The 101,217-nt window shown below is 32.8% G+C and overlaps 9 protein-coding genes across 15 annotated transcripts; 6 read left to right on the forward strand and 3 right to left on the reverse strand.

The window, feature by feature from the left end:
- Positions 1-14,694: 14,694 nt before the first annotated feature.
- On the forward strand, positions 14,695-17,861 carry LOC105770336 (uncharacterized). Of its 2 annotated transcripts, none has more exons than XM_012591494.2 (6): positions 14,695-15,125; positions 16,546-16,636; positions 16,823-16,980; positions 17,113-17,140; positions 17,307-17,415; positions 17,573-17,861. In XM_012591494.2, the coding sequence occupies exons 1-6, from the start codon at positions 14,856-14,858 to the stop codon at positions 17,652-17,654; spliced, it is 738 nt and encodes a 245-aa protein (XP_012446948.1). In that variant the 5' UTR covers positions 14,695-14,855; the 3' UTR covers positions 17,655-17,861. The 2 variants fall into 2 exon arrangements, with proteins under 2 accessions (XP_012446948.1, XP_012446947.1); XM_012591493.2 differs by having other exon boundaries at positions 14,700-15,125; positions 16,820-16,980.
- Positions 17,862-20,505: 2,644 nt separating this feature from the next.
- Positions 20,506-28,484, reverse strand: LOC105769479 (hypothetical protein). Of its 2 annotated transcripts, none has more exons than XM_012590138.2 (23): positions 28,239-28,484; positions 28,036-28,111; positions 27,350-27,949; positions 26,681-26,916; positions 26,488-26,559; positions 26,252-26,386; positions 25,713-25,831; positions 25,320-25,631; positions 24,845-24,932; positions 24,651-24,756; positions 24,452-24,565; positions 24,083-24,246; positions 23,837-23,957; positions 23,520-23,744; positions 23,244-23,434; positions 22,807-22,974; positions 22,634-22,739; positions 22,333-22,470; positions 22,023-22,184; positions 21,727-21,927; positions 21,417-21,611; positions 21,248-21,319; positions 20,506-20,989 (listed from the first exon to the last, which is right to left on the reverse strand). In XM_012590138.2, the coding sequence occupies exons 2-23, from the start codon at positions 28,081-28,083 to the stop codon at positions 20,837-20,839; spliced, it is 3,726 nt and encodes a 1,241-aa protein (XP_012445592.1). In that variant the 5' UTR covers positions 28,084-28,111; positions 28,239-28,484; the 3' UTR covers positions 20,506-20,836. The 2 variants fall into 2 exon arrangements, with proteins under 2 accessions (XP_012445592.1, XP_012445593.1); XM_012590139.2 differs by having other exon boundaries at positions 27,350-27,946; positions 28,239-28,483.
- Positions 28,485-31,120: 2,636 nt separating this feature from the next.
- On the reverse strand, positions 31,121-36,533 carry LOC105769681 (glucose-6-phosphate isomerase 1, chloroplastic). The gene is made up of 14 exons (XM_012590463.2): positions 35,777-36,533; positions 35,547-35,669; positions 35,123-35,221; positions 34,901-34,984; positions 34,233-34,376; positions 34,089-34,154; positions 33,691-33,759; positions 33,495-33,602; positions 32,701-32,753; positions 32,471-32,609; positions 32,215-32,371; positions 31,971-32,049; positions 31,478-31,544; positions 31,121-31,391 (listed from the first exon to the last, which is right to left on the reverse strand). The coding sequence occupies exons 1-14, from the start codon at positions 36,302-36,304 to the stop codon at positions 31,257-31,259; spliced, it is 1,851 nt and encodes a 616-aa protein (XP_012445917.1). The 5' UTR covers positions 36,305-36,533; the 3' UTR covers positions 31,121-31,256.
- Positions 36,534-41,080: 4,547 nt separating this feature from the next.
- On the forward strand, positions 41,081-43,426 carry LOC105769480 (14-3-3-like protein B). The gene is made up of 4 exons (XM_012590141.2): positions 41,081-41,664; positions 41,833-41,955; positions 42,985-43,101; positions 43,223-43,426. The coding sequence occupies exons 1-4, from the start codon at positions 41,167-41,169 to the stop codon at positions 43,241-43,243; spliced, it is 759 nt and encodes a 252-aa protein (XP_012445595.1). The 5' UTR covers positions 41,081-41,166; the 3' UTR covers positions 43,244-43,426.
- Positions 43,427-43,632: 206 nt separating this feature from the next.
- On the reverse strand, positions 43,633-45,583 carry LOC105769481 (protein CutA, chloroplastic). Its single transcript, XM_012590143.2, has 6 exons — positions 45,319-45,583; positions 45,097-45,212; positions 44,868-44,930; positions 44,610-44,641; positions 44,221-44,315; positions 43,633-43,895 (listed from the first exon to the last, which is right to left on the reverse strand). Exons 1-6 carry the CDS (start codon positions 45,474-45,476, stop codon positions 43,814-43,816), a joined length of 546 nt encoding a protein of 181 aa, XP_012445597.1. The 5' UTR covers positions 45,477-45,583; the 3' UTR covers positions 43,633-43,813.
- Positions 45,584-52,698: 7,115 nt separating this feature from the next.
- LOC105770788 (cyclin-D3-1) lies at positions 52,699-55,500 on the forward strand. Its single transcript, XM_012592126.2, has 6 exons — positions 52,699-53,334; positions 53,940-54,026; positions 54,153-54,251; positions 54,339-54,540; positions 54,657-54,781; positions 54,855-55,500. The coding sequence occupies exons 1-6, from the start codon at positions 53,002-53,004 to the stop codon at positions 55,107-55,109; spliced, it is 1,101 nt and encodes a 366-aa protein (XP_012447580.1). The 5' UTR covers positions 52,699-53,001; the 3' UTR covers positions 55,110-55,500.
- Positions 55,501-62,746: 7,246 nt separating this feature from the next.
- LOC105769483 (transcription factor bHLH145) lies at positions 62,747-65,002 on the forward strand. The gene is made up of 2 exons (XM_012590151.2): positions 62,747-62,897; positions 62,991-65,002. Exon 2 carries the CDS (start codon positions 63,008-63,010, stop codon positions 64,088-64,090), a length of 1,083 nt encoding a protein of 360 aa, XP_012445605.1. The 5' UTR covers positions 62,747-62,897; positions 62,991-63,007; the 3' UTR covers positions 64,091-65,002.
- A 723-nt stretch (positions 65,003-65,725) lies between these two features.
- Positions 65,726-76,061, forward strand: LOC105769484 (protein ALTERED SEED GERMINATION 2). 5 transcript variants are annotated; one of them, XR_008196097.1, is made up of 21 exons: positions 65,728-66,153; positions 66,526-66,594; positions 66,998-67,075; positions 67,579-67,713; positions 67,816-67,923; positions 68,088-68,216; positions 68,940-69,055; positions 69,139-69,256; positions 69,736-69,841; positions 70,340-70,485; positions 70,591-70,761; positions 70,853-70,963; positions 71,470-71,581; positions 72,231-72,568; positions 73,001-73,091; positions 73,369-73,464; positions 73,559-73,629; positions 73,711-73,838; positions 74,845-74,949; positions 75,536-75,632; positions 75,749-76,061. XR_008196097.1 is itself a non-coding variant. In XM_012590153.2 (20 exons), the coding sequence occupies exons 1-19, from the start codon at positions 66,082-66,084 to the stop codon at positions 74,924-74,926; spliced, it is 2,277 nt and encodes a 758-aa protein (XP_012445607.1). In that variant the 5' UTR covers positions 65,728-66,081; the 3' UTR covers positions 74,927-74,949; positions 75,536-76,061. The 5 variants fall into 5 exon arrangements, 2 of the variants coding, with proteins under 2 accessions (XP_012445607.1, XP_012445606.1); XR_008196096.1 differs by having other exon boundaries at positions 65,729-66,153; positions 74,845-74,957; XM_012590153.2 differs by having other exon boundaries at positions 75,536-76,061.
- A 1,363-nt stretch (positions 76,062-77,424) lies between these two features.
- Positions 77,425-78,419, forward strand: LOC105771060 (uncharacterized). Its single transcript, XM_012592467.2, has 2 exons — positions 77,425-77,699; positions 77,839-78,419. Exons 1-2 carry the CDS (start codon positions 77,542-77,544, stop codon positions 78,245-78,247), a joined length of 567 nt encoding a protein of 188 aa, XP_012447921.1. The 5' UTR covers positions 77,425-77,541; the 3' UTR covers positions 78,248-78,419.
- The last annotated feature ends 22,798 nt before the right edge of the window (positions 78,420-101,217 follow it).

Here is a 101,217-nt window from a genome sequence, read left to right on the forward strand (position 1 = left end):
TTAAAAACAAAAAGTACAATCCGTGATCTGGGGCATGAAACATCAGTCGTTTTTGACTGAACCATTAATTTTAGTACTCTTTCTATCTCCTGTTTTATTCTGCCTTTTGCCTTCTCACAATTTCTTTTCTTAAATTAATTTATAACTGGAAAAAAGAAGAAGGATGTGTCATTTCACTCTCTTGGAAATGAAGGTAACGTTATTCCTTTTACCTATTGCTTGACTTATTTATTATTAATATAATTCTAAAAATCAATTTTATTTTACAAAATTTTTTTCTTATTTTTATAAAATATAAACCTAAACTTTAAACCCAAATCTTAAAAATTTTATTAACAGTACCAAAGTGAAATCCAATTATAGTCCATCTTTCTTTTGGGTTTAATTATGAGCTCATTCCCCATATTTTTCACTGAAGTTAGTTTATTTACTTTTAATTTTAAAATTTTAATTAAATAATTTTTTATTTAATAATTAAAGTTTAAGTGATAACACATTCAGAAATTTTCATTAAATTAAATTATTTAGCATTTTATTTTTAAAATGGTCACGTTCCTAATATTACACACATGAAAAGCCAAATAAACAAATGTTTTTATTATGAATTTAGGGCAACGAGATTCGTCAACTTTATTCAAAGAATCGAAGTAAAAGTTGATACTTTTTTTTCCCATAGTTTTCTGCATGATTTTAAATTGATTGTGTTATTAATGCCACATAATCCAATTTAAACCAATTGGTCAAACAGTTGAACCACTGGTAAATTTTGTTGTTTTTGCATTCTTCCTCGAAAATCTTTTCCTTATGCGCAATGTCATTGTCTTTGAAAAAACCTCCAAGGAAGACAGCATTGCCTCCAGAGCTATTTCTATGGCTATCGAGTGTCATGGGCTTTGCGTAATGGATAAGAGACCCTCTTACCCCTCCTCCATTCAGGAGACTTGGTCTTCTCCTCCTATCAACTATCATCAACTTAATATGAATGGGTCTTCCTTTGAAAACTCAAGAGTTGCTGGAGCAGATACTATCATTCGATATCATCGTGGTAATTGGGTCATAAGATGTTATAAGTTTTATTGGCCACTCTATCAATACGGTTGCAGAACTTAGAGATGGACTCTACCTTGCCAATAATATGAATATTGATAAAATCATTTTTAAACTTGATGCCTCTACTATTGTAACATCAATGGCTAAAATGATAAAAATATTAAACATCAAAAGTTAAATTTATCATTATACCAATTAAAATTATGAGCAATTGATGGAAGACATCAACGTCGTGATTAATTATCTTTAGTAGTTCACTTTCGAATTTAACAATAATTAAATTGCTTCATTTTTTTAGAGCGATCAATTTACTCAATTTTGAAATTGAAAAGGGTATTTTTATTATGCAATTTTGATTTTTGACTCTCTTTTTGATGACTGCAGGACTACGTTGACAAGCTTCCAATATAGTTGTGTCCAACATATTTACCAATAAGGTAACAAATGTGCTAATGAATTAGGTAGAAAATGCAGCAATAATTGTAAATGTTGTAATTTTGATTCTAGGAACCATGATGATGATTATGTTGTCTTGTATAACATCCCAAATTTATGTCTTCGTTTGTGAAAGCAAATCTTGTTGGCTTTCTTTTGACCGAACTCTTTCTTTAAGTGAATGTCATGATCTCCCTTTTATTTGACCAAAAAAAAAGCCCAACATTACTTCAGAGTTCTTCCTTTTTTTAAAGTGATTTTTATCAATAATTATTATGTTATTTTTTCACCAACGATTAGGTCGGATAAATCAAAAATCAATTATTTAATTAATTTAATTATTATCCAATTTTAACAATATTATACTTCAATTATTAAATTAAAAGAGTAAATTAAATAAATTACTAGAATTAAAGTAAATGGACTAATTTTAATATGTGCAAAAAGTACAAAGATTGAGAGCGTTATTTAAATGGCCGATGGAGTTAATGTAGCTCATCAACGGGTCCAACTTAATTAAACAATTATCAAAAGTTTTTTTATAAAAAAGAAAAATTATGTTAAAATATTTTTGTTATTTTAAATTATGTAAATTTTATACAAATATATATAATTGATAAGATTCAAACTCAAAACATCATGTTTTTAATTTTAACTTTACCATTTTGTGTCATAAACTAATTAAATTTAAGTATTACCCTTAACAAAACTCAGCTTTATTGTAAGATAATAAAGTTTAATTCTAGTTTAATTTTAGGTTAAAATATGATGTTAATCTTTGTACTTTAACAAAATTTGATATTTAATTTCTATACTTTAAAAGTTAAAAAACGTAAACAACATAGAAAATCACCAAAATACCTAATGATTGAACTAGTGCCTAAATACAATTTTTTGTGCTTGCAATGAATTTTTTTTATAGTTGGGTGACAATTTATGTGGTTTAAGAAAGAAAAAACCAATCCTCTTGCCGTTTCAATTTAAGAGTTTTATGTTTTTAGTCAAACAATAAAGTCTAGTTTAAAACTACTTATTATTTAGATTAATTAGAGTTGCAGTATAGTTTTTAGATGTACTTAGCTAGCCTATGTAAAAGCCTCTTCGTTGTTCATTAGAGGTACAATTGTTTTCATTAATAAATTTTTCTACTCTGGAAGTTAGTTTCTTTGTGCAAAATTTTTTTCTTATGATTTCTAGAAGTAGTTTTCTTCTCGATTTTCTTCAAAGAATCGTGAGAATTCATTCTTCTTCATTCAATTTGTCAATGAATTATTTATTGGATACTTATCCATTGGTTTATTCGATATATTTTCTACTATTTATTCTATCATTTCTTTGCTTAGTTATTATTTTGACTATTTATTTTTTACTCTTAAATTTCTTATTTTTTACTCAATTTTGTAGGTCTGTCTCTTCTTCTTCTTCTTCTTTGTGAAAATAAAGTAGAACATTAGAAAAAACTAGAAAGGCACTAAAGGAGAAGTCTCAAATAATTGTAAACCCTCCTCCCTACCAAAAGCTATCTTGGGGATGCTATCAGTTTCCATGTTTTCATCTCTAGGAACATGTTCAATTGACCAAACTTTCTCATTTTGTAAAAGTTATAAGATACACCTAATTAATGCATAATTGGATCCCCTAGATAAAGATTCCTTGATAGTACCCATGACTTCCATATTGTCTTTTTGCACTAAAACCCTATCATGTTGTCTACCTTGTGCTAGTGCCACGCCATCGAGTATCCCCCATAGTTTAGCTTCAAAAAACTGAACATTTCCCCAATCTTCGATTATAGCCAAGTATCCAATCTCTATTTTGATTTCTCATTACGTCACCTATCGCAGCGCAACCTGAGTTGGTTTTAACAGCTCCATTGGATCTTATGTGGATCCACCTTTCTGCTTCTGCCATCTCCGCTTTCAAGGTAGGTCTAATAGTAATGCCTCCCTTGCAAGCTGTAATGCATTGATTATCCCAACTGTGCTAAACTTTGACAATCTCATCTGCACTCCACGACACCCTATTAAAGGTGCAAATATTCCTGTTCTTCCATATCCGCCAAGCAACAAGGCCAAAGAAGCATGACCAATCGACATTCCTCCAGATTATGTTGAGTCGACTTTCCAAATTAGACTCATTCCATTCCTGCAAATTACGTAAAAAGAAAAGGGTTAGTTTATGGGGGGATGATTAGATTCCATACGTTACTCGCTGCATCACAATCCCTTAAAACATGTAATACATCCTCTGTTTCATGACCACGAATTAGACATCTAACATCAGTACCCACACCATGCCTTAGCCGTTCTACTTGAGTAAATAACCGTTGTTTGAGAGCCAACCAAAAAAAATTTGCACTCTTTAAGGTCCTTTAACCTTCCATGGCAAATTCCAAGCTTCCTTCCTAGGATTCCACAAGCTCTCCTTAATTTTACGATAAGCACTTTTAATAGAGAAGCATCGAGAAGAGGTTCTCAACCAAGTAATTTCGTCAGGCTCTTTTGCAGGATGTGGAGGAAGATTACTAGTAATGTGCCTAATTAAATCTTCAGAAAGCCAAACCTAAAAAAGTTTCAAATTTCATATTCCTTCATATGTAATCATCTCCCTTAAACAACAATTTGTGGCAATATTGGCACTAGCTAGGATAAGGTTAATCATTGGGTCAATCTCCGGAATCCAATTATCCCTCCAACACTTAATGGAGTTGCCATCTCCAACTAACCAGAAAATATTTTCCCTAAGCAACGGCCATACCTTAGAAAGAGCTCTCCAAAGAAATGAGCAATTACTACGAACGATATTGAGGGGTATGTCATCCTTAATCCCATACTTCGCACGTAGCACACAAACCCACAAAGTCTCTGAACTTGACAGAATGTTAAACCCCAACTTTAATAAAAAAGAAGTGTTCTGATCTTTCAGCTGCAGGAACCTAAGCCCTCCACGAGTCTTTGGCTGACAAACAGAGTTCCAACTAACAAGGGTCATTTTTTTATTCCCTCCCGACGGTCCCCATATAAACAATTGAACAATACTCTCAATCTCGTCACAAATACCTTACGGTATTCTTAAGGACTACATGAAATAACTAGGTATTATAAAAAGGACCGACTACACTAAGGTAACTCTACAAGTTAGAGACAATTGCCTAGCATTGTATCTCTTTTTGGGTCTTAATAATTGCATGTCTATTGTTTTCATGTTATCATGTTATCATTTTACTGAGAGTTCTTAAATAAATTCATGACATAAAGTATTTATGAAAAAAAGCTCACTTTTAAGGCTTTTGTAAAAAAATTGAATATTTGTATAAGTTAAAAAAATTAATAAACAAATTTTGATACGTTTTTTTGAAGTTCAAAGTAAAATAATGATACTTGCAATAACTTCTAATCACCTAATTTAGGTCGTGGATTTTGCTCCGTATCTTCCCACGTAAACTTCTCCACCGTGTACCAGTATTACAATCGTGACGCGACAAGCTAAGCTGATAAAAAGCTACTCTGCTTTTTATATCCCAAGAACAGTATCCTTAGGAATCTTTGAAAAAATACAAAGGCTTTCCATCTGGTAAAAAACTTTGTATAAGAGATGTTTCTGGCCCTGGTACTAAGGTTCCAAAAGGTGCTGGTTGCATAATCATTTGAGTAGAAAAAACCGGAGGAGTTGGAAGTTGTTCTAGATGACTGTGATCAAATCTAATTTCACTGGTTCCATCAGCCTTTGTAGTAATCTGGCTTTTTGTAGATCGAATTGGCTGATTATGTTGGTGGATCTATTCATAATTAGTTACCCATTTTTTAGGCAGAAGCTTTAAAAGCTCCTGTTTGGGTATCTGTTTAGGCACATGGATACAGTGTGGCTCTTCTATTATATTTACGGAAATGAGCAGAGAATCTTCAGATCCTTGGTTTGTCAGCTTAAATGCATGATCCTGAACCCGATACACTATTTGGTAGTGTAGAGTTGCTGTGACCGCTGATTCAACCATTTCAGCACTGATGATCTGAATCTAGACTTTAAGAGCGTCCATCAGATTTGGGTCTTGAAGAGACATGGTGAAGTTGGGAAACAGAGTCACCATAGCCATGCTTGAGCTTAAAGTAGCTTCAACATTTCCTATACATGCGTCTTGATAACGCTTGTATCTGGAATCCAGGAGAGCGATTCTGGAAACAACAGGTTTTCCTGAGGTTCCATGATAGTTTAAAGCTAATCGACCTGCTCTAAAATGGATATGAGAATATCCATGTTGACTCCATTCTTAAGAAAAGTGAGAGGGTATCTCAAGTGTAACAAACTGTTCTTCCTGTCCGCCATAGATTAGATGTTTATCAAATTTGGAAGACTGGACATATTCATGGACATTTTTTCTTCTAGTGGTAATTAGGACTTAATACTTTTGATTGGAGAGAATGAAGGTTTTTGATAAGCAGAATATGGATTTACAAGAAGAAGATTTGTAGCTTGAACTTTTTCTTCTTCTGTAAAATATTCTACTTCGTACAAAGAAGAAATTTTTTAGCAAAATGAGATCGAAACGGAGACTCAGGTAAAGATCGGGGTGCTTTAGTAGTAGACATTCTGGGGGAGTCCATTTTTGGAAATCTCTCTTCCTTTCTGAATATTATTTCTCGTATGGAAGAAAATCTGCTATCTACTGGCTCTAATACCAAGATAAGTAGAGGAGTAAGAAACCGGGATATCACAGATTAATGGATCATAACAGCGGGTATGATATACCAAAACACAGGCCTTTCTCTCTTCTTTGGCCATTAACAAGGCACTGCCTTTTAGCTGTTAATCACAATTAATCCGGACTACTTCTTCAAACTCATCTGGACTTAATGATATCTTTTATGAGGTTTAATTTCTGATTTGCAAGATCCATGGATATGGCAAACACAGAGCATACTCTTAAACTCACGAGAGATTTTCTTTCACAGATATTTCATATTCAGGCAGGAAGAGATTAAAAAGATTTAGTAAGACATGGTTTTTAGAAACACACTAAAATTTTATTTCTCAAACTGGTTCTGCCTTTCTACAACTAATTTTTCTCCTTTATATAGAGAGGAAAAGCTAAGTAAGTAGATAAAAGAAAATCTGCTTTTCTTATAATAATTCATAAAAGATAAGACACGACTCAGCAAACTTTTACAAAAGGTAAAGGACAATAATTTACATCAGGACAAAAGAGATAAGAAGGAATCTATTTTAGCTCAATGATAGAGTTTCCTCTGTGTCATAGTCAGTGTCTATGTCAGAGGTAATATTAAATTCTTCTATTTTCCTCTTTTTTTCTTCACGTGCTCTGTAACTTTTCAGTTCCAGCTATTCAATTCTTTTTTCAATGTCATCAGGTGGTATCACATCATCATCATAGCTGGGAAGTAAAGTGGCTTTTGATTTCCTATTTGATTTTTGGCTTGATCCTGCTTCATGTATATCCTTCCATGCTGGTGTGTCTTGCACTGCCTGGCTGCAATACATGGGATAGTCTTGAGACCATTCTTTTGGATCTGGCATGTTGGTCCAATATTCATTCAAGGCTTTCAACTGTTTCTGATAAGGCATCGGTAGATTTTTTGAACATCCCATAGTGCCTGTGATGTTCCTGAGGGCCATATCTCTGAAGGGTTGATTTTATTGATCTGGCATAAATATTTCTGCAAATTCTTGAGATCAAAAGGATTTTCGTAAACCTCTTTAAAATATGTTTTATGGATCCAGAAACCTGGAAGGGCGGCTAACTGTGTAGCTGGTCCATGCTGCATAAAATATTGAGGTTTATAAAAAATAATTACTATCCATTGAACACGTGTGTTTTTGAGAAACTCAAACATGAGCATATCAACCCAGTGTTCTAAATGATAAAACCATTTTAAAAATGTGGCCAGATTCTTCATTTCAAAAGCTTATTCATTGTGGATCGCCATTGTTAAGAAATGTTGGAGGTCATGAATAAAAAACTCAATCCCTATATGAAAGAGATGGGTTAAATACCATAACATCCATTTTAACTCTTCAGGAAATTCTCCAAACTGAAACTTGATTGGGTTTATGAATAGATAATCAGGGTGAAGACCCAAAGGTTTAAGGAATAATCCTCCAAAGTTTCTGAAAACATCTAGTTGATAAGAAAGCATCATATTCATGGCTTCTTTATGGAACATTTTTTCTAGGATTAGACTCAAAACTTCTGGAGGGTGATCAGGATGAGAATTTGGGTTATATGGGATAGAAAATGGTGAAGGTGGTTGTTGAGATTGTTTCTTTTTTTCTTTTCTTTTGGAGGAAGAAGGTTGGATCATGAAAACTTCAATTGGTTTAGAAACGGGGATATCAAGTGGTTTTGTTTCAGGTAGTCTAGTTAAGATGTCTGCAAGAGCATTGGCTTTTCCTTTAATATGAACGACATCAAAGGAAAATCTAGAAAACCATTCTGCCCACCGGAGAAGTTGGGGATGTGGTACTTCTTTTTGTTTGAACTGCAACATTTTTGGAAAAGAGGACATATCCATTTCAACAAGAAAGCGATATCCAGTTAAATGAAACTGGAATTTAGTGATTCCATATTTGACTGCAAGAATTTCTTTGAAGGTTGAGTGATAATAGATTTATGCATCAGTGAATTTTCCTCTCTTGTACCCATAAAGACGTCTTTTCCCATTGTTTCTTCAAATAGAAGTGCTCCCCAATACTTGTCACTTGCATCTGTTTGCAAAATTCTTTTTTCTTTTGAAGGAATCTGCAATGGCGGTAGATGAGCTATTTTCTCTTTCAGTTGCTTGGCTGCCTTGGTTTGTTTGGACTTCCAAGGAGGTGGATATTTCTTTAGCATTTTTCTCAAAGGATTTGTTAATTTTGCAATCTTAGGAACAAAGTCTCTAAGATAATTAACAATTCCTAGAAATTGTTGAACCTGTTTCTGAGAGAAATTGCTATCTGGAAATTTCTTTAGCTCTTCGGTAATGTTTGGATTTGGTTGATATATTCCTTCTTTGATTATCATTCCAAGGAATTCTATTTCTTCTTTGTTGATTAGCATCTTTCTTTCAGATAGCATAATTCATTGGTCAAAGACAATTTGCTTAAATTTCTCAAGAAGGGCTACATGGTCTTCTTGGTCTAGGCTGTAGAGTAAAATATCATCAATTTAGATTAAAGCCTGATCCATGATGGGTTGGAAGATTTTTATCATGGCCTTTTGAAATAACGATGGGGCTGTCTTTAGTCCAAAAGGCATAACAGTCCATTGGAAGTGCTTGTTTGGAATACAGAATCCTGTCTTAGGCCTATCTTCAGGGCTTATACCCAACTGCCAAAATCTTGCTTTCAGATCAAATTTAGAGAAGATTCGGGCATTTGCAAGACTTGAGAACACACAATTCTTGTTAGGCAGAGGGAATTTATCATCTTATAGGAAATGATTAAGGGGCTGATAATTAATTACCAGTCTTAATTTTCCTCTAGCCTGTTCAGATATTTTGTTGACATAAAACGCTTCACACGCCCATTGCGAATCTGAGGTTTCAATCAATCCTTCTTCTTATAATTGTTGGCATTCTTTTTCAGCTAGTTTGAGGTGATCTAGATTCATTCCCACATGACTAGTTTTCGTTGGATTGATATCTTCGTTCTTCTTAAAAGAAAGTTTGATGAAGAATTTTAAATTTTTCCACAAAGGATGATTACATTTCTGCAGGAATTCTGAATGGGATTCTGCACATGCTTTCTGTTTTAATTCTTCAACAATCTCTTGGATCTTGTCAGCATCTATAATGAATAGTCTGGGATAGGTACATAAGGTTTGAACATTTGTTTGTACCTTAACCCATCTGGTAAGATTCTTAGTTGTTTGGCTTTGGTATAAAGATCAAAACCAACAATAAGATCTTTTTCAGGAAGCTTGGAGCCCAATACTGTTGTAGTGATGAAGCAAGTAGGGAAAAATTGAATCTTAATGGGCTTGCTTTTCAAGTCTGTTGTAAAAACTTTTCCTGATGCTGAGCTGAAGTATCTAGTGTGAGGTTCCCACCATTCTTCTGGTAAAACGTCTGGATTCATGATAGATTCTGCAGCTCTAGTGTCAATGAAGGTAATTACAGTAATTGGTTTACTGTATTTTCCCGTATAGATAGAAACTGGAATATGAGGAACCATTACTTCAGTGGTTGAAAGACTGTGAAAAGGATTTTGAGAGGTCCATAATAGATAGTGATAATTCCACTGGGAGTAATTCCACTGGGATTGAATCATAAATTATTCACTTGAAGTGGTTTCGCAAAGTTCTGAATCACTATATTCAAAACTTTAAATTGCACATATTGATTGGTCATTTGGATCGTCATCAATAGAGAACAATGACTCAATGTCATCTTCGTCGGTGATTTTGATTCCCGATTTTTGTTGTATCTGCCGAATCATCTTTACGCCTTTTTTTGTTTTTTGGGCATGATTTTACAAAGTGACCTTTCTGATTGCAGATGTAGCATCGTGTAGACTTGTTCTTTTTGGAGAATTTCTTTTTTCTCTTTAGATATCTCCATTTATACCTTCTATTGGGAATTTCTCGAGAAAACTTCTTCATTTTCTGAAAATGTTTCTTCTTCTTGGTAGGGCAATAACATGACTTATCTTTGCCACATTTGATCTTGAGATGTGAATCAGTACATGCTTTATCTAATCTTCTGTCACCACGGAGATAGTCTTTGAAGACATTTCTTCTGTTGCATAGATCTTCTAGAGCAATGAATGTCTCTTGCTGAATTTCTCCCATGGTTAAATTGAGAATGTTCTTGTTCTGCCTGTAATTTTGATTGATTGCCACTTGAAGAGGATCTGGCATGGATGCTACAACAGCTTGCTTTAGGCTTGGTTCTGACTCAAGGGCATAGAAGAGCTTCATCATTGCATAAAAGTGCTTGGATAAATCTTTCTTTTTGTAAGAACAGCACTTTCGCTTGAAGAACTCTCTTCTTTTGAGTGTCAGTAGATCATCACAAGAAATTATGGATAATCCTTATTTCTTGAAAAAAGTCTGTCAACACGAGAAATTGTAATTGATTCCCTTGATCAATCGAATTCCACCAGTCTTTTAACATTCCTGTGAATCTTGAAACGAATTCAATCAGGACATTGTAATGATTTTCCTCTGTCAATTTTTTGGTTTCCATCAATGAGTGGAATTCTTGAAGCCTTTCTGGCCATCTGGTTATTGGGACATCATCAAGAGTAAAAACCATTTTTCCCGTAGAAACATGAGGTGCTGTTCTGGCACTCGATGGTTCTCCTGCTTCAGTCATCTCTTCTTCTGACATTTCTTCAACTTTAACTCCAGATGAGGCCATTATATCTGGAGGAATTTCTTCTGTTTCAGAGATTTCTGTTTCAGAATCATTTGATATTTCTGAATCTTCTGAGAGAGATTGTGATGATGATTTTGATATCTTCTCTGAAAAATCTAGGTTTGATTCTGGCTCATGTAAGACAGATATTTTTGGGAGAACTTCTCGACTGAAATCCTTTAAAAATTTTGTTAAAGGATTATGAGACTGTTCTTCCTTCTGCATCATTAAAGATTTTGACATTTGTTTTGGTGGAGACGATGATGGTGAGGAGAATTGGCTTTCCTCTTATCCTGTTGTTTCTCCACTGGTCTTTTTCCCAGAGCCTTTTCTTTCTTTCTTTTTTCTTCTGCAGCTTTTCTTTTTTCTTCCTCCTTTTGTGCCTTGATCTGTAGATACAAATCATAGGTACTGGGTTTTTTTATTTCTTGAGGCGGAGGAAAATTAATTTTTTCTGTTCCTGATGATCTTGGTTTATAAAGTTACCTTATGGATGGGAAAAGTTCAATCCTATTTCTTGCAGGTTGTGGCGGTGGTAGCTTCCTATTTTCCTTAAGATACTTGATCTGATCTTTGAGGTTTTGGATTTCTTTTTCTCTCTGAGTTAGATGGGAAAATAAATCTTGTCCTGGGGCAGCTGGTTCAGTGGCAACTTCTTTAAGCCTTTTCTGGAAAAGCTTGATAAGATTCTTGATCATCTCAGAGTTTTCATCTGTCGTTTTTTCAATCTTTGACACTTTAGTGTCTATTTGACTGACTTTATGGTCAATCTTTTTAATTGCAGAGTTTTGGGCCAAGGTATTTTCTGTCTGCCAGTTCAGAGTAGCTTCTGCTGCTGCTATTTTGACTTGTCGGCCTTTTGCATCTGCTTGTAGCTTTGAAGGAATCTTTGGTGCATGAAGATATTCCTTCTTTGAAAATTCTTCTAATGGTGGAAATTCTTGGTCGTAAGAGGAGGTTGTCTCATACATGTGGACTTTTGGAATTGGATGAGCAGGGGCAACAATATTTTGTTCCTCTTGTCTGCATGATATGAACTGATTGTGTTTCTGGACCCATTTGTTGATTCTTTTATAACATGGTTGCTTTAAGGGTTTATCAAGTCATTTCTGATCGGGGTCTGTCTTTGGTGGAGATGGTGAAGGTACTTGTGGTTGATCCTGAATTTTTGGGGACTGTGGCTTTCTTGCAGAATAGTCTACGAGGTAGACAAATTTTCTATTATCTTCCCCTAAAGGACCAATATCTGGATCTCCATTCATCCATCTTTCATAGAATTCTGACTGGATTGACTTTTTGTTGTTTTTCTTTTTGCAGGTGAGTCGGATGTCTTAATCAAGTTCTTTAAAAACATCATTTCTGCATCATTCGCAAAAGCAATTTATATCCCTATTCTCCTACTTTAAGGCAAAGCTAATCTACTCTTTGCTTATTTACATTACATCATATGCCAGTTTTCGTTTCATCTTTGGGTTGTGTACTTATTAGGAGTATCACTTTTACATAAAAGGGTGACTCAAGTTACTTATTAGTTTGTGATAGGCAAAGTTCCACGACGACTTAGTGGATATAATGCTAGCTAAGTTAGTAATTACCGGTGGGTTTGAATGGGCGGTTTGTTTATTTATAGTTAGTGTAAAAATAACTGTGGTGATAAGGTTAAATACTGTAACGTGAGACAAAAAGTAAACTAGACGCATCGTACCGCATTCTATCACCCATCCAAACCCATTCTAAATTTTGATGATTCCAAATTTCTAATTGGTGTTTGTAACAATATTGAAAAGTTAGCTCGAGATTTCATTTGGGGTAAAGGGTGAATACAAAAATCTTTTAAGGGGTTAAAAATGAATTATAAATTTTTAAGATGTCAAAATATAGATTTTTCATGCATTAATTTATGATTTCATTATCTTTGAAGGAACTAAATAGAAAAAAATATTTTTTAGCGGGCAAAGTGTAATTTTATCCTATATTAATTTATAGGGGACTAAAATTGTAATTTTCCATTGAAGGAGGGCTAAGCCTGTGCAACTAATGGAGGATAAACTTTAAAACTATACACGAACTTTGGTTTAACGTATAATTGTATATATGAATTTTGATTTTGTGCAATTTCATACATGAAATTTAAATTTGATCAAATTCTCACAAATTATTAACACAATTATTGATGTAGCATCATTTTATAGTTATATATTGCATATAGAAATGATTATACTTTCTAATATAAAAATAAATTGATGTATTTATTTAAATGTGTGTAATTGAATCAAAATTAAAATTTTATGTATGTATTTTAATTACAATCAAAATTTTATGTGTCAAATTGCATATTAAATTAAAATTTATGTATAATATTAACATTTATCTCGGATAATGATGAAAAAAAGTGAACTTAATTGATTGGAACTCGTGTTGTGATAAGATATTGAGGGGAAAATACAAACTTAAGTAAGCTATTCCTAATAACACTGAAAGAGGGAATTGCTCGTGCATTTGAGGCTCACTCACTAAAAGTCTGGGATGATGTACGAGAAAATGTCTATTGGTCTATAGGGAATGGTAACTCAACGTGCCTTTGGGTTGACAATTGGATCCCGGACTTGGGCCCATTGAAAAATTATCTCCCAAGGCCAATCGATAATGCACATGACCACGAAACAAGAAAGGTGGAAGCTGAGCGAAATTCAGGATTTGCTTCATCAGGGAGTTATTGATCGAATAAAATTGATGGCTCCCCTAATGCATCGCTTAGGGAAGAGATGATTAGTTGGAAAGGGAGTCCTTTAGGCCTTCTTAAAATATCTGATACTTACACAGCTATTACGGAGGCTACCTAGAACCCGCAATGCCCGACGTGGAAGAAAATTTGTAGGATGCAAGTGCCGAATAGGGTACGTCATTCCCTATGGTTGGTGATGCATGGCCGATTGCTTAGGAACGAGACGTGCAACAGATGCTTTACAGACAGGCCTTCCCAACTGTAATGCTACAGCAGCGGGCGGAGTAATTAAAGACTGCAAAGGTAATTGGATTGTGGGTTATAGACGTAGCATTGGACAGGCCCCGGTAATGCAGCAGGAGTTACTTGGGCAAAGGGGTTTTAAGCAGGTCTTGCTGAGCGGTTAATACTTAATAGCCATGCCTAGTCGCTCATCAGGAGCATTTGTGCGAGGTTGCTATACAGTAAAATGGGGAGCTACACAGTTTCAAATTCACCGGTGCCCAATTCCAGGTGCATGGGCATTACCATGGAATGATGTAGGCGGGATTGTAGTCCCGGGTCAATGTAATTCATAGTATCGTTTTATTCCTAAAAAAAAGGGACTTCTATTGATAAGGAAGCAAAATAGAGGGCAATTTATACTACAATATTTGAAAATAAAAAGAGAGATTGTTCCAGTAAAGCTAAAACTAATTAATTTTTTAAAATTCAATTTGAAGTGAACTTCTCTTTTCACTAGAATTAAGAAAAGAAAAACGTAAAACAACGTAATAGATACTAAAATAAGTTTAATCATGAATTTCCATTTTCTTGAATTTTTCAAAATTTAATCCTGAAAATTAGAAAATAATATTGTTAAAGTTTGTTGGAATCAATAATTCAATAATTTTATATGTAATAAATTAGTAAAATATATGTTTATACACAACAAACCAACAAAAAATTTAACTAATACGAAACAAAACATTGTTCTTGGATAAATACGTACAGAAGTTGGAGTTTAACACAAAATTTAATATAAATAAACTAATAATAAATAATTAAATAAAATTTACCAAATTATAAAATTTTAATTAGCCCGTGTTGTCGGACACGCAACCCTGTGTTCTTTCTTTCCCTAATTCTATAATAAATAAATAAATTCAATTACCTCCCTTTTCTTTAATTTGCGATTTCCCTGTGATAGGGGAATTTCTTTTCTTTTTTCTTTTCTTTTTTAGATTCAATATGGCTTGAAATCCGGGGATCTTAGGTGAATTTTCTTTTAGATTTGTTTTAGTTCTGGCGAGATGGAGATAGAGGTAACGGGTTCGAGCAGCAAGGAATCGTTTGCGATGGAAGTAGGGGGGTTGAAGAGAAAAGTTGTGGAAGAGAAAGATCAGGTTCGTGTTACGAGGAAGACTTTGCAAGCTGTGCTGGAACAGTGCCAAAGAGCTATCGAATCGATTAGTAACAGCGAAGGTGGAATTGACGATGACGACGAGGATGATAAAGATGACATGGATCCTCAAGGGGAAGCCAGTGGCGTCGGTCTTCAAAGAGATCAAGAAGTCGACGAGGTTTGTTTTGTTCTTTCTGCTTGTTATCTGCTTTAGGTTTTTGTTTGGGCGCTAAGGGAAGGAGAGGAATTCTAATTGAGAAAACTTACATAGTAACTTTCTTAGCTGGTAGAAATAATTGTTTTTAATGTTGCTTCCTTGTGAAGTTTAGTTTGTAATTTGTATTAACTTATGCTATGTTCAGAAGAGAATTTTGGAATTTTTATTTCATAGAGGTTCAGCTAAGTTTAGTAGTTCATTGGAGGATTAAGCGTTTCTTCCATGAGTGATGAGTAATTCTGTTTTGAGTTGAACTCAGCTAGAATGAGATAATTAAACAATTATTATAGCTTAATGATAGTTCTCATTTGTATAATGGTCAGGTTTGTGATGCATCAGTTGCATATCTATGTCGACTGTCAAGTACTTTCTTCCTCTGCTTCATTAAACTTAGTAACAGGGTGTAGTTTTGGTGGACTTTTAAGTTACTGACGAGGGTTGGTTTTTCCGTTTTGATTTGTTCACGAGTTTGCAGATTTTTCTATGATGACAGTTTTACTCTTGAACTGAGCTAGGTTGAGTGGTGTTTATGTTGTCTTATGTTGGAGAAATAATTCTCGATTAAAAACTAATAATTGCTGCGATTGCATTCTTTCAATATTGAATTGAACAAAAAAAACAAAATAGAGAAGTAAATAAGTTGGATTTCATCTCAAATCTGCTTCTGAGTCCATTTGCCTCTTGGCCTTTGTCTCGTTGATGTCATCTCAATTGCTATGATCCTTTCTTATGATTTTTTTTCTTTCTATGTATGTATGTATATGAGAATGAAAAACCAAAAAGATACTGAAACTTTTCCATCATAACAGTCATCCTACGGAGAAGCATTTTGATCTAAAGATTTACGATTGGGAATTAAAGCAAAAGGATTTCAAATTGATAATAGAAGTTCAAAAATATAGTGCAAAGTTTATGAAAAACTGGGCCCTTTTTTTTTTCTCTTCATCAAGAAGTTGAGCCTGATGGTTTTGTAAAATAAAGAAATTGATTCTTTTTCCCTTTGGTAGTTGTATTCCAGTTTGGAGTTTGAAGCATGTGTTGTATTCCATCATTCCTCCGTGCAGTTGCATGTTTATTAAATATCATGGGTTAAGATAAAAGCCCACATTCCATTTTTTGCACTTGTATTGACAACCTGCATCTTCTATTGGAAAAATGTTGAAATCCCACATAAATTATTGATCTCTAATACTTGATGTGATATGCTCAAATACTTGAGTTTATGAAGTAGTTATTTATTTAATTTTTAAATATAAATAGCTTTATGACAACTGCAACCTTCTTGAAAGGAGATAATTTATGAGGTTGGCATTTGCTTTCCTATCAAATATTTCTGAATATCTTGGTATAAAAGTTTCTGTCCCTTTTATTTTAAATGCAGTTGTGCGATCTTCTGAAATCTAGAGTTCAATGCTCTGATTTTCTAGAAAAGCTAGAGTGTGCTCGGGTGCCAATTTCAGAAAACGTTTCAGGTATGCATCCAAAGATGGTCCCCTTTAGACTGTAAGCATATATCATTTTCAACTCGCTGCAAGGACTTTTATCAAGCATATATGTTCAGTATATTGAAGTTCATGCTTTTAGGAAAACTTTCTGTTTGTGTTTAAAAAGATATTTGTTGCCTGGATGCTAATGAAATTCTTCTATGGAACCAGAAGAAGGTAGTTCTTGGGACATGGTCAATGATAATGATCTTTGGGAAGATAAAGATGTTGATTTGGATCAAGAAGATTATGTTCTTGTTAGGCAGGAAGATATAGTAGAAGGCATTGCATGTTTTATGGCCGCATATTTGCTGTCACTTAAACAGACCAAGGTACTTGAAATTCTTGTTTCTGGAATACGATATTTTTATTTCAAAGTTTTCTGTGGCTGTACGTTTCGGCACTGTCTATATGATTATTCACCACTGAATGCTAAAGAGACTTCGTTTTTTTTTCTTTTCCAGGATTTGAGCCCCAATCAACTTCAGGAAGGTGAGTTTTTGTATTCCTTCCTAAATGTTAAAAAAAAATTAAGATACCATTTCGCTGAATAACTTATATTTTCCATCTCAAGTATCTTTTATTCCAAATTTATACTATATTCCTGACCATGTATTTTGCACATTGAATTCTGACATCCATTTGAATTCTATTGTAGCACTGAGCAAGACCTTCTCTGTGAAAAAGAAAAAGGGAAAGCTTCGAAAGGCATGGGACGGAAGCAAAGTCGTTTATAATGTGGCATCCTGGGGAGCAACTGCAATTGGGTCAGTTATAACTTTAATCTCGACGAACCAGTGTTCCTCTGTTGCCTCAGTCATGCTTTGGTTTTAACATATGCTGCAACTTCTATATATATTATTCCATTAGCTTATATTCTAATTCATTTATTTATTTATTTGTTGGCTGGTTGGTTGTGGACAGGATATACCAAAACCCTCTACTTCTAAGAGCTGCCTCGAAAGCCTTCTGGGTTTCCTGTAATGTTTTATCAAAGCTTATCTGATTTCCTTCTACTTGCATTACTTGGAGAACGGAGTTTGGTGTTTAGCAAGTTGTGTAAACATGAATATACACTATTATTCTTTTATTTTCTGCAACAAATCCATTGATCTTTCATCTGTCAAAATATTTTTCATCCTTTGTAAATATTAATTTCTCGAAGAATATCTGATTGCAATTCAAATTCATTGGCATTTCAATTGAAGCAAAATTCCGCTACTTTCTATTTCTTCCTTTACCATGTGTTTGGATAATTGAAAGGAAAGGGAAAAGAAAATAAACAATACACACTTATCTCTTGGTTGGATAGCTCAAATTAAAAAAAAAAAGGGATTGGTTAAAGTTAAAGAATGGAAATGAAAGGAAATGTATATTTTTAATTATTAATTCAATTATAAACTCTTCTTTTCTGAAGTTTCCACAAATTTGAGTATTCAAGAACAAGGAATCAAGAAAGAAAGTGAGATATGAAGCTTATTAACGTCGGGTAATGCCCTCCATGGGTAGAGTTCCAGTACGAAATGGTCCATGTTTTGGCCACCATTCCCCAACTGAGTTTCCCGGCTCCAAAAGGAAGAGATTGGATTATGAGTTTAAAGATGATCTGTCGACGCATGCAATGATTGGCTATGAACGGTACCCACGACTATAGCCCTCTACCCCTACCGCTGCGCCAATATCAACGGTTATGTCCGCCCCCTTTTTGATGCTATGAAAGACGAGTTTGGACAGATCGACCCTTATCAACCTGGCACGGCGCCATGATTGGCCTCAGTTAGAACGTAAAGGGAATGGGTCAACCACTTACAATCCATCAATGCTTTAGACTGACCTATAAATATAGAGTGGTCAGTGGACTTTAGTTTCTTTATGGTAACTCATCTCACTCTCGATGGCTGTTGTAAGGTATCCTAGTAACAGACGTAGGAGGGATTGTTAGGGACATTCGTTCTCTCTCTGATTAAACAATATCTATTTCCAAAAGAGACTTTGAACTGTGCAACACTTAACAAATTTTGATCAATTTTGGGAACAAATAAAACATAAAAAATGAGCTTTGAACCCCTTTTACTGGAATATACTGAACATTATGTGGTTTGTACAACCACTATCCACCAGGCAACTCTCAGAAGTGCTTCTGCTTGCAAAACATGTTGCAACAGACAGTTGCTCCCTGGTATTGCTCAGCCGCTGCGCTAGTTTTCTCCTGCAACTGTTGAGTTCTACAAATCCTTCCCGAATGTCCTTGTCTGCCGCATTTGTTGCATTTCACATCTGATCTCCTCCAACAATTTTGCTGAGGATTTGTTTTTTTGCAATGAAGACAAGGCGGATAGGACCCATTTCTTTGGTTGTTTTCGCCTGGCTCTCTAACGTTCTTCTTGTTCTTTCTGTTTGCACTTGTTTGTGTGCCAGCTTGGAAAGCTCCTACAGAATTCTCTTGCCTCATGAGTCTCTTTTGTTCTAAAGCCTACAAAGTAGTTAGTAGCTCTGCCAAAGTAATACTTGACAAATCTTCAGAACTCTCCAAAGAGAAATTGTAACTTCATACTCACCAGTTGATCAACATAATCTTGAACCGCTTCAGACTCTTTCATTCTCTTTATTTCAAATTCTCAAATCAAGTTCATCACTTGCATGTTCTTGATCCTTTGATTCCCTTCTTATTTTTCTTTAAGATACTCCCAAATTTGTCAAGAGCCTGCAAATGAACAATCATCCTAACAGCCCAAATCTGTTAATTTTCTCCGTTGAAGACTGGTGGTGCCATTGTGAAACTTGTCTCTTCCATTTTTAACAGGTCCTCAAGATAACAAAAAACTTTTGAGGCCAATTTGTTGGTAAAAAAGCACTCAGGAAACAAGAGAATTCTATATATTTTTCACTGACCATACATTTTATTGAATGACCAATTTTGTATTTATACAGCAAATTGTAACAAAAAGATAGCAGCAATTTAAAAAAATAAAAATAGAAAATCAAATTTAAATTTTGAAAAGTAATTTTGCTGCAACTACATATCTTTGATCGATTTCTAGCGGATTCTTGGGCATTGCTTTCAATAGTACAGCACTTTAACCTTTTCATTTCCTTTTTGGTGATGGAGAACTTAGTACTGCCTAACCTCCCAGTAATGATGTCTGATCATGGCCCTATGATACTATATACAGATTGCAGGATACCACTCTACAGACGGCCCTGTTAAATAGTTCGAAAATTAGAACTTACAAGGGATAGCCTTTTACGATGGAATCGAGAGGTTTTGTTCCGAGGTGTTGGTGAATCAACCAAAGTATGGGCTGCAATGCAAGGTGCTCACACACATGATGTTCTTTTTCCTACAGCCGCTTAGAGACAGGATTTTGAGTAACATTCGAAATGAGGGACATATGAAAAAAATAAAAACAATTTTATCTTCTTGTAGGAAAACTACTCCACAGAAAACATTTGTTGGCAAAGTTGGAGCTGGGCCAAAAGCTGCAATGCAGCGATGCAATATGAGTCGAGAAGGCATTTAACAGTATCCAATGGTTGAAAACTACCTTTGGAGGGTTGGATAAAAATAAATACAGACAAGGCCGTGATTCCGGATTCTGGTCAAGCTTATTGCTTGGTAACAAGGCTTCAAGCAAGTGATGGTGGAATGTGATAGTTCTGATGCACTCAACTTACTCAGGGAGAGCTTGGAAGTTGATGCTTGCTGACCACGTCACATTGCATTCGTTAGTTTCTTCCTCTCCGTAGTTTAGTTAATTACCTTTCATTTTGTAACCAAAAAAGGAAGGCAAGTATATTTCAAATAGATCACCATACAAGTTTCCATATTGTATAATGGGAAGTGAAAAAAGAAAATGTGAGGATTATCAATTATGGTTTATATATATGATTTGAGAGAAGCTATGAATTTAGAGCAGTTGAGTCACTTGCTCCCTTTCAAAACTTGAAGAAGAGCTAGTTAATAGCCACAAAATTGTATCATATTTTACATATACAAATAACAAGATGACCAAATTCAATCATCTAATCTTTTATAAGGCTATTCAGATCAGATATCATCTGTGTGGCAACTTGTATATCTCCATGTTTTGCTTTTGTTGGGTGGTTTTCTATATCTCAAGGCTTTCCATGTATAATGTGCGTGAATCACCAAACTCATTCATCTCTCACTACCCAAAAACTGTGTGCTTAGTAAAAGAATGAGTTGTCCTTACTATTATGTGCATCCTTACACAGCATCGACCGCACCTCCATTATTGACCTAGGTGGCTCAAGGTCTTTTTCCGGGAGTGCATTGCCAACGAGCTGCTGCATCTGTGACGCAAAAGTATCATCCAGGATCTGCGTATCAACAACAGTGTACAATGTCAAAAAAAAACTAAACATGAAAAAATTTTGAGGATTTCAATGGAGAAAACAAGAAATGACATAACCAGTGCATCAATGCAAATTTCATAATGACAACTGCATCAATGAAAGAACCAAAATACTCAGGTATTACTGAAAGATGCAGAGCTTGGAAATGCTCCATTGATAAACATTGTAATAACTTGGGACCTATTTTCAGCAAGGAAGCAAAAAAATTATGTTTTCACTTACAGATACAGCAATTCTGGAACCTTTATACCATGATCTATTCTCTTTCCTGTTTTCCAGGAAGCTGAGAACATCCTGCAGTGAGCGGGAAAAAAAACCACGCCAGATGAGCAACATTATTAACTCGGATTCACAAAATTTAAACCACCATCACCATTAACCTATAACTTACCTGTCCCATTCGATCCCAATACCATCGGCAGATAGCAATGAAAACGTGAGTCTCAAAAACTGTATGAAGGTGATTTATTGTACTTGTTAACTGTTCTTTCAGTGGCTCCATTCTACTTTGTATATCAGATTCTCCCACTGTTTCTTTAGAATCTTGGAGAATCTTTTTCAACTTTGTCACATTCTGTAATTTGGTCTGAAATAAAGAACGAAAAGGAAAACAAAATAAATTCCACAGTGAAAACAAACAACCACAAGACTTGCTGGTACCCTCCTCTGAACTTGGACCAGAGAAATTAAGCAAGACTTACATTCTCAGCAAGTTTTTCAACAACAGCTTGCAGGTACCCTCTGAACTTGGTTCTCAACATCACGGTAACCTCACTAAGACGCTCACCAGGGGCTGTGTTTCCACCATCAGGTATGCAAGAACCCCAAGACTTGAACTGTGTCTCTATCTTCGGACGTAGCACATCAAGCATCCTCTTCATAGAATTCAACAGGATGCCCAGCTGAAAGAAGCAATCGAACTCTCAAGCTAAAAAACTAACGGAGTAAGCAAAGCCAAGGAAGAAGATTCTTGTTAACCGAAAAACCTATAGCTTACCTCATCAGGAACAGTATAGGCACATACAGATCGCTTAGCAAGTTTCTGCACGTACTTGAGGCCAAATTTCTTTGGTGCCATGTTTTCCTTCAAAGGAGTTACCACATCTGCATATTGCTTGTCCAGAGCTTCCACTATTGCTTTCTCAATATCCGAAATAGCCTAGTTTAGACAAGTAGCCCAAAGTTTATCACTTGTTATTCAAAAGAACTGATTAAACAATTCATGATGTACATTGATCAGAAGAGCACTAGTGCAGAACATAAATAACTAGCACTTAGAAAATGAAAATTGAAATATATTAACATACATTTTCCAGCACAAAAATATATTCAGGCCACCGGCAGATGATGACTTCATAATCGCTTAAGGTCTCCTTCAGTCGGTCATACATTTCATCAACAAAAGGAGTTGTAGAATATTGCGTTCTAACTCCTGACCACTTCACCTGCAAGTATACATTCAAATAATTCCTTGAAGGCTAGTTTGATAAAATATTTCATTTAACAAGAAACAGAGAAGCAGTACATTTGTGAAGTTACAAGCAGGAAATCTATTTCAAAAGTAAGAATCTATGATTTCACATTAACCATCCACAATAAAGAATGTACCTTATCTAATTTACATGACTCTAGTAGAGATTGCCGCTTATCTTGAATCCATATCATGATGTATAAGTGGAACAACTCCTTTGCCTCAACTCCACCTTTCACATGACTGGAAGAAAAATAAATGAGTTTGCAATAGCGCAAATATATATATATATTGTTGCTAAAATAATCACCTTATATTCCAGCTGGAAAGATCTCGCTGGAAATCTGCTGTTGCAATGACAAGTTCTGCCACAGGTGGTGAAGGGCCAGGTGGTGGGCATGCAAGAAGGAATGCACGTAATCTGCTGCAAAGTTCTGTGCTGTATATAGATGCCGAGAGATTTGGTAGGTCTATAAAGCTGCAAAAGAAGGCAATTTAGTGCTGCATAAACTACACATCACACAGGAAGCAACTGTATGCATGTTGAAACATGCATGGTATATGACCTGATATGATGTTCTCAAAAGTGAATAGACATATTGTATCAACAATTTCATTCAAAATGATAATAAAAAAATTTTGCTTAAGCATATTAAGCTATAAATTGCTTGTGACCATACTCCACATGATTGAAAATTTACTTTCTGAGCAAGCTTAACAAATCAAACGACAAATGAGAAAACATACCTCGGAAGTATATCTTGCTTGTGAATCTCGATATCAGTGAATATCTCATTCTTAATGTTCATACAAAGACTTGTCATCTTCTGGTAAGCAGTAGACATAGCAACTGGGTCCAAAAAATTGGGTTCATTGTTGGTTGTAATAAATTCATCTGTCTCAGCCAGGTGCCTTCTTGATCTCTTTCTTGCAGCGGCCTGTATAGACCCTAGTATTTAGAAAGTGGAGACAAGACATGTAGAAAGATAGGTACAAGAAATCAAGGAAATTAAATTCCTCAACCTGGAAATAATGACAAAGATTTTTCTGTGCTTCTGGAGATAAAACGTCATGTAGAAGACTATAAAGCTTGACAGCGGGTTCAAGTGCAGGTGCTGCAAGCCCTGTTGCAGGCTTGAAGACATCCATAATGCCAGAGAGTGACGATTCATCAAGGGATTTGTAGTTCTCAAAAACCAGAGAAAGAATCTGCTCGATCTGATCTTTGGTTTCTCCCAAAATTCGGTTCTGGTGAAGCAAACAAACAATGAGCCATGTTATAGAGGGAATGAGGAACATATTATAAATTATTTTAAAAATAAAAGTGGAAGGCATGGTACCTCTTGATGACTCAATGTACTCTTACTGAGGCCCTTCATAATAACAGGCATTAACAATTCATGCACCAATGTGAGACAGTCTGCAGTGGGTGTAGCAACATCCATTACATAGGAAAGATACCTGTTAAAAATGTACATTAAAGATATCAAACGTAAACACATTTACCAAAAAAGAAGCCTTGTAGAAATGAATTGCAATAGTTAACAGGAAAGGTAAACAATTTTGCCTTTTCCACCCCCAAATACCTTAGCTTGGTGTAGAAATCAGAAACTCCATAATATGAGGCAAACTCCGTTAACAGCCATTTCCATGAACCATATAAATGCAAGTTTCGTTGTTGGAAGCGTTGAACCTTCATTGCAACTTCCAACACTAGGTCATATGCAACTGTTTCGGCAACAGAACCATACTAGAACGAGAAAAAGGACGCAATTAATATCATAAATTAATAATCCCATTTTCATCTTAAAAATTGAATCATGCAATAATACGAGGTTAGAACACAAAATAAATGAACTGAACTTTCTTTAATTTTTAAAATATGAACTACAGACTTTAAGCTAAGAAAAAGAACTACAATTTTCAGATTTTAAGCTAATCAAAGACTAGTTCACCTTGAGATGACTATTGTCATCCGAACTTGTTGAGTAATTTATATACAACTGCAGCTTCCCTACAGGCTCATGTTCTGGCTCGCGAAATATGGGCCACCACCGCAACTTGTCAGTCTGCATTCAACTATCATATGAGTGTTACTAAATGAAATTAAACTACAAATTAAGTAGAACTAATGTTGGAATGCAGAAACAGTACCGAGTCTTCAGCAATAGTAGCCACTTGTGCAAGGACACGACCAAATTGCGTCCCCTTGGAGTCTTGAACTTCAACAACCAGATCATCTCCCAAACTATCGGGAAAGCTGCAGAGTTATCAGTACCTATCTTGTCAGCATGTATCTTATAGAAATTTAGAGAATAAAGAAGAAGCATTTGGAGACAATCACATACAAAACATGTGTTTCACCAGATCCAGGCTGCATCCTTTTGCCATCTTCTTCAGTTGAACTTTTCAATCTCAGCACACAAGAGTATGTTTCTAAGGACATATGTGCACAAAGAGGAAGAATGTCAGAAAAATAAAAGAGAAAACAATAACTTGGCTTGATCCAAAATAAAAAAGAAAATGGATGAAAGAAATGAAAGGAACAATTACCAAGCAAAACTATCAGTAAGTACAATCCAGATGCTTTAGTTACAAACAATTAAATAAACAGAGATTCCCTTAAAGGCTTGCAATCTATAATTCAAGAGCAAAACAATATCCTTCACAAAATACTACTCATAGCAAAACCATATGATGTGGGCATCTTAATGTAGTACGAAAAGGTACATCAAAGTCCAAGTCTGTGGCTAGGATGAATAAATGCAGTTAAACATGATCCTACTTTGTGTATGACAGAGTATGGGAATCGGAAAGACATACCTTGCACAACTTCATATGATGATGAACTATTGCGTAAACTTGTTACACCAATTTTCAGCAGTCCGGATACTTGTTTTATATACTGAGTTCCAGCATGCACATATGCTAAACTTTGGCGTGAGAAAGAACCATTTGCAGGTAAACGAGGTGCAACACGAAGCTTTCTAAGAGCGTACCACCTTGAAGCGAGTGTTGACTGGAAACTGGTCAAGTGATACCGTATGTTCCCCAGCTTAATTGTTGGTGCCCTAAGACTAAGAGATGAGATACTACAGCCAGTAGGTGGATCCAGGGTTGTTTTTACTTTGCGCACTGCCAGCAAAGAATATATTTGCAATCACCAAGTCGAAGAGACTCAAAAATGAAAATCTGAAATCCAAGACAGAAAAATACCTTGCACCTTCATCTTGCCAATAATTTTCTTAGGTTTAGCAGCAGCTGCCTCACTGGTAAGCTCTGAAGAGCGTTTTACCATTAGTTCTTCTTCTGATTGCAACAGAACTTGTTGTAATCTATGCACCACATAAAAGTATTAGTGGGAGTAGAACAATAAAGCATACTTGTTTACAAATGATAAACAATTTCAAAACCTCCATGATCAGATAACCGAATTAAGATTCTTTAAATCATTTCCTTCTGAGAATATGGATGGCATTTTCATCAATATAAGAGGCCGCTAGTCAAATAATTCTTTGATTTGATTGGACTTCCAGACATGAAAACCTTTATCAGACTAACTAAATCGATACAGTTAGATATCAAAAGCAATTGATCCTATCAGTATTAGATTTCTGCAAATATTGACTACACATAAACATGATAATTGGGAAAAAAAATGCATGGGCAGCTTTCATAACAAGACAAACCATTGTAGTACAATTACAGTGAGAAGATGTGTCAGTTGCTTTCTATAAGAACGAGAGTAAACTCACCCAAATGTCTCTCGTAAAAGTGCACATTCATTTTCCAGAAACATTGGAGCCTCCATGCAACCCCTAGCCCAAGCATGAAGGCAAAGTCGAACACATGCATCATAGGCAATTACAGCATGCCAAGGTCCAAGAGCACTGGTTTTGATAGAATAAACAACTTAGAGCAGTTAGTGGAGAAGTGCATGAAAAAGAATCATCATTGGGATCATCTAACAATCTGTGTTTATCAGAGATACCTCGCATGAAATGTGGGGACGCGAGCTGGATGAACACCTGATGTAGTAGCAGTTTCTGCACCAACATCATTTCTGGGAAAAAGGAGAATAATTAACATCCATGTGCACTAGATTGTATATGCAGTGGTTGGATACATTAATGTGCTTTCAGATTAATTATTGAATAAGTATTACACAAAACCATTGCACAAACCTTACACACTCGTTCGATTTTTTGTGACTTGTGTTAAGCTCAGGCTCAACTCCTGACATGGATTTGAATGTCTTTGGATCACATGAATCAGCTGCACCCTTGGCACTTCTTATTTCAGTCAATGGAATTTGCCGAGAATCTTGTTTAGCTTCCTGCACTGAGCTAGAAAATGGTGGTGCACTTGGAATATCATCATCAGAAAACTTTTCATCCTGTAGCTTTCGAGAATTCAAATCCTGCAAAGAAACTATCTCAGCAAGGGCATTATATAAAACTCATAATAACTATATTTAAAACTATGTAATCTATATGTCAATCACATTGGTGAAAATGAATTTAAAAGCGAGGACTTGTTCCTACCATTGTCCAATTGTACAAACATTTTGAAACCAAGAAGTTCATAATCCCCCTTTACCAGAGGTTCTAGATGTATGTGCTCCATCAGACAACAAATAAAAAGACTAGCTAATGAAGTACTAAATGCTAGAAATCTGCAAAGCTACTAATAGTTTGCTTACATAATCCATTCAAGTAACATTTGCAAACCTTGATTAATGTAAAACTTGGCCTTCAATTATGTCCAGCTATAATGAATTTGCTACATTTCAATATATCTATCTGTGGAAAACAATCAAAAACATTGTGAAACAAAATTTTAGGAACACAAACCTTCTGAGCTGCACTTCCCACGTTAACCCCAGATGGTACACTCGATGCATAGCCTTCTGAAACATATGCTCTACCCCGAGGAATTCCACCATTAATACTCCCCACTTGCGTAGTTGAAAACTCGGAGCTACCAGCCGAATCCGAAGACTCGTCCTCCTCTGTAAACCCATCCCTCCCAGGGTATCTCCCATTGCCCCTCCCTAACCTACCCTCCAAACTACCTCTTCTCGCTCCCATTATCGTCTCCATTGAAGAACTAACATCTGAATATGTATAATCACTAGCAGTGGTGTATCGCGGCCGCCTTTGGGCCATGTTCCCGTATCTCTGAGCAGTTCCGTTAGGGATTCTTTCATCTTGAGGAGAAGAATCAAGAGAATACCTCCCCCCATAAACAGTATCTTCCTCTGAGTCGGTAGTTACGTCATTTTCAGAAGCGGATTCTTCGTCTACGGACAAAGTAGTGGAGGTCACCGGCAAATGACCGCTCCTGAATTTCGCCGTCGATGGCAAGCCAAAATTCCGGCCACCGGAGCGGATGTTGGAAATCGGATCCATTCGAGGCCTTAAGCTAGAATTTGAATATGGAAGCTCCTTCTGCTAAAATAACAAGAAGAAATGAGAATTTATAATTAAATGAAAATTAAATAAACTCAAAGAAAGAAAGAAAGACAAAGCTCATATACTTCTCGAACCCATTTGAGGGCATTGTTGTCAAGTCCTTCAGTGAACATGATGTTTGTCTTGTCTCTTAAATCTTACCTAAATCCAACATTGTCAATAATTTCCCTTGTAAGACTAAAATCGGTAGCTAAAAAAATAGTAGAAAGGAAAAAATGAAGAAAACCGATGAACAAGCAATGCAAGTAGTGAAACGACAACGACTTACATAAGAAACGGCGCTGAGAGTTTTGGTACTGAAAAAGCTCGAGCTTTGAAAAAGAATCAAAAAAATCCAGTGAAGGATCAGCTTAGCGTATAGTATTTAGCAGTTAACCAAATTTTCTGTAGCTTTAAGAAGAAAAATGAGAAAAAAGATAAAGATAAAAAAAACTTTGCTTATGTGAAAAGCTTCCTTCGGATCTGAAATCAGAGAAAATAGAGAGAGAAAAACACTGAAACTCAAAGCTTCACTGCAAAACAACATTTATGGGGACCCTTAGTTTTTGCCCTTTTTCTTTTTTCTTTTTTTTCCTTAATTCAATTTTTTTACCTTCGGAATTCGTGCAAAACGACTGCGTTTTGAGTTTTGTGAATTAGGAAAGAAAAAAAAGGGTAAAAAAGTGCGAATAAACAGCGCACGTAGCGAGGTGGAAAGAAAAAGGGTGAGTTGACGTGGAAAAAAGGGACTCCGTTATTTTATTTATTCTTAATTTTGTTTTTAATAAAAGTTACTATTCAGAGTCGAACGTTGTAAGTGGGGACGCTTTTTTAACCCTTACGTTAATAATATTTCCCGCTATTGTATGCTTCACATGGTTAGGTGGGTCCCAACACACCCGACACACACATTTCGCTAGATATAGTCCTCCCCCCCCCCCTCCCCCCTTTTTTTTTCTTTGGTTGGAATAAATTTTAAGTTATGGATTTAGTGTTTTATATTTTAATTTAATAAATTTTGGTTTTATATTTTTAAAATTTATTAATTTTAATTGTTATATTTTTTGAATTATTTAATTTTTGTCTATGTAATTTTTTAATGTTCTAATTGGATTATTCTAAGGTTTTATATTTTTAAAATTTTGAAATTTTAATCTTAACACAAATAAAAAATTTACTTCATTCATTAAATTTTAGCGAGTAATATGTGAAAATAACAAACTGATATGGTATTATACATATAATAATATATTTGTCACATAAGATTTTAAAAATTACTAAACTTAATTGAATATTATTTACACTAAAAATAATCAAATTAAAGTATAATAACTAAATTTATAAATTTTATAAAGTACAGGGACTAACAGCAAAATTTAACCAAATTTTGCCTCTAAGTTCAAAATATGTGTTTCTATTATGTGTTTGAAATCGTTGAGTCATGGCCTTGGCTTAGTGTTAGTGTCCCGATTTAAAATGTTTTTTATTGGACCTAACAAAAAGAGAACAAGACAAAAGTGACATGATGATTTAAATAATTTAAGGTATTATGATGGACGGTTGCGATTTGCTTTTGACATAATTGATTTTTGTTTTGACCCATATATTTGATAGTGATGAACTTAGCTGTAACGTAGCACTAGTTATTATTCAATGTTGATGGGCATACGTGGGCCGAATATGCTTTAATTTGAAATATTTTTGAACGTTTGTTTTGGTGGTTGTTGCATGCAGTTATTAACTTTTTGAACAAGTTATGCATAAATAAAATATGATTAAAGGGTATAAAAAAAGTCAATATATGAATGTAACTATAATTTGTATATATAATATTAGTTTAATCAAAAGTTAAAGGTTTAAATTCTTTTAAAATTTCATATTCAAATTGTAGCTTTCATCGCATTTTATTATGATTTAATTTTTATTATATGTAAAATTTGTTTAGATGTATTTCTATTATTAACTTGATTCTATTTGGTTATATTTGTAACTTTTTAAAATATAATATTTTAAATTATAACATAAAACATTGCTATTTTATAAAAAAATGATAAAATATAATAGTTATGTAATAAAATTATTAAAAATTATAAATTTGAAGTAGTAAATGTCATGGTGCTCTGGGTTCAAATGCCATCATATGTATTTTCTAGATTTTATATAAAAATAAAATATACTCTTAAAGTAATATTTGTTACTTTGTAAAAAAAATAATTATTGCTAATTTCATAAATGAATTAAAACTTAATTAATAGATGACACCAATTCAATCAAACTCTTACATAATATTAGAATGAAACTTCAAATGGGAGGTGATAAAGGAAGAAGGGCTTAGATTTAAACCCTAGACATAATGTTAACCAAGATTACAAATCAATTAGGGAGAGGTGGGAACCGGCTTTCTTGAGATGGAAACTGCCGTTGCTCCTCACTACCTAACTTTAAGGTACTCAACTACTTCCTGGTTGTCTTGAAGAGAAAGGATTCCAAACATGGAAGACAAATGATGTTTCTTGTATTTTAGGTTCAAAGCGACCGAGTGGAGAACACACTAAAGTTACTGAATTACAAAATTTGTAGATGAATGACGAAATAGTTCCTCTATGGGTCTGGTCTGGATGTTTTAGTCCAGGAACTTTCTTACTCTAATAGTAATCTGAGCAAATGGTCCTAGCTGAGATGATGGGAGACCAAAACAAATACGTAAACAAGACAAACCAAGAATAACATCCACTATATTCGCACCACATTTGACAGAGACATGGGTGCATTATTTTATGTTTTTAAAAGCCTTTGGCAAGGAAAAACCCGTCCTGAAATTTGAATTTTAAGCAAACATCCAGAACGTCAGAACCAAACGGAATGGAAAAAGCAGACTCCCATTGGCATTACCTTCTGTGATTTTCAAAACAATAGTAAAAAGGGGTAAACAGTTAAAAATTTCTCATCCAGTGTGAATAGGAAAATTTTGATACCAAGCCTCGACCACAGTTTCATAATTTCAATACCAAACTCCTCATTCTCTTATAACACTTATATCATACATATATTCAAATATAAACACATATCAATATTATATATCATACATATTATCGTCAAATCCAGAAATTTTGCCCTTATCCTTCAATGACAGAACTGGAAACAGCGGATTTTTTTTTTTTATACTCAACATTGATAGAAAAAGAAAGTACCTGCTTCAGAGGGGAAATCAGATACATTGTAAACAGTTAAATAATTTTATTGAAGCTTTTTTTTCTTCACTGGAACACTATTATGAAACCTGAAACATGAATTTCAATGTGTTAACTTAAGCATACAATTCATCCAAGTTACACTCCCCTAGGAAAACCTTTAAGCTATTCGGTGAGCCACAATCGCCTTCAGCAATTAGTGCTCTGTCATTGGCAGCCATGTGCTCAATGATTTTGTAAATCATTTCAATCTGCAACCATTAAACAAAGGATGTTAGCAATTGTGTTTTATTGTACAAGTTGCAAGAAGTTCCCCTGAACAGTATTTTGTACATACGTCTTCAGGAGCATGGCAACGTTCAGCCACTTCTTCAAGTGTCAATGGTTCAACGGGTTCTTTACAGCTTAACAAAGTGAAACAGAAAACAGTAATCAGCAAAACAACAACAAACCACACACATGCATTCAATCCAAGCCCAATGATAAGAAAATAAAAAAGTTCATGCGAAGGGATTAGCATTGAAAGTCATCAAGCCCTTGAACCAAAGAGGAGAGAGAAGAAACATAGGCAACAAGGACAGACAGGGAGAAAGAATATCAGTAGCTGCAATCTAAAAAACTTTTCAGTCATAACTTTCTTCAATTCCGACTTATAAGGAATAAGGATACTATACTTCATCCATAAAGGAAATTTAGAAAATTCTGATAACCTTTGCAAAAAACTGTTTTCAGTATATTGCTTCCCTAAATAAATATCTGACATATAATGGCATCTGAGGCTTTCAGAAAAATTGCACCATAAATACCAGATTATAAGCATCTGATCTTACCTAGCCTCATTGAGTACTGCTAAAACCCGCTTTTGTAAAGCTAATACTTCGCCTGCTGCTTTTTTCCCAGCTTCCACACCTAAGATGAAAATTAAGTGCCAAAAAATAAACAATTAGCCCAACAAGAACATTTAGATCAAACAGCTAGGTGCCAAGATAGAACCCAATTAGTAACCAAACAATATCCTCCTTAGTCCACTTCAAGAACTAAATTTCTTAAATAGAAGATGGAACATATTTTTACCAGGTTGATGGTAAGCATTGATGTTGACAAGTGAGGCATAAAGTCCAACTGCTCGCTCATAAAGAGCTACAAGAGCCCCAACAGATCTAGGTGTCACCTCTTGGACGGTGACAGTAACGGACTCTCGGTCATTTGCGTATAGAGCTGATCTTGTTCCCTGCACAAGCAAGGTCATATATTGCAAACACCATCAGTTTTTATCATGTGTACGTTGAGTAAAAATCTCCCTGTTTAAGGAAACTGGCACTTATCAAACCTGTAGCATTCCAAACAGGTAGTCACCACATGTGACACCTGGTTCAAGCTCCCAATCATGACCAGGGGGTCTATCACGTAACACTTCAATGAATGTCACAAAGAAATTATGCACACCCTCCCTCAGCTGTTGAATATAACTATAAATTGATAATACACGGAAGGTTGCATCAGGCCTGAGCACCATTTTCATCAATATAGATCAATTTTTAAGGCACAAGAAGAACTTACGCATGCTGATCTGTGCTTCCTTTATTCCCATAAACAGATATTCCTTGATTTACCTGATGAATTAAAATTTGTGTTTTTACCAATTCTAATAATGTAAGAAAGCAACTCAAACATGTCAATAATGAGCAAATATTTGACACAAAGCCTGAAAATACTTGCAATAGAATTGCATCATGCTCCACCATCAGTGATTTTTTATATCCAAAGTGATACATGTTGGCAGGTTCTGGTTTGGTTGATATTGCATTGAGGGACTAAAGCACAGACTTTGTTGAATTAAGGCATGGACCTCCAATAAGGTTTGTCAAGACAAAATTCTACTACTTATTATTCATGTCATGCCAGCAAATAGAACAAATAAAACATGCATCTGGATCTCATCAATACATAACTAGAGGCCAAATTGCTTAATTGCTAATATTTAGCAACAATCCAACCAAGTAATAGATCTTTGATTATGCCAAAAAGCTTCATTGAGCAAGATTTTACAACAATTAATCTATTAAAACGGCTCCAGATAAGTGAGAAAACGTACAACACAAGGTATACTCTGAAGAGTCAATCAGAATTGGAAGACCATGAATCACTCTCCCCAAACATAAAATCTCCTCATATCAGCTTATATGCTTTATCCGGTACTACACCCAATATGAAGGGCGCTTAAAGTTATTGACAAGAAAAGGTCCTACAGTTTAGCTTTTTATAGAAAGTGCCCGCTAGTGATCCAAAAGTACTCTCCAAGATACACATCTTAAAATGAAGTGGTAGGAGTCATCTTAAACAGTTATACATACCCGGTTACCATCCAGGTCAAACTCCTTGCCGAGTGATTCCATAACCAGCTGCTGTAAATACCTACTAAAAAGTAATAAGCTGTCCTTGTATGGAAGGATAACCATATCCTAAAAGAACCCCACAAGAGAAGCCATTAATATGAGAAACCAAAATCTGGACAACATAAGATCTGTAATATTGTTAAGTATATAATACCTTAGATCCAACCCCATCGCATGCCCAATACCAACATAAAGCAAGCAATGCTGCAGGATTATCCTTGAGCTGAAGGAAAGGAGGAAAAAATTCTTTATGACAACAGGAGGGATGACAGGTGGAATACAAGCCAGATACATAATATACATAGGAAGTTAAAGCAAACTGAAACAAGGAAACATTCCAAATAGAAGATGAGGAGCAAGTTTTTCCCGTGCTAAGAAACTGCCAACTAAACTCTTTAGTTTCCAAAATGGGCAACACGGAATGAAAACAAGTAACCCAAGGTCACCAACTAAAAATTGCAATTATCATGATTCAATTCTTCCCTATTCAATCATTTGAAAGCAGCATCAAAATATGTCAAAGCAAATAGAAAACACCAGTCCAAAACTTACCACTCTGCTCCTTGTGGCATTGTCCATCATAGATGCACCAACTAGCATCTCCCTTATGTCAATTCCCTGCAGAAATATTCACTAAGAAGAACTGTTCCAATTTGCTCTGATAACCACAAAATATTAAATCCATGGACTACTTGCCTGAAGTGCTGCTGGAAGTAGACCAACAGCAGACATTTCAGATGTCCTGCCACCAACCCAATCAAACATAGGGAATCTGGCTACCCAACCCTCAATCCTTGCCGTGTTGTCCAACAAAGAATTTTCTTGTGTTATAGCAACTCCCTGCATGACGTGTAAATAAGCAACACCTATAAATCTGAGAATCAAATTACAGGACAAATCTGCTTCCAGAGATGCAATAGTTGATTAAGTAATACCAAGTGAAGTCTCTATGCAAGGATCATACTGAACCAAGTAGATTTTCAGCTGGGGGGTTATGGTTTAAAAATTCTAGTGACCATCTAATAATTTGAATATTCATCAAGCTCACTAAACATAGTTAACTATTTCTTTTATAGAATGAGAAGACCAACCATTAGAAGAAAAAGGGGATCATAGGATCACACAAGTATTTGTAGAACACTCTTCATTAGAGTGGCAGAACACAGTCGGTTAAACAACCGTATTTAAGAAAGAATACTTCCAAATGACATGCATCTACATCTAAGTCCAATTCCAGTTACAAAGCCTTTTCACATACTCAAATTACAACCTACCTTGAATTAATTACCTAATTAAATTTTTAAAGTAAAACTCTGAAGCAAGGTAAACAAATAAAAGCAGAAACAAGAACCTGAGATCAAAACCTGTTTTGAAAAATCCAGACCAGCTTCACGGAAGGCTTTCTGAACTTCCAACAGACCATTTCTAGTTTCTGGGGTACCTCCGCTCTGAGTGGTTTAAGTTTTATTAGATAAATACAAACTATATGTAATATATGATATATGGTCCATAAAACAGATAAGTAGAGAAGAATAAAACAATAAGAAAGAAAACTAAGTAGATCTTAAGGATGACTTGATGCAGACCTTAGAGATCACAATTACAAGGGTAGAAGCCAGCTCTGGACCGAGCTGTGCAACCTGATGATCTATTCCACCGGGATCAGTATTATCAATAAATCTTATCTGCCAATACAGAGAACAAATATCAATAGCCTATTCCAGCATATAGTATGTATGTACGTAATTAAAACTTAAAGTCATTCAATTAGAAAGCTACTCAATTTCTCAAAAGGGAAGTTGGTGGATTGCTTTAACAAATGAACAATATTGCAAAACGCAATTCAAGTTGATAAAACCAGGGACAAGGTACAAGTTAACTAGTCTACTTATGTGATTGGTCCAAATTAATCACTAATTCTTTAACTGGGCAATTTTACCACAGCTTTTGATCAAACTGTTCTTTGTCAGGAGCAAATTTCAAAGAGAATGAAAAAAATTGATCAAATACCTTTAGAGGAGGATTATCAGGAGCCAATGCTTCGGCAACGAATTGTGGGCCCAGAGCTGAACCTCCAATCCCAACAGAGAGTATTTGAGTAAAACGACCCTCTGGATAAGACGGAGGCTTAATCTGCAGTTCCAAAGGGATGAAGCAAATTGATAAGTCAACTAATCTGGCCTCAACATTGATGGTGAACTAGCTTGTTACGGCGAGTGAAAACGGAACAGCAAACTGACCTTACCGCTGATGACGTCATCAGCGAACTTGCAAACGGCGTCGAGAGTCTTCTCAATCTGTACTTGCAAAATCGGTTTTGGCGCGAGCTTGGCGTTCCTCAACCAATAGTGGCCCACCATCCGCCCTTCATCGGGGTTGGCGATGGCGCCTTTCTCCAAGTCCTCCATAGCTTTAAACGCGGCTTGGAACCGGGGCTCCATTTCCGCGACGAACTCATCCGAAAACCCGATCCTACTGACATCGAGGTACAACCCGAGCTCCTTGTGCTGGTACAACCAGTCAACGTACCTCCTCCAAAGCGCTTTAGGATCTTTCTCCAGCCCACCTTGCTTGGCCTTCTTCAAAACGCCCACGCTGTTCGTTTTGGACAAATCGGCGGACACTTCACCAGCAACGGAGAGCTTGGAGCAAGAATTGGACCGAGTAGGGAATGCGAGCGAGTACTTGTGAAACAATGGAATGACGACTCGATCATGCTTAGGCTTCAAAGAAGGGGAAGAAGAGCAGAGGCCCGAGAGAGAGGCCATTGCAGAACGCAAATACAAGTGAAAGCGAGACGATGATAGCGATGTGCAATAAATGAACTGGCGAGGATTTTTTTAAATTTAGGCCATTGGCTTGGATTCGAGGAAGGGTTTGGTTCGATATTTTCTGAAGAATCGATGAACTGAAATGGTTTTGGGGTTTGTTTTTGTTTTACGTGCTGTGCTGGAGTTAACCTGGGAGGGTTGATTGTCTTTTGCTATTCGGTTCACACGTTGATCGTTTGGTTATCGGTTTAGGTTTGTATTGGTTGGTTGCCGCGGGTTAGATTGGTTTTTTTTATATATAAATATTAAGTTTCAGAATATGTTGTATATACAAATAATTATATTAGTTCAATCAATATGAAAATATATATATATATTTATTTTTTAAAATATGTGTAACTGAATCAAAATCAAAGTTGTTATGTATAGATTTTAATCCAATTAAATTTTTATATATGTAATTGTACCAAATTAAAATTTATATATCAAATTGTACGTTAAACTAAAATTTATGTATAAATATGATTTTTTTTTTGTTCTTTTTCTCATTTGTGCTACAACTAATTTCAAATAAAAAAATGTAAGATATGCCATATAAATTTAGGATAAAAATAATGCTAGTAAAAAACATGTGTTATACTCTTACTCCTTGGACGGGACTATCAAACTTTACTCCTCAAAACCACCCATTGAAGCGAGCCTATTAAGATAACTCATCGCGTACTAAATCATGTGAAACTCGAACGAATTTTTTAACCAACTCTCCGAATAAGTCCTATTAGAATAACTCCTCGGATCAAGTCATGTAGGACTCATGCTATAACTGTCATTTACGATATCAGTTGTCACGTTTCATTTGAAATTATTAGCAACATGTCCAATCGCCACCCTAATAACCTTACCTAAGCCTGTTGAAGCAACGCAATTGACCAACTTACCTTCAAATTGGCTATAGGAAAGGGACATGCAGCACACCGAAATCATGCCCAAAATATTTAAATTTTGGATCCCCTACTTGAAGGGGTCTCTCTCGCTCTCTATATATTATTTTCTCATTGATCCTTCTTTATTTTTCAGTAAAATTGATTTCTGTCTCTAATTACCTCGTAGGTGGCTCACTGTCTTTCTTTAAGTAAGATAAACCGTCATACATGATCTTTATCTAATTTTTTATTGATATTCTATTAACACTGTTTTTTTTCAAGTCAATATTTAAATGAAATTTAAATTATTTTGATTTTGATTATTATTAAATAATTTATTGTAAAATTTTAAATCTTATATCTCATTTATTTAACTACATGTATGTTAAAAGATTAAAGCCTTGTTTAAAGTAGATGCTAAGAATATGTTTTGAGTGTAATAGAATATAAAATTATTCAAATTTAAATTAACTTTTATTAGAAAAATTACCACTAAATTATATTTTAATTTGTAGGATAGTTTTAAAGGGCGAATGTATTTGAAAGGTTTTAGGATCAAATCAATTTAACATATCTGTTATTAAATGAATCAATTATGTATTATTAAAAATAATTAAATAATGTCAAATTAGGATAGAGTTAATATTTATTGTTTGAAAAATATTATTTATTGTCTAATAAAGTTAATATTTTTAAAAGTTTTATGGCTTTGTAAACGAAATTTATTATTTAGAATTGAACTACAATTATTTTTCAATACACTTTTATATATTAAATGTTAACTTTGCTACAATTTAGACTTATTTTTTTAATAATATTGAGACTAAATTGATCTATTTAATAATAGAGGATTAATATAATTCAATCTCTGTAATAAAGGGACGTCCTAAATACTTTTACCATTTTTAAAGTATTTTTAATCGAAGGTGATCTGTCAATTATTAAGTTTATCTCATTTTTTCTTAAGATACTCGTGTATTGTATTCTTATTAGTTGATATCTCTTTCGAGGGAATAAAAAGCAATTTTTTGGAACTAGATTGATGCTTGAACCAACCACACCCCTAGTTATCGGTTTGATTAAGGGTGGGTTTAGATGGGTAGTGCGTTTACCTGCGTTTAGTGTAAAAATAGCAGCGGGTGGTGAGATTAAATATTGTAACGTGAGACAAAAAGAAAACTAAACGTGTCGCACCGCAACCAATCACCCATCCAAACCCACCCTAATCCAACTAGTTTATTTAGTGCTAAGTAAATGATTAATTAAAAAGTTCATAAAATAAAAAATATTGAAATTATAATTTACTTCAACTGATTCAAGTATAGGTTCAATCAATCCGGTATTAATTCATAGAACAATTTATTTTTTGCTTCTCTTCAAAATAATACTTTAATCAATTTTTATTCAATCGGTCAATTCAATTCTAAAACACTCATTTAAAAATAAATAAAAAATTTTAAGGTGAATTTAAAATAGAAAGCCAATTTACAAAAAACTATTTAGATTATTAACTATTTACCAAATAAAATTAGATCCAACTCAGTTTAAACAAAATTTAATTTTGTTCACAAGTTGGACCGGTAGATATGATCAATGCCCTTGGAATATTCCTTCCTTCGTTTTGATTTCTATTTTTGGAGTTTAGGGAAAAAAAACAATTATATGCTGAATATAAGGTTGGTTTGATCAAATACAGATTGAAGGTAACTTCAGATAAATAAAAATTATGTGTTGATCTAAAATATATAAAAAGACATTGAGTTTGCACATGGAGATAAATGTGTTTTTGAAAGTGCTCTCGTGAAAAAGAAAAATATTGAGATTCAACAAAAAAGACAAGTTAAACTTGAGATACATTGTACCTTATAAGGTTCTAAAACGAGTTGGACCCATAGCATATTGGTTGGCTCTCCCACTTGAACTAGATAAGATACACAACGTTTTTCATGCTCCAATGCTATGGAGATATCATTCTGATATTTCATATATCATTCCAATAGAATCGAATAAGGTTCAATCTAATTTATCATACAAGAAATAACCTGCAAAAAGAAATTGACTTGGGAAACGAAGGAATTGAGAAACAAGCGAGTTCCTTTGGTTAAAGTATTGCGGTGTAGTTATAATGCTAAGGAGGTTACCTAGGAGCCCGAGGAAACAATACGATCACAATATCCTCATATCTTTTTAGGTAAATTTCGCAGATGAAATTTTTTAAGGAAGAGAGAAATGTAACAATCTAATTTTTGTTAGTGTCTGATACCCCAATTCAAGACTGGATTTTCTTAACCAAGTTGTTTAAGATTTTAATTTGAGAAATTAGTGAGATAAGTATGAAGTTAGAAAGTTGAATAATTGAATGGTTTAATTAAATCAATTAAATTATGGTATATGCCTTTTGTTATATGTTTTAACTTGTATATATATTATTATAATTGGAGAAGAGAATGAAATTATGCGTTTTGTTTTTCAACACTCTTTCATATGAAAAGATGAAACCTTTCTATCACTAGTGGAGTAAATCAGTGAAAAAAAATCAAAATTCATGGTAGTTTTGATTCTTTATCTTGAAAGATGTTATTTTATTTTATTTTTCATAAATAATTATAATGCATAATTGAACTGATGACTTGAATATATATTAATCACCTTATCATAATAAATTCATATAGAGATTATATATAGTGTGATATAAACCATAACAAATATAAATTAAGAATTCACATATTATTTATATTGAGTGAAACTCGAACTCGGAATCTCGAATTGTCAAGGTCTTAACATTGTTATTAGTGATAATTATATTTTATTTTATCTTTCTCATTTATTTTTTTAAATTTTTATCAAATATACAATAAATATTTAAATTTAAATTGAATTATATATTAATTTTGAAATGAATTTTTATATTATTAACATTTTCATTCATTTATTTTGGTAATTAAAATTCAAATAAAAATAAATTAATGGTTTCATTTCAACGTTAATATACAACTGGATTGAATATAAAATTACAAATACTTAATTCCACTTGAAGTCAAATATAAAATTAAAGTAACTAAAATCGTGAACTTAATTTCCACACATCTTCATGTTGTTTTTTAGTTTAATTTAGGATAACATATTGATATCCATAAAAAAAAAAAGAGTATGTTAAGCAACATTAGCATGACAGCAATGTTGTGTTAGGATTATTACAGGATTAAGCATAATCAAATCATGTGGTATTGTGCGTAGCTAATTTAATATGCTTTTGCTTGATCTTCACTTTACAGTTTATGGCCTACCCTTAATACAGGTTTACTTTGATGAGAATTATGGCGTTTGCTCACAAGTCTATAATGCACTTTCCTTTTTTGATTAACTATGATTTTAATTTAAGCCGACGTCCTTCAACTTTAGAACGAAGGTCAACCTTACACAGTAATTTTAAACTGTGATTTTTTTTTAAAATTTTGCGAATATATTATCATACGTGGAAAATACTTTTATTGGTTCGACAAATTTCGCGGCTGAAGGCTGAAAGCCGCCAAAAGAAAAAAAACACACACCCACAAAGCCAGCTCGGCTGGCGGCATGGGATAGGAGACGGAATTAAAATTCAATTCATTTCACAACGTACGATCTTTTGACCTCTCAAAACGCACCGTTCCAAGCTGGTTGAGTCCTCCGATGTTACTCGTTATTAGTCCTAAAAATTTCCACCCTTCCTCAAATCAGATATAAGATTCCCCATGTTAATATATATTTTTATTATTCCTTAAACAAACCAACAATTATTGCACTAATCCCAACGACGTGATTACCATTTTGCCCTCCACATCTCTTTCATAAAAAAACCCTCTTCAATTTAGGCGCCCACAAGAAAAAGAAAACAACCCGGAAAAAAATATTCCTCTCTTTCTCTCCCTCGGAAGCTCACCAATTTCTGCAAAAATGGCGACGATGGTGCCTGACAATCTAAGCCGTGACCAGTACGTTTACTTAGCCAAGTTAGCGGAACAAGCCGAACGCTACGAGGAGATGGTTCAATTCATGCAAAAGCTCGTCCTCGGCTCTACTCCTGCCTCCGAGCTCACCGTCGAGGAACGGAACCTTCTCTCGGTCGCTTACAAAAACGTGATCGGATCTCTACGCGCCGCGTGGAGGATCGTTTCTTCCATCGAGCAGAAAGAAGAAGGTCGGAAGAACGAGGAACATGTGGTGCTCGTCAAGGAGTATAGATCGAAGGTTGAATCTGAGTTGTCGGATGTTTGCGCTAGTATCTTGACTTTGTTGGACTCGAATCTGATCCCATCTGCTGCTGCGAGTGAATCGAAGGTTTTCTATTTGAAGATGAAAGGGGATTATCATCGGTATTTAGCAGAGTTTAAGGTTGGTGATGAGAGGAAAGCTGCTGCTGAGGATACTATGCTGTCTTACAAGGCTGCTCAGGTAACTTTTTTTTAACTTAGAGCCAAGCTTTGACTAAGTAATTGAATATTAAGAGTAGAATTTTGGATGTTGACTTGGAATTATGATTTTAGGGTTAGGTTTTTGGATTTGAGAAATCTGTATAATTTGAAGTTGACAATTTTGGATCCTGTGTTGAATTAATTGAAGGATATCGCACTGACGGATCTAGCACCAACGCACCCGATCAGGCTGGGACTTGCGCTGAATTACTCGGTGTTTTACTATGAGATTCTGAATCAGTCCGATAAGGCTTGTAGCATGGCTAAACAGGTGCTCTTCATTTTCAACTCATGAACATGAATTGTTTAAAGCCTTTGCAAGTGAATCTGCTTTAAGCTCCAAACTACTCTTCACCTTGCTTGAGTTGAAGCATAAACCAATTAAAAATGAAACATAATGTGACTTTTGGTCGATGATCTTGGCTGTTTCTTTATGGAGGAATATATTATTATTAGCTTAATTAATCTAATTAGTTTTGTAGTTTGACGTTGGAAAGTTTGCTCTTCTTTGTTAGGCTATTAAATTCAGTTTTATACCATGTCCAGTGCTCCTTATTTTATGACTTTTATCCTTAATTTTGTCCCTTAAGGTTTACTAGGGTCCAAAACGAGGTTGATTTGACTTCTTGTGTTGGTGACTTGGTCTAGATGACTTTGTTAAGAGCCGATTAGACAAGACTTTGAATCAGTTTTGGTTTTAACCAGTATTAGCGCAATTAAAGTGACAAATGATTTTATTTTATATTTTTGCAAATATATAGCTCTGTTTGTTATGTGCTTGATTCTAGTCATTCTAGTACCTTAAATTTACTTCTTAGTTTTAAGTTGGTGAAGTCAGGATTGTCTAGAAACTAATATCAATCCTCTTACTAGCAAAATAGTTATATTCTATATGTGTACATGTAGATATGCTAAACCAAATCCTTATTGAGCATAGCACACTAGAGTTTAAGTAGCAAATACATATTTTCAAACATTACATAGATGCATGTTAGGAGATGAATTTTTATTTGGATGTTTTTCCTATTGTCTTCCTTGTTTGTTTTTATGGGGAGAAAATAAATGGAACGTGGGCAACCTCTGAAATTACTGCAACTTTCTAACCTGTTTGGGGACTTTCTTAGTTGGATGCTTTAAATAAATGCTATCTCTTTTTTGGCATTTTGACTTATTTTTCTGAAACATTCTTTGCCGTCTATGTATAAAATTATGTTGCTGAGTAGTTGATGGTTTTAGTAAGAATAAAAGATGAATTAATGGTTGGATATTCATTAAATATTCCATGTTTTTTTATAAAAAGGCATTTGAGGAAGCCATTGCTGAGCTTGACACGCTGGGAGAAGAGTCTTACAAGGACAGCACTCTCATTATGCAACTCCTAAGGGATAACCTTACTCTCTGGACTTCGGATGTTCAGGTCATTGTCCTATCTCTCTCACATAGACACACGTACACGCACTTGAAGACCATGTTTATAGGGATTTTGACACATTGACTTGACCAATGCCTAACTGTATGTGATGTTGATTGTGATGCAGGACCAGTTAGACGAGCCATAGAAGGTGGTGTAACCCGTGTTGGTCCTAGTCTTCTTCCGGAGGAGGTGGGCTTTGAATGTCATTTGCTTATGTTGATTAAAGTGTGTAATTTAAAATGGGAAGTAATCCATGGCATGATGCTATACTCTATCCCCGACTAGATTTCTGAATTTGGAAGCGACTTGGATAGGTGGCATTTTCCAATTAGTTAGTTATATTTACTGCACAGTAGTAATTCCATGATAGATTTTGTTTATAAAGACGGCATAGAAAACTGGACATAATAACTAGGGTAGAATTCGTATTAGATCGAAAAAGAGATTAAAAACAAAGGAAATTAAGGAATTCAAAACAAATTGGTTGATTGTATTTATCCTTTTAAACCGACGCTAAATTTTAGAACACTTAAATTCTTATGAAAAATAGGTTTTAGATTTCATATGACATATTGTAAACATGAGAGAGTCTTTATTTAGGCCAGAAGAAGCCATATACATTCATACAAGCCAGACACCAGATCCTCATAAAAGGAAACATAAAAGATTAAATGGTTTTACACACGGCCACACCATAATACAAGATCCGAGAATTTCACTCCCTTGTACTGTTTTTGAGCCATTCTAGAAACTCAGCGCTGCCGCCGCCAATTGGTAAGGCAATTACTTCTGGTACACTGAGAAAAAGAAAGGGTAAAAAAGTAAGATAAACAAAAGAATCTCGCCATTGCTGTTTTATTGCATTCCTAGTTTATTTGTTCAAAAATAAAACGGTGCTCTTTTCTTACCTTTAAAAGGGGTTCAACAAAAAATAAAAAGTTTTGATGCAATTGTAAAAAGATAATAATGTCCCGAAGTTAAAGGGGGACACCCATAATTTTTTTTCTTTTGAAGACAACCCTATGACTTCATCTATGTAGTAGCTGCAATTTCAAACTTTAAAATTCAACGTCTGAATAACATTTTAGTTGAAAAAAAAAAGTAAAGAGGCTTTTTGCTTACTCATATTCATGATTTGCCTTGACATGTTCTGTGAGTGCTGGCAGTAGGGATTGCCTTGTTTTGATTATCAGCAGTTCCTCAGGATCTCTGTTGACCTGCCCATAAATTGGTTAAAGAAGCAGCGACATAGCCTATTTACTTCGTTCTTTCTTGTATAAATGAATATAAACATAGCTTTTACAGAAGGCCATCAGAAATACTTAGACTGGCAGCCTAAGCAAAAGCTCTATTAAGTTAAAAAGGCTTCTTCTTCTTTCTTTTTTTTTAATTCAGAATAATTAGATTTTCAAATATTTCTCAATTTGCCAGGAAACCTGAAGCCTTAATGGTTTACTTGCATTATTCGAAAAAAAAAGAAAGAAGCAATTTATCCAAAATAAAGTTCATACCTTTCCTTCCCATTCATACACTGATACCACACCTGCATTCACAATACATTCATGCTTCATAACAATTATATTTTAGTAACCATTATTGGCTCAAATGATTACAAAATCAGAAACAAAGAACCTGTCAGTCTTTGACTGAACCAGATTGCTATGATATCATGGCAGTTTACATTTACACCACAAGATATATTTTCAATGGATGAAACAGATTTGCTATGGTATCAATGGCGCAAAATAAAGAACCATATAGATTCGAACCTGGTACTATGTTCACACATGCTGCAAGTTTCTCTTTGACTATGCTATCAGCCAGCTTCCTACCTGCACGTACATTGTGAATGAATTGGAAAAAGGTGCCGTGATGCAAATGAATGTTTATGAATTGGCATAAATTCCCAAAAGCTAAGATACTGAAATATGGTTTCTTTCACCAAACCCAGATTCTATGACTCTTTCCAGCACCAAAAGAGTTAAAAAAAAAACAAACCTGCGTCCCTGTTTGGAACAGTAACATAAACGACGATGCTTGGAACAGTGTTGCTACTCGCTTCCATTTTTACAACGGGGACGGTCTTATCAGGTGCACGGGTACTGAACTTGGATCTAAGCAAGAATCCCAAAAGGATATTAGAGGCTAAATTGAAAGAAAATTAGAATATATATATAGTTGAATTATTTAGTGGGGGTGATGCTAACGAATAACTGCTACCTTAAGAGACGAACAAAGGGGAGAGGCTGGACGCAACCCATTTTGAGATACGAGGAAGAAGAAGAGAGAGTGGGAAACGAAGCGAGCAGTTGGAAACGGCGTCGTGTTGCGTTGGATGAAACAAGCAACGATGCTCTACAACAGAGAGTGGAAGCCATTGTTTGGTTTGGGTGTAGTGTTTTTTATATTAGGTGGCAGAAGGTTCTGGCATTCCTTTCTGGAAACTTAAGAGTTCACTCCATTCGATTCGATACTCTCAACTGACACCCAACACATTTTAGAATATATTTTAGAATTGAGATGAGGTTTTTTGCCACGTGTACTATCCACCATTTCATTCAGTAAGTTTTGTCGACCCATTGTTGAAAGGCCTATGGGGTTTTTGCCCCTATTACTTTTGATATTAAAAGATGGGTTCAAACCTGAAATATCATCATTGGATTTAGTTTGGTTTTCGAAAAAAATAATAATTATAGCGTTTTAATTTTTTTAAAATCAAAGATAATAAACCGGACAAAATCGGATTTCATTGATTCAGATTCATTAATTTTTTAAAAAATTAGGAATAATTTTATTTACTTTTCGAGTTATTTCATTGTGTCATAAAATAAAATAAAATAAAAATTTGGTTCAATAATACTTATTTCACCTAATTTGATATCACTGCACTCTCGGGATTTAAAATTTAAATTTTTTTTATTAAATTTAGTTTTTATTCATTAAAATAATATCTAAGATTAAGTTAGGCTTGAATTTCCAAAAGTCTAAACTCCAATAAGACCAAGCCCACCATACCAATTTGGTAATCTGAGGATTTAAATCCAAAATGCTTTTGCTCTCAGCCCATGACATCCAACCTTTTAGGCATTGGATTCTTACTTAAGTTTTTCAATGTGGATTAAGGATTTAATAAATGTATTATGAATTGGAAGGAGTGAAAGTGATTTTTTTCTTCTTATTAATACAGTTTTACTTGAATAGTAAAATAAATAATCATAAAAAATTTATTATAACATTATGATAAACGAGAAAAATCAAATTTTGTGGATAAGACAGTAACTCTTATTGGTGAGACCAAAAATGTCATATGATGTTACACAATGCTAGCTCAAAATGGGTATAATCTGAATGTTAATGACTGAGTGAACAAGTGGACAAGTGGGGGATTTTTTTTTTTTAAAGGGAGGTGGTGGCGTAAAATAGAGGAGATACGGCGGGTGTTGTGATGGCGGACCACGGCGTAGGTGGCGGTGTTGCCCATGTCCTACAAATAGATCACCAATCCAACGAATTAATTCTAACAACTCTTGTTTTATTTATGACTTGGGGTATGTTTATTTAAACTCATTCGTGTCGTGTTTGGGGGCATTGGGATGAGTTAGCGAAGGTCATATTTTAAGGCAAGGGGTGAATAGTATATATATATATTTAATCAAGGTTTTGGGTAATGGGGGTGCAGCTACATTCCTGAATCTGGATCACTTAAATGATTCCTCGATTTGTACTTCTTACTGTCTCATTCTTAACAAATAATATATATATTAGTTTTTATGCAGTTTACATATTTTAAATACATCGATTTAAACAGCTTCACCACATGAATAATGCCATTACACAATATAACCCCACTTCAACCCTCTCATCTAAGTTTCTACCCACTTGTTTGCATTACTTATGGTAAAATTTGATTTGCTCGCCCTAATTTCTATCCAATTCTTTATATTTCCAGCTTTTGACTTTACCCACAAATTGCTTTTATTTCAAATTTGTGTTTTCGATATCGATTTAATTTTCCATTCGGTTAGAATCGTTAATAAAAAAACATAGATTTAAATATATTTAAACTTGTCTTTCATCTAATTTAAGAGTTGCAAAAGAATTATGAATAGAAATTGGCATGGTATATAAAGAAAAAAATCACCCTAAATTTTAAAAATATTTTATTTGAAAAATTAAGAAATTATGATGAAAATAATTTAAAAAGTCATATAAAATGAAGAAATTATAATAAAACATAAAAATAATAATAGATTTTAGTATATTGAAACGAAATGAAATTGACCTTAAGTCACATAAATGAGGAAAACAAAAAAAACAAAAAACTGCCACAGGACAAGAGTAACAAAAGAAGAAGAAGAAGAAGAATATTGGAAGTGTGAGTTAAAAAAATGGGTGGTGGGCAATGAGGCATGACATGACACTCTGTTAAGCTCGGATCTCAAACACTACCATCACATTAAACACTTTGCTTTGCTTTTGTTTAGTTTAAGTTTAAATTTTAGATCAAAATGGAGGTGGGTGGGAGATTAGCACAAGCATAACTGACAACAACATCACCCCCCATATGCCTATGGGAGGGTTCTGTTCTTTATTTTATTTTGACTCCCAAATTTTCATTTTTAAGTCCAAAAGGGGGTAAAACATTAAAAGTTAAATTGGGGTGAAATTTTGTAATAAAAAGGGGGGGGGGGATTTTATGAAAGAAAAATATAAAAAGGTAGGAAAAAAGTTGAAAGAATATTGGGGAAGGAAAAGAGGGTTTGAAATTTGTGATAATAAAGTCTCTTTAATTTACTTACTTATATTCTAAGCACGCCTTTGATGAATGCCTTGAGAAGTTACAGAAGCATCCAAGGTTAAATCGTAATTCGGTCCAATTTTTATCTTCTTATGTTAATACAATCATGAAGATTGAATTCAAAGTTTGCTTCTACATTTTCTATCCTTCATAATTCATCATTTTTGTTTTTATTTATTTATTTAAATTTATTATCTCAATATCCAAAAATCTGATATACCAATAATTAATTTCAATGAAATCAGATTTTCGGTAGACTCACACCAACAATATTGATGGATAAATCAAACAAAGTTATCATAATACAAAAGGAGGATGGAGAGACGGCTCACCCAGAAGGTCGAAGAACCACGAGTGGTGTTTTAGGTCCGAGAAGGGCTATTAGTTGATAGAGAGCTATCCAAAAATGAGGAGGTGTTATATCCTCTATTGATTTAAAAAATATATATTCAAAGGGAAACGCTTGTGTATCTCTTGACGGGTAGATTATCATTAATGCCATATAACATAAATCTTCTCATTAGATCATCAACTTGACTTGGTGTAATGAGATCACGATTTATGTGAATGATAAGTGACAACAAACGGGACAAACTAATAATTCAAAAACAATTATCTTCTCATTTAAAAAAATAATTTTTTAATCGAATTTTAAAATTGGTTGAAGAATAATTGATAGGCAAATGGAAGTCGTAATTGTAATGTGATTAACATGGGATTGGTATTGTGAGAATAAGAAAAATTCCTAGTCGAGGGGTATCGAATCTGGCTGTGTGTGATTTAAGAACATCTAAGAAGAAAAACAAAATAAAGAAAGGACCAACTGTCGTGAGATGTTCTTTTACTTGATCTCTACAGTCTTCATTTGACTGTAAATATTAGCAGTCGACCAGACATTGTTTTGCTTTAAAAACACACCATTACCGATGAAGTAAAATGATGGGATTTTTACCCTCAGACAATGATTTTAATCCCATTTTCAAAGTCCAGTTTCACTGTTTAATGTTCCTAATTAAAAGGAAAAGAAAGAAAGAAGGATCTAATCACTCACTCGCTGAAAAATAATAATAGAAAAAGCTCTACTTGCAGAATCCAAAACAAAGTGAAAGGAAAAGCAAAAATCCATACCTCTTTGTACAAAAATGGTTTTTTAGGGGCTGATTTTGAGAAGATTTCAAATGCTTTTTCTTCTTCTTCTTCTACTTGCATGAGTTAATTGCTGTTCCCTGAGTTTCTGTTTGGGAAGAACGAAAATTTTTGAATTAGTGATTGGGGTTAGCATTTTTTTCCCTTTGTGCTTCAACTGAGAAAATTAATTTTATACAAAGTAAAAATAGCAATCGTATGAATAAGGATTAAAACAGGTAAGAATGCAGATGGATAATTTAAGGAACATTTTCATTAAAAACTCCATTTGATTTCACCAACTGGAATCATTGGAATTTGAAATCATAAGTTCTAACTAATGCTTTAAAAGAAACGTTGGACACCCACAGGAAGTTAAATGTCCAAAATTAAAAAGTAAAAGGAAAATATTATGATAAGACTAGGTTGATAACCATTTTAAAGGTATCAAAAGGTTATTAATGAAATTTTGGGTTCCTTCAACAAGACAGAGTTAACGCTCAATTTAATTTGATATAATTTTGTCTTTTGTTTATCATTTTTTTAATTTTGAATATACATGTAATTTACATTGACGTTTAACTAAAATTTCTCGTGTAGTGATACAGAATATACTCGAATACGAAATCTTCAATTGGTACTTAACCTTATCACGGAGCTTAAATCGTTGATAATTCATTCCTCTTTGTGAAATTAGGTTTAGTGTAAAATACATTTATCCATCAAATTTGAAAAAGAAATGCCATAAAATCCTATTAAAATTTATTTACAAAGTAAATTTTAAATAAAAAATTCTATTTAATTCATTCATTCATTTATTTTCAATTACCAAATAAGAAAGGTCTAATTACACGTTAATTTATTATAAAAATAAATATGTAAATAATTAAAATCAGGTTTAAGGTTTATGTTAAACATTCAAATTATAACAAATTAAATGTTGATTATTTTTAATTAAAAATTATGGGAATGAAAGTTTTATTGGTAAATAATTGGGAAATTGTACTTGTTTTCCTGGTGATGATTGCCAATCTTCACCCCTTTTGCTGGTCCTTTCTCTTGCGGATTCACTCCTTTCATTTAAGAATACCATTTTTACGCATAATTTTCTTATCCTTTTAAATAATTAAAATTACATTGTTATGGCATCACTAATTTTATTTTAAAAATTTCCACAAATTATGTCATCTAAGATAAAAACAATCCCAAAAACAACCAATTCTACCAAATATCCTTAAACTTATAATTTTCATTTTTCAAAACAAATTATCGTGTTAAATCAACCAAGTCTTTTCATTATTAAAATCATTAATTTAGTCGTTAAATAACATGTAACTAACTTTAAAATTAAAAATAAATAAAACATTCCATATAACTTTTAAAGGTACGGACTAAGAATAAAGTTAGACCAAAAAAATAAACGATAAAGCTTTTGTACAAGTTTTGAAAAGTTTCTTTTTAAACATTCATTTTCTTAAAGTTTTATTTTAAATTATGTTAGGTATAAGCTGATGTTCATTTAACAATTAAATCAATGCTTTTAGTAACAACATGACCTAATTGATATAATCTTGGTAGTTTGAGGGTGTGATTAGAATGATGTGAAGTTTAGTGACTGATTTTGAATGAGATCATAGTTTCGGAATGTTTAGTGGAATTAACCTTTTTTTTTATTTTATAAAGCAGTGCTTTTTAAATTAAATTGGTGGTCGAACTAGTTAGACCCATCAATTCCCGATTCACCCAACCGGTCTGATTTTAATTAAATAAATTATTAAAAAATCATAAAAAAGAGAAAATCAATTGGACCACCACTTCAACCGTTTCTTAGCTCAATTCAACCCTTTATCCATACTGACATGTTGGTTCCTGGTTCAACTAGTCTGATTCCAACAACTAAATTATAGTTTAATGATTGAATTCGATATAAAGGCTAACAGAAAACTTGAACACAAAGTCCCTTGCCACTAAACTACAACCGGTTATTTAGGTGTTCATTGATAAGCTAAAAAAATTAAGTGTTGAACTTTTAGCACTTAATTTATAAGTATTGGATTTATATAAAAATATTAGTTGATAAATTAATACAAATTAAGTTCAAAATATAATTATATCGTTTAATAAAAAATTGATTTTTAAAAATGAGACAATATTTTTATATAATTTGAATAGCTTGGAATAAAAATTAAATATGATAACATTTGAATACTTGATTTAAAAAAAAACCCAGATATATAATTGTAAACATATTTTAAAAATTAAAATCAACTTAACGACTTCAACATTTCTTCATTATTGATAATAAAAATTAATATAACTATCAAACACATTTAAATTATTAAATATTAAATATTAAATATTAAAACGTCCATTTCACTCATAAATAGTTCAATGATTTATGAAGCACAACTTTATTAATTTTGAGAATGTATAATTGAATAAACGATTTTCTTTGGCACTAAAACTCAATATATCAAATTAAGCTAACGCCATTAAGACGCAATAAATCGAACTCAACTTTCTGAAAATAATGGTTTTATTTAATACTGAATTTCAATAAATAAAAACTAAACTAACCTTCTAAAACATATTACCGAATAAACGATTTTACTTAATTAATTTAATCTTCTTAAAACATATAACTTAAATAAACGGTTTTACTTAATATCGTAATTCAATGAATTGAACTAAAATAGCATTTTAAAACACATAATTGAATAAATAAATTGAACTAAATTTAACCTTTTTAAAACGCACAATTGAATAAGCGGTTTTACTATGTATAATGAGAATAAATGGTTCGACTTAATATAAAACTCAATAAATTAAACTAAATTAACCTTTTAAAAATGCATAATTGAACAAACGCTTTTACTTAATATCAAATTTCAATAAATCAAACTAAATTAAGCTTCGAAAATGTATAACTGAATAAGCGGTTTCGCAATATTAAAACATAATAAATTGAACTAAATTAACCTTTTAAAACACATAATTAAATAATCAATTTTACTCGATAATTAATCGAACTAAACTAACCAAATTTATTCAATTACAATCAAGTTTTAGTGCAAGTAATGCTAAAATGTAAGAATTAATTTGAATGTCACAAAATATGTGCAGTAATAAACTTGAACATTTATAGGCTGAAATAGAAAGAAAAAAACCTTCAAATTGATTGCAAAAAAGAAAGAATATTCATCCAAACTTTCCTAATTATGGTAACCAAAACCGATTTAATCGAAACGAAGCGATTTTTTATTAATTAAGGTAATATTATTTCAAAAAGATATATAAAAGTGAATTTTTCAAAGAAAATAATATAAAAATAATTATAAAATTGAAAATTTTTAAACAAGTTTCATTTTGGCTAATTATGGTAAATAAACACACCAAATGAAGTGATAAATCATAATTTTCTACAATTTGTTACCAAAATAACAAAATATTACCTTTTTTTTCAACGCACTAAATTCTAAAATCTATTAAGAAGCAGAATCCAAAAGCAATCGCGATTCAATAAAAATCGTAGAAAAGTAAAAATAAAATAAAATAAAAATCTACGTATATAAAAGAAAGTCCAAAGACTCAAAAACAACATAAATAATTAGTGAATTAGCAAGCAGTACTTATATATCTATATATATTCTCCTCTTTCCCTCCGATTCTCTCACTCTCTTTCCCTATCAGAGTCACACACGCACTCTCTCTCTTGCTTTTACCCTAAAAAGGGCATTGATTTGCTTCTTAAGAGACCCACTGCTGCAAAACTTCACTCTCTATTTGTATACTTGATTTTTTTTCTTTGTTTTTTTCCATTTCTTACAAAACCCATTTCTATTCTTTGATTAAAGGAACACTTTTTTTTTTTAATTCAAGTAGGAAATCCATTTATTGTTTAGAAGGTACGATAAAAGAGAGTTTAATTTAGATTTAGATTTTTTTCTTTGAATTTGTTGAGAGGTTTTTTATTGTCTGCAATGGCACCCAGTTTCGATTGTATGGTTTCGAGTCTTCTATGTGCAGAAGACGACACCAGCATTTTCGGTGATAACGATTGTTACTTTGGCGGGAGTGGTGAGGTGGGAGAGTTTGGGTCGACATGGGATCATAGTTTTTATCGAAACTCGAATCAAGACCGAGTCTTTAATGGCGTCGGTGAAGATGGGTTGCCGTTGCAGAGCGAGGAATGTGTGGTTTTGATGGTTGAGAAAGAACATCAGCATTTGCCCAATGCCGGTTACTTGAAGAGGTTACAAGGTGGCGATTTAGACCCGGCGGCTAGAAATGAAGCTGTTGGTTTTATTCGGAAGGTGGGTTTTTAATTTTATCCTTTTTAATTCAGAATTGACTCTGATTAGATTAATTACAAGGTCTCACATTTATGAGTTTTTTTTAAGAAGTGGATGCATTTATTTCACTAAATAGGACTTGTTTTTGCCATTATCAGAGGATCGTTTCAAAGTGAAAATCTTGGTTTTTTCCCCCCTTAGGTTTGCAAAGCTTTTTCTCTGTATTATTCTGAGTAAAACCCTTTCTTTGATTGATCCTGTTTATGTGAAATAAACTTGGTTTTGGTTTTCTCTTTGTTTTGGTATCTTTTTATTTTGTATCGGTGGATTGTTTTTCCTTTTTGTAATTGGGTCCTACGCTGATTGTTTAATTGTATTTGTCTCTTCATTTCTTTCTCGTCGGCTTCAAAGTATTTCTGCTTTATTGAACATTCCATTTCTCTTTATTGGTCCTTGTTTGTAGGGTATAAGTTGCAATGCTTCCATTTCCTGTTTGGGTTCAATTATTTTGCCTTTTGGCCTTCATCATTTCATTCCTTTCCTTTTTCTTTTGAGTTTTGTTTAAATGTTCTTTTGAGTTTTGTTTAAATGTTTGATTCTCTTTGATTGTCTTGTTTATTTAACAGGTTCATGCTCATTTCAATTTTGGACCTTTGTGTGAGTATTTATCAATAAACTACTTGGACAGGTTCCTCTCTGCCTACGAATTACCAGTAAGTTTTTTTTTTTTTAAAAACACCAATCAAACATTAAAAAAAAAAAAACACCAATCAAACATGAGAATATTAAACATTTTGGACCTACCCTTTTCACTGAACTCCATCCTTTGGATAATGCAGAAGGGCAAAGCTTGGATGATGCAATTACTAGCGGTTGCATGTTTATCTCTTGCAGCCAAAATGGAGGAGACTGAAGTTCCATTGGTTTTTGATTTGCAGGTTAAAAATCTAGCAATAGTTTTTATTTATTTTTTAGGTGTTGTAGAAGATGATTTGATCTAACAGTTTTTTGTTCATGAATAACAGGTTTGTGAATCTAAATTTGTGTTTGAGGCTAGAACCTTACAAAGAATGGAGCTTTTAGTGTTGAGTACCTTGAGTTGGAGAATGCAAGCAATCACCCCATTCTCCTTCATAGACTATTTCCTTTACAAGCTCAATGATGATAAAACCCCACTAAGGAGTTCAGTATTGGGATCAATCCAACTCATCTCAAGCACAATAAAAGGTCCCCCCTTTCTCTCTTGTGTTATTCGAAGTTGCAGAAACACAGAAAGACAAATGTAGTATTTTCTTGTAATAATTTTGAGAGGGATCTGATGGTTGGTGGGGAATTAAATGTAGGGATTGACTTCTTGGAATTCAAGCCATCTGAGATTGCAGCAGCAGTGGCCATATATGTTGCTGTAGAAACCACAACAGTGGATTCTGAGAAAGCTATGTCTGTTCTCACTCAACATGTAAAAAAGGTAAATGAGCCCTGGTGGTCCATAAATGATCGATTTAACTTTGTTTACTTGCTAATATGGTTTGAATTTGCAGGAAAGAGTGATGAAGTGTGTGGAAGTGATAAATGATATGTCATTGGTTGGTGGGTCTATTAAGGTAGGCAGCAATGCAACTGTCCCATCCGTGCCACAGAGCCCAATTGGGGTGCTGGATGCCGCTTGCTTCAGCTATAAAAGTGATGACACCAGGGTTGGGTCATTTGCAAACTCTTCTTCACAAACACATACCAGTCCCAGTCGCAGTACCAAAAGGAGAAAGCTAAACAGACCCTGTGAAGTGGAGCTGTAAAACCATCAAACAAACAAACACACACACACAAAAAAAACACTATGCTCGTTCCTACATGTTTTGTTACTGTTGCATACTATAGCTTTGGGTGTGTTAAAAAAGAAGGGAGAAGATGAATGGTGAATAAGTTGTCATGTAGTGAGTATGGAGGGGATTTTGTATGAATTGCCATTTCATGCTCTTGGCGTGGACAGAGGGATAACTTGATGATGGTGTCACCAGCTGTTAAATATTAGACTTCTTAGCAGCTAGTACTTGCAATGGAGAGAGAGGTGGGAGAGATAAAAAAAAAAAAACCCAGTTTTTTTCTGCTTTGTGAGATACAATTTTTAGTTTTGGAGTTTTTTGGGGGAAAAAAAATAGTAATATGAAAATGAAATACATTTCCAAATTTCGATTTTGTTTATATTGCTATGATTTCAATTATTACTAAATATAAAGTGCGTAACTCTAGGTAATGGGCTATAAAAGAATTGTGTGGATTATTATTTTCTGACAATAAAAAGCATTAAATTAACTGGTCACATGGAACATTCAATATTAAATTTATTTTCGTTCAGAACTATAATTTTATTTTATTTTCCATTGATTTAATGCGTGTTTAGAAATATTTAATTCATCAAAGATTCAAAATTAATATTCACGTTTTTTTCCAAAACCACAATGGCAGTAGAATAATCAGGTTTGGGCACATACACCATAAGATATGGTCAAATAAAGGTGTAATTAAAGGATTCATATTTTACTATTTGCAAATCGAAAATATATGATAGTGAAGTGTGAAGAAAATGTTATTCCACGTGAAGCGAACACCTTAAAATTGAAACTAAGTTTAAAAAGAGTATGAATTTTAAACATGTTTTTTCAATTTTTAAAACTCTTAAATATCACAATTATCGTATTATTTTTCTAGATTTATCAAAGTATAAAAAATACTTCTAAAATAATATCGGTTGTATTTTGAAAAGAATAATTGATAATAAAATTTGGCCTAATAAAGTTAATTCTCATTATGACCGAAATTTTAAAAAATTAAGATTAATCAAATTAAAAAAAATGCAAATTAACAGCAGAATCACTTAAATCGATAAGATATGACCTAAACCCATTAAACAGCCTTCGACCCTCAAAAGAAAGAAAAAAAAGTGACGACGAGTGGAGTTGTGATTGACTGTTTGTTTCTCTATGTTGGGCAATAGGACGAGATTTTATGAACTACTAGGTTGCTGTTCCCTGTTTATCTGCAGCTGCTAATACATAAAGCTGTTTTTGTTGTTATCTTCACTCTTTTGGCACATCAGCCGTTGGAAACCTATTCAGTCGATATATTTGTGGCCATCGGTTTCAATGGCATTGGGACCAATCAAGCGACAATGATGGTGGCTCCGCCGCTCTGCTCCGTGCAAACCAGGCCCAATAATAATAAAGAGGATTGAGTGAGATGGATTCTTAGGCTTTAGTCCTCTTAAATGTTAGGCCCATTTATAGATGTTTGTCTCCTCTGACTCCCATCCCATGTCTACCTTTTACTATGTCTTTTGAGCCCACCACTAAACGTCGGTTAATTGTGAAAAAGAAAAGAGACAACATTTAGCCGAATTTGGATACTCGTTCATTAATAATCAATGAGCAATACAACACCTAACGTACCAAAACGAGGTGACTAGAGGAGTTTCAAGGTATCCCAAGCTTCGTAATTTGCAAAGCAATCGAAGATCTCAACCATGCCATGCCACAACCACAGATTTTATCCACAAAAAAGTACCTCCTGAATTAAGGAGATAGTGTGAACGCTAATACACAATGAATTCCTACCTCTGTCTCTCTCCTTGCCTTGACTGTGGTCCGGTTTGCCCAAACTTGGTATGCTGGTGGTGGTACTTGGAGTACTTGGTAATGCCGTCATGTTGACTTTGACTCCCACCTTAATGGACAATGGCCCATCTAACTTAACCATGTCCACAACCCAAAAGCTTAACAACTTTTCTAACTCCTTTCTCCTCATCCCTCCCAGCGTTTTCTTTATTTCTCACACATCCGATGAAATTTAAGTCCATGAATATTTTATATTGAAATTTAACCGATTAATAATTATTTATTATCAGGTAACAAAAACCTTGACTTAATGGTAATATTATGATCATAGAACTTTGATATTATATAATTAAGTTTTACACTGTTTGGATGAATGAGTTTTTTTTTAAGATTTATTATAATTGGTTAATTAGTTGTTAAGATATTCAATTCAATGCTTTTTAATGATTGATACTATTGATAATTAGTTAACCGACAATCGATCACTAATTCAATTTTAAAACGTTTGAAAATCATATTAATCCGTTTTAGAAATCGAATGGGTTCGATCTTATACATACGCGAGGAAGGTAATCAAAAAAAAGAAAGAATATAGGTTCTTCTTTACTTTTATCACTTAGGAGCTGCATGAGAGAAAGAAGTGAGGAATCCTCTTTTTCAGACTCTGACTCTCTCACTCCAGTCGTTGATTTTCTTTTTGTTACTTTGAAAGCTACTACTTCAGCTTCAGCCACTTGAAGTTTCGATATTCCTTTTTATTTCTCATCAAACGAATGGTATCTTCTTATGGAAATCCTAACTATTCTTAGCATGATATTGGGGATAGGTTAATCAAAATTATTAGTGAAATTTGCTAGTGAGTTGTCACTTATTTAAACCAATCATGTCTACGAATGGTATGAAGTTTTGCAATATTTCTCTCTCTCAGACACACACACACACATATATATACATAATATCTCATAAAAAGACATGACTACAGATGAAATTGTCTAATAAAATAACACAATCTTGTGAGAATGTATCACATATATATATATATATATATATATGTACGTTGAATGGTTATATAAATGACTTGTGTATTAGTTATTTTCACTACTTTACTTACAATATTGAAGTATTTATCTTTATGACATATTAAAATTTTAAGAAAAGAATCCTACACTATGTAAGTATGAGGTAGGGCTTACAGCAAGGTTTAAAATAGTTATGGAGGGGGCAAAAGGCAAATATAGAACTCACCAGAAAAACAAAAAAGTCAAAAAGAAGAAAAAAACTAGCAGTTAAAGAGCACGCCACTGGCGGCTACATCTCCGCATTAGTCGCTTTAGATGTTCTCTATTTGATTAAAATACTCAATTACAACTTGGACATAATTTCTTCAAGTTTTATTTTATATAAATTAGGTGTAGCTTCTGTTTTTCTTTTCTTAAGTTGTATTTAGATTTAGATTATGAATCTAATCCTGTTTTCTAATATTATTTCTAATTATAGTTTCTGGAATCATAGTAACCGTATTTCTAATCACATGATTGCACCAATGTGAAATGATTTTCTGAAAAGAATGATTTATTGAATTAACTAGAGTGTTAAAACTCATTTGTACGTCTTAGATTCAATCCTCAATTCCTACTTGTTTTAAGCACCATTTTTCAATTATTTTATTTAAAATATTATATATTATCTTTCAAAATATTATTATTTTTAATTGAGATTTTGTTTGATCACACTAATTGAATTAGAAATAGATAACAACACACTCACCTCACCATGTAGGTGAAAATAATTATAAAATAAAATTTTCTTGATAAGAATTTGGGGTTATGAGAAAAATGTTAAATCCAGAATTGTACTCAACATCAATCTGAAGACCTTAACTCAATCCCGGATCCCATTCCCACATCGCATAGATCTCCCCGTACACCCGCCTGTAACCTTATCACTCGCGTGCATGTTAAGCTATTTAATACTACTTTACTTTGACCCAACAAATAAAACCCTGTCTTACAGGAAATTAAAAATATATATATATTTCTCTTTCTTCCTTGTGTTATGAAAGCGCGAGCCAAAGCGTGCACAAATGCATGCGCTCTCTTTAATAAAATCCCGACGCTGATGCTGATGCAACGTTTTTATTTTTGTTTCTTCTTTTTCCCAAAATTAAAAAATGAAAATTCAACTTCTATAAACTAATCCAACGCTGATAAACATATATTGTTTCTTAATCAGTTATTTTAATTTAAATCAACATTTATAGGAACTTCAACTAATTTTAAACAGTAAATACTTCATTTTTCACTCATTAAAGTTAATTTAATTAATAAAAACGATCTTTTTTAATCCAAATTTAGATTAGCTTCGAGGAATTTCATTTTATTTTGAGAGTGAACCACCATGATTTTTCCACGTGTCAACAGGAATCAAATCGTGAGGCAATGAGGGGAAGTGAGGTGGTATGCAAGCGGAGGAGCGTGAACATGTTGGGAAAAAGATAAAACGGCGTGGGAGACTTTTTTTTTTTTTTTAAAGTCTGCTGTTTCCTTACTGTACCAAAGATTTTGGTGTCGGATCGCAAGATTTTCTTCCCCTTTATTTATTTATTTTTCTCCTTCAAAGTCTTCCAATAAATATAATTTTAATTTTCTCGAGGTTAAACTGAAAACATTAATTTAAAAAAAAATTTACATAATTATTCGGTATGAAATGACTACACTGACCTTTCAATTTCAATCCAATATTATTATTATTGAATCTTCTTACCAATGAAATTAAATTTCAAACATTGTGGGCAGCGTGCGAGTGAACTATACTGAGTTTGGTTCATGTCTTGACTAACCAGGCTATGTTTAACCCTGAAATACTTCATTATTAAATAAATAAAAACAATAACTGATCCTTTTGTGAAATATATATTATAATGACAATCACTTTCTTGATTGGACCTAACCTCAATTATAACCAAGTGTTGAAGCAACTTGATTGGGGTACCCACTAATAATGTGACTTAAACTACCCAATAAAGAGGGGAAAAGAAAAGAAAAAATCAAAACTAAAAATCCAACTTATATCTACCCAAAAAGCATCAGTCATGTTATTCACTATGATTCTTACGTTGGAATGAGGAATTATTAATCTCGATTTCTTTATTAGTTTTTAAGTTTAGTAACTCATTATCATAATTACTTTACTGTTAATTTTGACCTTAATTATTAAGGTAATATTAACTTCAACCCCCCTGACCTTGAGGGGGGCATGCATAGAGAGAAAAGAAAATGATTTATGGAATTGCTAATTGGCCTGCTAAGTAATGAGACTAAATAAACTCATCAAGATTTCTTTAATAAGTGTTATAATTGCTTAAGAGGCCTTTGCTTAATTATTGCAGTGTTGACATTGGCTTTTAGACAACACATTCTGACTTACTTTAAATATAGATATATAGATCCCTCCAAACAAGAGCTATCATCTCAAATCTGAAGTTTACCTCGAGTTTTGTTAAAACAATATATTATTATTCCTATTTCATGAACAATTTCTTTTGTTTTTTATCCAATAAATTTCCATTAATCATATTGGGTAGTGACAATTGAGGATTAGCATGTTTAATGGCAAGTTGCAAAGGCATGGGGGGGGGGGGGTTTGCTTTACGCTTTTCAAAGCGTGGGGTGTTGTGTGTTTGTTGGAGAATCCACAACCAAAATGGTTCCATGCTCTTTCTATCCCCACCACCAATATTTAAATACCATATGGCCCCTTAGAACAAGTTTTAGTGGCATGAAACATGGAATTTTGTTTAAGTTTTTTTGCTTATTATTCCACACAGCATATGACTTTCTAATAAATCCCCTCCCCCATTATTATACTAATCCTTACAACTACCAACACAATATTATAAAAAATTAAATGGAATTTTGACTTTAGAATTAATTTTTCATGTTTGGAGTTTTTCAAGCATTGGGGTAGTCTATAATTTTGAATTAGCATTTAGCTAGCTACCTAGGGTTTCAACTCACCATATCCATGAAAAATGGACGGTCCACTAGTAAGTCAATATATGTGTATGTAGTGAAATTTTATGTATATATAAATTTTTATTTACTTCGTGGGAAAGATAAAATGACATATGCATTTTTATTTTGTATCAAAAAGAAAAGGAAAAAAAAAAAGAAAAGGTAGGGGAGAAATTCGGTTAAGTGGTTAGTCCACAACAACCACAATTATGCCATCCCTCGAGGCATTATTTGATAATTGATATTTGGTACTATTTTATTTGGAATTAAAAAAAAGTTGTAAAAAGTTTCAATATTATGGCAACAATGATGAGATTAAGCTTGTTTTCATTTGATGATGTCTCCATTTATCTATTTGTATTCAAAATTTTATTTTTTAACGGAAAATATTAAAAAGAAGTTAGTGTACAATTATTTATTATTTATGGATGTAATTGGATAATATTAGCATTTCCGCAAAATGAAAGAATTGGACCCAGAACCCGAACCGGTAATGTCATAACCACCCGAGAGGGGCCCGAACACCAAACACCCACCACACGGACTCTAACTGTGCTTCATCATTTCTTCACTTAATTCATGTCAAAACCTTTAATTTTAATTTTTAATTATTTCTTTAACTTTAATTAATTTCCTCTCTTTTTTAGGTGCATCAAGGACATTTTCGTCATTTTATTTTCCCTATTTAATATATCCAGTAATATGTTAGGATCCGTGCATCCATAAATCTCAACCCTTTGACTGTAGTCCTCGTTTCTCTCTCTCTGAATTTTTTTTTCCCAGTTTCAGATTGCATTAGTCTCTCTTTCTCTATTTGTAGCTAAGGATTGGAGCAATCTGGAGTTTTCCCCCCCCTGTTAATCGTTAGCTTCCTCGATGCTTTCGGTTTTCACATTTTTCTTTTTTCTTTTGTAATAAAGCTTTGATTTTGTTGCTAGGAATTTTAGCTCATTATGTTTAGTGGTAGTTCCTCTTTGCAGGGTTCTTGAATAGGTTGTGTGTGTGTGTGTGTGTTTTTTTTTTCTGGGGGGGAGCGTTAACAAAGGGAAGTGAACGGTGGCTATTTGCAGTGAAGAAGGAACAGCATGCGTTGGTGGTTGAGTCGTTCTATTGATGTTTTTCGGAAAGTTATTTCTTTGAACTTGTATTGTAGAGTGATTCTGTAATTCCAAAACCTAGCGTCTTCAAGATCCATCCCTTTTTTTTTCTTGTTTCTTAGTTAGTGTTATATCATCCATGGGATCCACTTTTTTCATCGTTGTTCCATGTTATGTCCGCCAGATTAGCTGAATACCTTCAATCACATCGCTCAAAATTTGTGATCCCAGAAAATTATCATTTCTTAGTAGTGGTAGTTGTTGAATTTTAGTTAATCTAGATTCTGGATCTTGGGGTTTTTAATACGGTTTCGTACCTGGAAGATCCTCTCTTTTGGTGCCATATTGAAGGGGTGTTGGGACGTAGTTATGGTGTGCCAAGCAGCGACCCAAACAAGATTCCGGGCATTGAAGTACGAAAATGGTATTGCAGGGAGTGCCACCATTGTAGTTAGAGTCATAGCATGCTTTCAACCTCTTCAGGATTGCCAGGTTCATTTTTCTTCCTTATTTTTAATTGATGAAAGAATTAGATACCCGTTTTGTTTGGTGATGTTTTTACACTTCATTGGTTCATATTTTCTTTTATTTATCATGAGAGATTCCTTTTTCTTTTATTATTTTTTGTGATTGATGTTTGGTAAGAAAGTTTATGTTCAAACTCCTTACTGAATTTCCTTTTTATTTTTTTCCAGGCTGAATATTTCCGTCATTTGCTTAAGCCCGTTACGTAGGTTGCCTTTTACGTTTTCGCGTTCAAGTTAAGCTGGAATTTTTAGTTTTCTTTTTTCGCCTTGTTCTTTTTTTTTTTGAGAGAAACTGCAAGTAGACTGCCATTTTCACTGCTACAGCATAAACTTCTGGTATGTCGTTATATCTCTGCTACTTGGTTTTATGAATATCTGCTTATTATTCTCTGGAATACCTTTTTCAAGTTTTATGGTGTTTTTATGCAGGTGATTGTTCTTGTTGAATGGGAGAAGGCTGTGGATCTTGGTTTCCTCAGCAGCAATTTCATTGGCAATCACCCAACTTGATTTCTTTGGCTGCTCCCAATCCGTTGGGACTGCAAAGTACTAATCCTAGATTCATGAACTTCGGCACTGATATGGTCTCTGCTACTGGGACTTCGCCGGTTTATGCAAATCCAGAATTACATCACTTTGGGGTTAGCCAACGAAATGAACCTCGTGGCTGGTTTTACTGTTTGCCCCGTTTCAGACAGGTCTTTGCGCCTGCTTCAAACCCTTTGTTGAAAGAGCAACACCTGGCTGACCGATATGAGAATCTTAAGGAAAGTGGTACCTCCAAGGCAGGGACCGGGGCTGCTGAGAAGAGATTCCTTGTTTTTGATCAATCTGGTGATCAAACTACCCTGATTTTCAGTTCTGCTTTTGGGACTCATACCAAGTGCCTGTCTTCTTGGGGTCCAAAATCTCCTGCTGCTGGTAACTTTAATGGGGATGTTCCCATGGCTAAAGCAACAGGGAATCTTCACTCTGGACTGATATCTACGGATGTGTCTTATGACAAAGGGACTGATGTGCAAAGTGAAATGCACGAGGACACTGAGGAACTCAATGCGTTGCTTTATTCGGATGCTGATAGTGAGTATTCCGAGGATGAAGAAGTTACAAGCACTGGTCATTCCCCTAGTACAATGACTGCCCAGGATGAGCAATTTGAGGGAGGTAGTGAAGAGGTTGATAGCTCTACAAGGCTAATTAAAAAGCGAAAACTGCTTGATGGCAGTTATGGTTGTTTGCCCTTGCTTATGGATACTGCTAATTCGGGGAATTTTAACAGATATTCTGAATACGAGGATGATGCAGATTCAAGCTGTGCCAAAGGCCAAAATCCTGGATCAGGTGATACAGATTCGTCTTCAAGCTACAAGAGAATGAGAAAGGATAAAATTCGAGAGACGGTGACTGTTTTGCGAAGCATAATCCCAGGCGGAGAGGGAAAGGATGCAGTTGCGGTTCTTGATGAAGCTATCAACTACCTGAAATCCCTGAAACTTAAAGCCGAAACCTTGGGACTTAACACTCTATGAGCTGCAGCCTGCAGCTGTTCTCACAAGTAGTATTAGTTGTTATTTTTGTCATTGTTAGTGGAGCTGTGTTAAATAAGTGAAGTATACACAATCTTGAATGGTGTTTTTCATATATAATTTGGAGCCCTTCCAAAAATAGAAGATCGTAGACAAAGAACATGAACCATTCCCAATGATATGAGTTGGAAACCAGTAGCATAAGGAGTCGAAATCTCATCTCTATTTCCTAAAGGAAGCAAAGGATACATGAGTGTATACTATGTCCCAATAAAGGAAGATGAACCATCATTAGTCAACATCTTGGGTTGTAGAGAAAGTGAAACTCACAGCTAGGCATGAGGGATGATGGGTTGGATGTGTGAATGAGAAGACTGGTTATTCCAAGAGGGACGCGGCCTCATAAAAAAGGGGGTCTAAGTGCACGCCCATTAGGTGTTTTGGGACCCCCAATCCTTCAGTTTCTTCTCCCTTTTTTGTATTTCTTGTCAAGTGTTTTTTCACCTTTGATGCAGGAAATTGCACGAGCAAGGAGGCTTCTCCTATTTCATCATATGCTAATGCCACAGTTCAGCCGGAAGGGGGGGGCCCCCTTTCCCATATTACACCATCTGATGTATTATTCCTTTGCCATCATGGGACTCTGTGTGTGTTTTTGTTGTTGAACTCGTGATTCTGCAGTGCTTTTAATGGGGGCTAGCAAGTTATATATGTATGATGATGATGATGATGTGAGCAGCCATGGTTGGCATGGAACTTGATGTAATGTTATGTTTGGTTTGGTGTAATGTAATGTAATGTTTTGTCATCTAGCCAATGCGTTTACTATCTCGTGCATGCATTTATGTATGAGAAAGCGATGTGTTGTGCCCTTAACTCACTATCTGAAACGGTGCAAAGTAGTTTATTTTTCCATTTTTATGGCGTCTGATGGTTTAGGTGATGCATGGGACCACTAAAGCTGCAGCCTGGCCTGCTTTTTTTTTTTTTACATTAGGGTCTAAGTGGCATGGACCTTCCAGTTTACTATTTTCTCTCATGTGTATATATATATTTTCTTAAAATGAAAATTAATTAGTCGCATTACTTCTTGAGTGTTATAAGTAAGTTTATTAAAAATAAAATAAATTTGGGATCCGAATTTTAAGGATAAACAATAGCTTTGTTTTATTATAGAGGGGAAATGGTTAATCCATATCCTCCTTATTCAATGATTCAATGAAAGGGGTACTTCTCTATTTCATTCCTTATTGGGTGGACCCTACTACATTGCGTGAATCGCTCGATGCTGAATAATTTAATAATATATATTTTTAATACATTTTATTATATTTAATAATTTAATAATATATATTTTTATCAATAGGTAAAACCATCAATTTCAGTCTATTATTTGTATTTCATTTCTACCACGTATTTTTATCTTATTAGTGAGGTGATGAGACACTATTATTGATTTGAGAAAACATGGCGCGTGCATGAAACTGGAGTTTCACCCAAAAGAGGTTGGCCCCTCACGTTATGTCATATCACCACCCCTTCTTTCTCCAACCAATCCGAACCATTGAATTAATGGCGTAAGTTTCCACGGGCTTTCTATAGATTGGACCTTCCTTACTGGGCTACTTTGCCCATTTAGTACCTACTCTCCTCCTCCTTTCTCTTAAACAATGCTCCTCATCACAATCCAACACTGTCTTTTCTTCTCCGAAATTTTGAGAATCTCTACACAGTACGCACAGAGACGCAAAGGAAGCGAAGAAAAGCATTTGTTTATTTGCTTGCTTTTATGCTTTAATGTCTCCAAACCCATTGCGTTGTCGTAATTAAAACCAACAAAAAGAATAAAAAAAAAATGCCCGTCTTAGCTTCAAAAGGACTATGGGAATTGTTTTCCGCATATGTTCATCGCTGATTACCAGCTTCGCTGCCGATCAAAGCTAGGGTTTTCGAATATCTTTCCAGTTTTCTTTGTTTTTCGATATTAAAACTGGATGGAGCAGTGGCCGTTCCACGACGGCAACGTGCACAATCTACTCGTCAACAGGCGCATCGACTTTGGCCACGTATTTTCCCCTCATTCTTCACAACAATTTGGTGTTCTCGTTTGCAGTTCTGAGGATTTGCGGAATTAATATAATTTTTCTTGAGTTAATCTGATGTGTAATTGAGAATTTGAGTAAATGCTACTGTGTTACCGGATTTTAATCCATACGTGCTTATTATTGAAATTTTGATCAAGAATCGAAGTGCTGGAGCCTATTTTTTTTTTGTTCTGTTCAGTTTCCCCTGAATCTTGCTGATAGTTTAACTCTGACTATTTTTTTATCTTTATTAGTTTCTTTGTAGTCAATTACTATCAATCTTTTTCTTCCTTTTGTTGACTTACAACGGTGACTGTGCTTTATCTAACAGATTCCTTTTTGGTGTTTATGTAGGATGTTGGTCATAGTTTGCAGATGCATTCGTCTCTGATTCGTAGGCTTTCAATGGAACAAGAATTGGAGGTTGTTTCAATTTTTGCATATTTGATATTTGCATTTAGAAAGATGTTATAATTGACATGCATATCTTCTATTAGCAATTACAGTGGTAGTATTTCAGACTCTTTTAACACTTTATTTATTTATTTATATATATGCACTTTTTTCTCATGATGCATCATACATTATAGTAGTGGCATTTTATGGCAGTTGATTGAATGTATGCATTTTCTGTCTTCCTAGATTACATTGCAGTTATGCGTTGACTACTGTGCTAAATTAAATGCTGTCTGGATAGTTTTCTAGTTGCCCGTTGATCTGCCACTTTTAATTTCGGGGCTTCAATGGGACAATGTTTTGTTACACTTACAGTTTTTTCTTTTCCAGTCCTTGTAAAATCATCTTACTATGTTCTTTGTTTGAGCAGGGACATCAGGGCTGTGTAAATGCTGTGGCTTGGAATTCAAATGGTTCACTTTTGATTTCTGGTTCTGATGATGCACTGGTATGAGACTTCTTTTTTTTGTCTACGAGTGTAATAGGTAGCATGAAAGTGGCCAAAGTTTAATAATGTGAATTTTGGCTGAACTATGTTATCAGGGGTTTTGTATTTATATGGTGTTGATTGTTTCTAAGTTTGCCTCATTTACATTTTAGTTTGGAAAATGTGAAATATTGAGTCTTCTAGTAATCCTTCTGAATCAGGATTACTGGGTTGTGTATCTGTGTTTAATGATGCCTGTAAATAATTTATGCCGTTTCTGAAAGGTTTTGAAATAGTTTTTTAGAAGATATAAAAACTATTGCCTTTTCACCTAAGGAATGTTTTTTGTGCTTTCTAGTATGGCATATAAGTTTGATTAAAAGGTGAAACAAATTTTTGGTTTATGGGCCTCCAGTTCTTTAAAGTTTTTGGCACCTATAATCTGTTGAAAAAGGTGTGCCAAGAATGGTGGGTGTTGGTTTTATGGAAGTATGTCAAAATTATTGATGAATTACATTTTGCAGATAAATATTTGGAGCTACTCTGGTCGAAAGCTTTTGCATTCTATAGAGACTGGTCATTCTGCTAACATATTCTGTACAAAATTCATTCCTGAAACTTCTGATGAGCTTGTAGCCTCTGGAGCTGGGGATGCAGAGGTAATTCTTTTTGTCATATTGGTAAACAAGGTTCTTATGGTGGATCCTTATCGCGTTGCTATTAGTTATAATTAGTAAATTGGACGGCTAATATTTTTTCAGGTTCGATTATTTAACTTGTCCCGCTTAAATGGCCGAGGGTTCAATGATGGTGCTATTACTCCGTCAGCACTCTATCAGTGTCACACAAGAAGAGTTAAAAAATTGGCGGTAAGATTTATTGCATAAATGACTGATAAATGGAGTAACAATAACTGCAAACAAACATGAGAAATTGGTAGCATTTTCAACTTTTATTGTTGATTTACATGGTGAAATGAATGTTTATCTGATTGCTCCAGTTAGTCACTTTTTATACTTGTTTGCCAATTCAGTTTGAAGTTGGAAACCCCAATATGGTATGGAGTGCTAGTGAGGATGGAACTCTGAGACAGCATGACTTTCGAGAGGGCACTTCCTGTCCTCCAGCTGGATCTTCTCACCAAGAATGTCGCAATGTTCTAGTGAGACTCACATTCACCATGAAGGGCTTTCTTTTCATTTACTTTTATGTTCTAGATACCTCTAGAGAACTTTGTTGCTATAGTACTACCTAGCAATTTGGTGTGTTGATTGTAAATATGAAGCTATCCATGAAATGCTCATTAGGGAGTTTCAATTTGTTGTCTTCACCAGGTTATAATTGTTAGTGTAATTGTGATATTTCAGTTTTATTCTCTGTAGATCCTATGCAACACTGAAGTCTTTTCTTTGATTTGGAAAAGTACTTCTGTTCCTCCTGGTTTTTTGCCGATCAGGATAATTGATAGAAATTCAAACTTTTCCTTGTTGGGATTGAAAACGAACAGCCATTCAATGGACCTTTTTAAATGTCTGAAGTTACTAGTTTGATATGGTTTCAATTACATAGCTCATCATTGTACATTCAACTTTACTTTAGAGTTTAGACGGCATGAGAGGACTTTAACCAGCGAAGAGAAAAACATCCCTTGATTCTTGGGTTAATGGATTATCATCTCAAGGTCATTTTATTACTCGTGTAGCTTGAAAATTTTCAGTATTGTTTGCCAATCTGTCTTCAGTTGTTATCTGAAGTTTGACATTGTACAATTGTCACAGCAAGTCAGATTAACAAATAGATAACATCCATTTTCTGAGTTCCTCTTTAAATGTCTGTATCTCTATAGAATTGTAAATCATTTAAATTTTCCTTCTTTTCTTGGCAGCTTGACTTACGTTATGGGGCAAAGAGGTCACTAGCTGATCCTCCTAGGCTTACTCTGGCCTTGAAATCATGTGATATCAGTTCTACTAGACCTCATTTACTCCTTGTTGGTGGGAAGTATGTAGCTGATCTTTCCTTCCTTTATTATTTATTATTTGCTTTTTTTGTTCTCTGCTAATCTTGTATTTGAATGTTTGCAGTGATGCATTTGCCCGGCTATATGATAGAAGGATGCTGCCACCATTGACCTCCTGCCGGAAAAGAATGTTACCACCTACTTGTGTTAATTATTTCTGCCCAATGCATCTCTCTGACCGTGTTAGTTTTGAAATTCTTTGTTAGTTCTTACTCTTGTTGACTTCTTTCTTAGAAATATCTCTGGTAAATTTTATGATTTCTTCTCATCAGGACCAAGTTTTATTTTGAATAGTGTGGACTTATGAATAGATAGTCCTGAATGATGTAACTATTCAATTTGCAAATGATAATAATTCTCTGTTTGTTTTCCTTTTCTTTTCATTATTGGTAAGTGAGTGAGCTTATCATCTTCATTAGGTCACTATTGACTAGTTTTCTCTTACTGGAATCTTTCACTTCATTACTCTGCACATTGAAAAAAAGTTTTGTTGGATGTTTAAAGTTAAAAGTGTTGACAGGAGTCAGTTGTGAACTGCTGATTGCTATCAATTGACATCCCCATTAGTAACACTGCTTTCTTGCTTCTAGGTGTCATTATATATCTTTGAACTGAACCACTACTGGTTTATTATTTAAATACTGCTTTCTTTGCTTTTCAGGGACGTTCAAGTTTGCACTTAACTCATGTTACCTTCAGCCCTAATGGAGAAGAGGTTCTTCTTAGCTATAGTGGGGAGCATGTATATCTAATGGACGTAAATCATGGTAAGCATATCCCAGATTCTCTACTGTAGTCCAATTTGTTTGTCCGTATCTAATGGACGTATATCATGGTAAGTATATCTAATGGACGTAAATCATGGTCCAATTTGTTTGTCCTTTTTTTTAAAGGAGGTTTCATGCTGCCTGACTTGATGTCTATAGTTTTGGTTTCTCTCCGTATTTAGGTTCCTGTTTTGAATTCGAAGAACTGAATTGCGTCTTAAGATTCAACTTAGCTTAATGTGTCTTGCCTCCCCTTCTTCCCTTGTTATTTTATTCTTCATTTTCATGTACTGCTTTTTAGATTTCAATGTCAAGGTTAAGCCTCAGGTCAGTATAGGTGTGGTAGCTTGTCACATTCTCAAGTTTAGTTTAATGTTCTTTGGCTCAGTATTTTCAAGTTATTTGCTTTATTTGCAGTTAGTACGATGCTTATATAACTATTATTTGGATTGTTAAGATGTTATTCATCTGATCATCTGTTGTTTCCATAATTGCCAGCTAGTGGGAGTTCAATGCAATATACCTCAGGAGATGCTTCAAAATTGATGACCTTCACTCCTGTACTAAATAAACTAGAGCACCGACCACCTCTTTCCGGCGTCTTCCAAAATGGTCTCCGGAGTAGAGGCAAAACTGCTGCTGGAGTATGCATATTTTATTTTATTGTCCTTTTTTTTTTGTAGATTGTTATTTAACTTATGTTGTTATTCTGTATGTATTTCAGCCATACTCTAACATGGCGGTTACAGATTGAAAAATGCAGGATGTTGGTTGAAATTGCTAAGAGATCATTAGACAACGGGACAAATATTTTTCATGCAATTGAGGCATGCAATGAAGTCTTGGATGGACATGGTATTGATATTGGGCCCACACTCAGGCTTGAATGCTTTTGTACACGTGCTGCCTTGTGGCTTAAGGTTCCATGATTACTTTGTTTTTTTTTTCTTCTTTGACCATTCATCTATTTGATATGCCATAGCCAACATATTAAGTTGCTTCCTTTTTCAGCGGAAGTGGAAAAACGATGCCCATATGGCCATTAGAGATTGCCATAATGCTCGAAGAATAGATAGTTCTTCCTTTAGAGCTCATTATTGTATGGCGGAGGCTTTAGAACAGGTAATATGCAGAACGAGTTACAGTGGAGTTTATAAACATGGTATACGGACAAAATTATAACTTATTTGGGTTGCCAAGAACATTTTAAATTGTTAAGCTTGACCCTCAGTTAATAGTTTCCCCGCTTTGGTTTTTGCTTCCAATCCATCTTTTATCCTTTTAAAATCATTTTTGCTTAAACAAAATTTAAGCTTGTGGAACTCTTGTATATATATTTTAAAAAATGTGGAAAGTTGTTTAATTTTCACTGGGGAAATGTAATTTATTCCTTAGCCAAATTTATATTCTTAGAAGTTGGTTAATGAAGTAAAGCCAGTGGTTACCGGTAGATGCATATATGCACAACACAATAAGTGTTTAGGATGAATTGTGTAGTTGTAAATCAAAAGATGTTATGTAGGCTAAATCTGCATCTGGTCCAAGACAGTTTCATAGTTGTCTCTTCTTGTTAAGTTGGTGGAACTAAGATTTTGGCTATTATCATTTGTTTTCTACTGTTTTTTCAGTTGGGAAAGCATAAAGAAGCATTAGACTTTGCTGTTGCAGCACAATATTTATCTCCATATGATACTATGGCCGCTGAGAGAGTGGAGAACATTAAAAAACATCTTGCTGCTGGTTGGTGTCTTGTACAATCATATCATTGTCTCAATTGAAGCATCTTATCTCTTGACTTCAAAGTTGATAGCTGTACATGTATTCATGTGTGTAGGACAATGCTGTGATGGTTTACTCATCCTACTCTTACTGAAAGACTGGTTTATGTGTCTAATCGTGTATTGATTGAAATTTCTTTGCACAGTTGGTGTTAAAATTAATACTAGTATGACTTTTCTTTGCTGTTCAGTTTACTGGATTTGCAGATGCCATGTTCTTATAAGCGATGTCCTGAACTCCTGAAGTTTCTTCTCTGCTCAATTCACCCTTTGAATTTTCCCTAAGCCTTCCCGTTGTTCATAGATTACCTTTAATTTGTTGTTAGGCCTGAGAGCAATCAAGTTTCAAGTGTACTTGTAGCATGCATGATGTTTATATTTATCAAGTTGACAGCATGCGATCACTATGGTTATTGCCTATGCTGAACTTTCCACTATTATGTGTGGAATGAACTTCAGTAATCACTTTAAGGCTGAACTACCCTCTTTCAATTTTCATCCCTTCCTTTTAGTTTCCATTCCATGAATGTGATTGATCAATATCTCTAGTATTGGTAATGACTTTTTCTGAATTTTAATCTTTTCCTTAATCTAGTTTCATTTTTTAATAGCTGAGGCTGAAAAAAGTAACAAGGCAAGTGATGGATCACATAAGGGTGAACCTAGAACTGGAAGGGTATTGTCGTTGAGTGACATACTATATCGCTCAGAAGCTAACAGTGATGCTTTACAAGATGGTCCAAGATCTGAAAGAGAAGACTCTGATTTTAATGAGGAGCTGGAATTAGATTTTGAAACTTTAATATCAGGTGATGAAGGGCGTGATGTTGAATCCAACATATTTCATGGAAGTTTAAATCTTAGAATTCATCGAAGAGGTGATTCAACTAGAGAAACTGGTGCATGTGGATCTCCTTCCTCGTCATCACAAAATGGAGTGGCTTATCAGGTTCACATCCTTATCTTTGGTATGGATTGCAAATGGTTTAAGTTTCCGGTAATCTGATGTCTCCTATTTTGTTATGTCATCAAGAAATCATCTTGAAAGTGACTTCATTCAATTATGAATTGTTAAGGCATTGCTAAATGTGTAACTGGTAAAGTTGCTAACCTTTGCTGGACAGATAACTTCTTATTTTCTGCTTCAACTTGTGGTGCGTATTAATAACTTGATTAGAAGTCAAATTGCTTTGAAATGTTGTAGAAAAGTCTACAATGGAGTGTCCTATATAATGTAGCATGGAAAAGAAATTTGTTTACTTCCTATACCTGTTTGGATATTATGCATGCTCGACAACATATTCATCATATTGCTTGTGATACACTCTTCATTAATCTTCTGGCTTATGGTTTTCATGTCATGCATTCATAATTTTTCTAGCCCGAGGCGGTAATTGATATGAAGCGGAGATATGCTGGGCACTGCAATGTTGGAACTGACATCAAGCAGGCGAGTTTCCTTGGTCAGAGAGGTACTTTTCTCATGTCATCTTAGTTACATTTTTAGCTGCAGTTGAAATTTTGTTGCTTTTTCTTTTTCTTTTTTATGAGATTTATGGCAGTTGCTTTGTAGTGTTGAATTTGTGCCTTTTCATAAGTATATGGCAGTTTTTCCTTTTTTTTAAAAATCCAGTTCCTTATTGCATCCTAGGTCGAGTTAGCTTTTTAAATTCAATTTCTTGAATTGGGTCTGCTTGCAATTTTAGTAATGAAACTATTATATTGACATAATCTGATTGATTCGAATAGGTGAATTTGTTGCTAGCGGCAGTGATGATGGAAGGTGGTTTATTTGGGAGAAGCAGACTGGTAAATTGATAAAAATGCTTCTTGGAGATGGCGTTGGTAATATTTCTCCTGTGTGTCATGCCCTGCAGATGGACTTTACTATCACCCTATGGTTTCTTAGTCGCTAAAAATGTCGTCTTGTCCTCTGCAGTTGTAAACTGTGTTCAGAGCCATCCATTTGATTGCTTTGTGGCAACTAGTGGTATTGACAACACAATAAAGGTTAACATAAAGTATTATGGGAGTTCAGTTATATGCAATTTTCAAGATTGCTTTTCTAATTTTAGTTGCCCCATCATGTAGTTATGGACTCCAAGTGCTGCTGTCCCATCAATGGCTGCTGGTGGGTCAGCAGGGCCAGAAGCTGCGAATGTGTTAGAGGCAATGGAAAGTAATCAACAGAAATTATGTTGTAATCGTGAAGCTTTCTTGTAAGGATTATGGATGATATTTCTTTTTCTGCTTCTAAAGTGGAGCATGCATCAGATGAGATAATTGTGGATGTTCCATCTTTTTCACTATTCCTTCCCGGTTTCTCTCGTGTCTTGTTCTGGTTAATCATTTCGCAGTTATCATGCAAGTTTTCTTGTGCACAGGTGGAAATGCAATTTGTATAGTTTTATAAACTCTTATGAATTTTAACCCCCAAATATTTTTCATCCACAAATTTCTGAATCCCAAAATATACAATCCTCCCTTGTCCTTGTAGCACCATCAGCTGGGCGAATTTTCACTGCATGTCTACTATTGTTTTTATAAATTGAGTTTCCTGTAGGTGAAATTTTAGTTCCATATACTGATATTACTCAGTGCTATATGGTTCAAAAATCATGTTTGAAAGTGGTCAAACTTTACTAAGTTTATGAGAATGTTTTAGACCTTGGGATTTTACTGACTTTGCATCAGAATTTAACCGAGTGTCACTGGGTAGTGTTGGCTCAATGAAAACTAATTTCAGAAAGCATGATTTAGAATCTTTGGGTTTTGTAGAGCTTTATCATCAGAACTTACCCGAGGATCGCTTGGTAGTATTAGGCAGGCATAATGAGCTAACTTCACAAGCTGAGTTTTCAGCTAAAAGATATTAGTCTACTTGGCTAGTTGAGGTTCTACATCTCTTATTTTGTATGGCATGTTTGTCAAAACTGTAAATTGATGTTTTAGAAATTTACCACCATCGACATTGTTTCTTGAAAGTTGAAAATGCCTTCACAACAACTTATTTACTTAAGCTACCTCACCATCGAAAAGCTGTTCCCAAAAGAAAAGGTCATAGGAAGGTGGAATTAGGTATTTTGACTTCCATTTAGGTATTTTGCTTTCAATTTAGACATGTTTCTTCTTTTTGAACGTTGATTGTTGTTTGAAAAAGATCTGTTGATTCTTTTCGTAATTCTTATTGTCATGCATCTTGAATCAAAATACCTTTATTTGCAGGCCCTTTGAACTTTTGGAGCGATTTCGGATGCATGACTTTTCTGAAGGATCCTTGCAACCTTTTGAGTGTGCACAGACATAGCCAGCTTTTTAGCTCTTAACAAAGTATGCAGGTAGCTAGCCACTCTTTTACTGGAGACATCTTTTTCTCTCAAGTATATTTACCTCTTGATATTTGGCGAAATTACACTTAACATTTACTGAAAAAGACTGTTGCATGGTATTTTACCGACACAACCAGTTGGTCTATTTAAGGGTATTGGAAACCATATATTGGGTTTTCTCATTTAATTTCATTTGGCAACTGAAGTTTTGACCTGGATACAACTTTCTTGAGTATTTAATGGTTTTTACTCACCTGCAAATGCGATTAGAATGTCACTAGTTGAGGCACAAGATTTATTGAAATGGAAATGGATATCTCATCAAGGTACTGAACTTTTGCTTAGTACATGTGAGCCACTTCCGGATTTCTCCTTTCTATTGCAGTTCTTGGCTATTACTGAAGTTAGTTAGTACTTGAATTTAGTTTTGCCTTTGTACTACTAGTAACTAATACGCTATGCTGAGTGAATCTGTTGAAAATTCAAAAAGTGAGAAAATGTCTTAAAAAGACTGAATTGATGAATTATATGGATTACATCAATCATCAATTTTTTATTTTTTGTCACTTTTGGTTTTTTTCATGCAGAGAAGAGGAGTAGATTGAGCTTTTGGGGGGATTTATCATAAACAAAGTTTACAACAAGGTTGAATAAAATAGTACAAGGAGCCTCCATCAATTAATTGTAAGCCAGCTCTCAATCAGTTTAAATAATGTTAGATGTTCTTTTTTTCTTTTCTAGCATATATTCCCCTCCATTTTGTCTTATCCCGAAGAACAAAACATTGGAGTTGTATGTAGAATCGTAGATTGTTGGAGATGGTGATGTAAATAGTGATCGAATGAGGATGGTTTGTGTCAGCCATATTGTTGTAAATGTTGGTTCAGTCCGGAAAGGATCTCTTCTTTACTGAATTATGATGATAGATATTCATTCAGTCACCATGACTTTTTCAACCAAAGAGAATCAATTTGTTGGAAATGATCAAACAGTGGAAGAGGTGGGGTATCCCTACATTTGTAAATATATGTATGGTCACACTTTCTTGAATTCGGGATGGTCGTGTCACCATATTCAATGGACAAGGTTGCTTGTGTTGTGTTTATCGTATAATTTAAAGAGAGAAAAAAAAAATATATATATATATATTTATATATACTTTGCAGGACAGCCATCTTTATTGGAAATTGGTTATAAAGAAAATTTTATTGGCGGAGCGGAGTTACAGATGGTGGGCTTCTTACTTTATAACCATAAAGAAGAAATGTTTGTCAAAATCAACAGGGTTGTCTTGTTTGTTCTTTTATATATTATTAAAGTTTTCTGGTTGTACTGCTACGAAAATAAGAAAACCCTTTTGAAATATGCATATGCATGTATGACCTTTTTAACCATGTCAAAGGAGTCTTTGTGAGACATCATTAATCGACTTGAATGTATACAATAATCTTAAAACGAAAACGAAGGTAGCTTTCCCGAAATTTCTTGCATGATCCAAGGTTTAGTTTTGGGAATGGGTTAATATATAGGGAGAAGGGATGACAAATTACGGGCTTTCCCAGCAATTGATTCATGGTTAAAAATACTACTGGAACGATTTTGCCAAAAGAAATGGATTTGGCCATACCATAAGGCTTTTGTTAACATAAAAATCTGAGCTATGTACGAACCACATGCAAACTGCTACTTGGCATTTAATAAATATAATTTTATAAACAAAAAAATAAGATTATATGAAGTTAGCAGATTACATTGCCGTTTAAACTGTTGAATGCTTGCCTTGATGGCACATTTGATGGTAATTAATCAAAGCTGTCATCACATGTCCATTTGATTTCTTTTATACATAGAAAAAAAAAAAGAAATTGCAAAAAGGACATGTCTTTAACTAATTCGATTCCCAAATCAAATTAGCTGTATCCATCCATATATCCCATTTATTGTTTACTACCCCTCTATTGATTCTTTGCCTAAAAACCACAAATCCCGACCCTTTCTTTCCTTTCCCTTAATAATGAATTAGGTTTTTCATTTCATTTCCCTGTGATTCTTTTCTTCATGTGGCAGAGAATTTACTCTCACACTTAAATTTTTTCTCTAAAGTTGGCAACCTTGTGGAATCTACAACATATATATGTTGGCCCATATTTTATGTATTCATTTCGTTAACGGAACTCCTATATCTTTTATATATTGACTATGACGTTTGTTGGCACTAATTTTTTCCAAAGGACTGGATAGACAAGAATGTTGCTATCATACATCTAAGACCCAATCTTCAAACCTCAATCACGCATTCCTTCTTGGGGTATTACCTTTTCTGAAAATTTTGCTAACTAATTATTTAACGCGCACTCTTTTTATCAAATTAAATTATGAATCATTATATTTGCCATAAAATACTATTGTATTATTCATACTAATTATTTTTGCACCTTTTAACAAAAATCCTTAATAATTAAATTACTTTTGGCACACGCGACGTTCATTTTGCAAATAAAACACCCTTCCATACATGGTGCGTGTGGGTGGTCGTCTGTTTTACTCCTTATAAATATCATGCTATGATCTCCGTGTCTCATATGAATCTCAAATGAAGAAGAAGAAAAAAATGACAGCAAACAAGGAAGAGAATGTACCAATAATATCACACCAATCAAGGCCAAGCCAGTGTTGTTGCATGTGTGGAGATTCTGGTCTCACTCATGAGCTTTTTCAATGCACAGTTTGCCATTTCAGATCTCAGCACAGGTCATTTTATATCCCTCCACAACCATCCTTTTTTTATTTATTTTTCTGGGATTTTGCTTTCATCGAATACCCCTTCCGCGGGGGGATTATGAAAAATAATATCATCATATATGGTTTCTGGGTTTGTTTGTTTTGGCAGATACTGTAGCAATCTGTATCCAAAAGCCGACTCTTATGAATTTTGTAATTGGTGTTTGAATCAAAAGGCGGATTCCAAATCTCAGAATTCTTCTAATTCATCCCCGTCGTGTAAAGACAACAGCGAAGACGACGGAAAGAACCAGAAAAAGGGTGATCAAAACCATGGGAATCACAACAACCCAAAGCTGCAATTCACGAAGAAATACTCCACCGGACAACCGAAATCGCCGGAGAAACGGCCGCCTTCGACGGCGCGGAAGAGGATCATAAGCAACGCCCGTTTAGAGGAGCAGTTTAGGACGACGATGACGAAGTCAGAAGAGATATCCAAAGGCGGGCACATTACTAGGCATGTTTTTAGAAACAAGGTACGGAGATATAAACTTTTGGATGAGGTTTCAAGTTAAACACACACACAAACACACATTTATACCTACAATTTCTTGTCTGAAAATGAAACTACAAGAGACTGTTTTATGGTTTGGTTTTTCTTTCATTTTCCCTCGTTCCAAACAGATAAAAGAACAGTGTAATTTGGGAGAAAGTATTATTGGAATGATGGAAAAAGAATCATGGATATATTACCATCTGGTACATGGTTTAACACCGTCGGATGTCATGTCATATTTCAAGTTACATGTATATATATTAATGTATGTGTGTGTATGTATGATAGAAAGTGGGAAAGGGAGCTCATCAAATTTATAGTTGACTTGGGTAAATGCATTTGCCTAAGTCCTTCAATCGTATATATAAAATTAATTAAGGTCAAATTCTACTATTAGTCCCTATACTATGTATTAGTTACGGATTTAATCTTTATGCTTTAATTTGATATTTTAGTTCTCACCAAATAGTTGCCATTGAACTCATTACGTTAACTCCTCTTATTTTCATAATCTTATACAACAAACATATTATCATATTTATAATGCCATGTCAATTTACCATTTTACACAATACCTATTAAAAAATTCACTTCATTTTAACTAATAGATTTAACCGCTACCATTTAAGTTAGGGCTAAATTTTTAAAATTTCAAAATATATAGTAAAATTAATAAAGACTAAATCCACAGGTAGTGGTACAAGACTAATGGCAGAATTAAAATTTTAAAATTAAAAAATATAGAAACTAAATTTGTAATTTAGTATAGGGATTTAAAAGTAGACTTTGACCTAAAATGATTAAAAGTTGAAGGAATAAGTGTATTAGTTGACGCCATTTCTTTCTCTTTTTTTCTATTTGAGTGATATGATGTGTTTTTCGTATTTAGGAAAATAGTGAAATTCTATGTTAAAAGCGTGTCGAATGGGTTGTTGATTTTGTTGCTTCTAAATCCCGTTGTGGCCACACACGTATTATCATCTTCTTATATTAATAATTTATTTGGCTCTCTAATTTTATCAAAATTTATTTTAATCTCTTTTTAGTCTTATTTATCAAATCACTCCAAAACCGATAAAAAAGTTTATGTTTGTTTATAAAAATATTTTAAAAATTAAAATTTATTAAAATTATCAAAAAATATTTAAAATAATTTTAATTTTTTATTTTTAAAATTAATTAATTACTAACGTGGCATATATGTAACTGCAAAACATTTTCATCCAATTTGTGGTGATTTATCAAAGAGTTAAAAGAGATAAAAATTAAATGAAGAATTAAAATAATTTTTTATAAAATTGGAGGTCAGAAAAATCATTATACCTTATATATTATTTCGAGTTCATGTTGTGTAATATTTAATTCTGAAACACTGAAGAATATAAATAAAATTTAAACCTAAACAAAAATCCAATGAAGTAATTAAGGGTAGCTTAGTTTTAATGCTAATAAATGTGTGATGTGTGTTGCTGAGATGCTTCGTGGTGACTAACGGTGAGTTGTTACAAATGATGAGTCCACCCTTTCACATTCCCGTACGCTTTGAATATTGTATCCATTCCCTATTTGGCACCCAATATATATTAAAATCTCTCAGTCTCGCACTTAATTCAACCATTTTTCCAATAAATTTATTAACTTCAAGAAATCTCGTGGTTGACTTAAAATATTTTATAACTGTTTTTATATAATGTTTCTCTTTGATCGATTTTTATTTTCGGTAAAAAAAATTAGTACAAACGATTACATCAATCTATTAAATCTTATATCGAAGTTTGAGATTCTTAAAACTGTTGTAACTTTAAATTACCAATTGCAGCACACTTCGCCATATGAGCTGCAACCTCATTATGTTCCATTGGAATGTGGTTCACTCTTACTTCCTACTTCCTATGCAAGAGCTTATGCAAAAGCCTTAACTCAACCAAGTTATCATTAGCACCACCACTTGCTAATGGTAACTCTACCAACAAAGTACCATCACATTCTACCTCAATCCTCTTAAACCTCTTTTCCCAAGTCTTTAATGTTAATATTAACTTTATAATTTTTTTCTCTCCGCATAGATGTCACCATATATAATTATTATGCAATCAATTCATTGTTATGTTTAGAATTCATGCATATTTTAATTTACATTTTCATAAATTTATTTAAAATTTGAGATTTAATCTCAATACTTATAAAAGTTAATATTTAGTTCTTTCAATTTCAAAGTTCTAGTTTTATTATTGGAATTATTATTAATATCTTGCACCAAAATTTCTTATTCATATTCATCTATGTAATCATACTAATTTTAAAAGTAAATCGTTATGAAATCAGTGAACAAATTTAAATATAAAATAGGCTATTAATATTTAAACTTGTAATGACACTAACATGATACAAATGCATAAAGTATCAACACATCAAATACAAAATGGTTATACTATACTCCTAGGATCCTTTAAGTGGATGAGGAAGATGATGGGCGACTACATATCTGCAATGTGAGTGAAGTTGGTGGGGGTGGGTTTATTTGGGTTAACCTCTTCGCATCGTTTGGTAAAGTTTCCATGGCTAGTGTTATTGTTAAATGTTGAAGGCAAGTAAGTAAAGCTTGTGAGATGTGAAAATTGCAAAAGATACATATATGTAATGAAGGTTATACTGCAGATGGAAGTATGGTAGGGCAGGTCAATTGCATTTGTATGTAGTTTTCTCGACGTCAAATGGACCAATCTTATATCCCTATGTTTGTGAGCTCACCAAATCACTCCAATCAAAGTACCACTGAGTCAGCTGAAACGGTAAATCACTCCAATAAGACACTTTTTTTCTTTTTTTTTCCAACAATTAATAGTTCATTTTCACCTAATTGTAGGCAAGGTTTCCAACGGCAGTTTAGAGGCATGTTTCACATAGTCCAAGCTTTTGGGTTTTAACGTTTAAGACATGATTTTTTTAAAAAAAATTTTGAGATGGCAAATGAGAAGAAAATGGCATCAATAATGCAAATTACGAAATTGTACGGCTAACCAATAACCAATATGATTTATCTCCATCAAGCATTTAATTTTTTTTTTCATTGGCTATGTCAGCCTATTCAAAGATTAAATTCCAAAGTGAGCCCACCCCCACCCCCCCCCCACAAAAATGGCCATGGATACAAGTAAAACTGGCTTTAATGGCCAATTTGTACAGGGCTAATGTTTTAGTGGGGTGGCAAAAACAAAGAACCTATGAAATGGTCCATATATTCCCAATTACAGTAAAATAGTACTGCCTTTTTCATTTTCTCCACACACACAACTTACAACTTGGTACTTCTTTTTTAATCAGTAATTCTTTATTATTGTCACAAATATAGGTCTTGAGAACCAACTGCTGAGTTAATCAATCTTCAATGGTCTAAACTATAAGTTCTACAATATGATTTAACATAGATATTCAACTTTAATGTGAAATGGTCAATTAATTGCATTATTAGTGAAAATTAATCAAAATTTGATTTGAAAAAAAAAAGCCTTAGAAAGCTAAGCTGTAGTTCTGTCTTGTCTTTTAATTGTGACATTTAATATGCTACTTGCCGGGTGTAATCTTTACCTTTTTGGTACATATTTCTAATTTCTAAGCAGATAATATAGGTTGGGCCCTGGGTTATGTCCAAGAAAGCAGGGAATGGGATATTGAAAAATATAGTTAGCCAAGCCGATGGCCTACCCATGGTTTTTTCTTTTTAGTGGTTTGCTCATAGAGATTATTTTTAAGACTGCGTGTTGATACTTGGGAGATTTTTAAAATTTTAGTAGCATAGAATTCATTAATTTAAAATAGCAGAAAATTTAATTATATTTTTTGGGTAAATATTTTAAAAAAATCAACCTTGAAATTTGATAAAAACAATTATAAAGAGAAATAATGATATGTAAAATTCCATCTCTACCAAGGCTTTCAAAATTCAAAAAAAAATTACTTATGTAAAAATAATGGAGATTTTTAAATTTTGTAAAGAATTCTTTAAAAGAATTTAAATCATTTAATTCTTTTTTTCAAATTCCACCTAAAAGATATTTTTCAAAAAATTAATGATTTTATTTCATTTAATATAACATAAAATAAAATAACTTAAGATTTAGAGTTTAGACTATCATTCTGATTTAATTCTAATATATATAGTTTCAATTTTATGGCCAATTATTTACTTCTTTAGAGAGCACTTATGAGGGGATTAATCATTGCTACTAGTGATGGATACATTGGTTTCAACCAATTTATAAATCTAATGTATTATTTATTTTTAATATCATTATACTTTTTGTAATTAAAATTTTAACTCAAGAAATTTCAATAGTCTAATTTTAAAAAAAAAATTGTTTATCCAAACCTCCTTGGATATCATTTAGAAATAATTGTTTTATAAAATCTTATATTCTCAATAGAAGTGCATGATTCTTTGGATTTCAAATATTCCCACGAGGCCATAGTGTTACGATTCCAAAATATATAAAGTAATTTTAACACCACATTTTTCCTTAGTAATCTTACATTCTAGTTGAAATCTTAAAGTCTGGACAACTTTTATTGTTTTAAAAATTTTGTATACATTTTTAAATTGAATAAAATATAACTAGAACCCGTGACATCCATTTTGAGGGTAATAAAATATATATTTTGCAAAAATAAAATAATCAAGGGCAGTGTTAGTGGGGTTGGTAGGGGAGTCGACCCCCTTAAAATGAAAATTTAAATTAATATATGGTATCCCAAAATGATATAATTTTGATTTAATCATTCAAAAGTTGAAAATATATAACCTATTAAAATGATAAATTTACATTGAAAATATGTAATTTAAGTTAATTATTGTCTTTAAAAAAGTGAAAAGTTATAATTACTTACTAACTTAAATTGCAATCAATTGAACCAAATATGATAATATGTAAAGTAAGCTTACTAAAGGTAATATTACAACACTTACAGATATTTACAAAATAAATAATAATTATTTTAAGACTAAACAGTTAAAATTCTAAACATTTTTAAAACTTCAATACTTTAAAATTCATCAGTTTAAAATACTAGAATTGTAATTACATTGTTTTGGTTGAAAATGAAAAAAAAAAAACGAAGAAGAAAAACTCATTGAAATTTGATAAAAATAATTATAAAGAGTGTTAGGCACAGTTACGTTGTGTAGATGGCAGATGGCACACTGGCTGCAATTTATTTTACATTTGCCACATGGTGTAACTTGTCATATTTGGTGAGTAAAACCTTTGACATTTTTATGCACATATTTGGAGGATTTTTAACGGTACTTTACTAAGTTAAGTGGTAAACAAAAGCAAAGGTTTTATGAAGATTTTTAATTTGATTCAAGTTTCTTTATCCGAAGGTATTTGATTTCCTAATAAGATTATCTTTAGAAGATCTCTGCTATTTTTATTCCTTATTTAAGACTTTAACGATGTAAATTTGATGAGATAGAGATTCACGTTGATAGTAGTTTCGTAACCCAATATACGTCTATTTAAAAGATGACTTGTTATAGTTCTTATGTAGAGTTTCAGAGCACTTTTATCTTGTTTGTGCGGAGAGTTTAGTTTTAGTGTAAATTGTTACAAACAGTCTGTAACTAAACTTTTAAAGGAAAAGTCTTAGTAGGGAGAGTAATTTAATTTATGTATAGGAGTGAGATTGTAACTCAATGAATTATTTGAACTTAAATCATGTGTTGTACAAGTAAATTTATAGCGAATTACTTTTTGGATTTTGCCTCGCAAACATAGATAATTTTCAAACTGCGTAACTAAAGCTTGTATGAACATCTCATGTTTTTACTTTCTTATTCAGTAATAGGTGAGCTAAAAATTGTGCATATAAAAGACAAAATCAACCAACTTTCAAAGAGAAATAAAAAAAATGCAATATCAATGTTATTAGATTTGTACAAATGAAATAGGTATCTAATATCATTAAAAACAAAATTTATATTTTAAAATGAATTTTGTAATTAAAATTGAAAAAGCATAATGATCACATAAAAATGCTAATAGCCTACTAAAGATGGCTTAAAGTACAAATTTGTCATAAGATATTTGTCATTATATTTTAAAAATATAAATAAATTTGTCATTCAACTCTTATGTAATTTAATTTGATTTTACTATTAACCTTGGACTTTTATTAAGTTTTGCAACCAATTTTGATTTTTTTATTAAATTTTACCTCTATTTGAAAACATAATTTAATTAAAAATCATTTCAAATATTTTATTTTAATAATTAACAATAGTTTAACTTATAAATATTAAAAACTAAACCAGAACTTCTATTTAATGAAATTAAAACTTGAAAAATAAAATACATATATCATAAAAGAAAAGAAAAGGTTATTTTTTATAAAATAACCATTTTATTTACTTTTAATATTATATTAATTAACTTGTTATTGCTAAATATTAAATTAAAATATAAAAATATTTCTTATTAAATTTATCTTCAAATTATTTTAAATTAAAATTTAATAGCAAAATTCAATTAAAATTTTATTTTAGTTGCAAAACTCAATCAAATAAAAGTAAAACAACAATGTCACGCCCCAAAATATAAGGGGTTAATTGAAATAATTAACCGAGAAAATTACCTAGGCTTAATGGTTAAGTAGTTAGTGCACTCCTTAAACATCATAAATAATAACAATTCCGGGACCCGTTCGTCAAAGATTTCTATTATTAGTTTCACTTTTTCCAATTTTTCAGAATCTTTTATTTTTTATTTACTTATTCTATTATAAGTAATAAGGATAATATAATAAGTATAAAATAAGTCAAAATAAGTATAATATACTAAGCAATGGACAACCAAAAAAAGAGAAGGAATCCTTACTATTTATCTTTATAAAATAGAATCAAGGCGATAAACTTATAAAATAATTTCAAACATTGATGAAATACTAAAATAAATTGAGTAAGGTTAGACTAATCTAGAAAAGGTTTGATTGATATCTGGTCGACAAAAAAAGAAAGAAATATTAAATATATATTATATTGTCTCATCTAATTGAGTGATTCCTTTTTTTCTTCTAACATTGCCGAAGAGTAGATGCTATGAATCAATTAATTGAACTTGAGTTTTTTTTTTTTAAATCATCAAAAAAAGTGATCTATTTGTTGTCATTTATACGACCAGAATATTATGATCATGATCATTAAGAATTCAACAAGACCCTTCCTTTCGAATCATACAAAGAATGAGGGGACGGGCTCCGTTGAGTTCTTACACTTTCATGCCTATAACTTAGTTCGTCCCATTATCCATTATTCCATATTACAGGGACGAACCCAATCCAGAATATGAACCATAAAAGAAAATACCTATTAAACCAATCACAGGAATACAAATTACTATACCTATTAACAGAAGAGGAATCCTTCTAGTAGTATCTACCATTCATCCCGCTTTCCTCCTCATTTCATCAAGTGGTCATGCTAAAGACATAAATAGTCATAGATAATTATGAGAATTCCTACTATTATTTAGTATTCTACTACTCTTTTTTTTCTTAATTGAAAAAATAATTAGAAAATAAAACAACAAGTACAAAAATAAGCAATAACCCCTAGTAGAGAATGGTATGATTCCATTCAATATTTTGTTCATTCGGGTTTGATTGTGTCACAGCTCTATAATTAATTCGAATTAGGTTTATTGTTGGATGAATCGCATCTTTAACATTGACCCCAAAAAAGAAACGATAGGTACAGCTAGTCCATGAACATCCAACCATCACATTGTAAATATTGGATAGGTTCAATCTATGGTCATTGGGTCCTCCTAAAAATATCTACTAAATTCATCGAGTTGTTCCAAAGAATCAAAACGGCCAGTTATTAAACCCACGATCAATGGGGAAGGTATAATAATACTATGACTGACCCAATGTTCAACCCACTTCTCTCCTATTTCTTTTCCTTTTATTTTCAGCAAATTAAGATAAAAACCACATTAAAACAAATATTGTTGGGAGTAAAAACCTAACAAGAGATGGGTAGCAGCTTAATGGTAAAATATTTATTCTTCCCCCTAAGATGTAACACCTCTAATCCGTATCTGTCGCCGGATTAGGGTTACAAGGCATTACCGAACAAAACATAGTTCATCACAGTCATTTATTAAAAATGCAAGCACAAAGTAATTTAATCTTCTTTACAAATTTTTTTTCAAACTCAATTAATAACCAACCTCTTATTCCTACAAGTCAAATTTGTATATCAAACCATATCAACCCATAACACACGTCATATTATTTATTAGCATATAAGACAATAGCTAACATTACAACATGGCCAAATATACTTTTGATACTACTAATTTATGCGCAATTCTCCAGAATAACAATAGCTATTTCTAAGCTCAATTGCCGAACCAAACATACCAAATTCATATGCTAAGCATCACGCCAAAATTTCATAAACACAAACAATTCATTTCTCATTTATTCGGCTAGCAAATTAGCCTCAAAATTCATACCAATTCCACCATTCAATATTAAGCTAATTATACTATTTCATAACCTAATACAAACATTAATATGTCACTCTATAACTATATATATAACCAACGAAACATACCTAAAACATAATCATTATTTATCATTTAAAACCGTACCTAAATAACCAACCAATCAATCATAGAACATATTCATTCTTTGCCATCATAAACCACGCCTAAATAACCAATACACAATCAATATATATATTCATCATATAGCCTATAGGAACATACACCATGAGTAAAAAAAATACATCCATCATTTACCTCATTACTCAAGCCGAATTATATGACCATCCACACAAGATATACCATATAACATACTTCCAAAATAAGCTAATTACATGGCCGGTTTATACATCATATTTAACATTACTTTCAAGCCATTTCGCATGGTCATATATATACCATTCAAAACAAAGCATATCGAAAATAGCTTATACATCATTTACAAGTCAACTCACATGGCTAATTTCATATCTCAAAACATATCCTATTGACACTAGCCTATACATGTCATATACCATATATACACAACTCAAAAGTACCAAGTAGATGGTTGGATAGTGTGAGGTAGTCTCTGACTATTTCCGAATTCGAGCTAGCCTTGAATTCACGATAAAACACAGGAAAAACAAACAATGTAAGCTACAAAGCTTAGTAAGTTCGTAATAAATATACTCAACAATTCATAAATCACAAATCATCGATTTGAACAAATTAATGTATAATTCATGATAATATCAAACCTTCCATAAGCTTATTTATATACTTATATGCAAAGTTTTAACCTTTTCTATTTGAACTTCATACTTACATGTACATACCTGTACGAATTCATAACGAAATCATACCTTCTCATAACACTATCGAATACTCAATGTTTTGCACACTAAATGCCATTGCATAGCCGAAGCTATTATAATCCCGCACACTAAGTGCCTTACATAGCCGAAGCTATCTCAGTCTCACACACTAAGTGCCATATATAGCTGAAGCTATCTCCAATCGCACACTAAGTGCCATAAATAGCCGAAGCTATCTCGAATCACACACTGAGTGCTAAACATAGTCGATTAATCGTCAAACATGACTGTATTCTCGTGTATACAATTTATGAAATATCAATGCATTAAAAGCATAATTGTAACAATGTTATTCACATACGAACTTACCTGGAATGCTAAAACGACGAATCGAGTCGTTTAGTCGATAACTTTAGTTTTCCCCCGATCTAGGTCCAAATTTCACTTTTCTTGATCTATATAACATCAAATTCAGCTTATTCAATCACTACTGTATTTAATTTAATCCAAAAACACACATTTGTGCATGTTTACACTTTTACCCCCAAACTTTCACATGTTTACAATTTAGTCCCTATTTCACAAATACACAAAATTCATGCAATTTAATACCTTCCTAAGATAGCCAAATTTTCCTAGTGCACATATCAACCCATATTTATCATTTATTCACACATTTAACCACACATTTTCACATTTTCACAAATAAATCCCTATTTGACATTTTTATCAAAAATCACTTGACAAAATATGATAATCTATCAACAAATATCCATTTTTCATCATCAAACATTTAAAAGCTTAAACATTCATCAATGGCACTTCACAAAAACATTGACAACTTCAAAAATTAAGGCATGGGCTAGCTAGAATACAAAACAACAATCTCAAAAACGTAAAAATAATAAAAAAATCGAGCTCAAAACACTTACCAATTAAGCTCCCAATTGACGAAACCCTAAAATGAACTAAATGTTCTCTTCTTCAACCATATTCGGCCAAAGAAAGATGAAATGAAGCTTAGCAAATTACTTAATTAACCTTAATGAAATAACATTAAATATATATAATGGTTGTCCATAAATGTCCACTTACACAATCAATAGTCTAATATCATCATAAGGACGTTTGGTTTAATAAATCATAGCAATTAAACACATTTAACATATAGAATGTGACTTTTGCATTTTACGCGATGAAGTCTTTTTTCTCAAATTGAGCTATTGAACGATAAAATTAAATCACGAAACTTTCGCACATATATAATCACAAGCTGTAAACACCAAAAATAATATTAAAATAATTTTCCAACCTCAGATTTGTGGTTCCAAAACCACTATTCTGATTTAGCTAAAACCGGGCTGTTCCATAAGAAAACTAAGTTTGAGCCACCCCACTCTTAAGTCCCTTTTATTTTTTCGGTAGACTATGGGAAATTACCAAATATCCCCTTAGAGTTTGACAACCTTAGGTATTTAATCATTCTTTTCCTAATCACCATAGGACTTTGTTTTCTTTTCCAATTCAATTAGAATTTCCCGTCATCTCTCTTTATCTTCTTATTTTTGCTTTCTCCCTTTTTTTTTCATCAAGTTTTCAACCCATTGCTGAGAATTATTTTTGTTTCCACGAATTAAATCAGTATTGTTTAATTACTCTTCCATCAATTCTGATAATTGGCAGCAATCACATTCTGATCATTGCCAATAAATGATAAGTACATCTCGTTTCAGAGTTTAAATTCTGAGCTTCTGTAATTTTTCTATCCAGCACTAACTCTACATTCGATTAATCAACCTTTATCAGTTCTTGTCACATCACTCGAAAATCATGATTAATCTTGTAACCAACCATTAATTCCCGTGTAAATATCATTTGAATGACCCGTTTTAGGTGCATCGGATCACATTTGATCGTGAGGGATGTCGTTCGAGCTTTCGATGAAAGGTATGTGTTCTTTTACAAGTGAATCGGGGCAAATCGTACTTAGGATTAGGACCACACAGGTGGACAATGCGACCTCTCACACGACCTGCCTGCCACACAGTCGTGTCACTGTTGTAGGTTAAATATTGCAAATGCCACACGACTATAATTTGTTACATGGCCTGACCACACAACCGTGTAGCCCTTCCACACGGCTTCAACTCTCTCACACGGTCGTGTAACCCCTATTTTTCATATTTTACAGTTTTCCCATAATTTTATAATTTATTCAGTTTAGTCCTTAGTGTAACACCCCCTAACCCCAAACCGTCGTCGGAACAGGGTTACGAGGCATTATCGGACATATCAAACAATTTACAAATAATTCTTAAATAAATAACGAACATATATAAAAGAATCACAAATTTGTATAAATTTATGCTAATTGGCTTCTTTTTTTATTTTAAAAAAAATTTCGACAGTATTTTTGCTTATTTTTACTTAAAACCCCTTGCAAACTTAAAACCAAAAACAACCCAATACCAATAATTCAATCAATAATTTTATACTTTAAAACGCTATTAATCATACTTAATAAATTGATTCACTATTTTATTTATCATTCAAAAGATTATAACTATTTACTCACAACCAAGATCATTTAGTATATATATATCTATATATATACAACTCGTGTTCAATCACCTAGTACATGCCACTTAAACAAAAGGAAGAAATACATCACCAAAATTTTCTTGATGGAGTCGGGATCTTTCTGGATGCTGAACTGGACCTTGAACCCTAATGACCTACGCACGGAAACAACCGTACGCTGAGTATTTCATACTCAGTGGTATTACTATAATTTAAATTATTTAAGTAAAATAACAAATAAACATGTCAAATTATACAATAATTAATTCATAAATAAACTACTTTATTCTTAACTTTCATTTCTCAACAACAACAACTCAAATTGGCTATTCATCAATTTAATATCATATAACATTTCATTTGAACATAAATCTCTTCATGAATCTTTGATTCATTCTTTTCATTCTCATTTCTCAATTTCAATTCACTTCTCATTTCATGAATAAAGTCGATCATTTTCATTTGATTTTTGCTATTCCATTTTTTTGTCCCTATTAACAAGACTTGGACTTTGGCGGATACACGGATCCAACCAAACACACCAGAATGGCACCCAGTGCCTCATCGGATAGTTCGAAGCAAAGTTGACACCCAGTGTCTCATCGGCCAAGCCGAAGTAAGTTGGTACCCAGTACCTCATCGAATCTATCCGAAGAAATATAGTGACACCCAGTGTCTCATCGACTCGATGTCGAAGTATCCCTGAACTCTTCCAATCAAATGGCATGCCAACTATATCCGACTCAGCCCGACTAGTTAATAGGGTATTCGAATCATTTTTCTATTTCAAATTCACTTTCGATTCAATCACAATTCAATTCAATTCAATTTCACTTTCCACTTTTTAATCAATACACAGTTCAAATAATTTCACTTCCATTCAATTCATTTCATTCACTTTTATTCAATGCAATATTTTAATACTCACCTCAATTTCACTTACCAAGTACTTTAATTGAAATTTAACAATTGAAAATAAATAAATTCAAATTATAGTAATACAAACCGTAAATCTCCCGTTTTAGTCCTCGATAGCTTTCTCCTTTCCTTTTGATACCGATGCCTTGGGTTTTTTGTTAGCTACGAAAATAATAATAATTTACATTATTAATTACAGCACTAATTATGATAAATAATTGAATTTCTATTCAATTTCTTCTTTATTCTCAATTTGATCCTAATTAAGTTCACTTACATTCCTAATTCAATTCACACTCTATTTCTATTCAAATTTCATCCAAACTCAAATTTAACTATTAAAATTTCAGCATATTTTCCTAATTTCGAATTTCTCTCAATTTAGTCCCTAAAACATAAAACTTATAGTTTCTTTTACAATTTAATCCTTTTATCAATTCTAACTTGAAATTTATTCAATTAAATCCCTAATTCAACAATTTATTTAACATGAGCCATGCTTAAAACCTATAAACTTCCAAAACCTCAACTTATTTTCAACAAAACTTTGTTTTAAAACTTCTAAAACATCAAAATTAAATAAAAAGGACTTAATTGACTTACCAATCAAAGCTTTAAACCTTAAACCTTTAGTTTTCCCTTTTTCTTTTCTTTCTTTCTTTTTCCTACCCCTGTTTCGAATGGTCTCTGTTTCTTCTTACTAGAGGTGCTCATGAGCCGGGCGGCCCGGCCCGACCCGACGGCCCGCCCGAAATATGGGAGGGTTTGGGTAAAAATATAGGCCCAAAATATGGGCTTGGGCAAAAAACGAGCCGGGCCTCGGGCACCACTTTTTCGGCCCGGGCCCGGCCCGATATAATAAATATATTTATTTTTTTAATTTTAAAATATTTTTACATACTTTTTAATTTTTTAATTTTAAAATATTTTTAATTTTTTAATTTTAAAATATTTTTAAAATACTTTTTAATTTTTTATTTTAAAATATTTTTAAAATATTTTTTAATTTTAAAATTTTAAAATAAAATGGGCGGGCCGGGCCCGGGCTTATGATTTTTCCCGGGCCGGGCTTGGGCAAAATCTTAGACCCATATTTCGGGTCGGGCCGGGCCCGGGCCAAAATTTTTTATGGGCCCGGCCCGAACCCGGCCCGGCCCATGAGCACCTCTACTTCTTACTATCTTTTGTTCTTTATTTCTTTTATAATTCATTTACTTTATTTTATTTGTTAGCTTAATTTATTTTATTATTATTTTATTCTAAATATCTATTAAATATTTAATCATATATTCACATTTGTACACCATCATTACCATACAATTGTCACTACTTAATTTGTCTATCAAATAAAAATCTCATAATATAATTATTTAATTAATAATTACCTTTTACTAAATTTTCAAGTAAATAAATAAATATAATACACTTGTATATTCTTATTATTATTATTATTATTATTATTATTATTATTTACCTTACACTTGGCAAAATCATAAATTGTTATTGATCAAAATTTTATACTAATTATTTAATTATTAAATATATTTTAATTTAATAATAATAAATATCTTATGCTTAATTAATAAGCAATTTAAATCTATAAACTACAATTGTATATATATTTTAATTACACATGTATTATTTTATCACCATACAATTGTCTTTTTTTTCTTTTCTCATTTATTTCTTAATATAATATTTATAATATAATTAATTTAATAATATACTTTATAATTAATTTTTATATATTTTTAAATTAAATCATTATAAAAATCTAAGACGCCTCAATTAGGACAAATGGCATAATTGCTATTTTGGTCCTTTATTTTTTCTTTTAATCTATAATTTAACTTTTACCCCTTATTCAATTTAGTCCTTTCTACTAACTACTCTTAATTTGGCTAAATCCACCTATCTAAAACCTAATTAAACACACAATTAGTCTCGTAAATATTTCTAGTAATTATTTTCGAACTCAATTTACTAAGACGGAGGCCCGATATTATACTTTTCCGATGCCCGTGAATTTTGGGTCATTACACCTAGATAGTCCTTGAACTATTTTTAGAGCTTTATTTCTTTCAATTGAATCTATGGGAATATGAATATTGGAATGCATTTTTTTGACCGAATTATTATTGTATATGCATGTTATGTGTATAATATATGCCTATTACATTTGTACTACTGAATGTATGTTCTGCATGTCACATGATACTGTTAATCCAAACACATGACAAGCATGTCTTTTGCTAGTGTATTGATTTGTTATCAGCATATTAAATGTCACCGTATTGATCCATTATAAGCATATTATTTGCTACCGTATTGAACTGTTATGAGCATATAAATTTCTATCATATTGATCTGTAATAAGCATGTCATATTACATTGTATCGGGGGGACGATTTGTACGGAGTATGACCAATAGTTTATCTACAAATTTGCAGTGCAAACCAAAACCATCGACAGTCTATCTGCAAACTTGCTGTGCACCCATAGTTATTAATAGTGTTTATCCTATTAAATGGAAATATGTTGTGCATCCACAACCCATTGGTTGCTATTACCTACAAACATGTTGTGCATCCGTAGCAAGTGGCAGATTTTATCTACATTGTTTTGTTGTGTACCCACAGCCTAATGGTAGCTTTCATCTACAAACCATTGGTGGTTAAACCACAACCTGATGTATAAGGTTGTTGGAGTTCAGGGGGAACTCCCATTGTGGTGGTAGTGGAGTTGGGTAGGACCTTTATTTTGATACATTGAAATTGCATTGCCATTCGCACATGCATACACAGACTGTAAACTCTGCATTGATAATTGACGGTGCTCTTTCTATGCTATGATATTTAGTATGTTTATTGACTGTTTGCACTGAGTTTCTTATGATGGAACTCACATTGAGCTTCATAACTCACTCCCCCTTTATTTTCATCTCTGCAGATAACCCACCAAGTTAGGACGCAGACATGACATACAAAAGGCTCGGAAACATTTTATTTATATGAAAGTATTATTAGGCTTAGTTTTTAAAATTCTTGATATTTCAGAACTGAACTATTTTATGTGGCATGAAACTCATGTTTAGGGTTTATTTAGCATGCATCATTTTTAATTTGAATTTAGGATAAGGAACATGGAATTAGATTTGGTTATACATTAAATAACTTTGTTTTAATTTAATTAAAACAGAAATGAGTATTACTTTTCTGCTGCTAGGTTATAAATAAATTAGGAATTAGCTAAGTTTCCAAAAGAAATCACCATTACAAGAAAAAATGTTAAACTTAATTCGTTTTTGATAATTCGCGATCTTTTTTGAAAATAGACCAAGTTTTATTCTAAAATAATCAAATGTTTTAATATGACTATTTTAAAAACTCCGATAGCTTATTGGCCATTTCGATAGTCATTGTAATCTTCCGAATTCGGACATAATGTCTAGGCCAAATTGGGGAGGTTGCAAACAAAGTTCAAAATAGAGTTAGAATATATTGATAAATTTATATTTAGTTCATAAAGACAATAATAAATATGAACCAAAATTCAATTTCCACTTAAAATAAATATGGTTTGAAAAGAGAGTTTGAATGGAGTAAAATTTATCCGTCAAGTTCTAAGGAATTTAAAAAAACTCCATTGCAAATGATTTTACAATTCACTCCAAGATGTTTGAATTTAAAAGAAAAAAAGAAAGGCTGCCAAAAAAAGCATGGAAATGGAAACCCCTCTCTCACGCCCTCCCCTTTTCTCGTCTTGTCGCAATCTCTGTTTCTTTTATTTATATCCTCTACGGATATTACCACCAAACAAAACCCTACCTGCCGAGCTACTTAAGTTTTAAACATTCAGTTAGAATTGGTGATTAAAACAAGGGCAAGTGATAGAGTGGTTTCCCGTCAGCTGACGACGTCCATCCCATTTTCATTTTAGTACAAACCTCGAGAATTTACTGTCTACAGTCTAAGCTTATTTTTATTATTTATCTAGTTTTTTCTTCAAAATTTAAATCAAATCTCATTTTAACTTACTCAGTCAAAATATATTTTGCTTAATGCTCGGTTTTTCATTGCTTTCAAAAAGTTTGATTTAGTATTTAATGTTACCATAAAGAGATGCTTTTCAGAAATAATACTTTTATCTTAGACATAAATATTATATGGTAAAAAAATGTGTTTAAAATTATGATATTTTAATAAAAATATAAAATATAAAATATAATATTTTAATATTTTATATATGAAATATAAATTTTAAATATTTTAAGCATTTAATATCAACTCTTTGTAAAATATAATTTTTTAAAACATTAAAAATAAGTATTACAAATTCATATACATTATGTTATGCATTTGAAATAAATTTCAATAGAAAATAATTGTTCACCCAATATAAATATTATATAAGATACTCGAATTATAAAAGAGTATCATCTGTATTTAATTCAAAAGTACTTTTTACAAATGCAAAAGCTAGAATTGATTTTAAGAACACTTTAACTTTTATTGCTTATGGTGTCAAAAGTGTTTTTCGCTACAAAAACACTTTTATAACGCAATGAAAAAGGCATACTAAGACGTTAGCCACTAGCTCGCAACCATGACCCGAATTATGGATAGTTTTGTTGACATTCACCTGCAGATATTTTAAATCTAATAATTTCAAAAACAACACAAAATAATTATGCTCTAAATTTTATTAAATAAAAATACAAAAATAAACTCTGCACAATAATACCATCAATCGTCAACATCTACAATCTATCTATAATATGTATAAGCACAATTTTGGAAAAAATTTTGAACTGATAAAAGTATCTTTATTTTTCATCATATTAATAAATTCACATTTTAAAATAATTATCATATCTAATTTAGAATTATTAATTAAAAAATTAAAATAAAATAAAAGTTGTGATAATTAACCCAATTAAGTTATTACTTTAAATAATATTATTTTCATTAACCGCCTAGAATAAAACTATATTATATGTTGAATATGTTAAAAATAGTTTAATTATTATTGGAAAACTTTCTATTATAATATTTGAAATGAAAAGTTAATATATTTTAATTATATCTCATAATTTAAACAAAAAAAATATTGTTTTACGATAATTATTGTAATTTAAAATACAATATTTAAAAAAACAATTAAATATTAAATATGTACGTATATGACATTAAAAATTATTTTTAAAATATTTAATTATTGCTATCTCTCAGTACCCTTAGCACAGTCCCAAAAGAGTTCCAAATTGTAGTTTGAAGGGCATTATGAAGCCACAATTGTTAATTTGTAAGGAAATCGGTTGGAATCTGCATTTAATATTCCAATGGAAGATTATTGGGGGATATACAGTCGTAGGCTTTGGGGGGCTAAGAAAGCAAGGTGGTGTCATGCATGAGGTGGCATAGATCGACCTCGATTGCGGTGATCCGGCACAGAGTAATATGTAACCCAATCCAAATCCTGCCTTCAATTTCACTAACATAAATACTTGGAATCTCTCTCTCTCTATTATTAAATTAATTCATTTATTTAATGTATTACTAAAAACTAAAAAGAATCAAATAAAGTCGAATCAGAATAAAGTTAATATTTTGTTGAAAATGAAATTTTTAGAACTTCTATTTTTACGAAGAAAATGAATTTTTTATCGAAAGATCAGAAACAAATGGGTCTGAATCTCTTGCTGGAATGATTTAGAAGATCCAAAAAAAAAAATAGTGGTATTTGCTAGCAACAACATAATGGAACCAGTTAATCAATATAGATTGATCCGAAATCTGATTCAAATCCAACATAGCACCTATGGGTACATAAGAAATGTATTGAATCGATTCGATCGCAACTTCAAATATGAAATTCAAAGGGATCAAATAGAATTTAAAATTCTTATGAATTTATAAATGAAATAATTTTGTTAGAAATTAAACTACAATTGAAAAAAATAATTTCTAACATATTTACACAACAAGTATTAACTCTGTTACAATTTAGACTTATTTAATCATTTTTAATAGTATAGAGACTAAATTGATTTAACTAATTTAATCAATTCAATATAATAGAGAGAGATCTCAAGTACATTTAACTAAATATAACCTTCGATATTTGTATTTCTTGATTTTTTTTCTGAAAAAGGTCACAAATAATTTAAAGAGTAACATATTTTGAATAGTTGAATATCTAAATTTACTAAATTATTTTTAAAACTAAAACATAAATTTCAACAACATTTAGATATGGAATTGGATACTACAAGTGAGTGAGTTGGAAAAATTATGCCATTTAAAAATTCTCTTTAAAATATGGAAAAATTAGAGGTGTTAATTTATTATTTAAATTGAATTATAAAATACAGCTTCCATTTGAGTACCATATATAACCATTGTCAAATTCCATGATTAGATGGGTAGACTGATCATGTGTTGGAAAAGACTAAGACCGATCGAGCATATTAAACAAATCATAATTTTACAATTTTGGTTCAGCTTTTACATTTTCTATATGTTGCTATAATTTTTTTATACGGCAAATCAAATGAAAAGTTTAAAATAATTTGTTTTCTACACAAGTACTTTTCATTAATAATCAAAAGGTTTAAATATGTCACTAGTCCCAAACTATTTTAAAGCTTTAAATTTAGTCCCTCACCTTTTTTTATTTAAAATCTTGGTCCATTTGTCTAATTTTGCAATCAAAGTTAACAGTGTCAAAGGTAGAATAACTTTTTATCCCTCAAAATTTACAATTTTTTTGTTGATTTGGTCACTACCCTTTAAAATTACATGATTTTTTTTGAAAATTTATTATTTTCATATTTTAAATAAAAAGTTTATAATTTTTCAAAATAAAAACTATAAAAAATTTAAACTCTTTAAAATTTTAAAAAATTAAATAATATAAATTTTTTTCCTAAAATTCATTGTTAACTGTATAGACAGCAAAATAGAAATTAAGCAAGAAAATGTTATTCACGGTTGAAATCCTATTTCACCGTTCGTTTGTCAAACCATCTCATATTTACATTCCCAACATCCCTGTTGTGTTGTGATTCACAAGTCCCTGACATATCGACCAATAGTCAATCAACCCTCCCATGTATTTTGTCCATCGTTTATATGTTAAGTTAATGTTGATGAATCTACCTTTAGAACCTAATAAGAATATACAATTTTCAAAAATTGCGAACATATTTATGAAGTTTAAGTTAGAGATAGAACCCTATGATGAATCTGAGTGTTGTGGGCAAGTCATGACGTAAATCGACTCTACCCTCTCTCACCATCATACCCCAGCCAATCCTCGATCCAACCAATCCGATTTAGATAACAATAAATTTTAAATTTATTATATTATTAAAATCTTTTTTATTTTTTTGAATTTTAAAGAGTTGTTTTTCATATATTTTTATTTTTACTTGTTAATGTTTTTATTTAAATTATGAAAAAATATTTATAAAAAATTCTAAAAATAAAGAAAGTATATACTTTTAAAGGATAATGACCAAATTGACAAAAAACACAGTAAATATTGAGGGTTAAAATTTTTATTTTAGTTTATATCTACAGAACTATTGAAATGTCTTTTGAGGACCTATTTCAAAGAAAGCATAATAAACTTTATTAGTCACCTCTTTCAAAGAAATTAAAACAAACTCTATTTATAAACATGATTTTGCTCAATAAGACTACCGTAAAAGTGATTAAAAACTAAGAAAAGAGAACTACTAAAGTTAGAGGGGAAGTGGAGATCAAAATAAATCAAATTAACTTCATCTAAATAAAGCAAAACTATAGAGTTATTCACCTAAAAATTAGCGTGTTTTTGTTTTGGTTACTCAGCTATAAAAATTTTCAATTTAGTCACTAACGTTTTCAATCATTTTTATTTTGATCACTCATGTTTTAGATTATTTTTATTTTGGTCACTCATGTTTTACATCGTTTCTATTTTGGTCACTCTCCATTAAATGGTTAATGGAAGTGATAATATGTGTAAAGACCCGTTTTTTAGTGGTGACGAAAAAAGCAGTTTTAGAATCCAATATTCGTAAACCGAACCCGTAAATATTTAATAAAAATAGTTATAGAGTTGTTATATAAATGAACTAGATTTTTGATAAGGAATTTAGCTAAATTAGTGCTTAATTACGGTTTAGGGACTAAATTGTAAAGTCTAATTATTATAGATTTTAATTAGTAAATGGATTGAGGACTTAAATTATAATTAACCAAAGGTCTAAAATGAAAATTAGACCATGTAAAATTTAGTGCTAGCGGACGATTGGATTAAAATGCAATTGGTTTAATTAAATTAAGATTTAATTATTTAAACATGTTTTATTAACTTAATTACATGTATATATAGTAAGTTAGTGGAAGAAAAGATGATGAATCTTTTCATCTCATCACCTAAAATAAATAAACAAAGAAAACCTAGGAAAAGCTTGGAAACTTCCAACCTAATTGGTATGTTCAATTTAGTCTCTTTTTTGTAATTTTATGTTTTTGAAGTTATGGGAGCTTGATTTAGCTAGCCTATGTACCAATTTGTAAAACTATTAAAATTTTAGAAAGTTATCATTGATGATTTCTTGAAGTTTTAGGTGTTAAATTGATAGATTTTAAGCTTAGATGTGTAAAAGGACTAAATTATAAAACTTAATTGATATTTTTGTACATTAGTGACTAAACTTAAAAATGTAAAAATGATAGTAGGAATAAGAATTATGAGGTCCCTGATGAATAATAGTGAAATCAGATTTCAATTCGAAACTTTAAATTGAAAATTATGTTAGTTTTGATTTTAAGGACTAAATTAAATAAATTGTAACATGTGTGTTTATGTAATTGGTTGTGATTTGGACTGGAATTTAATATTATGTGAATTATAATTCATAGCTGAAGACGATGTGAAAATAGCGAGAGGGAAAGGAAAGACGAGATCTGACAACGATTAACCAAAGTGTTCAGTTTGTATTTCTATAATTTGCGTCACTTCAATTGTTGCATATTTATTCTATTTTGTATGGTAAAACTATGAGGTGAGTTGGAATTGATTGATCAAATTGAATTGATATTATTTTTATTTGTTATTGAGATACAGAACCAATTTGAATAGAATTGAAAATATTGTAACTTGATGAATATATTAAATTGAATTTGAATTTGGTTGATTCATGTTATGATACACATGAATTGATGATTTGGTTGATGAATTGAAAATGATGAATTATGAAATTGAGCTAAATCTAGAATTGGATAATTGGTTACCTTACTAACTATTGAAGCAGAGTTGGATGATAGATTAAGTAAGGGTTACTTCAAATATGTGCCGATGAGTGTTGGGCGCAACTTTTACTTTGGTTATATCGATTAGCACTGGACGTAGTCTATTTACTTTGGATTGTCCGATGAGGAATTGGGTGCCAAATTGGTGTGTTGGTTGGATCAGTGTATTTGTTCGAGTTAGAGTCAGGTTAATAGGGAATTAAAATCCAAAGTTGATAATGGAATATAAATTGAATTACTATTTTGAAAGAGTGTGTGAACCGAATTTACAAGTTCAAAGAATTAATATGAAAAAACAAGACAAATTAATCAATTCGATTCGAAAAAATGATGTGTTAGCATGAGATGTCCTTATATTGATTACTTGAATATGAATTCAATGAATCATATGGTTTAAATAGTACTTATGTCATAACGTTTGGTATTTGGTTTGAATGGCATGTTGATTCAATGTTTTAATTGTCTTAACTTGCATTTTACATATTGAATTATAGAAATACCATTGAGCTTTATCACTTAGAGTAAGATTTTATTTTCCATGCGCAGGTTAGGTGCAAGTCGAGATCTCAAGCATCCCAGACTTAACAATGTTGGTGAATCTCTTTTGTTAGTTATATGACATGTACCTAGGAGAGTAATTTTGCTATAGTTGGATGCTTATAAGCTTTGGAAGTTGGAATTGGAATGGTGAAGATAGCGCATGCATAATATAAATGCAATTTGGAGTTGTTTTAATTATTGTTAAGGTATGAAGTGAGTAATGAAATTATGATTGAGAGGTAATGCATAAATATGTGTTAGTATTCTTCATGTTATGGAATTTATGCTTATTGATGAGATTAG

This window comes from Gossypium raimondii, chromosome 5 (assembly GCF_025698545.1).
Source record: "Gossypium raimondii isolate GPD5lz chromosome 5, ASM2569854v1, whole genome shotgun sequence".
NCBI classification, from domain to species: domain Eukaryota; kingdom Viridiplantae; phylum Streptophyta; class Magnoliopsida; order Malvales; family Malvaceae; genus Gossypium; species Gossypium raimondii.

Coding starts and splice junctions, on each gene's coding strand:
- LOC105770336 (XM_012591493.2), top strand. CDS start 14,856: ATGGAGATAGAGGTAACGGGTTCGAGCAGCAAGGAATCGTTTGCGATG. Junction 16,637..16,819: donor AATTTCAGAAAACGTTTCAG/GTATGCATCCAA, acceptor CTATGGAACCAG/AAGAAGGTAGTTCTTGGGAC. Junction 16,981..17,112: donor TGTCACTTAAACAGACCAAG/GTACTTGAAATT, acceptor TTTCTTTTCCAG/GATTTGAGCCCCAATCAACT.
- LOC105769479 (XM_012590138.2), bottom strand. CDS start 28,083: ATGTTCACTGAAGGACTTGACAACAATGCCCTCAAATGGGTTCGAGAA. Junction 22,740..22,806: donor CTTTCCAGCTGGAATATAAG/GTGATTATTTTA, acceptor TTTTTCTTCCAG/TCATGTGAAAGGTGGAGTTG. Junction 22,185..22,332: donor ATATTTTTGTGCTGGAAAAT/GTATGTTAATAT, acceptor TGTCTAAACTAG/GCTATTTCGGATATTGAGAA.
- LOC105769681 (XM_012590463.2), bottom strand. CDS start 36,304: ATGGCCTCTCTCTCGGGCCTCTGCTCTTCTTCCCCTTCTTTGAAGCCT. Junction 35,670..35,776: donor ATGACGTCATCAGCGGTAAG/GTCAGTTTGCTG, acceptor TTGGAACTGCAG/ATTAAGCCTCCGTCTTATCC. Junction 31,545..31,970: donor GCAGTACTCAATGAGGCTAG/GTAAGATCAGAT, acceptor CACTTTGTTAAG/CTGTAAAGAACCCGTTGAAC.
- LOC105769480 (XM_012590141.2), top strand. CDS start 41,167: ATGGCGACGATGGTGCCTGACAATCTAAGCCGTGACCAGTACGTTTAC. Junction 41,665..41,832: donor TGTCTTACAAGGCTGCTCAG/GTAACTTTTTTT, acceptor AATTAATTGAAG/GATATCGCACTGACGGATCT. Junction 43,102..43,222: donor TCTGGACTTCGGATGTTCAG/GTCATTGTCCTA, acceptor ATTGTGATGCAG/GACCAGTTAGACGAGCCATA.
- LOC105769481 (XM_012590143.2), bottom strand. CDS start 45,476: ATGGCTTCCACTCTCTGTTGTAGAGCATCGTTGCTTGTTTCATCCAAC. Junction 44,316..44,609: donor TGTATGAATGGGAAGGAAAG/GTATGAACTTTA, acceptor ATTTATGGGCAG/GTCAACAGAGATCCTGAGGA. Junction 43,896..44,220: donor AAGGCAAATCATGAATATGA/GTAAGCAAAAAG, acceptor TCTTTTTCTCAG/TGTACCAGAAGTAATTGCCT.
- LOC105770788 (XM_012592126.2), top strand. CDS start 53,002: ATGGCACCCAGTTTCGATTGTATGGTTTCGAGTCTTCTATGTGCAGAA. Junction 53,335..53,939: donor CTGTTGGTTTTATTCGGAAG/GTGGGTTTTTAA, acceptor TTTATTTAACAG/GTTCATGCTCATTTCAATTT. Junction 54,252..54,338: donor CATTGGTTTTTGATTTGCAG/GTTAAAAATCTA, acceptor CATGAATAACAG/GTTTGTGAATCTAAATTTGT.
- LOC105769483 (XM_012590151.2), top strand. CDS start 63,008: ATGGGAGAAGGCTGTGGATCTTGGTTTCCTCAGCAGCAATTTCATTGG.
- LOC105769484 (XM_012590153.2), top strand. CDS start 66,082: ATGGAGCAGTGGCCGTTCCACGACGGCAACGTGCACAATCTACTCGTC. Junction 67,076..67,578: donor CTGGTTCTGATGATGCACTG/GTATGAGACTTC, acceptor TACATTTTGCAG/ATAAATATTTGGAGCTACTC. Junction 70,964..71,469: donor TGGCGGAGGCTTTAGAACAG/GTAATATGCAGA, acceptor CTGTTTTTTCAG/TTGGGAAAGCATAAAGAAGC.
- LOC105771060 (XM_012592467.2), top strand. CDS start 77,542: ATGAAGAAGAAGAAAAAAATGACAGCAAACAAGGAAGAGAATGTACCA. Junction 77,700..77,838: donor CATTTCAGATCTCAGCACAG/GTCATTTTATAT, acceptor TTGTTTTGGCAG/ATACTGTAGCAATCTGTATC.